The sequence below is a fragment of the Mytilus californianus genome, unplaced genomic scaffold (genome assembly GCF_021869535.1).
Source record: "Mytilus californianus isolate M0D057914Y unplaced genomic scaffold, xbMytCali1.0.p SCAF_1, whole genome shotgun sequence".
Classification (NCBI taxonomy): domain Eukaryota; kingdom Metazoa; phylum Mollusca; class Bivalvia; order Mytilida; family Mytilidae; genus Mytilus; species Mytilus californianus.
The window spans coordinates 12236667-12338208 of NW_026262581.1; the positions used below are offsets into that span (position 1 = coordinate 12236667).

At 32.9% G+C, this 101542-nt stretch overlaps 2 protein-coding genes across 2 annotated transcripts; both read left to right on the forward strand.

Moving 5' to 3' along the window:
• Positions 1–35716: 35716 nt before the first annotated feature.
• Positions 35717–67158, forward strand: LOC127701653 (microphthalmia-associated transcription factor-like). The gene is made up of 8 exons (XM_052205681.1): positions 35717–35929; positions 50525–50735; positions 56388–56621; positions 57132–57233; positions 57602–57770; positions 59903–59978; positions 63337–63484; positions 63767–67158. Exons 1-8 carry the CDS (start codon positions 35823–35825, stop codon positions 64040–64042), a joined length of 1323 nt encoding a protein of 440 aa, XP_052061641.1. The 5' UTR covers positions 35717–35822; the 3' UTR covers positions 64043–67158.
• Positions 67159–74377: 7219 nt separating this feature from the next.
• Positions 74378–87746, forward strand: LOC127701753 (testin-like). The gene is made up of 7 exons (XM_052205748.1): positions 74378–74780; positions 79483–79580; positions 80679–80913; positions 81355–81582; positions 83271–83486; positions 86340–86498; positions 87365–87746. Exons 1-7 carry the CDS (start codon positions 74742–74744, stop codon positions 87593–87595), a joined length of 1206 nt encoding a protein of 401 aa, XP_052061708.1. The 5' UTR covers positions 74378–74741; the 3' UTR covers positions 87596–87746.
• The last annotated feature ends 13796 nt before the right edge of the window (positions 87747–101542 follow it).

A 101542-nucleotide genomic window follows, 5' to 3' on the forward strand; every position in this document is an offset into this window, starting at 1 on the left:
TTTATGTTAAATTGAAAGACAATAACGATGCGTAGAAGTACTGCAATTCTATGGAAAAGAATGAGGGACAAATCCCCAGGATTTTTTCCTCTTTATTTGCTAGTTGATGAATATTAATGAAATTTAACTCCGGAGTGAAAATGATATACAAAGAAAGTTTTCCATAAATTCATAAAAAAAAAGAATTACCCTTCGCTATATATTACACTTGAATACAGTTTTGCCTATATTTTAAATGTTTTGTTTTGGGTTTTTTTTATGATTAAAAACTAGACTTTTTTTTTATGAACAATATTTAAGAAAATATTTATCTATGTGGTGTTTTAATATATACAACATAATATTGCGCTTATAAGACTTCGGTTATGACTGTGAGGGTCAAATTTTACTCATATAAAATCACATCTATGTAAGAGTTAGCGGAGAATTTGTATTTACCACTCCCGTTTTCCACGAAATAAAACATAAGAATCTGGAGTCTTAATCATAAAAAACAAAGATCAACTGATATGAAAAATAATACCATTAGCGTTGGACTGAGATGGTGAGAGATATATCAGAATGTGACCCCCTCCCCCCGGTTTTGTTAGAGGTATCTGAAAATTTGTATTTTCTTTTCCACGAAATAAAACAAAAGAATCTGGACTTAATCAAAAGCGATGCGATTACGATTTCCATAGAATGTCAGAGACAGTTTGTCGACTAGTTCGTTGATAATTCGGCTAGGCGAGTAAAGTATGTCTTGTAACAAAGCAGGGTTTATTCATATTCATATCACACTTACATGTTCTCGTCCTGATATGCATGTAATATTTGCCACTGTACGTAAAACGCACCCCTTTTCCCCGAAATAAAACCAAAAAATCTGGACTTAATCAAAACCGATGCTATTTGGATTTCCATAGATTGTCAGAGACGTTTTGTCAACTAGTTTGTTAGAAATTCGGCTAAGCAAGCAAAATATGTCTTGTACAGAGCAAAGATTTATTCATATTCATATCACACTTACATATTCTCGTCCTTATATGCATGTAATATTTGCCACTGTACACTAAATACAAATACATTTTCATCAATTCTTTTTTATGAAAAGGAGCCTATTTTAAGCATGTTCGTCGATTTGACACCCTGTAGTTCATGTTTTTTTTGGGGGGGGGGGGGGGGGGGGGGGGAGTTCCTCGAAAAATCGCCAAGTGACGGGTGCCACATATGAAACAGGATCTGCTTACCCTTCTGGAGCACCTGAGATCACCCCTTTTTTTGAGAGTTTCGTGCTGCTCAGTTTTGTTTGGCTTTTGATCTTTTTTCTCTCGTTTATTTCGGCTGATGAGTTTTTGTCATGCCATTGTCAGTTTGGTTAAGATTTTTTACTATCCCTTTTGTATCTTTCGCCTTCTTTTATCCATTTTTATGTATTTTTTTTTTTCGATTCTCCCCTCCCCCTGAACAGTATAATAGATAGATAAATGACCCTTTTCAACAAAAGGAGATCTACAAGTAACTCGACTTGACCGAAATTGTAATTTTCTTCCTCATTAGATATATTGTCCTTAGGGTAGATCGGGTGTCTTCCGCCATCTTAGGGAGCTACCATTTGATTTTTATTGGGGGGCTAGAATGAAATTTGAGAAAAAGGCAGGACAGGAGTTTTGAGTTAAAAAAAAAAGGCAGGATGAGCAACTTGGCAAAAAAAAGGCAGGATGACAATTTATGTAAAAAAAAAAGTCAGAATAAACTAATAAAAAAAAATGCAGGACCAATAGAGTGAAAAATAAAAAGGCAGGACAGAGATTACAACTAAAAAAAAAGCAGGACAAAATTTTTCGTCCTAGCCCAGTCTGTTTTCGACTTATGAGTTTGAAATCCTTTTGGCATATTTTGTCTCTAATGATGGAATGTGTAGGGACTTTATCTATTTCGTTTTGTAGACAGAAAACGAGTCTCGTGATCCCAATTTTTATTTTTATTTTCTAACATTGAGCTTTCCATGTATAGTTTATACAAAATCTGACAATACTGCATAACCTGTAGCTTGCAAAATGCTCTGTGGCCCAAACTTTTTATGATGTTTTTCAAAAAAGAATAAACTACATTTTTGCAAATAATTAAAAAAAAATCTATCGATTTTAATTTAGACCACACTCATGAAAACTATGAGAGAGAGAGAGAGAGAGAGAGAGAGAGAGAGAGAGAGAGAGCGAGAAAGAAAAACTGTTGACATAAAAAAAACATTCTCATATAGCTCTGACCCTGTCCTCAGTGACGCTTTAGCGTATTATTTGTCATATCAGTTGATCTTTGTTTTTTAAGATTAAGACTCCAGATTCTTTAGTTTTATTTCGGGGAAAACGGGAGTGGTAAATACAAATTCTCCGCTAACTCTTACATAGATGTGATTTTATATGAGTAAAATTTGACCCTCACAGTCATATCTTATAAGCACCATATTATGTTGTATATATTAACACACAACAAAGATAAATATTTTCTTAAATATTGTTCATAAAAAAAAATAGTTTTTAATCATAAAAATAAATCCAAACAAAACAAGTAAAATATACGGCAAAACTGTATTCAAGTGTAATATATAGCGATGGGTAATTCTTTTGCTTTATGAATTTATGGAAAACTTTCTTTGTATATCATTTTGCCTCCGAACTTGCAAATGAAGAAGAAAAAATCCTGGGGATTTGCCCCTCATTCTTTTCCATAGAATTGCAGTTTCAATTCACATAATTTTATAATGTTTTACGCATCGTTATTGTCTTTCAATTTAACATAAAACGATCTAATATTTGTACTATATTCGAAGTCAACACCAAAAATCTTCAATTCTGCACAAGTATATGTCATCCTATCATTGTTTTATTTTGACTTTACGTTCTGTTTTTATAACTTAACATTTTACTGTTTCAAGTCAAGACTAAACTACTTCAAATTTACATCGTGTAGTTTCAAGTCAACACATTGTATGATAAGCCTCTCGTGACGTCATAATGATATAACATCGTGCTATCTTAGCTCAACAACACGTACTTTCAACTGCACGTCGTGTAGTTTTGACTGAGCATATTGTATGGCAAGCCTATCGTGACATTCTAATAATATAACAACGTGCTATCTTAGCTTAACCTCACGTACTTTCAGCTGTACGTGGTGTAATTTTAAATGAGAAAATTGTGTGATAAGCCTATCGTGACATTATAATGATATAACATCGTGCTGTCTTAGCTGAACAACACGTACTTTCAACTGTACGTCGTATAGTTTTAAATGAGCATATTGTATGGCAAGCCTATCGTGATATCATTATGATATAAGATATTGCTATCATAGCTCAACATCACGTACTTTCAACTGTACGTCGTGTAGTTTTAAACGAGCATATCGTTTGGTAAGCCTATCGTGACATTCTAATGATATAACAACGTGCCATCTTAACTTAACATCACGTACTTTCAACTGTACGTTGTGTAGTTTTAAATGAGCAAATTGTATAATAAGCCTATTGTGACATTATAATGATATAACATCGTGCTATCGTAGCTTAACATTACAAAATTTCAACTGTACGTCCTGTAGTTTCAAGTGAGCATCTTAGCTTAACACGTTGCATCGTGTTGGTTTAAGTCAACAAATTGTATGGTAAGCCTTTCGTTTCAATATAGTGGTGTAGCATCGTGTTATCTTAACTTAACATCACGTACTTTCAACTGTGCATCATGGTGTTTTAAATCAACAGATTGCATGATAGACCAATCGTAATATCACAATGATATAACATCGTACTATCTCAGCTCAACATTAATTAATATCAAGTCAGCACCATACATTTTAGCTATTCATTTTATTTGTTATCATAGCTGTCGATGTAGATGACTGAGCAGTATCCATCTGCAAGCTAACATCATGCAACGTCAACTTCACATCAAGTACTTTAAACCCAACGGTACGTGTGTTTGGCATATCATCACAACATCGTGACTTATCATTATACTATCACGACTAAAGCACTTGTCATTGCAAGTCAACATTGCGCAGATTCAACTTAGCATATTGTAATTTAGAGTTAGCATTTTGATGACTCAATTCAACATCACGCTGTCTTAACTTTACATTTTAAGCTTCAGCATAACGTTTTGTAAATCTCTAATATATGACAGCTGAGGCTTTATTTGTGGTGTATTGAATGATTGTAAGGTGTACATGTCTGTCTGGAATGGTTCATCTCATCGTTTAACCATTTTCATGGATCATATATAATGTTAGGTTTATGTTATACTTGTTGTAAAACCTTCATAGTACAGACTTTCAACATAAATTCAATCATAAGTAAAGTAGGCGAGACATTTCATTTGCACTCTTGTCCTGAAAAATAAGGACGAAATTGGTTTTAACTTCTACATTTCAATCCTTGTTTTGTCAGTTAATAGAAACCATGTCCAAGCACACGTTATTAATTTTGGGGCAATATGTCTTGGCCTGTGCTCGATGGTTGTTTGAATGCCTAACATCAGTTTTTTTTTTCAGTAAAAAGGGTTTTAAAGCCTGATCGGAAGAAATGTTTGACTGGATCAAAGAATTTGTAATCCCTTTAAGGGTGAAATTTCAATCTCAGTTGTTCAATTGACATTTACAATATATAAATAAGATGTGGTATGATTTGCAACGAGACAACTATCCACAAAAGTGTACCTAAAAGTTAATTATCATGCATCATTGATATAACCAAATTCTGGTAGGAGAAGACGTACTAAAGAAAGATATAGTTTAACCAAGTCGCGTGTATATCCACCTTTCAATACTTGAAAAGAGAGCTTCCAACAAATGCTTTTAACAAAACATTTGCATGTGATTATTTACATGTATGGATGTTGGAATAAGATTAGCTGGCTCACAACATCGACAATGCTTTGATTAATAAATACAAAGATTACATTTCCATGTAGATCCCCCTGTATGAATAAATCTTAGACAGTTGTTACTTTCAAATTCTCCGCATACATAATGGTTACTTTTCTAGTTCTAAGCCATATAAAATGAAGCATCATTATTTATGAAAATGTCAAAGGAAGGAGGTGTAAATAAAAATTCATAAAATTTTCAATTTGTATGAAAATAAGAAGATGTTGATGGGTAATAAAAAAATGAGGGCTAATTTATTTTTATCTTAAGATTTATTCTGTTTAGGGAATGGAAAGTTTCTACTGTCATCTATATATATAGAGAAATAAGAAAATGTGGTATATACCATTGAGACAACTTTCCACTAGAGACCAAATGACGTAGAAGTTAACAACTATAGGTTACCGTAAAGCCTTCAATAATGAGCAATACGCATACCGCATATTCAGCTATAAAAGGTCCATAGAGGACAAATGTAAAATAATTCAAATGGAAAAACTAGCGGCTTGATTTATGTACAAAACAATAAACGAAAAATAAATATGATATACAGCAACAAACGACAACCACTGAATTACAGGCTCCTGACTTGGGACAGGTCCATACAGATTGTGGAGTGATTAAATATGTTTGCTGGAGCCAAACCCTCCCCCTAACATGGGACAGTGGTGTAACAGTACAACATAAGAACATTGATTTAATAGATTTGGTGCATCAAATAATTTTTTAGATCTTGTTATTTTGTACTACTACACGAAAAATTATAAATAATATGGCGTGGACAAATGTGTTGACATACATATTCGGACCTTATCAATACGGACGTTGTTCTGATATCATTAGGAAAATGCTATATATATATATGATTTGAAAACACTTGACTACTGACAATGCGTAAGAAATGTACACATGACTATATCGAACCATGCGATTTATTCACCCGTTGCAATCAATCTTGGATCTCGCTTAACATTTAAATAATCATACATACAGATATAAACTTAAAAGGAAAGAAAGGCTAGCTTCGGTATGTGTTTTAAAATTTATGTTTTTATGTTTTACACCAACCAATAAATTAGAATATTCAATTGGTCTACAACCTATATTTTCAAGAAATTTTGTTATCGTCTGTACTGTTAGCATAATATGGATAGCAGTGTTGAAGATGGAACAATCTTAAAACAATATGATTATAATAACTGAGGAGCAACACATTCTGAAAAAGATAATTTAGAAAATTCAGCGTAACAAGTTTAATGGCGAGCAGCAACAAATAAGTCTTGTAGAAAGCAATAAAAATCAGTTTTTGATAATTTACTGATGTAATGAAAATTTGAACTGGTATCTTCCCGACTTTCTAGATACTAATTATAAAAATTTTACAGCCAGAGAAACAACTCATATTCATACATGCTATTTCTATACCAATTTCTTATGTAATTTGTTTTGTTAAGAAATAAAAATATACAAAATTTCCGACAGTATTAAATAATTAGAATCAAACGGAAATGAGCATGCTTAATGTTAATTGATTGACTATTTTAAGTTAAAATGTTATTATCATTTTCTTTTTTCTGGGATCAGAAACATATGAAAACATTTTTTAAATTCCTATTTTGAGATAGTTTTTTAAAAAATATATCCTCATTGCATCAATATAATACAGTTTTTGTGCCAATCGTACTTTTTTAAAACACAAGGTCTATTCATCAAATGACAGTTTGAGGTTATCAAAGCAAACTGTAAACACACGAGTTCCGTCAAACGAAAAAGAGGCGGAAGATACCAAAGGAAATAATAAAAAAGAACCTCTGGAGTCGAAGAGAGACAGACAAAATCATGGCAAAAATAAAAACGAAAATCGACGAAAAGACAAACAACAATCGATAAAACAATACATGAAAAGCTAAAGACTGAGTAATATGAACTCCACTAAAAGCGATCGTCAAAGCAGGTGCTCCGGAAGGGTAATCATATCCTGCTCCACATTTGACAGCCGTCGTGTTGCTCGTGGTAATTACAAATTCGTTCACCAGTTTCATCCGGTGATGCCGCGATCGAAGCTTCGACAATTGAATAATAGCTGTGGTCGTCTGTGACATAGAGATTCCATAACATTCATTTCACAGAAGATAGCGGATATGTTCCAATTGTCGCAACTACAATCCCGTCCCCCTTTCCTCGAATGTGACCTACCGAATTAGACTTATTACCGGGTTTGTCACTAACATAAGCAACACGACGGGTGCCACTTGTGGAGCAGGATCTGCTTACCCTTCCGGAGCACATGAGATCACCCCCAGTTTTTGGTGGGGTTCGTGTTGCTCAGTCTTTAGTTTGGTATATAAATAAGAAGATGTGGTATGAGTGTCAATGAGACAACTCTCCATCCAAGTCACAATGTATAAAAAGTTAACAATTATAGGTCAAAGTAGGACCTTCAACACGGAGCCTTGACTCACACCGACCAGCAAGCTATAAAGAGCCCCAAAATCACTATTGTAAAACAATTTAAAAAGGAAAACCAACGGTCTAATCTATATAAAAAACGAGAAACGAGAAACACCTACGAACCACACCAACAAACGACAACCACTGAACAACAGGCTCCTGACTTAGGACATGTTGTGTTTTGTGTACCGTTGTTTATCTGTTGGTCTTTTTCTTTTTTAGCCATTGCGTTGTCAGTTTATTTTTGACTTATGAGTTTGAATGTCCCTTTGATATCGTTCTCCTCTCTTTTATCAACCAACTCATGATTGTGCCCATTAAAATTCCGAAGGGATGACTTCTTTTTTACCGCTAGGAATCCTTGGTTCACTAGTTTCCTTGTAAGCAACAACTCTCTATAATGGAAGCAATGATATAAAAAGAAAGCACTTGAATACAGTACGAACTAGAAGATACTAGGCGCTACTGGAATGTTGCTACATAGAAATTGAAAGTTCGCAGTTAGAATGCTGAAATCATCTCTTTTTTCGTAAAGTTTGTTTGTTTTCAATCTACCCTCATTGTCAATTTCTGTATGTAAGTCGAGATATGAGGCAGACTTTAATTCATCCGTTTTTGTTTTTTTTTTAATTTCAAGTTCGATGGGATAGATAAGTCTCAACATATTCACTAAATTTGAGTTATGTAGTGAGAGTACATTATCTTCATAGGGAAACGTGAAGTTTTAAGATAATGGTAGGTTCTTTTCAGTCTTCCTGAGAAGCTCCTGTATAAAGTCTGCCTCATATGATAGGGGTAACAAGGCGTCAAGGAAAGAAGCGCAGTGTGTTCCCATAGGAATGATGATTATTTGTTTAAACACACGTAACAAATATGGTGTCAATCAAAAATCACATTATATTGAATTACATGTCTGTACCTGAAACTACATAGTAGATGCTAAAATGACGGAAATCGAATAAAACCTGTGTTAAGTGGTCCAAAAGAACTCCATTAAAATTTCAATCCATTTCGTTTAATAGTTTTCTATTTATCATCCGGTAACCACAATAACTGGCCCAACAATCGAGAACCATAACTCCGTAACGGTAAAAGCAAAAGACTAATTCGAACTTTACTTTGTTTATTGGTTCAAAACAATCCATGAACATTTTAGCAGTTCTCTATTCATCACCTGGAAACTAAAGTGCGACGGATGGACGTACAGACAGTTGTATAGATCACTATTTATCATCTTATACCCCATCATTCGAGGCGGGGGAATAGAATATTTATAGGTCGACTTTAATTAACGACCGCGTGATACCCTCATGGGTAGTTGATATCGTTGACATCCCGTAGTTGTAGACAAGAGTCCGCTCAAGCTGTTAAGGTTAAAATGGCCAAAATGTCTGTGGTATTTACTCTTAGTATGATTAACACATCTTCGATATATCTTATTATTACATTGGTTGCAATGAATTACATTGATTTCCCAGTGAAATAAAAACCGATAATTTCACATGTGAAATAAACGTGGTTATTATCAACAATAGGCGTTGTCAAGACGTCGATAACGTCGCATCAAAACAAATTGTGAATGCGTAGAAAAAGATATAGTTCCTTACATTTTCTACTTTAATTTCATAAAAAAAGCCATTTGCCAATGTAATAAAAAGAATAACTAATCAAAGAATTCAAATATCGAAAAATATTCAACTCGTGACCGAACAACACTGATAATTAACTCATGCGCTACGCGCATTCGTGAATTAATGTGTTGTTCGGTCACTCGTTGAATATTTTTCTCTATTTGAATTCTTCGATTAGTTATTCTATAAATATTCTTATCAACTTGGCTAATAATTTTTAAAACGTAATGTAATTTAAAAAATAATTGCGTACATGCTTTTAAATTGATATATGTTGTTAAATGGCCTACGCATAATACATTTTAAAATGAATCGTTTCCGTCTCCGCTTTTAAAGTAACTATACCATAAAATGCATTATAATGAAAAAGTCTAGGTCTTAATTCTGGCGTATTTGTAAGTAAACATTTTGTTGTTTTTTTGCAATATAAAGGTCGTACAACTGTACTAAAACTAACGTTGTACCTCCATGGGCAAATTGACATAAGACTACTTTCAGGGTTTATTGTCAGTTTTTTTTTGCCCCCCCTTTTTCCAATCAACTTTTGGTATCATGAGTACCTGTTTAGGATAAACGAGTAATGATCACTTTGGAATCCCCCCCTTCTATATTCGTCACTGCATGCTATTTATTGTCTAAGTAAATGAAATTAATATTTACCATCATTAAACAGAAATGCATTTTAAGATTTACTCTTTAGTTCTAGACAAGAATACTATTTAACTGAAATAAAAATGTTAGCGTTAGTCAGATGGCCCTGATCAACCGAGTGACGGACTGGGTTACTTTTTATTGGTTGGTGTATATCACTGTTATAATAATATTCAAATAAGAGCAACAAAATATAACTTTCTAATTATATATTTTTCAACTTTAATTTTCCTGGTGTCAAATCGCTTGTGTTGATAACTAATACCTGACATAATGTACCGGTCCTTATTGGTAAAAATCGTGTAATGATTTTAATTCTAACAAATGAAAACAGTGTATTCAGGTGTTGGAAAGACACAACATGTGTAAATAAAATAATCAACTAATGACCGAGGTGAACTTATTTCCGCCTTCAAAAATGTCACTTACACGAATATTAGATCATTACAAGTAAATAAGAATTTGGTAGTCTTGTTTTAGCCGAGGGGAAAATCCAGAGAAGTTATTTTGGACGATGGTCACCTTACCCAAGGATAATCTTTAAAAGTCAATGTTTGAAAAGTGGCATGTATTGTTGGATATTAAAATTGGGAGATAGCGAATAGTTTACTATGAGATTATTAATCGAGTACAATTTTTGTTTATATAGGTAGATCAACCATAGGAGGCGTGACCGAATATTCGCTCACAACTATGAAATTTTATCTGTGCGAATGAAGGTAAAGAGGACAAATTTTCTTCAAAATGGTCGTAACATGTGGAATAAATAACGGATATGATTCCGAAAAACCTCTCGATTCTCCGACATTACCACAAGGACATGGGGACATTGCAATGCCACTGGAGACTGCATACTTGGGATCCACAAAAAACGAAAATTCTGAAAATCAGTGTCGAACGGAATATGAAAATGTTGATAATAAACCAATTATTGTTCTTGCAAAATGCAATAAAAATGGGAAAATAGTGTTCAGAAGAATGATGAACTCTAAAAAGATGAAGAAGAAAATAAATAAGATAAAAGTCGTCAAAACGTAAGTATTGCGCAATAAAATGTTATGCAACTACAAAAATAAAACATCCCCCCACAACAGGATAAGTCAACAGTCGAAAATCTATGGCAATCTGCATGTTTTTGCACGTTTTGTAATATGGTGATTAATATCTGTTTTACTTTTTATTGTGAAAATATATACTGGTTAACCCTCTCAATACATGTAAACAATGTAAGTTTATTGAATTCGTTGATACGGGAAATCCGTATTAATACACTTAAACTGCTTTTTCACGATCATTTTTGAAAAGGTTTCTTACATTATAAAACAGGACATGCAATCATTTGTTTCCGGTGATGAAAGGTCCTGTTCACGAGTTTTCAGAAATACATTGTTACATAAAAACAACGATGTCCCTTGTGTAATAATCAACTATTTCCAAAAAGAAACGAATTAATGCAAGATTTAAGAATTAAATTGAAATGTGTTAAAACAGAAAATAAATGAATATATCTCAAACAACCGGTGGCTTCTACCACTAAATATGTTTAGAAAGTGGTTATACTGTTATCATACATTACATCAAAATGAACAATGAACAATATATATCCTCGTCCTTTGGTCTCTGGTACCACATCTCCTAATTCTCTTTTTGCAGCTCTTAATAAGGGCAATGTAGAGGCATACTATAACAGAACATTTCGTCCATTTGGAACTTATATTATGAAGGAACTTATCTTTCATGACAATTATTGCACTTAATGTTACTACCATCTCAAATTTAACAAGATAAACATATTATGACGGAAGTGAATAAAAACATCACTAAATTTTTCGACACCAAATCAGATTTTAATATTTGTGCAAACATTATGCAAATTAGAAAAGAAGTACAAATATTTTGACTACCTATGTAAATTCGAATCCAGTATATTTTAACCTACATAATCCGGTGTAATATTGACAGTTTGTGGTGAAGTTAGTTTTATATACAGTAGTTATGAGTATTATTGAATATGTCTTATGTTTTATTTTATACCTCAAGATCCTTCGTGTGTAGGCAATGCAGTGAAATTATTGTAGCGTGTGCTCTTATTTATTTGTTGTCAAATATGCATGTACTGTACGATAAAATTATTGAAATAATTTATGAAATTTTTAAAGGATCCCGGACAACTTAATTTTTGAAAAGACTAGTTGTAAACGGAAGATGTCAATAGCAGTATACACAATTCCACAAATTAACAACAACACACTATCAATATAGAAGGGAGTTTATAGATTGATAAAAAAAAAGTTTATAAGAGAGTAAAATCCGTATTTATGAAGACGAATTCCATCACTGTACCATCTATTAGTTGACAGATCTCTACAAGGCTATATAGTGGTCGGGCGTATATAAAGTACATGTATATAAGCCTTGATCTACATCGGTATAATTGTATGGTCCGAGGCATGTTAATTGCATTATTCTAATGGACTTTTGGTAGAGACGTATAGCATTTTGGAATTCTAAAATCTCATTCTACCTTCCCATATTAAGACCATGCATTATAGCATATTAGTAGAGGTTAAACGGGGACAGACCCTTTTCTGGTCATCCAAGGTAGATAAATAGTCTAATCTATAACTGTTCGACAAGAATTGTTCCTATTTGATATGCTGGATAAATTTGTCATCAGCATTCTTTATAAATTTCGTATTGCTTAAGAACTCTTTTTAAGGGTTACGATAGTTTTGTTTTTAAACACTAGTTTGGCCACATCAATGCAGAATACAGGAGTGGATCATGAAACAAATAAACACAAGAGATAGGGAAGCAATTCCTATAATAAAATTAGGAGAAGGGACGGGTTCTAATGTTTTTGAGGGATAATGCAAATTTTTAATGAACAACAGACCCCACATCTCAATCCGTCAGTGCATGGGAAAGGGTAAATATGTGTTCAAAATTCATTATATTAACTTAGTAATTTATTTTTCAGTTAATGGGTCATTTCAAATCTTACATTAACTGCAATGTAAATAAAAATAATCGCAACCAAATTATTTTTAAACCAAATGCACGTTTCTTATACGAAAGTTCAACATTCGGAACAATTTATTGAAAAAAGAGCAATTGCGTTTTAATCGAAGTTTCTAGTGTGTCAATAATTGTGTCCTTGGTATCTAATTTAGTACCCACGATCGTTAGAATTCTATGTAACTTTGCTTCGAGTCACAGCCTGATTTTCAATATTGTAATGATAACATGTACAGGGTATATAGAGACGTAGATATGCCACCTTAAAATAAGTTCGCGTTCAGATGATAAGAATATCAAAAGATATACGTACCCATTATATACCATGTCTGTCTGATAGACAGTATAAGTCAATGTCCCATGGGAAAAAGTGAGTTATTAAGATCTGATCCCACCCCAAAGGCACCACTTTTTCAATACCCGTCTTTCTCCCTAAAATAAATCTTCGTTCTTTATTATGTAGTACAACCAAAACGCACACATTAACAGTGGTATATAGGTTACTAGTATGATGAATTTCCGAAAAATTCTTTAAATGAATTCCAGTCATTTAGGGGATCATCATCATCTCTTATGAATAAATTTATTGAATTCTTTCATAGTGTGGCACCCCAAAGGCACCACTTTTTCAATACCCGTCTTTCTCCCTAAAATAAATCTTAGTTTTCTATTATGAAAAACGCTGTAATTTCAATTCGATGAATTTCAAATAAGCTTCAGACGTTTTTCATATTCCCTAAGATAAAAAAATCTGACCTGTCAAATTATTCAATCATTTGGAAATCAGATTTTTTTTAAATGTATCTTCCTAAATAAGGTCAAAAAGTTAGACTTTACGCAAAAGTGGCAAACATTTTATATAATTTTTTATCAAATCTGGTACTTATTTTATAAAAGATCTTTTTTCATTCAAATAATTATTGTTTCCATCTTTGTCATCAATCGAGAAACCATGTGCAAATGTATCGTATCGCAAGATTGCTTTTAACTGGATTTTTCCAATTTTCATACCAGTTTTACCCTTATCAGCAGTTCTCCGTATTATCAATGTTTTGTTTATTATAAACAATGTTATATACATCAAGGGCACGGAGGGTTTTATTACGGCCACAGTCATGCATCAACAATAATTGTTTAAGGGATAACAAATGTATCGTTTCCACAAAGTTTGGTAACAAGAGGCTAATAATTGGATATTTCGAATTAACTTTATTTATCAAATTTATTTTTGTATTTATTTTCCTGTTGTGAACTTTTCATTTTTGTGTAGCAACATATCAGCAGCACCTGCTTATGTGGTTCAAGTATATATATATCTTCCAGTTGATACGTTATTTCAGGAATTGTGTTACATATCATGATTTCCTTGATTGAGGATAACTGGAAGCTATTGATCCAAGAGTTCTTAACTGTAAAATTGAAGTTGTCTCTTCAAAAATTTTAATGAACGCCATCATAATCGACCTTTATGGAATATCTGTGTTGCAGATGACCAAAGTTATGGTCAACTTGTTGTAGTTACAATCCAGTCCTCTTTTCACTTGATTGTGAAATCATCGAACGCGAATTATACCACGGATTTTTACTGGCAATGAGCAACTTGACGGTGCCACTGTAAATATTTGAGATGAAATGCTGATTCTTTCGGGACATTATTAGAATCAAAGGAATAGTAGCTAATACGTTGAGCATTTAGAATTTTGAATTTTGAAAAAAACTTGCCGTACAAATATGAGTAAGATAATATGCAAGACAAACACCAATGAAACAGTAACACAGCGAACAAATATATACCTAGAGATAAATTTTCATTTTTCAAAAAAGATCAATGCCTATACAATATGACAAGCTCTAATTCGTCTAGATTAAAAAAAAAGTTGAGGATTTTACCAGACTATCAAAAGATCTGCCAACGTCCATAACAAAAGAAAAGATATGACTTAAGACAACAACTGCCGTGGTTCCTTGCTGAAGCACTCAATAAACCTTATAAATGTTTTTCTCGCTTGCGGCGTAAACTATTTGTATAAAGCTGTATATTTCAGAGGATAGAACACCTGGATGCTTCATACTTTGTATATAGATGCCTTATGTTACGAAATTTCCGTCTGATATATGTCCATTGTCCTTGACCTTATTTCATTGTTCAGCGACTTCTTGAAAATATAAAGTTTTTTTTGTAATGTGAATTTCTCACTTATTATGAGTAATAGGATACCTTTATTTGGTATATGTGTTCCTTGCAAAATCTACATGTCCGTCAGAGAGGGTTCACTCGACCTTGACCTAATTTCATGGATCAGTGATCAAGGTTAAAGTTATATGATTAGGTCCGTTTCTAAGAAACTATAAGTAGTAGGTCAATTATATGTGGTGTGTGGAATGATTGTAAGGTGTTCATGTCAGTCTGATGGGTTTCATTTGACCTTGACCTCATTTTCATGGTTAATTGGTCAATAGTTAGTTTTTTTTATGAAGTTTGGTTCTTAGATACTATAAGCAAAAGGTCAACTATGTTTGGTGTATGGAATGATTGTATGGTGCACATGTCTGTCTGGCATGTACCATCTGACCTTGATCTCATTTTCATGGTTGATTGACCAATGTTTAGTTTTTCTGGTTCTGTTTCTTAGATACTGTAAGCAATATGTCAACTAGATTTGGTGTTCGTTCATTGTTATATCCTGATATGCAAATATGCATGTATGTAGGATGTACACGTTTCTGAGAAAAACAGGTAAAAATTTATTTTATCAACTTTTTTTTATTCCCGGCATTTCAGTCACTGGCATACTAAGCCAATCAAAGGTGCGGTGGTGGCGGGGGGATGGGGGTGGGGGAGGGGGGGGGGGTATGAGTGCAGTTAAGTGGACAAATTATTGTTGGGGTAAAAAAAAATCTTTTGAGAGGCTTTGATGAGCGACATTCTGTTGAAGGTCAGTTTGTCTACGTTTGCATGCAGGTATGATTTTTCTACTCTGTTTACTATATAAGAACACAAAATCGTATATTAAACGATTTTTTATATTTTAAAAATGGTCTTTCTATAACCTGGATGTAACTATATCGGATGAGGTCTTGTAAACTATTTTTTTTCTTCAAAAATTTAGTATCAAACATGTAAAAACCATGCCCAGACAAGAGATAGATGATCGGTGTTATTTACTCACTCTTATTAAGTATAACTTTATTAGTGACCAATTTCCTTGATATTAGAATGTCTCACGGTTATCCCCTTTTCTTTTGTTAATGTTTCTTTCCTTCAAAAAATTTCAGCAGAGATTTAGATATCATAAATTGGTGATTTTCACAACTTTCACTAAATTATATAACAAATACAATAATTTAATGCAGAAGTGCATTGGTTGGTATTCAATAAAAGGTGCTATATCACCCTTAGATAGTTACGGTAATATTATTTTCAAAGCTAACACGTTATGGAATTGTCATTCAAATCTTTCTTTTTGGTTAAATACACTAATTGATGAAGCTAATAGTTAGACTGTTGTTGTGTAATCCGTCTGGTATATTATGGGATGAACATGAATTCGGTCATTGGTAGTTTGAAGCAAAACTAAAATGCCCTGTTTTTTGTTTGTTTTTTATTAGACTCTCGGCGTTAATGTTGACGACCTTATTTTGACCTCTAGATGTCTCAGAATTTGTGTCGATGGATTTCTGTCTCATTGACGTATACGTCACATATACGTTTTAACACTGTTTCCAAATGTGGTCCAGGTTGGCCAAGTTGTTTTAACGGAGACGCGGGGGACAAGTGAAGAGATAACAATATAGCTTAAACTGGCTTTTAGGTTAAGTGGACTAAAAGATATAGATTATCATCGTGATCAAACTCAATATATTAACAAACAGGAGATGAACATTACTTAATAGTTATTTATCCCATATCTTACTTATCTATTTGATAAAAATATTTATCGCATATTTGTGCTCAGTCATTTTGACGAATAAAGACTATATGGGGAAATCAGTATAATTACGTACAAACAAACTTCGTACTTTATTTGGCCTTTTAACCTTATATTATTCGGGCGTACAAAATAAGCCTGATATCTATGTTGAGTTTATTCACAACACATGCTATTTGGAGGGGTGTTATTATTTTCTTTTGTTTTTTTTTTGTTTTTGTTTTTTGGAGGGTCTTTCTTTTAAAAAGAGTGCTAACGACATCTTCAGGACATAAACAAAACTCCACATTTTTGTATATCTGATGATATAGTTTCAACTGAATGTTTTTGTTTTGCAGTGTTCTGACGAAGCAACGTGTTCATGTAAAAAGAAGGTGAAAATAACATGCTTAATACCTTACGTTCCTCTGTTCACGCTTTCACCAACAAAAACCTTAAACGTAGTGACTGTATTTGCGCACATTATTACTTCCTACCTATATATATATATGTATTATATTTGCCTTCGGGTTTATATGATCCGTTCATCCTATTTTGACTCTTTCAAAATTCAAGAGTCTATCCTAAATTGAGGTAAATTATATGACCTTCCAAATACCGTTTCGATTCCTAACATCACTGAAGAGACATTAATTGTCGAAATCCGGATATGGTGTACAAATTTTTGCACCTCATGTTTGCGGGGTATACCATCTTTTCCGCAAGTTTATTGTTTTCTGTTTGGTGATAAATTAACAATAAGATCTATTTTGTAACATCTTGTGATCCGTTTATTTGGCAATCGCCAATGGCAGTCAGCAGGGTTTAAGAACATCAGTTGTTCGACCTGCTAGTCAAATGCGTTTTGTTAAAATATACTTTTTCACTCATTTGGTCTTTTGGAAAATGTTGTTTGTGCTGTATTTAGACCCCTCTACCAAGAAATTTGTTTTGCATGCACACGTATAAAAATTGCGGTTTTTATCCAACGCAATCATAGGTTTGAACGTTGTTTTCAATTTAGACTTGTTTATATTTTTTCGTTTGGGCTTGTATTATATTTGCCTTCGGATTTATATGATCCGTTCATCCTATTTTGACTCTTTCAAAATTCAAGGGTCTATCCTAAATTGAGGTAAATTATATGCCCTTCCAAATACCGTTTCGATTCCTAACATCACTGAAGAGACATTTATTGTCGAAATCCGAATATGGTGTACAAATTATTGCACCTCATGTTTGCGGTATACCATCTTTTCCGCAAGTTTATTGTTTTCTGTTTGGTAATAAATTAACAATAAGATCTATTTTGTAACATCTTGTGATCCGTTTATTTGGCAATCACCAATGGCAGTCAGCAGGGTTTAAGAACATCAGTTGTTCGACCTGCTAGTCAAATGCGTTTTGTTAAAATATACTTTTTCACTCATTTGGTCTTTTGGAAAATGTTGTTTGTGCTGTATTTAGACCCCTCTACCAAGAAATTTGTTTTGCATGCACACGTATAAAAATTGCGGTTTTTATCCAACGCAATCATAGGTTTGAACGTTGTTTTTAATTTAGACTTGTATATATATATATATATATATATATATATATATATATATATATATATATATATGGGTTTAAGAACATTTGTTGTTCGACCTGTTAGTCAAATGCGTTTTGTTAAAATATACTTTTTCACTTTTTTGGTCTTTTGGAAAATGTTGTTTGTGCTGTATTTAGACCCCTCTAACAAAATATTTGTTTTTGCATGCACACGTATAAAAATTGCGGTTTTTATCCAACGCAATCATAGGTTTGAACGTTGTTTTCAATGTAGACTTGTTTATATATGTCAAATGCGTTTTGTTTAAATATACTTTTTCACTTTTTTGGTCTTTTGGAAAATGTTGTTTGTGCTGTATTTAGACCCCTCTACCAAGAAATTTGTTATGCATAGAAACTCCCGCACCCGGAGGCGTCCTTCAGCTGGCCCTTAAATATATATACAAGTCTAAATTGAAAACATCGTTCAAACCTATGTATATATATATATAAAAGTCTAAATTGAAAACAACGTTCAAACCTATGATTGCGTTGGATAAAAACCGCAATATATATTATATATGTTTGCACTTCCCTTTTAAGGCACAGTACAAATAATAAATGCATTAACATATATGATTATGCTGACTTTGCAGTTTCATGTTTACCTGCAAATACTTTTATTGCAAGATCTAAAAGTACCGGAAAATATTAAAAGCATGTGTTATTAAAATGTCATAAATGGCAATTAGTAGAGTCCGGATACATTCAATAATTTAAGAATTGTCGAATAATTATGTGGGTATATGATTTTATGTTTTATCATTATTTTTGAAAATGGTGAATGCCATCTAATAAACAAAATCAGAGTAAATGAATGTAATAATGTCTTTGAAATGTAAGTAATCTTATGTTCTAGTACCGCGGGTTCAATTTATCTGAAAAAAAATAGAACATTAGTTATTAGTTGTCAAAAACCAGCTACGATATGTCTACCATTTGTCTGGTCTAGTTCTTTAGAACAATGTGAGCTATATTTGGTCACCTTCCAGCGATATCGAAAGAACTATAGGTGTGCCAGCTGTCGGTAGGCGACATTGTATAGCATACGCTGTACGACAATCCATTGATGCAAAACCCAACATAATTACCCGGGAAATGTTCCTATTTTGATGTTCACGCATTTAAGTTTTTTGTTTCTAACAAAAATTAAATATGATCGCCAGACTCGTAAATCAAAATGGATGTTGATTGGCTGGAACCTTCTGAAATCTCTGTGGCTATTTCATAGTTGTATGGTAGATACTCCTTATACAGTAATTGATGATTTTTAATTATGGTTTTAAGAAATTGAAATGACTGCTTCAGTGGAACTTAGAATAACACTGACTTGTGCTTTGATAGTGATATGATCATGATGCGCAGTTGTCTCAACAGAGGAATAAAATTGAGCCACACAGAAAATCTTATAAAACCGTCTTATGATAATTTTGTCTCATACTTGAGTAAAATTGTAGATGGGAATTAAATGATATGTGGAGAATATGTCAATGAAACATCAACACAACGACTCAACAAATAAAAGACATCTTAACATTGTGTATACCTACCTACCTAGTCCGTGATATGTCCGGATGTACATAGGGCAAGAACTGAATTTTTTGCATGGTTGATGATATGATCTTTCCTACATATTGAAGCATGGGTTTAATTGCTAGATGTCAAGTTGACCATATGTTTATACCTCAATCAATCCGCTTAATTCATAATGACTGCTATCACGTAATATACAAGATAGCCGCTTCAGCACAACAAAGTTTAACAATGAACCGTTCGAGCAAAACCTTAGGCACGCTTCTTATAGAGAACAGATTCATAGATACCTATGTAATGCTATATGTTGTAAAATTTATAATTTTGTTACTGAACTGAAATCACTATCATAAAACCCTTTGTAAAATTCATATTCAAAACAAATAAATGCCAACAACTTGATTCACATTGACCGGTTGAGTACAAAATCTTTTTACTGATGCTATATTTCTTTTAAGTAAAAGACAAATTTCAATATCTGATTATTTATTGAAAAGTCTTCTAGTTTTGATATTACAATTGCATAATAAAGATTTTAACTGAAACTACTTTTAAACTTTTAAACTTTGGCACACTAATATTGAGCCGAGTCTAAATAATATATTTCTACATGGAAATGATAATTTGCGTGGTTTTTAAACAAGAAATCATTATGTAGATAAACGAAATTCTTGGCTTACTGGGATACCATCTTCAAATCAGTGTTTATTGAGAGCGCAAGATAACTGTAAACAATCGGATGAACTTTCTCAAGTATAGAAATTTGAAGGATTCTTTGATAGCATGTCAAGGTCATATAGGACACTGAATATGTTTCGGGATAATCTGATCACAAGTGAGACAGGAATATTTACATTTTTAGAGAAAAAGATTAAAACGATGTAAAATGTTCTATTTTTATACACTTACTTGAATAAGCCAAATATATTTTTCAAATATTGCAAAAAAGAATGATATTTCGGAGGGTAGTTGCCTGTTTGTAGTTGTTTAATAACGGATTATCAATATAGCAAGCACTCCGACCTTTGGAGACTGCTTCCTTTACATATTGTGATAAAGGCTGAAACAGCTTAGAATACTACTGAAAATTGTTTTTAATGATGAAGCCATTTAATCTTGATAATTAGATCTATTCTGCTCTTCAAAGGGAACTGTGATTTTACCACATTTTCGGTCCACTTGTATATATATAGATATATGTGGTACCAAACGAAATCTAATTTTAAAATTTTCGGTTGGAATCAAAATGGTGACTAATTGTCGGATAAACAGATACTAGTGAACAATTCTGTATCGTATTCTTTGGAATGAATATTACATATAGTCTTTTAAAACATTTTTTTTAAACAACAACAGCATCAAAACATTTCAGTGTGTATGTGTGTTTCATATGTTGAACACATAAGATAAAGACATGTCACTCCATAATAAATAAGGCAAAGATTTTCTTTTTTCTATAAAAGCTTTTACAACTAATTGCAGGTAGTTTAAAGATTAAGACAACACTAGTTTACATTTCTTCTTCCAGGTTAGGAACCGGATTCAAAACTGGATGTGATTGGTTAGAAATAAATGACAAAAACGCTTAAACATGACTAAAATTATTCTGTATGGACGTTGCGCACGGTATTGGTGTCTCTTTGAAAAAATGAGGTGGATGGCGAGTTATTCACATTCAAGCTCTTTTCCTACTCAATAAATATCCATGTCCTACATATCATTCGAAAGGAAAGAAACAAAAGAAATCAATAGAATAGATGATTTTGTGCTTTGTATATTATTTAAAGAAAAACTTTGCTCATTTCGAGGCCTATAACGTCATTTTAGGGGTGTCCCGCTGTTACAGTTTTGTTTTGTGCGCGTCTTTGAAATCACAGTGCGAATTAATTAGTAGGTTAAATGTGAAAAAAACAGTATTCTATACCATCTACGACAAATGGCACCTTAGACGTTTTGAAATGTGAGTGAAAGAAGATTGTCAAAAGCGTTGAGATTAGAAAGAGATAAAATGTCCCATTCAGCTGCTCAGTTCCTAAAAAAACTTTCTGCCTTCACTATCATAAGATATTATAGATGTAAGTGGCTTCTTATAATATCAGAAAATTTATACATGTCCTAAAGAAGCTATCTGAAGTCATCACTATATAACTGTGGTCTTACTTTTAAAACATCGTCAGTTTTCGCGTGTCCAATAAAATGTCCCAGTGGACAAAATGACACATAGAATAATTCGGATGCTGTTTATTTAACAAAATTTCACTTGGTCCCTAATTTTTAACACCTTTTAATTCATATGAAGGGAAAATACATTTAATTTCCTCTAAAATGATATGATATATATTTTTGTTTAAGTTGCAGGTAGAAAATACGAAACGATCTGAGATGTCCAATGAAATGTCCCAATAACTGTAATTTCTCGTTCACGTCATGATAACGTTAAACTGTACATGACTTTTCTTGTATATTTGGCAAACAATTAATTTCATGAAATGGTCTGATCTATATTAAACAAAGTTCTTGTTTAATATGCATCAAAGAAGATCAGCATTGTATTAATGATTTAAGATAACGAAATATTTAACTCAGGTACTTGATAGGGACCAGGCTCTGGGCCATAAAAGTGAGAAAAGTTACATTTGATCACAGTGTCACTTATAAAAAGGGAACATACAGTGAAAATGAAAATGCGATCAACAGTGAGCTCATCTTATCTATTTTCCCCCTCAGTCAGATTATAAACGATTCAAAATAAACACCCTGACCTTCTTTCCTAGCGTTACTATAAAACGAATCGAAACTATATATATGATTCATATAGAGCCGGTATTTTGTTTTCATACTTGTATTGTGAGCTCCATGTAATAGTGCAAATATATGAATGTCTGTGCTCTTTTCACAAAAAATCTTGCGCCAAAAATTTGTGTTTACTGCGAGTAGATCAATCTCTATAGTCATCTACATAGCAACGTGTATATGAAGGTTATTAATTCTAGAAGTAATGTGTAGCAGGATGGAGTTTGTTGTCTCGAATCTCCAACAGAACAGAATTACCTGCTATATAGGCATGAGATGCCACGAGGTTTTATATCTTAATTGAAACTTGTCATTTACATTAATTTGAGAGAGAAAAAAGCAAACAAGCGCTCACTGTTAGGGTAATTTGTCCCACAAATATGATGGATTGCACGTAAACATGTAGCAGGCTCCATTGTATTAATTTACAGACAATCCTATGTATATTTTAACCTAGTTTAAGCACCCTTTCGAAAAAAGTCACCATGCACTCTACGCCACATTTCCCGAAATTTCTTTCTTCCTATATTTTTTTAAAGCGTATATTTTTAGGGAAGTTAAATATTCTTTGCATGCATAACCAATTTATAGAAAAAAGAATATCAAATACTAATAAACAAGGTCATATTTTTCTCTGACTGTTAATGACGTCCTTTCACTAAATCCATTAGATGTTGGATGTGTACTGATTGATATATGGTCTTAGATACATGATTTTTATTAGTTCTTATTGGCTTTGAACTAGCTGTCAGTAACTGCGAGTACTCTCAAATCTGTACTTTGTGTCTTTTGTTGTAATGGAAGTAAAAATACCCTGCCACGTCCGGTCTGTGTTTTTGTTAAATGTTTTTATGCTTTGTATCGATTTGATGAGTTATAAAATTGAGAATGGAAATGGGGAATGTGTCAAAGAGACAACAACCCGACCAAAGAGCAGAAAACAGCCCAAGGCCACCCATGGGTCTTCAACACAGGCTCCTGACTAAGCCATTTTCAACTGATTTTTATAGTTTGTTCTTATGTTGTGCTGTAACACCACTATCCAAGGTTAGGGGAGAGTTGAGCGCTCACAAACATGTTTAACCCCGCCACATTCTGTATGTGCCTGTCCCAAGTCAGGAGCCTGTAGTTGAGTGCTTATCGTTGATTCATGTCTGTCATATTTGTTTTTCGTAAATTGTTTTGTTATAAATTAGGCCGTTAGTTTTCTCAATTGAATTGTGTCATATTTTTCATGTCGGGGCCTAATATAGCCGACTATACGGTATGGGTTTTTCTCATTTTTGAAGGCCGTACGGTTGCCTATAAATGCTTACATCCGCTTTATTTAAACTTAGGTGGATAGTTGCCTCATTGGCAGTCATACCACATCTCCTTATTTTTATATACTATATTGAACACGGTGTATGTATAAAAAATTGACATCATATTTTCCTGGGGTTTTTTAACAAATAAATCAACCACAAAATGTCTGCTATGTGAATCTGTGGTTCTTTCCGAGCACTATGGCTTCCTTCAACAATAAAACTGACCACCACGATATAGCCAATAGTGCTGAATGTGGCGTTACTTCACCAAAACAATCAATCAACCAATCTGTTGTGTGAAATTGCTCATTTTTTTGTTTATAGTAGATCTATTTTTTTATCTTCACAGAACGTCACAAAACATGACTGGACTATTGCGTTTTATACTAAGTCTTGTAAAAACAAAATCAACAACTGAAACCGCCGAATCCGAAAAATAACCCGTTTGAAAACGGTCTAAAAATGTCAAAGAAAATTAAGTGTAAAACGATACCCAGTTATATGTTGAAATTGGATTGTATTCCTGGTCCATATTACCTTCTATCAGAAAACATTAATCCATGTATATTTACGAGAGCATATATTAAAAAAAATATATATGAATTTTGTTACATAAAAATTAGAATATTTTTATAAATCGGATTTCGGCCTGCAAAATGTGGTTAAATTTTGGTCTATATAAAAAGGGATATAGTTTCCATACTTTGCCAAATTTAAAAATAATAATGCACAGTATGGATCGCCGACCTTTTTTAAGCTTAAGTTTGTAAATTATCATATTTTGTAAGGATTATACATGGAAAAGGTACATTTATGTGAATAAAAAGAAAACTAAACGTTAAAGTTTAGAATAATATATATAAATGAGACGATAGCTCTTGTAATGTGCTTTCCGGTGAGGATTATTTGTCCGGTTTTAACCCGATAAAATATGAAATATGAATTATAAACACTAGTATAAGCCACACTTTATGAAAAAATTAATATAACGGACCTCTTATGAATCAAGTGTTGATAAAATGAGATCATGAAAAGAATATCAACTACTTTCAAAGAAAAAAATTAAGAAGCATTTGAATATTAATGTAAACTGAAAAAAGACAAAAAAAAAGAGAAATTTTTAAATAACAATAAACAAAAAGAAACGTATAATAGGAGAAAGAGACAAAAATAAACCACCAAAATATTAAACATTTCGCTCGCCAAGATTGAAGAAGTCTTGCGATAAAGAGAACATTGCTAAATTCCAAGAAAAAGAAGAAACTGATAATACACAAACAGTGAAAGAAAATTAAGAAAATAAGACATCGAAGTTTATAAACGAAGACATTCGTTGTGATATTTTGGAAGCACGCTCGTCCTAAGAGTACAGAGGTAGTATCAATTTTTCCCTGCATTTGTTTCATTCATTGTATCCAATAAGTTTTAAAGTTTCAAAACATTCATATTTTGAAAATGAAAGACGCTAAATAATATACAAAAAGATTTTAAATCATGTTACATACATTCAAGAAACCAACATGTTATTCAGTGCTAATCATTGCTGTTGAGTATAATTTTGACACAAAAATACAAATGTTGCACGAGTATTAAATATAAGATTTTAATTCTATGGAAATTTGGATATCATCAATGTTTGCATTTATAATTATAATTTATAAATGCAAACACCGACTTGAAAAAACAAAAATATATAATGAAACAACTTTGGAAATCTCTGCAAAAGAATACTTATTAAAGAATGTAAATTCTACGGTTACTTTAAGTGGCATTTTCACATATATTAGTAATATCTTTATTGTCATATATAAGACTTCTGCCCATTAGTTCTAAAGACTGTTTTATAAAGGAGCCAATATTTTTTAACATGTTCCATGATAGAGGGGTTTAGCATTTCTTTTACTTTTTGTTCTTGGGTAAGAGACATAAAATCATGAGAAGGTGAAATAATTTCAAAAAGATTATCCCTTAGTTTTTTTGTTAATTTTACATTCAAGGACGAAATTAAAAGTGTTTACGCTTGAATCGTTCTTTAGAACAACGTCAAATCCTCGTTTTATTGAGAACGTTGTGTAACGCTCAGTGGTACCAATACCGTGCGTAACGTCATCATGACACTCGTAAATGTTGTTGTATAGGATATCGTATTACAAAAATAAAATATCTAACTATAAAGTGTAATAACTTAAAACAAGAGTTAAATCTATTTGAAATGCAAATAGAGTTATCTCTCTTTGTGAACCTGAAGCCAATTTACAGTTGTTTTTTTCTCATTATGGCCCATTTACATTTTTTTTCTCTCATTATGGCCTATTTACAGTGAACTCTCCTAATGCTTACACAGTTTCAAAAATGTGCTGTTTAAGCATAGCATTAAGATATTCTTAATTAGTGTATTGTGGACTATGAACAAGTTGAACCCAGATAACATATTACCACCTGAAAGGGGTATTTTATACAGATAATGAAATTTTGGAGTAATTATTTAAAAATGATAAGATATATTATACTTGCTATAACTTTTCTCAGAGGCTGATTCATAGGGGCAGCAAAAAAGTTGATGGGGCAAGGGAGGACTAGTTTTCCTCTGCTATTCTTAGTTTTCCTTTTCGTCATGGTGATTCCTTTGGCTCGTGAATTGATTGAACATTACGGAGTATATGCCGCGACGACTCAGGTTAAAATGACCGGGACTATTTCACGCATGTTAAAGCACATAGATACATTTCTTGCTCATCTGTCCTAGAGAGTCACGTGAACTTGGTAAATAATCTGTTTCTCTAAAAATAAAAACTTCTAAAATACTGATGAAAGAGATGTTATTTTCACAACTGCATTTGATGAAGTCCTGCAACGTTCTTGTGAAATGAAATAATCATGCATTACTCGATTTTATGGGTAGATCGATGAGTGCTTAACGTCCAGTGGCAAATATTACATGCATAATCAGGACCGTCGGATCACATGTCAATATCATAAAGATAACTATTTAGAATAAATACTAGTACTGTACGCCGAGTCGAATTTTTAGCATACAGTCGGCAGAACACTTTATTCTTAACCCGAATGAAGTCTTTCTTCTTTTGCCTACTAACTGCGTGCTTAGCGAAGAAGCCTGAAATAAAAGAGAAACTTTAATCGTGTCATGCGTTTGATTTAACAAGGATTGAACCTATTCATGACGAGGACATTACCACAATACTACGGAGGCGATTGGGATGCTTAAACATATGTCGATCAATCCTTCGACTGCATTACTACTCATATAAAAGAAATAAGCGTACACATTTTTTTTAAAGTTTTCTTTAAAAGTTTATCTATCAGAGAAAAAAAAATATGTTTTACCTAAATTACTCAATTAAATTTTCTTTTTGGAAATGTTGAAGTAGCTCTACCTGATATAAAAATACAAATACTGGTAAAACTATACAATATAACACCGCATCAAGAATGCTCGCGGTTACTGAAAGCAAGATGAATATTCTAACCTGCTGATACAGAAACCTCTGACATCGGCGTCTGTAATTCGGAGAAGATCTTATAATATACAGCAACGTCATGAACAACATAGAAACACACCACCTCGCACAACGTCCTTAGTTAATGTGTACAGAATTTCATAGAAATAAAAGAATCATTTTAATTTTGTTTTTAACCATAAATACGCGACCTGTTAACTATCACAAAAATAATAGACGCAATGATTTAATAACAAGTGTAGTTACATAACTTTTATCAATAAGTCCATTAAGCCAAAACAAGACATTTGAAGGACTACATTTTTTAAAACTTGCTTGCTTTATAAACCATATTAACAAAAAGTTTAGTACTATAAATGCAATTTTTCTTTAAATTCCTTCAACTTCAAGTGGAATCAAACTTTCACGACAAAACCGTGTATTTGTTATAAAATTTGGTAAAACGTTTGACCAATTTGTAAAATCTGTATTTCTGTTTTAAAGTTTTTATCAATATTAGTAAGTTCATTGAAACCTAAGACATTACTGCATCCAAGCAGACATTGAACCGACTGAAAAATGTACACGTCATTAAAAAGAGCAACCAAGGAATATATAATTGACAATATGAAAGATACACTGTCCCCTTTGTCATAAATTTTGGTATTAAGATAACTTACGGAAAATCTAATATTAAAGTATAAATATTTTAAGTTGGAACTATTAAGAATAAGTTTTGGATAATTAAAACAGATCCTGCTCCACTAATGACGTCGCAATGTTGCTCGTGACAAGTAAAATCCGATGATAAGGCACATAAGGGGATAGTCAATCATTAGGAAAGAAGAAATGGATTATGGCTAAAAAAAGTGGAATATGTTTGTGGTCATTCGTGACACATATTTTCCGTAAAAATCAATCAAGTCATAATTGATTTCGGTAACTTTTAGAAGTGAGGACTTCAACTTTAACATTAGAAACCCTTGGTGCAATAGTTTCATTGTAAGCAGCAACCCTCTATCAATGAAATCCTTATAACGCAAAGCTTGATGATATCTTATCAACTGAGAAATACTAACTTCATATGCAGAAGCTGTTGGAATCTTGGTACATACATACGGAAAATTCACGATGAGAAAATAAAAGTAATTTTTGTCGTAACCTTAAGGTCTCAATCGAACCTCCAGTTTACCAAGTTTATCTTAATAAAAGTTTAGGGTATGAAAAATTTAGAAATATCTCTTACAATATTTACTAAAGGATCACGCTAGTCTTGGCATGCAAACATGTTTTATGTGCCTAAGAATCTCCTGTTTACAAACAAGTACCCAAGCGAATAGTTGTTCTCGTAGAGGAATATTAGTTGACTTATTCTTATAAAAGAATTGGCTCTTCCAATGGTCTTGTAGAAACCACCGTCCATTGTTTGTATCGATTTGTTGAACTGTAGACGTTTTTCTAAAGATTAAAACATCGACGTATAATCCAGAGGCTCTATATTTGTCCACCAATCCATGTCAGAGTTACTTTACGAGGAGGAATATTTCTGTCATAGTTTAAATTTCAATTCGTGGTGCAGAAGACTTTTTCTGCATAATTTCATCAATCATGCAAAATTGTACCACCCACCACTGGTAGCAATAATGTTATGTCGATCGACAAAAAAATAACACCAATCCGGACTATCAACTTTTCTGACATATTTGGTTTAGATTATTTAAGAATTTCTCACTAGTAATTTTTCATTCAGCCAGTTACATCTTTGTGCTATGGTGATGCTTGTTTTCAGATATTCTACGTTTCCAAAGTAATTAACAATAATAATTCATTTTAGAAGGGGAAAAAACATTTGTGAAATTTGTATGATTTGTTTATATAAAAATAAAGAGATGTGGTATGATCTTAGTTCTTTTAGAGATGTGGTATGATCTTGGTTCTTTTTGGAGATGTGGTATGATCTTAGTTCTTTTGGAGATGTGGTATGCTCTTATAGTTTTTTTTTTTGGGAAGGTTCGGAGTGCTTAAGAAGAACGGACGACGGATGCATAAAGATGGCAATAGATTACTAGTACATGTCTGAAAAGGCCACGAGTTTGACCACGTAATATTAACAGTGCAAGACAGACATGGACTTTCACTCCGTATTTAATAAAGGGATGTGTAAAATCGTTTGCCCTTAAAACGACTGAGGTGTGAAAAGTCGTCATATCCGGTTTATTCAATAAAATTCTTATGGTTACAACTATATATCAAAAACGTGTAGGAATAGATTTCAGCTTCGAAATAAAGAGTAAACAATATAGAAATTCAAAAATTCATCGATACATAAATTGAGACCTACAAGAAAACAGTGTAACTTCTTTTTGTTTAAGTATTTCTCCTTCAAGGCGACAAATATAAAGGAAATCATATATGGCTAATTTCAGATAAGAATCGACATGTTTCTACGTATAAAAGGAATCATCCTGGATTGTGAAATAGCAGACAAATTTTGGTTTAGATCTTTAATTAAGTATGCAAATTTAGAGAAATGAAAATTAAATTGTAGGACTGTTCAGCTTAATGAAAACAACAAGGTAGGTGTTGCTTTCCGGCGGCGACGGCGTCAACAATTGTTAAGTTTTCTGTTTAAGTCAGTTTGATAGGAACTACTTGTAAAAGTTAGATCAATGATATTTTCTATAAAGTTGCATTATCAGTACATATCAGTTTGACGACTATTTCTAGGCCCTGTCTCCTAGGTCATGGTCCAGCGACTTTCTATTAATAAGTAGTTTTCATTGTTAAGTTAGTATGATAGGACCTACTTGTGATACATCAAAAATATTTTCTGTAAAGTTGCATTACTCTCAGATTTTATTTTCCATCGTTTTACAGCAAATGACTCTGTACCCCCACTTAACTAAATATTATGAGTTTTGCCAATAATTGTGTCATCAATATCAAGTAGTTTTAGAGTATTTTCTTTGGAATCAGTTTTTAGTTTTTCCAGCCAAAAGAATTTAATGGTGTTTGAGACCAAATTTTTATTTTGTTTTTGCAAGGAGGATCTAATGATTCATAAGGAGATGGTAGTTCAAACATGTCAACAATTTCCACAATTTTTAAAAAAAACAGCTTCTGACGTCCTTAGTTTTGTTTTTATGGCTAATTGTCTATATGCAATGTTGTATTCAACTGCGTTTATTGTTTGGTATAATGTTTCTGAAAGTACATAACATTCGTTTATGAACAACGGCTTCAACGGGAATCTGACCAAGTAGCAGTAGGGAACCAGCAATGGCGGTTCTCTCTTGTAAATGCTGAATTTGTTTCATGAGTTTATAGAAATAGGTAATGAGATTTTTAGGATCTTTAGCTGACGGGCATATTATACAAATCCCAAAAAAGCAATCTAGAAATAACATAGCAGTTAATTTTCCAGGTATGAAATCCATTACTTTTACATTGAAGAACACACGATTTTTACGACCAATAATGTATCTCTATTTATTTGCATAATCATCTGAATAGCAAGCATGGTTTGGAGTTCGAACGGGTCATTTGAAATTAGGTCACATCATCTGCTACCGTTGGCACTCCACAAATGAGCCTTTACGTGCACCTATAGATGTTCGGTTTCATAAATTTTCAATAATGAGTTAAAAAAGATTTAATAAGCAGCAGGGGACCATACAGTCCGCCTGTAAACGTATATATATATTCCGCCTTACAGAAGTTCCACTTGGGAAACTTTGTTATAAACAATGCCAAATTATCTGTTCCGTTAAGAACACATATACTATATCTGTATTCCGTTAGGAACACATATACTATATCTGTATTCCGTTAGGAACACATATACTATATCTGTATTCCGTTAGGAACAAATACAATAATATTTATTCCAGTTGAAATACTATTTCGTCCATTTGGAACTTATCATTGATTATGAGATGGCATGTCTATTTCATGCTGACACGCCTTGTCTCACATCCTGCAGTTCTGGGAAAGAACGTGTGAATTGTCCTTGTCAATAAATATTTGTTTGTATATTGTTGTACAATTCTTTATAAATAGGAGCCACTAGTATCACCCTCTATTTTAGATTTAAACATTTTTCTAAACATTCCGTCATGCCAAACGATATCGAACGCCTTTTGTGCATCTGTTAAGGCAAAAAATATTGTTCTATTGTTTTCTTAACTCTCAATCTGGGAATATTATACTTGTTTATGTCCCAGCCTCAATAAACAGTTCTGTTAAATGACACGTTTAATCTCAATTTTTTTTAATGGAATGATAGTTTGTTTCTTTCTACAGGTATGAATCGCCGTTCTAGATCTGCGCACTCCTACATAGTAGGATGGCTAATGCGCTATATACAAATATACACCCGCACCCACTAAAAACTCATATTACACACAAAGGAACGTGCCACTAATCCACCAATTCATGCATATATATATATATATAACGGTAACGGTAAAAGCGTGCTGCACAAATACTGTGTTGTTATTTACATATTATATACATCGTACATTACAGTGAAGTTACGATTAAGACGGATGTGATCATCTTCACTGCTCCATGCTTAAAATACTAGTTGCTAATTTATGCTAGGTGTGCGAATATATACATTAGCTTTATAGCAGTCTATAGGAAAGCACTAAATGTTAATGTCTTATATTTTGGACATACTGTTAATATTGGATATATGCGTTCATCTGCAGAATATGTAGATGTATTCTAAATTTAGGTACACTAAAGCACTATGCGGTAAATATGCAGGAAAAGAGAATGTTAAAGTACTATGCTGTAAAATGGCCAAATAAACGATACATGTAGGTAAATAGCCAGCCGGATTGTCGTTATTTTTTTTAATAAATAATATGCTTCTACATAAACTGTCACTACACCCTCACCCCTACCCTGCCATCTGCCTCATTCTATTGGTATGCATGTCGTAGCAGAACAGTCGTGTGAGGTTTTCTAGCTCTATGTATTGTTGATGTTTCATATGGAATCCGTAGTTAATGCTTTTGTGAGTACAGTCCATCAGAATTTGTACAAGCATGTTACAGTTAACTAAGTTCTGATAGAGACCATTCATTAAGTTGTCCAGGTATAATTTTATTTTCTGGAGGTGCATTTCACGTGTATGCGTATGCCTATTGCATGAGAGTATGAAGTGTTCTAGGTCTTCATTTGCTGTATTACACAATGTACATATTGCGGATATATTCTTATTGTGTTTAGACCTAACTGTCTGTAGCATATACGTTTGTGTTACTAGCCTGCTCTTTATTTCTCCTGTTTTCACATTTGTAGGATTGTTTCCTGTACACTGCCAGATATTATGCGGCATAAATGATGGGTTTTCCTGTATTTGAAGATATGCCAATGTCTTTTTATTGGATTGGTCTTCAAGGCATATTTCATGCCAGTATTTATTTTGATGATATCTAACTATCCTTTCCCATTTTTCCTTTGATTTTGGGTGTTTCATAAGATTCTCAACCGGTTCCATCCTGTACTTTGTCAGATCTTCCTCTACTCTATTTATAAATATGTTGCTTTTTTCATTTTTCATTGCAACTTGACGTTCCAGGATTTGAAATTCTAATGAGTTATTGTTTCTTATTATGTTCATCAACAAGGATAGCATATTTCTGTCTATCACCATACGGATTGGTACTGCTCCAATTAATGTGTAGACTGCTGTGTTGGCTACCTGATTGGGAAGGCCCTGTAACTGCTTTAAGATTTTCCGTTGCATTGTTTCCATTTGGTCCATTTCTTTTTTCTTAATTGGCATGACCTCCAACCCATATGTCATTTTTGGAACAGAATATACCTTCCACAGATTGTGGGATACAAGAGGAGAGAAACCTTTCCTTATATGGAGACCAGCTCCTAACATACCATAAATAGTGGCCCTTCCTACTTTCAGTTTTTCATCAATATCAATTGTATTCTTTTCATTTCTGGTTATACCTAGGTGTTTTGCAGTTTCACTCCTACCTATCTGAGAGTTGCCAATGTTTACTACTCTGTCCTGTTTGGTATTATAGCATACAAGATCCGATTTCTGTGGGTTGATTTTGACCAGGTCCCTCTGTGTATGGTGGTATACAATGTCCATAATGCCTTGTAGTTCACATTCAGAGTTTGCTAGTACTAAAATGTCATCTGCACATGTAGGTGTAGCAATGCCTGTTGTCCCCATATGGCATCCTAATCCACTTTCTGTAACACTATCTAGAATGGCATTATTATAGCATTTGTATAGGGAGGTCGAAAGTTTTGCTCCTTTCTGAATTCCTTGGTTGACAGATATTTTGTCAGAAACAAGATCGTCCCATTTAATTCTAATGCTCATTTCTCTATACATATTATGGAGTAGGATCCACATGTCACCGTCAATACCATAGTGGTAGACCTTGTTGAATAGAATCTCATGTTCCAATTTGTCAAAAGCCTTTTCTGCATCTAAGGTTAGTAATAGGACTTCCTGGTCGTCTTCACTAGATTGTATTATGACTTCTGATGCCAGGAATGCGGCAAATATCATGGGTATTGCTTCCGTAAATCCTCGTTGTAGCTGGTTTTGGATTTGGTGGATCTTTATATCTATTCTGGATTTGAGTACACTCTGAAGGATTTTAGTGAAGATTTTGGTCACTGTTATTCCTCTATAGTTTGCCGGGTTTTGACGGTCCTTATTTTTCTTCAATACTGGTGTCATTATTCCTCCTTTCAGCATCTGTGGGATATCAAGTTGTTCTATTACTGTATTGAGGATATGCAATATGGGCGGTAGAAGCTCAGTCTCAGCGTTTTTGTAGTGTTCGGCTGAGATTCCATCGATATCTGAGGATTTCCCGTTTTTAAGTCTTTTTACAGCATCATGTATTTCCTCCTCTCTTATTGGTTCAATTTTAGCTTTCCCCTTTTCTATCTTTTTGATTATTGTATTTTGCAGAGATGAGAGCTCATATTTTTTGTAATCAAAATCCTGCCTATAGTCTGGATTTGATAGCTCGTAGAAATAATCTGTCCACATATGAAGAATGTCCTCGTTTGTTTCAGCCGTCTGATTATCTCTTCGTAGCGTCTTTGTAAATCGGTTTCCATCTGACCTTTGCGTTCTCAGTAATTTGTGGAAGAGTTTATTGTCTGAGGAAGATGCTGTCATTATCTGGTTTGCCAATTTTTCTCTTTGCGAGGCATATGCTTGTCTGTGAGCCTTTCGTAATAACCTTTTGGCTGCTGTTAGCTGTGATTTTAGAGGATTATTTTTGTCTTTTGGTGCTCCTCTATTTTTCCATAAGACATGTTTTTCCTTAGTATTCTTTGATGCTTCTGATATATTTTTATTCCAAAGGGATTTCCCAGTGCTTTTTGTTCTTATTGATTTGTTGTAGTTCGGTATAGCCTCATTGCATGCATTATGCATTACCTTTTCTATAGATGTGATGTCCTCCTCTATATTTTTGTTACTAGCTTGAAGTATTTTTTCCACTCCATCAGATATGGTCAGTTGATATTTTTGTAGATTGTATTTTTCCCATTTTGTTCTTACAATGACTGATTTTGATTTGTTGGGTTTCCTAATTAGTTTTCTCTTGATTGTAGCTATGACAGGTACATGGTCGGATGTGTTTTCTGCTTCCATATCTAAGATCTGTACATATTGTGTTAGGTCTTTACTTGCTGAGAAAAAATAATCAATTTGTCCAGCAGATTTTCCGTTATGATGGAAAAAGGTTTCTTTCTCTGGGTATTCTTAAAAACGGTATCGGGTCCGTTCGCTCCCAATACACGTTCGCACCCTACACGTTCGCATCCAGCACGTTCGCCCCCTGGGCCACGGTCCGTTCGCGCCCTATTTGTATTCAAATACCGGTTAAATTATCAGCATATATCTATAAGTACATATATATATTGGTAACTTTAATCTTCACACATGGAAATAAACGCTCTTTAGCTGATATACAACACCATGAACACCTGAAAACATTTGATTTGTGGCCCGGTTTTTGTGTTATTCGTTGTTATTTATAGAATGGCACTTTATTTTGAAACAATAAAAAAAAAACTTATTTATAGCAAAACACTAACTAAACTCGATTAAAAAAATTATTCAACACAAAACCAATCAAAAGGGTGCGAACGTGAATGGGAGCGAACGGACCCGGATTCGTTTAAAACGGATGAAGTTACGATGGCAAGTATCAGAGACATATCATACATTTATTATATGTCTCTGATAGTATATCTTCCAGGTGAACACTATATTTATGCTGCGGTTGTAAAAGGAAAAACTTGAAAATTCTGCGAAACAAAAATAATGTTAACATGTTAAGATTTTAGCAGTTCACTTCGTTTTCCCTTTGTGTGCCTCTCAATTTTTGGTTTTTCCCTTCCTGACGTTATTTTCTAAATATAGAAGACAATTTACATTGTTAATTTTCATTGGATAAAAACCTAACGTGACATGAACTATACACTGAAACGGGAAGCTCGGAGACGACATTTTGTTTAGAAGATAAATATTATTTAGAGTGAATTTTGTGTAAAGCATTGAATCTTCAGATGGGAGATTCTGGAATTGTTACAGATATCAACTCTTTGTATGAGTCTGCTGAGCTTGACAATGATGACAACTTTTACAAACTGCAAAGCAAAGCCATAGTTGGAAGGTAATTTTTTAGGACTTGACAAAGTTTAAGATGACGTCAGGGCCTCGCTTCATGAATTTTATTTACCTGGAAAACAAGTTCTTTTAATTTCAATCCAGAATTTTTTAATGATTGATTATTGTTTGTAGAACGAAAAATTACAATTCTACCAAGGGGGCGTTGACATAGACTATATAAATGAACTTTTACCTTTATTAATCTTTATTTATCGTGTCGTGTCGTATCTTTTTCAGACGCATAGTCTTATAATTATTCAATGTTTGTAAACTAATAGTTTCATTTTATGATTTATTTAAATGCAGCTATTATTGAGTTTGATAGTTTGAAACAAAACAACAAGAAAACAAAAAAGTACAAAAATGTACCAGTAAAAAAAATCAACACTCAACAAGGTCAAGGTCCTGTGTGTAACAGGGCTTAAAGAAAAAAAAATATCTTGGGTAAGAGGTACAACTGGGGAATCTGGAACCAGTTATCATATGCAATGCACATGAACATACATACATGTACATACAAGAATTGATTAATCACCTGATCTTTTTGGTGATCAAATGGGTGTCTGTTTAATGTCCAGTGGCAAATTAAATGCATACAAATTGAATATGAATCTAGGCAATCACACTAAATAGTTGAATAATATACTTTATGTATGGGCTTGTGTGTTTACCTTTATTCAGAATAACTTGCAATCTGGGTAAATTATCTATCCAGTATGTAAACTTTGTATGGCAAATCATATCTTAAACAATTTTGCTATATTTTTGTGTAAATGAACCAAACTCATTATCATTCTTCCCATGAAACACTTCTACCTTCACCCTGATTTGACCTTTTTTAGGTCATACCATATACATTCATGACATTGTCAAATAAGGAGATGTGGTATGATTGCCAATGAGACGTATAAATGACATGGAATTAATCAATTATAGGTCACCGTAAGGTAGATATGGCACAAAATGTGCACCTGAATATAGGTATCTTGTTTTGTTACCCCCATTGAAGCAATGGTTACATTGGTTACATTGGTTACACACATGGACCTTTACTAAATGATATGCAATACCGGCATTATAACTGACCATTTCTGCTGCAAACTGAATAGGTAGGGGTAGAGCTATTACAATGATTACATACACATTGAAGTTAGGTTACAATGGTTACATGCATGTGGAAGTCAGGTTACAATGATATAATACATATGGTTTTGGGATAACAATGGTTACATAAATGGGAAATGATGGTAACAATAGTTACATGCATGGGGAAGTCGGGTAACAATGGTTACATGCATGGGAAATCAGGTTACAATGGTTACATGCATGGGAAAGTCGGGTTACAATGGTTACATGCATGGGGAAGTCAGGTTACAATGGTTACATACATGGGGAAGTCAGGTTACAATGGTTACATACATGGGGAAGTCAGGTTACAATGGTTACATGCATGGGAAATTAGGTAACAATGGTTACATGCATGGGAAATTAGGTTACAATGGTTACATGCATGGGAAATTAGGTTACAATGGTTACATGCATGGGGAAGTAGGGTTACAATGGTTACATACATGGAGAATCAGGTTACAATGGTTACATGCATGGGGATTGCTGGTTACAATGGTTACATGCATGGGGAAGTCAGGTTACAATGGTTACATGCATGGGAAATTAGGTTACAATGGTTACATGCATGGGAAATTAGGTTACAATGGTTACATGCATGGGGAAGTAGGGTTACAATGGTTACATGCATGGAAAATCAGGTTACAATGGTTACATGCATGGGGAAGTCAGGTTACAATGGTTACATGCATGGGAAATCAGGTTACAATGGTTACATGCATGGGGAAGTCAGGTTACAATGGTTACATGCATGGGAAATTAGGTTACAATGGTTACATGCATGGGAAATTAGGTTACAATGGTTACATGCATGGGGAAGTAGGGTTACAATGGTTACATACATGGAGAATCAGGTTACAATGGTTACATGCATGGGGAAGTTGAGTTACAATGGTTACATGCATGGGAAATCAGGTTACAATGGTTACATGCATTGGAAGTCGGGTTACAATGGTTACATGCATGGGAAATCAGGTTACAATGGTTACATACATGGGAAAGTCAGGTTACAATGGTTACATACATGGGGAAGTCAGGTTACAATGGTTACATACATGGGGAAGTCAGGTTACAATGGTTACATACATGGGGAAGTCAGGTTACAATGGTTACATGCATGGGGATTGCTGGTTACAATGGTTACATGCATGGGGAAGTCAGGTTACAATGGTTACATGCATGGGAAATCAGGTTACAATGGTTACATGCATGGAAAATCAGGTTACAATGGTTACATGCATGGGGAAGGAGGGTTACAATGGTTACATGCATGGGGAATCAGGGTAACAATGGTTACATGCATGGGAAATCAGGTTACAATGGTTACATACATGGGGAAGTCAGGTTACAATGGTTACATACATGGGGAAGTCAGGTTACAATGGTTACATGCATGGGGATTGCTGGTTACAATGGTTACATGCATGGGGAAGTCAGGTTACAATGGTTACATGCATGGGAAATTAGGTTACAATGGTTACATGCATGGGAAATTAGGTTACAATGGTTACATGCATGGGGAAGTAGGGTTACAATGGTTACATACATGGAGAATCAGGTTACAATGGTAACATGCATGGGGAAGTTGAGTTACAATGGTTACATGCATGGGAAATCAGGTTACAATGGTTACATGCATTGGAAGTCGGGTTACAATGGTTACATGCATGGGAAATCAGGTTACAATGGTTATATACATGGGGAAGTCAGGTTACAATGGTTACATACATGGGGAAGTCAGGTTACAATGGTTACATGCATGGGAAATCAGGTTACAATGGTTACATGCATGGAAAATCAGGTTACAATGGTTACATGCATGGGGAAGGAGGGTTACAATGGTTACATGCATGGGGAATCAGGGTAACAATGGTTACATGCATGGGAAATCAGGTTACAATGGTTACATACATGGGGAAGTCAGGTTACAATGGTTACATACATGGGGAAGTCAGGTTACAATGGTTACATGCATGGGGATTGCTGGTTACAATGGTTACATGCATGGGGAAGTCAGGTTACAATGGTTACATGCATGGGAAATTAGGTTACAATGGTTACATGCATGGGAAATTAGGTTACAATGGTTACATGCATGGGGAAGTAGGGTTACAATGGTTACATACATGGAGAATCAGGTTACAATGGTAACATGCATGGGGAAGTTGAGTTACAATGGTTACATGCATGGGAAATCAGGTTACAATGGTTACATGCATTGGAAGTCGGGTTACAATGGTTACATGCATGGGAAATCAGGTTACAATGGTTATATACATGGGGAAGTCAGGTTTCAATGGTTACATACATGGGGAAGTCAGGTTACAATGGTTACATGCATGGGGAAGTCGGGTTACAATGGTTACATGCATGGGGAAGTCAGGTTACAATGGTTACATGCATGGGAAATTAGGTTACAATGGTTACATGCATGGGAAATTAGGTTACAATGGTAACATGCATGGGGAAGTAGGGTTACAATGGTTACATACATGGAGAATCAGGTTACAATGGTTACATGCATGGGGAAGTTGAGTTACAATGGTTACATGCATGGGAAATCAGGTTACAATGGTTACATGCATGGGGAAGTAGGTTTACAATGGTTACACACATGGAGAATCAGGTTACAATGGTTACATGCATGGGGAAGTTGAGTTACAATGGTTACATGCATGGGAAATCAGGTTACAATGGTTACATGCATTGGAAGTCGGGTTACAATGGTTACATGCATGGGAAATCAGGTTACAATGGTTACATGCATGGAAAATCAGGTTACAATGGTTACATGCATGGGGAAGTCGGGTTACAATGGTTACATGCATGGGGAATCAGGTTACAATGGTTACATACAAGGGGACGTCAGGTTACAATGGTAACATACATGGAGAATGAGGGTTACAATGGTTACATACATGGGGATTGCTGGTTACAATGGTTACATGCATGGGAAATCAGGTTACAATGGTTACATACATAGAGAATGAGGGTTACAATGGTTACATACATGGGGATTGCTGGTTGCAATGGTTACATGAATGGGAAATCAGGTTGCAATGGTTACATACATGGCAATGGTTACATGCATGGGAAAGGAGGGTTACAATGGTTACATGCATGGAGAATGAGGGTTACAATGGTTACATACATGGGAAATCAGGTTACAATGGTTACATACATGGGGAAGGAGGGTTACAATGGTTACATGCATGAGGAATGAGGGTTACAATGGTTACATACATGGGGATTGAGGGTTACAATGGTTACATCATGGGAAAGTCAGGTTACAATGGTTACATACAGGGAGAATGAGGGTTACAATGGTTACATCATGGGAAAGTCAGGTTACAATGGTTACATACATGGAGAATGAGGGTTACAATGGTTACATACATGGGGATTGAGGGTTACAATGGTTACATGCATGGGAAAGACAGGTTACAATGGTTACATACATGGAGAATGTGGATTACAGTGATTACATACATGGGGATTGAGGATAACAATGGTTACATGCATGGGAAATCAGGTTACAATGGTTACATACATGGGGAAGGAGGGTTACAAAATATTTGAAATAACATGATCAGTTTTTTTTAAACATTTTAACAGATGGTTGTCAAACGGTAAATGAACAAAAAGTTACAGGACAAAAATTCACAGGACGGAAAGTCACAAATAATTTGTGACAATTGTTTGAATATACAGAATAAGAATAAGAATAAGAATATTTATTGAATCCAATTAAACATGTTAAAGGTCCCTTTTCCGAGCATATACATATATATATATATACAAGAGAAAGATCTTTGAATATTTTCTTTTTGTCCAGCCTGCGACTTTTGTCGCAAAAGCGAGACATAGCGATCCTACATCCCGTAGTCGGCGGCAGCGGCGTCGTCCACAAATATTCACTCTGTGGTTAAAGTTTTTAAAACTTTAATAACTTTCTTAAACTATACTGGATTTCTACCAAACTTGGACAGAAGCTTGTTTATGATCATAAGATAGTATCCAGAAGTAAATTTTGTAAAAAAAATCCTGTTTTTCCGTAGTTTACTCAGAAATGGACTTAGTTTTTCTTCCAGTTAACATTACATTTACTCTGTGGTTAAAGTTTTAAAAATTTTGATAACTTTCTTAAACTATCCTGGATTTGTAACAAACTTGGACAGAAGCTTGTTATGATCAAAAGCTAGTATCTAGAAGAAAATGTTGTAAAAATTTATTTCCTGTTTTTCCGTATATTACTTATAAATGGACTTAGTTTTTCTTCCAGTTAACATTACATACAGTCTGCAGGTAAAGTTTTTAAAACATTTATTAGATTCATAAATCATCCTGGACGTTTACCAAACTTGGACAGAAGCTTCTTATAATCAAAAGATAGTATCTAGAGCAAAATTTTTAATAATTGTTTCCCCATTTTTGTTGAACCTGCGACTAACAGCTAAAGTAGGCGAGACACTGGGTTCCATGGAACCTTACTGATTTTTATTACATTAGATTAGATTAGATTAGATTCTTTATTAAGATAACTAAAAGTACATTAGTGTTCTCCATTACAAATCATATGATAATATACAAAACAACATTTCAAAGTTTCACATGTAGATCATGTACTATATATATATACATGCAATACAATTTACACATAATTTTAAGAATTGTTTCTTATTTCTAATGCATCTCTAATAAATTTGTATAAATAAATACTTTCAGTAATGTTTTGTGGATTTAAAAGTTTAAAAACTGAAAAATAATTATGTGAATCTTTCAAATCTAAGATCTAAGATTGGAAAAAAGTTTGCCTTAATTATAACTTTATATTAATCACAAGATATCAAAAAATGTTCTTTTGTCTCAACTTCAGTGCAAAATTTGCAAAAACGTTGTTCTCTTGGAATTTCGGGTTTATTATATCTACCCTGTTCTATATTTAAACAATGAGCACTGATACATAGTTGTGTAATTTTACTTTTTATATTTTTGGTAAGATTGGTTTGAAGATAGAAGGGAATAAAATTTGGAATAAAAATATTACTGAAAAACATCAGTTTACTGTCCACAACTCCAGATTTGATTTTTTGTAGTTGTGAGTCAGATTGCTGATTATAATAATAAGATAGTACTTTAAATATTCTATTTAGGGTAGAAAACCAGCATTTTGAGTTTTCTTGAGATAATTCTTGATCTGCAGTAAATGCACTATATAGTATTCTATCTCTTTTTATTTTAAGTAAGTCTCATATAATAGTTATACATTAAACATAATGAGAAAATCAACATTGGATTCCTGTTACATTCAAGTCTACTAGCCATATTTGATGACTGTCTTTTGACCCCCAGAATAGATTTCAACATCTTGTGTTGTAATTTATCAATTGGTAGATTGTCAAAATTATTTAAATGTATGTGACATATATTTATTTCACTGTTTATGAAATTGTTCATAAGCCTTGTTAAAAGAAAATTTATTAAATTTTAATCATGCAAATGATATATTTCTTGGCACCATGAAGCCGTTTAGGTACCAAATGAGCCACTTTGACATTTTTTTTTCTTAACAATTATTTGATCATTATTGATATTTATCAAATAAATTTTAATTACAAAGTTGGTTTATATATTATAGTTCAAGGAAAATACAAACTTTTTTTTTAAATAAGTTTTTTCTTCTTAAAAGAAAAATTAAATCTCAAAACTTAATTGTGTCTTTTTGTCCTGTGACTTTCTGTCCTAAATTCTTGTCAAACAACTACATTTTATTATAATTTACTTGCTTCTATTTACTCTTTAAATATTCTATCTATTGTTTAATATCTGAACAGATTATGACATCAAACATTTCTTTTTTTTTTTGTTCAGACACTGATGTATACTCAATACACAGGTGCAGTTGGTATATTGCTGCTTAAAGATGTGGACAATTTTTAATTTCAAAATTGAAATAGTTTCGTTTGTCATAGATTCTAGAAACAATTTAATAAAATCCTACTTAAAAATTTTTTAAAAATTATCCAAAAGTTTAATATTCCAAATTAACTACTTTCATTATTGTGACTATTTCCTGTAATTTTTTTCCTGAAACCTTTTCTCTGTGATTACTTTTTTCATGACTTTTTCTCCCACATTCTTCAGGAAATGCCAATTTGATTCTTCTGTCTAAACATTCTAAAAAGTATAGGTTTCTCTATAAAAGATTTTACTTAATAATTCTGATTTTTCTAAACTAAGTCTGTGTCTTAACAGTCTGAATTCTGTCTAAATATGTGTCAACACATTCGTAACACTGTCAGAATTTGTCTCAACATGCTCTAAATGCACTCTTCACGGTCTCAACTTAAGTCTGTTGTTGTCCTGACACATTTTATACTATCATAATTCTGTTTGAAAAAGTCTGGATATGTACAATCTGAACTGACATGGTGTCTTCTGTAGTAAAAACAAGTATGATTTTTTTTTCTGCGACAGACCTCAGAGACTACCATAACACAGTAGTCTCAGGACCAACTTAGTCAAGGTCTTTAAACTCCCCTTATAGCAGGACTTTGTTAATGTTAATGTCAAGACCAATTATGGAATCACATTTAGCAAGGGAACATTCTTTTGAATAATTCTTTTATCTGAATTCAAGAATGTTAAATGATTATGATGGTGTTTTATTTGTGTTGACAATGATCATCCAAAAAATAAAATATGCTGGTTGTTAATCTTGATCAGTGTAAAAAAAAAAACATCTTCTCCTCTTTATTTTAGTCTAACTTTATTATATAATGATATTCCATTTTTAAACTTGCCTTAAATTTAATGAATCAATAAACATCTTCCCCAATATAGCAAACTTTATCATTTGTTTATTACTTATAATTCAAACTCTGGGTATAACTTACAATCTTAACTCTGTTTATTACTTATAATTCAAACTCAGATTGATACCTAATTAATGTTAATATCCTGAGTATTGTCTATTCTAGAGACATATAATATATGCATTATATGTCTCTGTCATTAAAAATTTCATATTTGCATGGCATATCAGACAGCTTTGCAATTTCATAAGATGTATCAACAGTAAAATTACTACTTCTTCTCAACCATAACTTCAACATATTTGAACACTAAAATTATTTCTTTAAACATGTCAGAGACATATAAATACATACATGTCTCTGAACATGTTTATTTTTTTTTTTAAATATTATGTTATCTCATCTAATATTTTTATGCATGTTTTTAACTTCTCTGTAACCTATGTCCTTCATGGTTTTATGAGAATAAACTATATATCTATCTATATAATAATTTGTTTCAAATGGAAAGTTGTAAATTTCTTCAACATATTCAAATGTAAATCAGACATGTTAGAAAAAAAAATATAACATTGAAATTAAAATTAAAGTGTGTCTTTGTATTTATGTATTTATTGAAAAAATAACTGTATTTGAATAAACTCTAAAAAAAAATGTAAAAATGTTAGTCCTAAAATAAAACCATGCCCTTATATTGAACAGTTTAAGACATAACTAGCAAAAATTCTGAATTAGAATCTGTTGACTGAAGACATTATAATGAAATTTAAAATTTGTTCAACATACATCAAAACTATAAACATGATACACACAGATGTAAAATTCAGCAAGATTAAACAGATTGTTGAAGAAGTGGTTGATAAGATAATCAATGTCTTTGCCTCTGTGTTTTTAAAGCATGTAGTTGTTATTTTTGTGTCTTTATTATTTATTAATTTTTGGGCTTACTTCTAAAATTAACAGGAAAAAAATATAGTTTACAAAAAGTTCCCACAAGATGATAATGAAAGCTTAATTTGTTTTATATTTTTGAACAGAGATTATAATGTATTATATGTCTCTTGTTAAAATAATGAAAATAAAAAAGACAGCATAAAATAATTTTATAGCATTATGAATGCTATCTCCTTTAAGAATGTAGGAAAGAAAGTCACAGGATTCTATTTTGAAGTTGACAGAAACAGGGACTTATACATGATGGGACTTCAAAATCTTTTGGTAGTAATTGGTGCTTTCAAATACAGCAAAGGACTTTCTTGCATGTCTTGGTGCACTAGAAACAGAGTTTTAAAACTAATGACCTTAAAACAAGTGTTTTAGAAGCACAGAGTGCATATATATGATATAAGAAAAGATCAATATAAACCATTAATAAAAAAGTTTGGTATTAATAGATATTATGATTTTGCAATTAAATGACTTTTTAATCAGCACATGGCACATGATTGACTGATGACTTAGTGCAAATTGCAAATTATCATGTTCAATCAACCATATCCAATTAACAATTGAATATTTAATGGTCATTAGAACTGAGGGCAGAAACTTAATAATTTTTTTCCATGTGTTTAAAATTGTTATTTCTTTGGATTATAATGTTTGTTTTTTTTTTTTTTTTTTGTCACAAACTAATTATAATATGTTTATATGACAATAAAAATATTATCAAATTTTGCTGTAATAAATATATTTTAAATATATTTATTCAATAGAGAAATAATGAATTGCCTTAATTTTAAACAATGTTGAATGCAGATCAGTCTCTCTAAGTATAAACAATATGATTTTAGAAAATTAATTTGAGAAACACCTTTTCAATAGAAAAAGGCAGGCATTGTGAAAGTTTGCATTATATTCATTAGAAGATGATATTCATTATTCTTCAGTTGTCAAAAAATACATGTAAAAAATAACTTAAATTGACAGAATTATTTAAAATGTATAACATCAAAACAAACAGTCATGAGACAATTTTTTCATAAAAAATGTTATGAAGCAATATGTTCAACCAGGGACATATAATCTGTATTATATGTCTCCTGTTCAACTAGTTTTATTATTTCATTTTATTTTTGAATTATCTTGTCATAATCACAGCTAGTCATTAAATTTGACAAACACATATATTTTACCTGAGACACTTGACCTGTAAGTTATATAATTTTAACACTTCAATGCAGTCATGATTTCCCTTTATCCTTGACTAGTTTTTGATTTATACCTTGTGTATTAATTAAGCAACAGGGGGTATAATGATGGACATATAGGGCCATCATGGTGGACATAGTTTTTATGGCCACCATTAAAAAGATAAAGTCACAAGTAGTGTATTTAACCATTGTAACCTGACTTTCCATGCATGTAACCATTGTAACCCTACTTCCCATGTATGTAACCACTGTAACTAGACTTTCCCATGCATGTAACCACTGTAACTAGACTTTCCCATGCATGTAACCATTGCAACCCTCATTCCCCATGCGTGTAACCATTTAACCTTATTTCCCATGCATGTAACCATTGTAACCCGACTTCCCCATGCATGTAACCCGACTTCCCTATGTATGTAACCATTGTAACCTGATTTCCCATGCATGTAACCATTGTAACCAGACTTCCCCATGCATGTAACCATTGTAACCTGATTTCCCATGCATGTAACCATTGTAACCTGACTTTCCATGCATGTAACCATTGTAACCCTTATTCCCCATGCATGTAACCATTGTAACCCTTGTTTCCCATGCATGTAACCATTGTAACCTGACTTCCCCATGCATGTAACCATTGTAACCCGACTTCCCTATGTATGTAACCATTGTAGCCTGATTTCATATGCATGTAACCATTGTAACCAGACTTCCCCATGCATGTAACCATTGTAACCTGATTTCCCATGCATGTAACCATTGTAATCCTAAATCACCTAAACTATTGTTACCAGACTGACTTATGTAACCTATTGTTACCAGACTGACTTATGTAACCTCACAGCGATGAATACAGGGGTTGCCATGGTAACATGATGGCATAAAGGATTCTTGCATGTGTGTAACCAGTGTAACCAATGTAACCATTAGGTCAATGGAGGTTACAAATGTACCAGGATTTGAGAATTTCTGAATATATGATGATTTATGATAGTTTGTATGAGTGTAACCAATGTAACCAATGTAACCATTATGTCAATGGGGGTTACAAAACAAGGTAACTTCATTCTGGTGCACATTTTGTGCCTTATATGCCGTAAGGCCGTCAACATTGAGTAAAACCCATACTATAAAGTCAGCTATACACTGTATCAGGGTCCTGACATAACAAAATGTGGAAAAATAATATTTATGACAGCAAACAAACAAAAAACATTCATAATAAACATCCAGTCCATGACAACCACTGAATTACAGGTTCCTGGCTTGGGACTGGCACATACAGAATGTGGCAAGGTTAAACATGATAATCGCTCTACCCTCCCCTCACCAGAAATAATGATATAACAGCACAACGTAAGGACAAACTGTAAAAATCAGTTGGAATAAACTTGTTTGCCTTTAACCAAATATTTAAATGATGTAAGGATAGAAGAAGAAAAAAGTATGTTCCCCTTAGCATGCTTAGTAAAAAAATGCCCCTTTTATGCCTCAACAGAAAATCCTATTACATGCAGTTGCATAGATTTATTTATAAATATGGCTGAAGCGCTTATAACCCCACTTAAGACATATTTTTAGTAATGAGTAAATTCATGGAAAATTTTCAAATAAACATTTATTAATATATTTAAAACAACGCAAAACATTTATTAATAGATTTAAAACAATGCACTTTTTGGTAAAAATACAAAAATTTAATTTTAGAAGAGAATTGTTAAAAAAGATAGATGTGACAGTACATGTACAAGAAATAAAATGATAGATGATTCAAAAATGACTAGCAAAAATGTGATACATGTACATGATGGAATATATATATATGAAAAAAAGACTGTCATGATGTTTTCTTGTCTGATATGTTTTTTTGTACAAGTCTTATCATGCTTATTATGCAAGCTTCGTATTTGAGACCAATTTGAGATTATTATTTTTTTGAATTGTCACAAAATATTTTCAAAGACATTTTGGATAATAACACTGAAACTTATTTTTGTATGTGAAAAATATGGTCTACTTGTTTTCCCTTGGAATCACTTGATTTTTAAAGCAGAAGTACATATAAACGTCTGTGCATAGCATATATATATATATATATATGTAGGACTCGGAGGTGCGATGGGGACGCTGAAGTGCACTGGTCTGCACCGAAGTGCGATGATCCTTTGTTGATGTGCGATGGTCTATAAGATGATTGATGACTATTTAAAAATCTACAGATGTCCAATTATTATGAGAACTTGATTCTTTTTGTGCCCAGCGCAACGAGTTTCGGGGGGGGGGGGATAGAAATAATCCCAACATCACACATCAGTGATCCTGTAAAAATTGACAAATTATTGTTAAAATCTTTTTTTTTGGTTTGCACAAATTAGATTGCTCAAGATACCTGACATGTTGTTAGACCTGATTAATATACATGTATTAACAGTTAGATTCAATTGAATGTTGATTTAAAAGAAAAATTAAACATCAATGACTTAACTTCAAAAAACTTTAGGAAAAATAAATTGGAATTTATGCAAATATCCCTCATAATTTTTTCCAGGATGGACAACTTCCACCTTGGAGTTTGAAAAGTTAACATCTATTAGCGTCCCTAAAATGACTTTCTTTTCTTGAAAGATAAAGTATTTTGAAATGTATACATGACATGCAAAATTTGTATCAAATGTTTAACCTAGTAATAGACTTCTGGTTTTATTGATCACATTTAAAAACAAAATTAAAAGATTTTGCATGGAGAAACCCTGTCATGATTTATTAAAGGCAAAATGTAAACTTTAGTCTGTTCATAAGTAAAAAGCGCACAGTAAATGGATTATAAGTAAGTGATAGATTTCACAGAAACGTGAGCAAATTTGATAGTGGCCCTCTGTAATGGATAACACACTTATTTCACAGAAACATGATCAGACTTGATAGTGGGTCTCTGTAATCGATAACACATTTATCTCCTCACTTGGAAGATGACTTATACCCTTCCAAAGGTCACAGCCCATCTTATCACAATACAAAATAGGTTTGTTTACATCGTAACTAGATGTAATCAAATGATAAATTCCTCTATCAAATACTGTGTTTGTTGATGCATTGTACCAACCGGAGGTCCTCTTTGTACGAAAGGGAGGTATAGTCTAAGACTCTTCAAAATGAAGTTACCAGTTACAAGGTAGTCATTTCTTATATTGTCAACTGAATTTAAGAACTTGAAAAAATATACTATATATAGTTTTTCAGATCCTTGTTCATTGTTTTAATTGTCATGATTGTGGATTATTATTTGGCAATCATACCAAATTTCCTTATAAATTACTTCTATTGGCGTCAAGTGTTACTATCATATAACTTTGAAGTTCACATATTTTGCTATAAATACATGTGACATGCTGAATTTTTGTCTGAGAAAAAGAAATAAAAATCATTTAAAAGATGCATATCTTTTGAACATTCAAACTATCATAATTATGTAGTATTAAGAATTTGTTTTTCCTCCCAATGTATCTTCCGGTTTGATAGCATTCTAATATCTTAATTGAACTTTGCTCTCACACTTGTATTTGATTATAGTGTTTATAGTTGAATACAAATGCCCCTGAACATGTTTTTACTTTTAAAAATGGCACCAAAAGGGAATGTATCTGGAAGAAAGTGCCTTTTCTTTAGTTTTTATTTGAATAATAATATTTCTGATAATAGAACTTATTTTTGACTTAAGTTATTTTTAGGGCCAGTGCTTACAACTATCTAAGCAGAGACGAAACTTTAAGTATTTATTTGTAATGTTGAAATCAATTGTTTTCGTTGTGCAGTTTTATGTACTACTAGGGATTATTAAGTCAATCTGAAATAGAAATCAATTGTTTTGAGCAAAGAATAAAGTGTGAATTTTTGCAGTAAATTAAATTAGAGGTGAAAAATGTGAAAGTCCCATGATTACAAGGAGATGTGAGCCATGGGACAGCAATGCATCAACAAAAATAACCAAAAGGTATATGATGTTTTCAAAAACAAGTTGAACACTTATAGCCCACTAAGAATGGAAGAACCTGTATAAGATTCACTAAAATCCAGGTACTTTAATATGAAACTTGCAGAAGGTGATGAATTGCAATGTAAGACATGTCAAACTAGTAAAATGCTGGACAGGTAGAACTTAAATTTACATAAAATTTCACTATTGAACTACTTGCTTCCAAAAGAAAGTTGGTACAGTACTAAATCAACAGACAGGAACACAGCATATCATATGCTTTAGTTATGTTTGCACAGATATTTTACTGATAGAACTCAGTACTGATTTCTCATGATACTTTAATGTTAAGATTGGGGTCATATTATAATTCTATACAAGAATATGTAAGACTCTGTGAATTTAATGAAAAGATGTTGTATTGATATATTGTCATGTATAATGATATATGCATATATACCAAATATTTTAGGTCAATAATTCAATAACATTATCTATATTGTTAAGAAATTATTTCAATATTGTTATCTTTGCAGTCCAAAAGTTGATATTAAACACACGAACATGCCTCTACGAGCCAATCTAAAGTTACAGCTACAAAGACAGCAGATTGAAGAGGAGAAGAAAAGAAACCAGACCTTGTCACAGTCATACAAACCTCCCCCTTCACAACCACAGGTCATACAGTTTCCTATATCATCATCAGTTTCAAATGTCGACTTGAATGTAGCACCACAGATACTTAAAGTAAGTGTTTTACAGTCATCATCAACCTGTTTAACATACCTGTTACATGTTTTGTGCTCAAAGGTGTTAAGCATTTTATTTGACAATGAGTGTAGCAAAATATCCAATATATAACACTGGAACAAAGCAAACATTTGAAAGAAAAAGTTTGTTTTACAGTGATTGGAATAAGCTTGCTTGATTGGTTGTTTTGGACAATGTCCAGTGGCAAATATTTCATGCATATTAAGGCCAAGGAATAAACTTTACCATTGATCTTTTTGTCATTTGATGGTACTTCATATTCTCCAATTCTCTTTTACCCATTTCGTAACAAGTCGAACTCTAGACATTTCTGTTTCCAGTTTTTGGGGTCAAACTGTCGAGGTCAAGTCACAACAGTAAATAAAAAGACTGAACTTAGGCAAAATTTTTGTTTGCAGAAGTTAATCTTTTGAACCATATTTCCATCCTTTACCAAACCAATTTTAATAATGCCACATGGGAGGAAGAGATGCCTATAATGTTTGAGGTAGTAGGTAAAAGTTCAAGGTCACTACCTGAATAGACTAAATTTTATGGGAAATTTCATTCCTGACAAAAAGTTTAGGGAATAAGGGGCCAAAAATAAGCATTTTTCTAGTTTCCAGACAATAACTTGTGTTCAAATGTATGGATCTCTCTGAAATTGTACTGCAAGGTACCATACATGTATATACCATAAAGGGAAGGCTGGGATTAATTTTGGGGGTAATTCCCTCAAAATTTTAGTAATTAGGGGCCATAAAAGGGCAAAAAAAACAAGCATTTTTCTAGTTTCAGGACAATAACTTGTGTGTAAGTGTATGGATCTTTATGAAATTGTACTGCAAGGTTCCATATCACAAAGGGAAAGCTGGGTTTGAGTTTGGGGGTAATTGCCCTAAACGTTTAGGAATTTGGGGCCAAAAAACAAGCATTTTTCTAGTTTCCAGACAATAACTTGTGTTCAAGTGTATGGATCTCTCTGAAATTGTACTGAAAGGACTCGGGCGATAATCTTGCCGGCGAAATGATGATTTAAGTGGCCAAAGAATTTTGAAAATCGCTAAATCTCGCCAGCCGACTGACTTCATGGCGAAGTCAAATCGCTATGAAAATCGGTAAAAGGGAGACAACTTGTGAATTACAAGTCTCTCAGGTAAAAAAAAAATGGCGACTGACAAGGAAAATCGAGATTTTCGAAACGACCCAGGACTAATACTGTCGACAATCAATTTAAATAAATACAACGGCGACTTTGAACTTCCTTGGATATAACATTTAAAACTATTCAATCGGAAAACTGACCGTCTGTTCAAGTTATCATTTTACAATGATTTTTATCTGAGGATGTTGCGTAATCACTCAGCTGATTTGTTTTATTTTTATTTATTACGAGTCGATCAATTTGTACTATTCGGTGGGTTAAGGGTGGGAATTAACGGTAGATTTATTATATTCATTGCATAAAAATTGAAATATAAAAGGTAGAAAGACAGCTGATGGATAATGAGATTGCAAACGTACGACACTCGACCAGCTGTGATCAGCAGTGGATTTTTTTTTCATGACAATTTCGTTGATAGGGAAGATATCTTTAAAAAATGATAGAAATTAGCTCTGCATCGGTTAATTAATATGTGATTGACAGATATTTTCATTTATAGGCTTACAATCTTTAACGAGAATCTCAATTTACAACTACATGTAACATGATGTCCTTGACATTCAATAATGTTTTACAAAATAATGACAAGTGGTGATATAAATTAAATTCCCAGTCATGTGAAATTCATCAGGTAAACTGGGAGTCATATTTTTCTGGACATTTAAAAATAAATTGAGGCAGATGCACATGAATTTAATGCATCATAATATTACTAGGCTACTGAGTAACTCCCTCATGTCCCAAGCAACAAATTTTATTTAAACTTTGACAGTACAAATGGTATCAATGAATAAATAACAACTATATTGTCTAAACCTTTTTATTAAGAACTTTCTATATATACATTTTGTACAATAACATGAAAAAACTATATTTTTTATTGCATATAAAACAATTTCCTTAGTGATAAGCACGAGAACACTATGCAACCGAAACGGTAATGGAATCTCACTTCTCCAAGAAATTGACCACTTCTCCCTTCTCTCTCATGGAAGGAGAAGTCACTTCTCCCTCTCCAAAATCCTAGATTAGGCCCTGTGCAGCAAGGTACCATACCACAAAGGAAAAGCTGGGATTGAGTTTGGGGGTGATGAATTCATAAGGAGGTTCAAAAAATTGGGGGGGGGTTCATTTTTTTTCTTTAAAATTTCCATTTTAAATTGGTTATTTCTGATTTATATATAAAAGCAAATAATAATGATATGGTTTGAATAGGTAAATTAAAAAATTTTAAGTTCTTAGACCACTTTCATTCTGTGTGAGAAACCTATGCTGTGTCAAATATTTAATTACAATCCAAATTCAGTGCTGTATCAAGCTTGAATGTTGTGTCCATACTTGCCCCAACTGTTCAGGGTTCGACCTCTGCGGTCGTATCAAGCTGCGCCCCAGCGGAGCATTTTATTATAACTAATTTTGAGAAGTGACATATATACATTGTAATCTCCTATGATAAGTAGAAAGCTATTAAGTGTTGAGAGGTTGCATGTATAATTTCCTTTCTGTATACAAAATGATCCATGACAAAGGCTACAGGAAATAATATGTTGTACCTCTTACCAATGACAGGGTAATTATGGGATCATTTTCCTCACAGAAATACTGTTTTCGTGTTTTCTATGTTTTAACTATCTGTTCCTTTTGTTGGATACTTAGATTTCTAGCTTTTGACATCATCTGACTTTGGGAAAAATCCAAGGTTTTAAAGATATATGCATATGTAAAAAATTAAAACACATAACGTGTTCAATTTTGGGTCTGATCAGAAGTTTTGTTTTGCTGGGTTTTACCCTTTCCCTAAGGCATGCAACACCTACCATTGGTCTTTTGTGGGGAAGGGGTTCTCAGTACAAACATTTTATCAATTTTAATGAAAACACACTATTTTTTTCAATAACATACAATATCAAGATTTTTTTTTTAAACCAGTGTTGATTTTACGATTTTACTCATTTCCAATAGGAACAAAAAAACATTTTCACTTCTGAAATATTTTTTTCAGATGTTTGTAATTAATGTTTTGTATGACACAAAAATCCAAAAGTCATCTTGGTTTTGTTTTAATGAGGTTTAATTTTTTTCTAATCATGTATAAAGTTTTTTGGTCTCTTGAGTAATATGATCAGAACAATTGGCATACTATAGATCTGCAGAACTAATGTAAATGTCCATGGACTGCCTAAACCATTGGCACTGGGCCTCTGTGGTCCCTATTAACCAGGTTACCAGGGACACTGCTCCTTAAGCTGGAATAATTAGGCCACCCTTAACAAATTCTTTGTTTGATGTTGCATACCCATACCTTGTAGGGTTGGGTAGAAAGTTAGGGATTTTTTTTAGTGAAAACAACATAATTTACATGTTTTAAACAAGAAAACGATGTTAGAGTAGGAAAACATCTTTTTAAAAAAGAATTGAAATGATTTGTGTCATAAAATTTTTCGGATAGGCTGCTTTTTAAGTGGGTAGGTAGGCAACATCAAACGATTTAAATACTATTTTAGGCCTTACAAAGTAAAAGTAATAAAAACATTTAAAAATCCATAGGAATTGTCTACAGGTCTGTGGCTGTTTTCACGAAAAGTCATGAACATTTCTGTTTAACTTACGAGCAATTTTCATTGTAACATTTTTTGTGAAAAGAGTTGCAGTGCAAATATATACTGATAAGATAAGATAACTTTTATTTTTCCAATAGAGGGCCTATAATGTGCAAAATCAGTACAATGATTAGCACATTAAACATTTATGATAGTGATAATACAAAAGATAACAGCTCAAATATGGAATATAACATGAGTGAATAATATAAACACAAGCCATAATGTTTAGTGTTTGTTGACCATGCATCAGTAGCATCTTCATATCTAGTCTGAAATAATTTTTCTTGAGCTAAGTCTTCCTCATGGCTGATACAGATGAATAAATATATGTACCCTGTAATCGTATTCATGCATTTCTAAAAAAAATGGTACATGGATGCTGAATAGTATTAGTACAACTTTTTGTTAGAAATGCCTGAAGAATTTAACTGGCTTTATATCTGGTTTGTAAACAAGTTCCCATGTAAAATATCCACACAAAAATTAACAATAAAATCACTGACATGCATGAATGTAGGGATGAGAAGAAAACTGTAGATTATAAAAACTTTAGATAACCTGTGAGAATTTGAATGTCAAGGCCTATGTAGTGTGGACTTGTATAGTAATTAGGCTGTTAGCCTTGGATAAACTGTCTTGTATCAAGTATCATTAATGAGGGGGTGGTGTCCTTCATCAGATACTTTGTATGGGAAATATTCTTAGTCAGCATGGGCTTAAAGGTAAGAACATAAGTTTAGGGAAATGTTATTTTTTTTTTAGAATTCATAACATTGAATTTGTTTAAATTTTGTCTTTTTTGTTCTTGTAACCTGTAGACCCATAATATCTTGCAAAGAGAATTTTTTTTATTTGTATGTATATACAGTGTATATAGACATGTAGTCTTGGTAGTCTTGGTATGACAATGTTGGCAACCTCTTGTTATAACAGGAAAAAAAAAACACTTACTTAATCTTAAAGAACATCTTAAATAGTCCCAAAAGCACCCCCCCCCCCCCCAAAAAAAAAAGAAAAAAGAAAAATTAGCTTGATATTTAAATTTTCATTGGTTTGTATGTAATTTTGTGGTGAATTATACTTATCTTGTTCTATGGCAGTGCCAGGTACAGTTAGTTTGCACCTTGTTTTAATATTCATCTTTCACACTTGATCGGTTAAAAATTCAATATCTCTGTTTGCCTGATCCCGTATGTTGCTTACAAATTTGTTATATCCTGAAAGTTATATATGAATATATATAAATTTTGAAATTATATTTATGTATTCCTGGTAAGTCAAAAATTAAACTTAATCATTATTTGCAGCAGTTGTTTTCCTCATGGCCACCTCAAATTTAAGTTCTAATTATTCAAAGATGAAAAGGTTTAAACAGGAAGGAGGAAATTTAAATCAGGAAATATATTGTCAGCATTTTAAAAGAGTATTAACTAATGTAGATTGATTTAAACATCCTAATGGTACATCAAGAAGACCTCTTAACTGTCTAATATGAACTTTTGTCCCCCTGCACACTGCTCGATGAGGTTATTCACTGTTGTGCCATTGAAAAAATAATTTGTACCAGTTTGGACAAAGAAGTTGTATGGAATAAATATATGTATACATATATAATGAAAATTGTGGTTTTGTCAAGTGTAGAAACTGCTTCTAAAATAAGTAAATATGGAAAAATTGTGGAAGTCAAGCTTCAGAAATCTTGGGTAAGCACCAGAGGTCACACATATTTTGATATGGGTAATTTTTCATGTTTCTGATTTATCATTTTCAATGAAAATTTAAACGCAAGAAAATCAAATTGATTAATAAACTAGGAAAAATAAAGTAAAAATTTTCTAAAATTTATATATAATTTTATTAATAGGTTCACTTATTTTGCAGGTCGAGTCAAAGTTACAAAACCCCACTCAGTTCCATGTCCAAGAGAGCAAGAAACGACAAATTCATATGTTCCTTAGCAATCCTCATGGCAAAGTTACATCAGTACAGTCTCTTCCAGTCTCAACTCACTCACAAGAGCCTCTACATACACTCAGTGGTAGTGCCCCACTGGACCAGGAAAGTCCTTTGTCGGCAGACCTTAGTAGTTCAGCCTTGTCCAATGATATGGTAGACGTAAGTATATATTGAGTGGTGCCATCAAGCTAATACTGTGGATTCATTATTAATAATTGGATACCAATGATTGTGGATTTTGGGTTACAGGGGAACCCTGAATTTAAATTTTCAACAAATTTCAAATTTTCTATTGAAATGTATGCAGACAACACCATGAAATCAAATATCCACAAAATTGCACTGTTTCCTCAATCCACGAAAATGTGTACCCATAAAATAAACGAGAATCCACAGTAACTTAATTTTTATGCCCACGCCGTCCTTCTGTACATCTGTCCATCTGGGCACTAAAACACGAAAGTTGATTAGCAGGGAAAGTTTTCACTAAATGAAATTTCTGTCAATTATATGTTATGAATTTGTAATAAATGTAAAAATTTGTCAATAGAGGACTTAGTTTAGTATAAAAGAACTTGTTTCATATGACTTTAAATTATAATAATTAAAGCTAGATGGACATATTATATCTTTTAAAAACATCTGTTTCAATTATTGTTTTTTTTTCAGATGGACCTGATTAATGAGTTAATTAGTTTACAAACAGTTGATCCTCAAATGGACAGTGATCTCAGCCTTATAGAACCAACTCTGGACCATCTTTCATCTACTGTAAGTGGACCACTTACATTCAGTTTATGTATTTTCCGGTCGACGCATGTTATATCATTGTGATGCATTTGATATATGTATTATTCATACATATAGTCTGAGTAATACATTTTAGTCATCAGAATTTGAAATACTTAATAATTTGGCAATCTTTTTTAAAATCTGATAAAATTGAGGATTTTTTAAAATATTTTAGCTCCAGCTTAGATAGGATATGACTCAAGATATTTACTTTTGAATGCAGGGGTGGGGGGGGGAGATGTTGGATATGGGATTCCAATGTTAAACTGTAAAAGCTACATAACAGAAACAACCTAAGTCCTAGATTTATTATTATGCTTAATCAAAAACGATATTTATAATTGCAGTTGCCACATGCAAATTTATTTGACATATATGAAGTACCAAGAGAAAATTCTAACCAGCCATCTTCTTGCCCGGCCAAGTTTCCGCCCACCACAACCCCAGATTTTATGACAGACGAAGAAGCCAGAATGTGGCAGAAAGACAGACAAAAGAAGGATAACCACAATCAAAGTAAGTAAAACTGGTTGTACAAGTAAAAATTCGTAAGGGTTCCACAGAACCCAGTGTCTCGCCTACTTTTGCTGCTAGTCACAGGCTCAACAAAAATGGGGAAAAAATTATTAAAAATTTTCTTATAGATACTATTACTTGATTGTAAGAAGCTTCTGTCCAAGTTTGGTAAAAATCCAGAATGGTTTATGAATCTAATAAATGTTTTAAAAACTTTTAACTACAGACTGTATGTAATGTTAACTGGAAGAAAAACTAAGTCCATTTATAAGTAATATACGGAAAAATAGGAAATATATTTTTACAAAATTTCCTTCTAGATACTAGCTTTTGATCATAAACAAGCTTCTGTCCAAGTTTGGTACAAATCCAGGATAGTTTAAGAAAGTTATTGAAATTTTAAAAACTTTAACCACAGAGTGAATGTAATGTTAACTGGCAGAAAAACTAAGTCCATTTATAAGTAAAATACGGAAAAACAGGATTTTTTTTTTTTATAAAATTTACTTCTGGATACTATCTTATGATCATAAACAAGCTTCTCTCCAAGTTTGGTAGAAATTCAGGATAGTTTAAGAAAGTTATCAAAATTTCAAAAACTTTAACCACAGAGTGAATATTTGTGGATGCCGCCGCCAACAACGGAATGTAGGATCACTATGTCTTGTTTTTGCAACAAAAGTCGCAGGCTCGACAAAAAGGACAAAATCTACATTGTAATATATGCTCAATAACTGAAGAAACACACCATCTCTATTAATCTCTTTGGAATGAAAATTTCTATTGCATTTATCTTTTTTAAGAATAATAGAAATGAGTCAAAATTTTTACACAGAACGTTTAAGTCATAAACACCAAATTCTGTGAAAATGAGAGTTACTTAATTTTAATTTTGGACATTTCAAAAGACACATTTTTAAACTTAAAAACAAAAAAAGTGTTGCCAAATTGGTGAAAAGGTAGGTCCTGTGTATCTTTTCACTTGAAAGCAACAGAAATGACTTTGATTTTCAGTTTCTTAATCAAATTCTTGTCTGATGATCAATTTGAAATTGGCTTATCTAAGACTTTTGTTTTTGACTTTTGTGGTTGAAATCTCCATTGTCACCATTAAAATGATTTTTTTTTTTGTAAACGCCTCATTAATTTTAATGTTATGCTGAAATATAATAGGTTTCTACAACTTGTTGCAATTACAAGAAATTGTGAAACTACTAGTACTATATATGTAAGATGTGGTGTGTTATTTGTGTGGTTAAGTATATTTTGCTAGTTAGATAATGTACAATTTTCTCCATTTCCAGTTAATATTTAAATAAATTTTAGGAAATTAGATCATTCTACAGCTATGAAAAGCTGTTCATTTTAATACTTATTTTCCAAATAACTTATGCAGTACTCTGTTGATAATTTCATAATGCTTTTCTATTTTTACAAGTTAGGTATTTCTACAATATTTAAAATTACATTTCATAAAAGATAGGACTTTGTCCTCAAATAAGTGTATGTATTCATACATGTACTTCAAAGTAGTGATTTCCTTTCGTATTTATTGAATGTATTTCGGGAAGTCATCTAAGTGGGGATGTGTCCTTAAATCTATTGTGACAAATCTGTATAGCAATAAACTTTAAAAATAAGTTTTTTAAATGATTTATTACCACATGAAACATCTTAAGAAGAAGTTTTCTTAATCTACCAACATTCACAATTTTTTCGAGACTAGGGGCAATTTAGACCTTGACACAGTATATAGAGACACTTGTTTATTGTTGAAGATAGTATGTTATCTTCTATTTTTTGTGTTGTTGTGTTGCTGTATCATACCCCACATGCTTATTTCTGTAGTGCTGTTGATTCATTGTGGGTTCCAATTTTTATGGATAGAGGAAAAATTGTATTTTTTAAATGCATACTTGTTTTTGTGGTTTTAACAAAATCTGCATAAAACCTTGTAGAAAATCTGGATTTTGTTTAACTCTGATTTTTGTGGTTAACTTATATCCACGAAATCAACGTAAAATACCACACCACGTAAAATAATGAATTCACAGTAGTCATCTTTTCCTGTAAATTGACTATTTAAAATAACTTAAGATCACTAAGTTAGTTCTATTTTTCCTCTTTTATAGTTGAAAGACGGAGACGGTTTAATATAAATGACAGAATAAAAGAACTAGGAACACTGTTACCAAAGACTATAGATCCGTAAGTATCATACATTAGGTTTATAGAAGGAGGTATATTTGAGGGATGCTATATAAACAGGTTGATACATTACTCAAGCTATCAGGCGTATTAAAATTATGGTTCTAAAAGAATCAAATTGCATGCTATTGACTTTGTTTTGGACAAATGTAAAAGGAAAACCATAAAAATTGGTTGAAATCCATCTTCTGAATTTATGTTGAATAGTGTATCTGAAGCTCTTAAATGCTTGTTAAAGTCATAATGTATTCCTTGCAAAAAGCACTTTTGGTTTTATACCCCTGGCAAAAAAAAGTTGGGAGGGGGTATATAAGAACCACCTTGTCTGTCCGTCCGTCTGTCCATCTGGCTTTTTGTCTGTTGCATTACTTTTGTAGCATTGAACGAATAATACCAATTAAGTTCAGTCTGACTTTGACCCCTTATAGATTATATCCTTGTCTATTTCTTGTAATTTGTATGGCTCAGAACTTTTGTTCTGTAAAATTTGAGTTAACCAAACTTGATAAACAGTTGTGTCATGGACTGGGGGTGTGGCATATACCAAAGTCAGGTCACTCTGACCTTGATTTTGACTTTGGCCCCTCTGATTGTAAAACCTTGTCTGATTTGTGTCCTGCACATAACTTTTGTAGTGTTGAACTAAGTTCGACCAAAGTTGGTATGTTTGATGCATCATGGGATGTGGGCTTGTCATATAACAAAATCAGGTAATTCTGACCGCGTCAGTTGAAGTGTGCAGCTCTATTTTTCTCTTGCTCTGTTGAATTTTTCTCAACAACTACAAGTAATATGCCATACTGAGAGAGGTTTTAAGTTCCCTCAACGTTCTATTCCTGTTTGCCATAACCTTTCATATATTTGAAATGATGATGCAAATTGATAGATTTATGTATTTACTGCAAAATAGAGACTGTCTTAAATAGCAAAGAAGCTCACAATACATCTTGTTGGCACACTTTTACATTACTGTACCTTATGATAATAGTCTTATGATAGATTGTAAGATAGATTTCCAGACCAGTAACAATGTGTGATACAATTAGTTCTGATCAACTAAAGGAATGATCAAAACAATGAATCTATAAGGTCTTCTCACACGGTGTTATCTAGTTTCTGTGGATTTATTATTATTTGTGGGACACCAACTAATTTCGTGGGTACAGGTGAACTACAATTTTAGATGTACAACGAAGTACACATTTTCAATAACCTTTTATGCAGGCTTTTGTTAAACCACAAAATCAAATATCCACGAAATTCCATGATTCCATTATTCCTTGATCCACGAAATGTAAATGAATCCACAGTATAAAGCTTAGGTAGATTGTTTAAAATCAATATTGACTTGCTGTGAATGAGAAAATAGTTTAATTTCCCTGACCTCACTGACATTCTGTATAATGGCGTGGTCATCAAGTAATTATGTATTTAGCATTTTAAAGTATAATGATCATTAAAAAAATTACACCAGAAATGAAGCAGTAAGTATAGCTGCATGTATAGTGTCATTGTGAGAGAATTGAAATATTTACTGATAAGATAAAATTACAAAAGCTTGGGGGTCAGCATTGTGAAATTGTCATTTAATGTAACAATAAAAAGGAACTAGTAAATGTATTGTGCACCAAACAATAAGTCCTTGTGTCAAAAGCAACAAATCCTGTTAATTTCCTTCTTCCCAATTATGTTGGTCATGGCCAGATTTTGACATATTTTATTTAAGTAGGACAAAGAAGAATTCCTTACATCACTTTATTCACCAGTTTACACTTAAGATTTCCTAGTCAATCAAACTAATAAATTTTGATCAAATTATATTGAGAACTTTGATTTATTAAACCCTTGACTTTAAATAAAGTTGTAATATTTATGTATGTGTATTGTTATATCCTGATTTAGTAGGTCGGCATATTAGAATTAAAAATGAACCAAAGTTAGGGACATGTTTAAATTATATATATTAACATTTTACACCTTTTGGGAATGATTTCAAATATGGGATCAATAAATTTGCATAGAAATATACATGTACATGTTAATGAGAGTCTAGATAGGGATTACAGAATAGCGAATAATGGAAGAATCAAGAATATTGGAGAATGAGCAACAAAATTCCAAAATAGAGCTTAAAAAGTTAAAGCAATCAGAAATGAAGACCCCCTCCCATATCTTCCCCCTCTCCAGTCAAGTCCAAGGAGACTTATTTTAAAGAGTAAGAGACTAAAATAACTTATAAAAAAGGCAAAGCAGATATTTGGGATATATTTCATCTCTGTGATAAGTGCTTTTATATATGATTCATATTTTGTAACAGCAGAAGCCAAGCTTTCATAAATATGTTTGTAAACAATGAATATGGGGTCAAATGAGTTTCATAGCAACAGATGCTCTATAAAATATTGTTGTAAACAGACTAAAGATATATGTCAAATCAATAGTTAGATGTACTATTTTATTATTTGTCCTACAGACAGGACAGGTTGTTTTGTAAACAACAGTAACATGTGTTTTGGAGAGAATGATTCATGAAAAGTTCACTGTCCTAATGATATATATGTGATACTTGCATCTTGCATTGGATTATGTTTCTATGTGTACCACATTGCAGTGATATTAAGGGGAGATAACTTTTGTTATCTTAAAGCCAATGTGATTTGATAGATCTGTTAAAAGTGATGAAAATGGTAGACAGTCAATGTTTTAAAATATCGATTTGCAAAAAATGTCTTTAATTCAGAATGAGAAATGAATTCTCTGATGTTTGTATTAGAAACATTTAAGGCAGTGTTAAATGAGCATACATCCTGATGTTTGTCTATAGCATTGTTCACATTGACAAAAAGTGCCCTTTTTAAATGAGCATACATCCTGATGTTTGTCTATAGCATTGTTCACATTGACAAAAAGTGCCATTTTTAAATGAGCATACATCCTGATGTTTGTCTATAGCATTGTTCACATTGACAAAAAGTGCCCTTGTTAAATGAGCATACATCCTGATGATTGTCTATAGCTTTGTTCACATTGACAAAAATTATCCTTGTTAAATGAGCATACATCCTGATGTTTGTCTATAGCTTCGTTCACATTGACAAAAAGTGCCCTTTCAATCAGTTTGGTATACCGTTACACAATTTTTATGGCTTTATAAAAAGGGCACTGTTATGAGGATAATATCATTGTTTTATCATTTGCTTCTTGTAAGAACAGAGCTGTATATATTTCTGGTTGCCTGAGGTTTAAAAAAGTATTTTATGAAAAATGTTGAATCCAGAATTTGATCAAATATTATAATATAGTTTAAATGATTTCTTATATTTGATCTCCTACTTATGCTCTATGTTGTTCATTAAAGGGACATGAGACAAAACAAGGGCAGTATACTGAAAGCATCAGTAGACTACATCAGAAAACTCAGGCGAGATCAAGAAAGACTCAAATATGTGGAAGATAGACAGAGGAAGATGGAAGCAGCTAACAGGAAAATGATGTTGAGGATGCAGGTAAAGGAAAGTTTATAACAGGATCCTTTATCATTAGGAAATTAAGATTTTGAATTTTATTTAACAGAAATGGTGGCTTAAGAACTTTTATTGTCCAATCCTAATCTAAAGACATTTTAAAAAATTGGTTAACCACCCTTTCTATAATTTATAAAAAAAAATGCACCCAAAACATATGAAGTTGGATATTCTACTTTTTTACGTTTACATTTTTGGTGACAAAATTCATTTGTAAGGTCCAAGGGAAGTAACTCTAGTTAACCATTATTTTTTTTATTTCAGCAACTTGAGTTAGTATTGAACGCTAGTGGAATGACAAGTGGTATGAAGGATGATATGGATCAGTTAGCCAATTTGTCAGCACAATCTGCCTTTCAAGTTTCTCATTCCTACGAACAAGAAATAGAACAAACACCTGCTGTGATAGTGACATCCTCTCATGGATCTTTTGAAGACTTTATGGACGATAGTTCTCCTGTCAGCGGAGATCCTATGTTATCATCAAACCCAGTCAGTCCTAATTCCGTAAATGATTCTAGTGATTTATTCAACTGCTGAAGAGAAATGATTGGAGATCATGTGTAAGCTCTCTTACATGAGCATATCGTTAATCAGTTGACTCATTACGATTTGTTCTGTATTTGTACAGTTTTTTTCAAGTGCTTAATTTAGACCTGTCTTAAAACTTGTACACAAAATTACTTATTCTTCACAATTTGAAGTACTTAAGTTATAGTTTGGGCTTGCCCAGAAATATAAAGCTGACTTGTTGGTCTACAGTGCCTTAAATGGTTGGGATAAATCAGCATCAACTACAAAATTGTAAAGTATCTATCACTCTACATCTACAATGCAGAATTTTCCAAAACCCAAATACATCCCTTGCTGTAAATATTTTGTTAAAATTGAGTCTTCCAACTGTTTGAAGTTGGGGTTCAGATGTAGATATGTATATAATCAGATTGTTATGATGTATATATTCATTAAACAGATATCTGGCAGTGCTAAATGTGACCTAATGACAAGTTTTATCATTGTGTCATCATTCAATAGACTTAGGGATAGTGCAATACTACACAGAAATATTCAAAGATTGTTATGGTCATCATTAAATGCTATGAGATATTTTTTAATTTTTGCTGAATTTGTACATAAGATGAATACAGTGAAACCTGATTAAACCAAACATCTTTGGAATAAACCTGATTAAACCAAACATCTTTAGAATAAACCTGATTAAACCAAACATCTTTGGAATAAACCTGATTAAACCAAACATCTTTGGAATAAACCTGATTAAACCAAACATCTTTGGAATAAACCTGATTAAACCAAACATCTTTGGAATAAACCTGATTAAACCAAACATCTTTGGAATAAACCTGATTAAACCAAACATCTTTGGAATAAACCTGATTAAACCAAACATCTTTGGAATACCATTGTTTGGATAAGACAAGTGTTAACTTAACACACAATAGATTACTCATAATCATTGTACGTCCTGCTGCAAAAGTTAACTTAGGACAGGTTTGTGGTTATGTCAGATTTCACTGTTTTCACAGTTATCATCGCCATGTATTATAGAAATACAGATTTTTTCAAACTATAGTTGAAGGTATTAAGCTTGATCATCATTAATTATTTAGTTTCATAAATATTGACTGTATTTTTTATTTGTACATTAAACAAAAAATAATATCCATTCCAGATAAAAATATATAATATATGTCATCATGTAAATGCATCTGTGTGACAGCTATTACTGAACTGCATGTAAGGTTTTATTTTCCTTGACAGAGACTTTAATTTCACTAATTTTTAATTAGCTGGAAACAGGAAGATTTAAACTTTATGTTTTTTTTTTAACTCTGAAATTTCTGTTTCTCTTATTTTCAAAGAAAGTGCTAAAATCGATAAGACTTAAGAGGACAAATTTTTACTGGATAATGTGTGATTTGGCTAGTATGATTTAAAAAAAAATGTATGAATTGAATGCTGTGGTGTATGTTAGCTGTTCGCCATTAATGACATTAGGTGTTGAAACCAAGGTAGCTGACAATGGGAGCTGTGAGAAAAGGTTAGAGGCAAATATTGGAAAATCAAAATATCCATCATATTAAAAAAGTTATGGACACCATTTGTATATAATTTCATTTCAGTTGAGAATGTATAAGTAATTTCATTAAGATGATTGAATGTAATATCCAATTTTCAACAACTTATTTAAATTTAATCATGTATATGATTTGTTGTTTAATTGTACTCATTTTCTTTTTAATTTTGTATGAGTTCTCATTACTTTTGCAATGTAGACTTTTTACTTTAAATTTAATCATCCAGCAAATAATTGTGTCATTGCTGACAGATTATTATCAATTAATATATCACACAGCAAAGGAGAAACAAAAAATATGTTTTGGGGAAAGTGAAACTCAAAATTTTTATTTTGTCTTGTTATTCTAAAAACAATTATATTTAATCTTCAGTCGCCCTGTTGAGGCTGTTGTTTTAATACAGGTTTTCATTTTGCATGTTGACTATACAAGGTAACCATTTAAACCTCAAGTTTTGACTGCCCACAATAAATGTTGTGCATGAATACGTAGATCTGTTGTAGTACTGTTCGTCAAAAGGCCATTACTTTTGGAAGAGAATGAAACCTTACAAAAAGTATTGATACAACTAGAAGTATTTTGCTACATTTTTTTAAATGAATGGTTTCAAATTTAATGACATTTGAGTTCAGTGGGTGGTTGTAGAATGTTCAGTTATCAGTTGGTGTTACTGCGGCTCTATTCACCAAAAATTCTTACCAGTTAAAAAACTTGCAAGTCTTGAAATACTCAGTGTAACTTAAGAACAAATTTCAATGGTAAGATTTTTGTAAAGAGTTGCTGGTCTGTATAGACATGAAGATTAACAAAAAGTGTAGCTTTTATTATTACTCAACAGCATTTCGTAAAAAGAAAGTTAAATGGTTGTATAAATTGATTATGATTATAATTACTGTTATTCAATTGGAAAAATTCTGTTGAAAACATTTACAATGTTGTTTATTTCATAGGAATGTAAATTTTATCAATTTCACGTTTACATGAGACCAAAGTTTTATGGAATAATTTCTTGTTATTTTTCAGTCAAAAGGCTTCAAAATTATGATTTTGTTAGAAAAGGACTTAAGTTATCAAGGGGTTTCTATTGTTACAAAATGTCTTTTATAAATGATTGTATTTTAGATGTAGATAATATAATTCTAATGTTAAAATGATACAAAGATTAAAATACTGTTGTTGATAAAGAGAGCGATAGAATTAAATACCATGTTTGATGTGATGGTTTGAAGAAGATACCTTAAAATTGTAAAGTTTTATTTGCATATTACCTTCAAATGCAAAGTTTTATTAGAATATTACTTTTAAATATAAAGTTTTATTCAAAGCTATGCAGTAATTTGACAGTTAGTATTTCGATTTACAAAAGAAGAAAAGGGAGAGAACTGTTGGTGCTAATACAAGAGAGATAGCATACAAATAAGACATTTTGATATTAATACATGGTATGATTAATTCTATCCTCTTGTTGTTTGTTAATGAGTTAGAGTCTTGATTTTTTTAGATTTTATACTACAACTGTTGATATTACTTGAATGGAATAAAAGATTGAAAATAAAACTTGTTTACAATTTAGTGCACAAATGGGTTATAATAATTATAACACTGATACTTCTCATATCCCAGAAAACATTTGGTAGAATGAAACCAGATTTAGAACTAGTTCTTAAGTAGACCTTTCTTAATGTATGGCATATAAAGCTGAAATGGTTTGACTTAGAAAATAAAATTCTGTTTGCCATCAACTACTTAACAAAAGCATTTGTGAGAGGTAATTTGTAGTATGGTTCCACATCTTTATCATTTTGGCAATTATCCAAATTCCAGGATGGCTATGGCTTCTTAACAACCCAATATTGCAAGAAATATCCTTGTGAGTTTAAAGAACCCATTTGGTCTCTATTTAATATGAATGACCACGAGATAAAATTACTAAGTAGGATTTTATTCCTGGCCAATAATAATAGGGAGCTTTACGTTTTCCCTTCTGTGTATCTGTTCGTCTGGCTCAGATCAGGTTAAAGTTTAGGGTTACCGTAGTTTACCATCAAGTTGTGGTCACATCAACTTGAAACTTGTATACATGTTCATCATGATATCAACTTTTAAAAATATATGCAAAATGAGGGTTTTGACCAAGATTTTCTGTTTCACTGATCAGTCCGTACCTACCATTTCTTATACTTATACCAAACCAATTGCAAAGTTTCAATTACAAACATGTGTTGCAGGATCTCAATATTGACGACTTCAAGTCTAAACCTCCTGATTGCACCTGTGCTAGTTCCTTATTCATATATAATCCAGCTGGCCACGTTATTACTGGTGACCAGAACATTGTCAATGACTCTTCTCTGCGAAATGTGTTATCCAAAGGCCCGAAATAATGTGAGCCTAAATCCATCAATTGGAACCGCAACTTCAAAATACTGATGGATTCAGTCGAGGATTATGCCAGGCAATAGGTTAAATGCAAGAAAGAAGACGTAGATACTCTTTCTGAATGGATTATGGCTGTGAGGTCGTTGATACAAATCAGAATTTAAAAACTGAATGGGTATAGGAATGCCCATGCTACATCAATCTTTAAAGATCCTAATGTTGCAAAACACCTGTCCTACCTCCACGACAAATATGTTGTTGTCCCTGCAGATAAAGCCCCAAACAACATCATTTTTGTGTGTAGATCACATTACATAAACTGCTTGGTAAATGAATAAGATATTGACAATTCACTTTGAAACTCAACATATACACCCACGACACTTACCAGGGAGGAAATCCTGGATAGTAATAGGTCTGTTTTATATTCCTTTGGAATTTCAACCAAAGATAAAGAACTGGATCCTCCATCACTATTGGATACCCAAACTACATAAGTTTCCTTACAAACAACGTTATATTGCTGGGTCTTCCAAGTGCTCCGCGAAACCTCTTTCTAAATTATTAGCATCAATTTTATCAGCTATCAAAGCAGGGCTTCAAAGTCATTGTGAAACCACCTATTCTAGAGGTGGCTTGAATCAGATGTGGATACTAAAAAATTCCAAAGATCTTTTAGAGTACCTACAATCTAAGTCTCTTCCATCTTGCAAAAGTATTAAAACATTTGACTTTTCTACACTTTACACAAGTATTCCCCATTCCAAACTTAAAAGACAAATTGAAAGAGTTGGTCCTCCTTTGTTTCATAAAAAAGAATGGCCAACATAGATACAAGTATCTTGTCTTAGGGAGGGATACATTGTACTTTATAAAAAATCACTCTGACTCAAACAAAAAAAATTATCTGAAACTGACATTATCAAGATGCTTGATTTCTTGATTGAGAGATTGGAGAACCCGTTTTTCAACAAACAATCGGCATTCCCATGGGAAACAAATGTGCTCCTCTTCTTGCCGACTTGTTCCTTTGTTCATATGAGGCTGACTTCATACAGGAACTTCTTAGGGAAAAAAAAAGAAGTTAGCAGTATCCTTTAACTTTACTTTCCGCTATGTAGATGATGTTCTCTCACTAAATAACTCTAAATATAGTGACTATGTTGAACGCATCTATCCCAGCGAACTTGAGATAAAGGATACAACAGATACAGCTAAGTCTTCCTCGTATCTTGACTAACATCTAGAAATTGACAATGAGGGCCGGTTGAAAACACAACTTTACGACAAAACGGATGATTTCAGCTTCCCAATTGTGAACTTTCCATTTCCATGTAGCAACATTCCAGCAGCACCTGCATACGGAGTATATATCTCCCAGTTGATACAATATTCCAGGGCTTGTTTTTCCTATCATGATTTCCTTGATAGAGGGTTGCTGCTCACAAGGAAGCTATTTAACCAAGAGTTCCAAGTGGTGAAGTTGAAGTCATCCTTTAGTAAATTTAACGGACGCCATCACGAGTTGGTTGACAGTTATGGAATATCCGTTCCACAGATGATAGCGGATATGTTCCAATTTTCGTAACTATAATTCCGTCCCCCTTTCCCCGAACGAGACCTACCGAATTAAGACTTATTACCGGGTTTGTACTAACATGAGCAACACGACGGGTGCCACAAGTGGAGCAGGATCTGCTTACCCTTCCGGAGCACCTGCGATCACCCCCAGTTTTTGTTGGGGTTCGTGTTGCTCAGTCTTTCGTTTTCTATGTTTTGTTTTGTGTACTGTTGTTTGTCTGTTGGTCTTTTCTTTTTTAGCCATGGCGTTGTCAGTGTATTTTTTACTTAAGAGTTTGAATGTCCCTTTGGTATCTTTCGCCTCTCTTTCACTGATTATGTTATAGTGTGAACTGAACATGGAAATATCTGGACACATTCTTATTTATAATTTCCAATGTGGTCTATGCTATTCAAACTTAAAAATTGTTATGAAAATAAGATGTAACAAAGATTGTTTGTTATTTGCAACTATTTCCTAAAAAAACAGTAAAATCCATTTGGAAACCCATTAAAAGATAGGGCATTAGTTTCCACATATATATATATATGGTATGTTTGGCAGTCTCTAAGTACTACTATTGTCATGTGAAATGGATATAATTTTTGTAACCATTTGAGTCCCAATTCCAAATAAAAACCCTTACTTGAAAAAAATTACCGCAGATAGATTGTGTGATTTTTGGATGTCTGCAGATTTTCAAAATAAATTGTACAGTACATGTATACTCCCTTATTTGTAGTAAATAAGAATTCGTTTGAACAATGATTTAAAATTGAGATATCTTATACTATGTTGGGTATGCCTCAATGAGACGGTAACCCAATGATTCGCTCTCACCCCATATGGAATTTACATATATATCGTATTAGGTCACTAACACACCATGTAACTAATAATACAATGTACATATATAGTCAGATGGTAATTTTTATTGTATGCATATATAGTCAAATGATAATTTGGATCGGATCTTTAATACCCATAATGTACTTTTGTTCGTATTTAATATCGTTTTCTGTCCGGGACATTTTCCCAATTCTATATCTCATTCAAGCCACTTGAATCTTTCCCAAATCATAAGGCAACCAATGAGAACCAATATTTGTTACGTAATAATTTCAAGATGGCGTGTATATAGTATGAAACTAATAGCGCAAAAAGCAACAAGAATAGAAAAATGCTGTCATTAAAAATAAAAATAAAAACTATCCTCAATTGTCAAAATGTCATATTCGTTTTTTTGGTTCCAAAATATAGGTGAGCGACACAGGCCCTTTAGAGCCTCTAGTTTCATTTGATTTGCGTCAAGTGAAATTTTTACAACGAATACACAGCCATATACTAGTTCGGCGCCATTATTTAACAACAAAATATCTTTTTTTTGTTTTTTTTTTCCATATATATAGATGATTGACATTTATTTGTATAAACATATAGTCACTTTGGACTCAGTTCTATCATCTGGCAATAAAACCCATTCACAGAAGTGCGTCCGTTTGGCTGTACTGGATGTATGGCAAAGCAGCAACGTCCTGTCGGAATAAGGATATTTAATCCGATACCTCGTGTAGGATAAGTGTGCCACGCTTATTGCACATAATAAAACCCTTGAAATAAATCTTTTAGAGATCTGTAGGTGGCATGTTGCAATGAAAAATTCCTACCCCTATCCAACATGCATTGGCTTATTTTCAATTGGCAGTCGAAATTGCCACACTTAATCCAGGTTGACAGCCCACTTTTCAGAACTTATATTCTATATACCTAATTGTAAATACTGTTAAGTTTTCGTCCTGAATATACATGAAATAGTTGCAACTGGACGTTCAGCAAATGTATATATATTTTGCTCTTTTTTTTTTACCGCACACCAACACTACCAGCAAGGGCATACAATACAAGGAACCACAACTGTGGCCCTGGTGTATAATTATAGTAGTTACAGATTGAGTTCGTGTTTTGTTTTTCACCTTTGGGACTTTTAAATTTCATTGAAAATTGTTATTGTCTGGTTTTTTTTTCGCTATGCCTGTTGATATTATTGAGCTGATATCGTATTCATTAGTAAATACTTAGGGCTTGCGCTTCGTTCCAAAGTGATCTTATCATAAAGGAACGGCGGAGTCTTTTGTTATTCCACAGGCAATTATTCCATAAAGACACCAGTGAGATAAAAACATATGTTTTGCTTGCTGTTATACCATAATGATATTCACCTACTTCAGCTTACATGTTAAAATCACAGTGACATACATATCTTGCAAGATCAGTAGACAATTTAGCACATTTAATAATTTACCAACAAAGCATTGTGCAACTTCTGAAATACAAACCGTTAAAAGCTTCTGAAAGTCTAACATCATAAATAAACATTTTTTATGCCCCCGCCGAGTGGCGCGGGCTTTAAGGTTTACCCTTGTCCGTCCGTCCTTAAGTACGTCCCGAAATTGTTTTCCATTCTCGAACTTTAGTTTGCCTCAACCAAATGTTCTGAAACATATACATAATGCTCATTACCACCAAACACAGATCAAGTTCAAATTTGGGTGGCGTCACTTTCACCATTCTTGAGATATGTCCGTTTATAAATGGAAAAATTGCAAAATTTTTCGTTTCCGCATTCTTACTTTATTTTGCCACAACCAAATGTGCTTATTTATACTACCAAACACAGATCAAGCACGGGTGGCGTAACTTACACTGTTCTCGAGTTACCCCATTACTGTTTGTTATTGAACAAAGAGAGCACTCAAACACCCAAGCAATCTCTTATGACAACATACCGAAACAAATGTCCTTAAGTTTCAAAGCAAACAAAACGTCAATACGTATGAATTAGTACATTGACCTTGCATATTTACATGTGGGGGCATCTGTTTCCCATGGACACATTCTTCGTTTATTTATTCAAATGATTTATGTTTTATTAAACTTTGGTCTCCTGCTGACTAAAACAACCCGTAAAGCACTTGACTCACTCCCAAATAAAACTGACAGGAAAAAAAACCTTGTCCCGTATAGTATAAATTATTTCTCCAAATGATCGATGTCTCGATTGTAGTCTTTTATTTTGTTGACAAAATGCATCTGTGAAATGGTACACTTCTTCATTACAGAACTCCACATTGTATGACATCATGTGTGATAGATACAGAACTCCAAATTGTATGACATCATGTGTGATAGATACAGAACTCCACATTGTATGACATCATGTGTGATAGATACAGAACTCCACATTGTATGATATCATGTGTGATAGATACAGAACTCCACATTGTGTGACATCATGTGTGATAGATACAGAACTCCACATTGTATGACATCATGTGTGATAGATATAGAACTCCACATTGTATGACATCATGTGTGATAGAGTATTGTACATATACTAATAATAATAGTGACGTAGCCAGGCATATAACTGTTATTCATATTGATCGTTACTGGGAGGTCTTTAAAAAAAGTAAACCCTATTTAAAGCTTATCTATCTGCTTTTAATAAGATCAGGACGATCCCTAGCGCCAACTTGAACCGGATACTTTCATATTTATACCGCGTATCGCTATTCCCTTTTGAAGGAAATGCGAGAATAATGAATAAATGCTACTCAATTGGCGATTTTTCACAAATTTTATCATTCGTAACTCTCCAAAGGACTTTATAATAATACAAACTACTAAAAACAGAGAATTTCAGCGTCAGGCCTAGGGTATCATCGTTTTTCTTGATTTGTAGGAAAAAATACCCTTAAAAAAGGACATTGGTTATGTATAACACACCCTAGCTATTACTGGCTATCGGCACAGAAGCTACAATAGTATCTGTTTTCCCAGTTATTTTAAAAAACATTTTAATGTTTGGCTATTGTGTACAGCAGAGTTTTGTCTGCGTTTCCGATTGTCATGCAATACAAAGGATTTTTCAATCGTGTACAGCAGATTGATTGTGATCTGTGTTACCTATTGCATCTGCCGTACCGACAGCCGACAATAGGGTGTGGTATAAGAAATTTATTTCTGGAACAGACTGAACTTGTACTTTTTGTACTTGCTTCTCTATGCACTATTTAGTCAACTAGTACATATAAAAAAAAAGGAAAATGGCTGGACTGCATTGATAGATTTTTTAAACAGCATCTATGTCTAAATGAAGTAGTGCAATAACGAGGAAAGCACTCCCTTGCTGGTGACAAGCCCATGGAACAAGCAAGGAGCAAACGTATCAAGCATAAAGATGTTATATCCATACAAGATATATCAGAGAGAAAACTCAGCGGGTTTTCCGCTCATAAATAAGAAAATGGATATCGGGGAAAAGTCACATAAAATACGATGGAAATACACCGATATCTTAATCGAATATCACTTTTATTTATGGTCTTCATTTTGATAAATGCTGAGTACTTTTAAAAGATCACAGCAAGATCAATTCGACCTCTAAAATTTCCACTATTCCAAGCTAATTATGAGCTACTGCTAACATACATGAAGTTTTAATGAAATATCAAGATGTGTTTATCCACTGATATAGATCGTTTTCGTAATTACTAAATGAGAATGCCTAAGGAAAGGGGTAGTCATACATTTGATAATTCCCGTATAGCATGATAAAGAATGTAAAAATGTGTGCAAAGGAAACGCGCATTTGATTTTTCCACGTGTTAAGTAAATAGTTGGTAACCAAATTTAATGATTCTGCTGTACAATACTGAAGGCATGCGGGTGCATATCATCATTAACATCTATAGTATATGAAATGCCACTACGCTAAAAATATAATTGTTTAATAACTCCTCCCTACTCTGGCCTTCAAGTCAGTTTGAAATCAAAGCATTCTCATGGCGATATATTTTTCTGCCGTATATTCATCAATCTAAATAAGATATCTCGAGCAGATAAAGACAGATCAATGATAAGCCACACAGGCATATATCAGACGTATGGCATTATGGTGAAAGTTTCATACACTACAGTTAAATATTACTTATTGATACATACTGAATTCATTTTCTCAACGAGAGGTGTGGTGCATCATTCTATTACGTCATCAGATTCGGCTGCTGTGTGATTCAAGATAGTTTGCGCATGTTTTTTGAGGATTGCTAAAGTGTAAAATCACGAACTGACCATAACATGTATATCGCTTGTTTCTAAAAAATTGTTTTCAGACGTAGAAAAACATACACAGACATTGATGGCGGTTAACATCCATCATGGAATTTCTGGAGATCAAGTGAGTTTATGTGTTTTCTAATTATTTTAACATGTTATATTTCTTATAGCTTTACACTTTGCGATACACTTTTGACAAATATGAAGTAATAGTTCTCAAGACAACATAACTCAACAAGTTTATTTTATTTCAATCATTACAAAATAATTGGCCTCGTGTAAGTGATATTCTTTTTGATTATTCTTAATTGTGTAATAACATAAGTAAAACTCGTTTAAATTCATAAAAGTGCAATGTCAAGTCAGAGGACTCATCCTTGATTGGCCAAGGTCTCGAAAACAGCATTTTGACGAGGTATAGTTTTGTATTCAACACACATGTAATCACACATGCAACCACATGCCTTTTAATTACACTTTGAAAATGATAATTAAGAAACCTGAAATCTCTATATAACAATCAGTTGACAACTTGCCAAAACATTATCGTTCGACTTTGATTGACTCTTTCAACCTTAGCTTTGAGTACATCCATTGTCAATCTTCAAATATATATATATGATGGATTTGACCATTTGGAAATACGTCGAACATACACGTTCAACCCTATCGTCAAACAGAAGAGAAAACGATAAAGTTGAGAATGGTGTGAAAAGGGGGGGGGGGGGGGGGGGGGGGGGGGGGTAAAGATTGTCTTCTCTTCAAAATAAAATATGTTCGTGTATACTGAAGAAATAAGAGTCAGCTTTTCGCAAACAATTTCGGTGTCGGAATGGGTGTGTCCGTTGATTTTATTTGATTATTGACTCATGAGCATCTACCCGATAGCTTATTTCTTGAACGTATTTACATCTCCATTTTTCCTCACAAAAAAAATATATATAAGTAAACTAAAACCCCGGTTTTTAGTACAAAAGTAGCACACATAAATAATACATTATGATTTCCTACGTATGAAACTTGTCACGTAAATGAAGATGTTGAAAATTTAGCTTCAAAACTAAGGTCCTTATTCACAAGATTTATTTAACTTAAAATTACAAGAAGACTCGTCCAAGTTTGGTTGGTTTTAGGGAAGTCCTGTGCAAATGTCAAGTGATGGCTACGTGATTACCTGTTATGACACGGAGTAATATTTTTTACAAGCTATATATGCTTTGCAGTTATTTGTTGTTTTTTTTTCTTCTATGCTTTCGAATTGCATGTTTGAATAAAAATAACTATGTTAATATAACAATTAACAAAGTTAAGCAAATTAAAAAAAATAAGAAGTTGGGCATCCCATTTATACCCACTTTGAACCTCTGTCAAAATCTGACATTAAAACTGCAGATGTTTTCCCAGTAGGACATTGTATACAGTGGTCAAGAGAGTTCATGATGGAAGGTTACGATAACAGGGCAAATCCGACTTTTGTTTTTATTTCTATGGCATCTGGTTTCTATAGAAACTGGTGATCAGGTACATTATGAAAATTCTAATGACTTAACTCGCTTATGTTTTTCTGTATACTAGAAATTCGAATAAAACTATGCTTTAATCTATGCTAGACTATAAGCAGTGATTTTACTATTAATCTCAAATTGAGTTGAGTCCTCATAAATGAAATAATATTCATCAAATATTTGGTCTCGAAATCAAATAATCACACCAAATATATCTAATTGTTACCTTGTGACTAAGCACGTTAAAAATCCGACTCAGCATGTCGATCGGTCTATACAATGCAGGGTTGATATTCATATCACATTATAATGTTATCGTCAGAAATTGCGTTTAATATTTGTCGCTGGACGTTGAACATCTATTATTCATGAAATTGTCATCAAAGAAGGGTCCGTTAGTCACATAAAAAAACTACATGATAAATCTCGTTGAAATCTGATGTCAAACAATTTTAGTCAATGAAGTAATAAAAGTAGGTCACACCGATCAAGTTTTGGCATGTGGTTTTAAGACTTCTAAGCGCAGCTGTACGTTAATTGTAGTTCGTTTGATATCTGCGTATGACAATGTTGGACACTGTACATGCTCAATTCAAATCAGTGAGCCAGGAAATATCTGCTATGAGACTTTTAACTGTAAGCAAATTTTCAGACTCTGATGAGCCTGCATACAAAATACATGTGTCTATATGTCATTTGATTTCCGTACAGTGCATGGTTGTACACGATGGGGGTACTCTATTAGCCCCTGTCACCAAACGTTGTTAGTCCCAAGGGTATCATCAGCTCGGAGTTCAGTTTGTCAGTGCCTCGATACTGGGTTGATTTACTATATGTCATTCTTAAATTCTCCGTTCATAAATTTGGAAATTATTAAGAATGTAAGGTTCCATTTCCCTCAGAACAAGTTGACCTTAGATGAACTATTCGTTTCATGTCCCTTTGCAATATAGATTCTCACGTATTCAGGTATGCATACAACCATGGCTTTCAAATTCTCGGTATGAACGTTCTTAGTGAAGGTAAATCAAGATAAGCGCTTCGGACGAACAACATGTACAAAGTGTTATTTTCATTTCAAAGTATTAAACTAAAGAGGAAAGAGTAAAATGCAGTCTATTTTCAATAACCCATGAACTCGCAGAGACCATATATATTAGACACTTAGTATATCGGCCACTGGACATTAAGTAAACGATATTCAATCAATCACACACACACAAACACACACACACACCACCACCATTGGACATTAAGTAAACGATATTCAATCAATCACACACCACCACCACCACCATTGGACATTAAGTAAACGATATTCAATCAATCACACACACACAAACACACACACACCACCACCACCACCATTGAAAATTAAGTAAACGATATTCAATCAATCACACACACACAAACACACACACACACCACCACCACCACCATTGAAAATTAAGTAAACGATATTCAATCAATCACACACACACAAACACACACACACCACCACCACCATTAGACATTAAGTAAACGATATTCAATCAATTACACACACCACCACCACCATTGGAAATTAAGTAAACGATATTCAATCAATCACACACACACAAACACACACACACCACCACCACCACCATTGGACATTAAGTGAACGATATTCAATCAATCACACACACACAAGCACACACACACACCACCAACATTGGACATTAAGTAAACGATATTCAATCAATCACACACACACCACAACCACCACCACCACCACCTCCACCATTGGACATTAAGTAAACGATATTCATTCAATCACATAGTTTTGATTTTACGCAATAAGGATTTGGTGACTCGTATAAATATAGTAAAATACGATGTGAATATCAAAAACATCCTCAGGCATTTATCTGCAACTTCATGCGTCTAAACATTTTAAGCGAATGAGATGTATATTGGTGCGAAACCAAAGTGATAAAATTAACAAGCTGTCTTTTGAGTAAGGTTTTTTTCACCATGTACTTCAATTATTCTAATCATTTATTACATAATATACAAATTACACATTCACACAAAAGTTATAAGAAGAATCATCTTATACTTCAAAGTTTAATATTTGGCACGGATTACGTATTTATATTAATTTTGAGTTGTACAAATGACTTATGTTAAGTATCATGACGTGCACATTTCCTTGCAGTCTGTACGAGTTAATGAATGTAATGCTTATGTACTGAATGGAGCGTTTGGTGATATTAATTTACGAATTGAAATCGAATGCCATTAGGAATGAAGATTGTTCTTCGTTTTCTTGAACCCATAATATCATTTTAATTCGTGGAATATGATAACATGGGCAATATTTTACTAAACTGAAAGTAGTGCACGTGGGAACAGACACTGTAAATATCCTTCATACATGAAAAATTAACTGCTGTAACTCGATGAACAACATTAAAACTTCTTTAATGTGCAATATTAGTGCAGTGCATTGTACGTAGACATGTAAACCGGAGCATCCACATCTTTTCAGTGTAATTTTTTTTTTGTAATTGAGAACACTTACTTTATTCTGTTACGCCACTGATTACATGCATGACAAATCAATAGTACAAATTGTATCCATAATAAGATTCTCTATTTAAACTTGTCTAGACTCTGGGAAATTTACATTTTGTACGGCTTGACGTATTGTATAGGCTCCTTTCTATTGTTAAAGGTCGTATGTTGACCTCTATACGCCTTTCTATTTTTATATCTTTGGATTGCTGTCTCTTTAAGATATACCACACACCTCCTTTATACTATTTTCGTACATTCAAAGAAAAAAAACCCAGAAAAGTTTACTTGGTAAGCATTTGTTCTTGAAATTACAAACCGTTCTAATAAAAACGTACTAGGAAGAAATTAAATGAACTAGAAAGACAGATGTACCAGCCAGAATATAATACGAGACCCCAAGATGTCAAGCAACCGTTCTTTTCAACTCGTTCATTCTAAAAGGGGTACTTATTGCACCAACTATACGAATCGGATAAATCAGACAAACACATAATTATTGAATGTCCATTTTGTTATTGCAGATATAGAAAATGTTAGCTTGTTGTGAAAAGGGACTATTTGTAACTTAAGTACATGGACATATAAGTTAGAGATTGTTGAATTGTTTGTACGTTGGTCTCACAGTTGTTCTGAAAATGGAAGAGTTAGGCAAATAATACATCGATAGTATTTTACATAGAATGAGTATTAAAACTTGGCATGAAACATACAAATTGTAAATACTTTATCAATCAACGTATGAACTAATAATATATATATAAATGTTTTGTTTTACAGAAGAAGACAATACTACATTCGAATTTAACGGAAGAAGGAAAACCAAGGTGTTTAAAGTGCGATGACAAATGTCCCGGCCTAGAACAACATTATTGGAGGTAAGACCTGAACTCTATAGCTCGAACTCGAAACTGAACTTAAACTATAACTCAAACTTTAACTCGAACGCGAACTTTTAATTGAACTTCAACCCTAACTTGAACCATTAATAGAACTCCGCCATACTTTCTATACTGATAAATATATATCACAGAACTACTGCATGTGTTTGTGGAAATTCTTTTATCAGGTTCGCCCGTTCTCAAACGTTTGAGAAGCAAAATACATAAGACATTCTAAGCTTCAAAACAGAGCAGCCTTAACAATTGAACGTCATCTTTTCCTGAGCAATTAAAGGTATAAGCTATGATGACGAAAGATCATGTATAGAGTAACACTATTGGAAATATACTATGATTGCAAATATCTATAAAATAAGACTCTACTGGAGGTAGAATGTGATGATGATAAAAAGAGTAAGTTAAGCACATATCCAGGGCTCAACAACTTCATTATAATGTTAATTTAAGTAATGTGATATCACAAACACATGTCCAGGGTAGAAATGCACTGTTAGTTGTAAGATGTGACAACAAATATCCAAGGTACCGTATAATAGCACTGTAACAAATATCTATCCAGGGTATCGTATAATAGCACTGTAACAAATATCTAACCAGGGTATCGTATAATAGCACTGTAACAAATATCTATCCAGGGTATCGTATAATAGCACTGTAACAAATGTTCATTGAGAGATCAATATTTTTGAAGGGAAGTTGCGAAGGCTGATGTTCACGGCTAGAACACTATTGAGTTGTGATACTCTTTAAGTTGATCATGATTAGAAAAAAGGAACACACGGAATTTCGTGAATGGAAGAGTAATAAAAAATGTAAACCAAGCGAAAATAATTCACGGAATCCAATGTTTAGGTAGTACAAGTACCAATGTAAAAAGAGTTTAGAATCAGTTGCTAATAAGAAAGTTGAATACAACATATGGCATATCGTAAAAGCATTGGCTTGTCGAACCTTAGGACTGGTGTCACAAATGTTCATTAACTTGAAGTCCCCATAATACGGGAATGGACTTGTTTGTTATTATTGGAGTACACTTTGTCAAGTTTACAATTTAAAAAAAACTTTTCTTTTCAGAAAAGTGTGTCGAAATTGTCGATGTTCAGTTGACGATCATGCAATTCAACCATCAACAGAGTCAAACGGGCGAGAGCCTATCAATTTGCTGCTGGATTCTATTCCACGACAAGGAACCCAACGTGATCTTTTGGAACGCCTAGAAAGGTTAAACGTTGATGATTATGACACTTTGTCACACATTACAGACCCAGAACACGACATTGTGCTGTCAAGAATTATTTCAGAAAATATGGTATAAAATTTATTACGATTTTAAAATCAATTCATTATTATTTATTGTATATTGTTTACTAGTACTTTCTGTCATTTCTGATGTTTTCCCAATCTTAAGTGTGAAATAAAATCGGATGAATGAAAAGAACATTAAGGATTGAAATATTGAATTGTAGTTTCACAGGCAATAGACGTTCTATCAATATTAATAAAATAGGAGCAACGGGAAGAAAATAGTGTCAACAATATATAAAAATATATACATACTATTGATATAAAAATAAGGTCTTCCCATTGCTCCCATATAGAACGTCTAGTTCCTGTGTGGTATCTAAACTTGAGTGTGACCTGTGGATCTTTTTGCCGAACTAATGTGTCTTTTTTATAATAATAAGAGGTAAAATTGGGGGGAAAACTGTTGATCAGTAAAAAGCAAAATTCATTTCAATTTTTTTTCCAGAAATCTCAAAAATTCATCGCAATGCTTCCAAAAGACAAACAAATGTTTGCTGCTCAGTTAAGGAGGAGACAACTCCAGCGACAGTTACCACTGCACGATCTTCATCAAAAGTTTTGTGCTAGTTTAACGGAAACAGAACTGCATAAATTCCATAAATTTATTTCAAAAAGAAAGCATAAAAGTGCTGGTATTGGACGGATCGGAGATGTGCCGAAGGATTCACAGTTTGTAAGTGTGATCGAAGAAAGTTAATATGTTATTAGTATTCATTAACAGTTCCAGTTCCATTTTTGTTTAATCTTCCATGTTATTGCATTTCCGATTGCTACAAACGGAACTATTTTCGTTTCTGCTGCCTGTTGAGTTTTATTTGTGATTCGGTTATATATGACTATCCGTTTTCATCAAAGCTATGTTTAAGCTTATACATTTTTCGAGAAAAAAAATACACATTGAGATTTAAAAAAAACCAACACACTATAATGTTTTATTCGCATTATGGCATCATAAACATCGGTGTGACATCACACAATTTATTTCTCGTTCATATCGCGAAATTTTTTTTAATGTTTGCTTTGATCTCGTGTAGTCGTTACTCCTCCAAAACATCAATGTAAACGACCTCTCAAAATTTTTTATTTCTTTTTATACGATTGCATTACCACGCAAATAAATAAAACATCTGTTACAGGCAAAGAACTATTTCATTGTTATCTAATTCAAAAATCAGTTCTATCAGCTGTTAGATGTTTGTTTCAAGACAACAAATATACTCTGACTTACCCGGAACTGATTTTCTTTTGTTTTGATCATTATTAAAGCATATCTGTTTATAAATATCCACATGGTTATTATGATACGTGTAGTATTTTTCGATAAGCAACCAGCAAATCTTTTCACATAGCACTTGTAAGATATGAAGGATCAGCGTATGATTCTCTTGCACCTCTCTTTGCTGTTAACAACATACTTTTATAATTTAAAAACAACACAATCTGGAATATTGCATGGTAAAGTCTATACAAAATTTAAAAAAGAAGAGGAAGAGGTTGAAAGCTGATTTTGTACAAATATTTGATTTTCATGTAGTTGGCATGATTAATTGCTTATATATTTATATTATCGATAACATGTTGTAAATATACAATGAGAAAGACTTTGAAACACAAATAGATCCTTTCTAAATTTAAAACTTCTATATAAATAAAAGGCGTTATAGGTATATGTCAATAAGACGAACATTTCATTCATGGCCAGTATGTTTAAGAATATACAAGTATTCGGTAAACAGGTAGTGGATGAGCAATGAATTTGAAAATGAATCATACAGCATAGCATGCAAACATAAAGCAAGATACCAAATTTCAGGAAGCTCTGATATGTAGCTCCTGAGAAAAGTTCGATCAACACATTATGGGACGGACGGACAGACGCAAAGCAGTATCACGCTCCTTTCGGAGCGGGGGTATAATTAGTGGGTTAAGTTATAATGCAAACAGATTCTTAATGAACCAACCTCAATATAATTTTCTGCTAAACTTTTTTATTTAATTGGAAGTTCAATACTTTTCCGTATCTTACGAAATAGCTACTGCTAGTTGAAACATGTAGAGAGTTATAAAATGTACATTGTCTTAGTCATGTAGACCCGGTTGTCATCCCCAGGGTCACACAATCAGCATAAGGCGCTAGCGTGCCAGGTAAGAACGCACCCTGTTTGATATCACATATCGGCCCGACCGCTTGACGTCAGACCAGAATGAAACAGGACTATCAGCCTGGGTACGTTCGAACATTACTTGGAAACGTTTGTTTTATCCTGATAAATGCCATTCATATTTGATTATATTGCATATGCAGAAATGGACATATATTTGCCTTGTATATGATAAATATTAAGTAACGTATATTTATAGACGTGTCATAGATGTTCAAAAGTCATGGAACCAAGGGGAATCACTGTGATAGCAGACCGACTTGGCAGGACTACAGCTTGGCATCCGGGATGTTTTACGTGTACAACTTGTAAAGAACTTTTAGTGGATATGATATACTTTTACAGAAATGACGATATATATTGTGAAAGACATTATGCAGATTCCATTTATCCTAGATGTGCAGCTTGTGACGAGGTAAACGGCCACTCCTAGTTTATTCATATATTCTCTTGAAATATTGATTGATCATTATGTTTTAATATTTATACTTTTACCCTAAAAAATAAATCTAATTGAAAAAAAATGAAAACCACGAAACAGACCTATTGACAACCTGGAGTGTGTTGAACATTATAATGCATAAAACGGCATTTATGTGGCATCAAATTGCTTTATCAGTATTTGATTACTTCGTTTTCGGCGTCCTTTAACGCCCGGTTGTCACTGTCAAAGTTAACCTGGTAAAAGTTTTACATCAAAAACTTGGTAAAAGAAAACTTTGACCAGGTAAACTTGGTCCAAGTCGTCGGTTGTCACTATCCAAGTTATTCCTCTAAACATTGGTCAAAGACAAAACTGCACTGTGATCGGACGATTCCCATCCAGGTCCATCCAAGTTTCAAAAAAAAATAGGATGAGATTCTATTACATCGTAGTCCGTCAAATTTTTTTTATCAAAGTTTTCTTTGACGGTTGTCTCTATTAGAATAGCCATCAAAACTTTAACCAAGAAAACTGTATAAGAAAACTCGGATAGTGACAACGGGGCTTTAAAATTTGACCGAAAACTCTAATGTTGTCTTTAAAATGTATTTTATTGAAGAAAAAAGAACGAGTAAAGGTAAACTGAAAACTTGAATGAAAAGTGCAGCAGATGACGGTATGACTAAAGTTTCTTTGAAGTGAACAGAATGTTCTTCTCTCTCAATTCCTCGGAACGCCACGGTAATTAAAAGAATCTCTAGAGCCAATATGCCGACCCAGGGAGCACAATTGCATTTAGACATTATATGGAATTTTCATTAGAGAAACAGATTTGTTGATACAACCTTGCCAAAAATTGTGAATTTTCTACAATATCGATTATTAATGTACTTGTTTTTGTCATCTTGGCTTTCTAATGGCTATGATGTGATTCTGTTGTTTATTTCTGTTACATAAATATTTGAGAAATGAGGTAATTTTATTGACAGTTGGTGTTGAAATATTGGCCTGGATAAATGCCAGTTATTAATGAAATGTTTGAGAAATCTGCTCCGTATGACATAATTAACTCAAAATGTATTATTCAAATGAAGTGCAGTTAATATTACAATAAATTAAACTGTGCTGAGGAATTTATTTGTGTATCTACCTTTTCCCACATTTTTGTTATGGGAATTTTCTTTGTAAATTGAAACACTCGACATAATATATAAAACCAGTCAAACTTGAACGAGCTTGGTATACGGTATAGGATATCTGAAGGTATCAGTAAAAATAAATTCTACTCGACTTTTTGAAAACTATATATAGAGCCGCAAAGGTCTATAGATTAAAACATGAAATTGAAATTAAAATAAATACTGAACTTTTTTTTCTTAGTAATTAACTCTTAGTAATTAACTTATTATGTGTGGACACAGTTTAACATTTCATTGTTTTTACAGTGTATACTCCTCACCCATTTTACAATTATCATTCGGTTGTAATGTTAGAATATTCCATGGTTATACTACATCTCCAAATTTCATCGAAATTCGAAGTCGTTTCCCAGTTTATTTTGGAACGTTTTCATGTACTTTTCATGACCCATTGAAGACCTTTCATTGTTCCATCCCTCTTCATTCTCGAACATTCGTTAAAATACCCCCCATTAAACACATAACAAGTCAGTACGACTTAAATATTTCAGCTGCCAACACAAAAAAAATGTACATGTTGCGGAAGGTCACGAGAAACTTGTTCATTTTCATACTAGATCAGGAAAGATATGACTAATGCCAATAAGTTTAGATCCACATAACAATCATGCAATTTTCGAACGGTAAAATACACATGTATAAAGCCTACAAATATAAAAACAAATATTTAAAGGGGCATTAGCTACGAGATATAAAAACATTAATATAGGATTTTTTTGGTTCAATCATTAATGAAAGTGAAATAGTGAAATAATAATTCGCTTGTAGCAGCCAAATTGTTTCAATTTTGTCAAAATAAGCTAAGAAACATCGCTGATAAATTATTCACTTGCAAGTGAATAATTCGACCTCATTGAATCCGTATTCATGTGAACTTCAATTTGACCCCTTAGCTGGACATGGGTTACGCATGTAGTCGGCTATTAAAAGGAAAAGAATGCCAGCATTGAAAGTGAAACAAGGATGAATTATTTGGTTGACTGATTCGATCCACCAAAAATTATTCTAATACAGGTAAAAACGATGATAAACATATTTTTTAACCTACAATATGGAATCAAACTGACCTAGAAAAATCCAATTGCACGTGGTCGCTATCCATTTATATTTATATTTGTTTATATCGGGTTATTGAAAATCGGCAGTCTTCGGAGGTCAACTCGATGGCGTCTAGACAAAAATACACACAAAATGTTGATACAATTCATCGAGTCCATGCCTTGTTAATTGTTTGTTTTAGACTTTTGTAATTTCTGATATATGTTTTAGTATGTTATAAATCAAATATGAGAATTTGAGTCAAATCGTTGAACATGAATTTGACAGCTAATGACCCTTTAACTTAGAACAATTACAAAGGGATGATCACCAGATCATTGAATTATCTCCTTTTACTCCGCATTTCATATGAACACAGGTTAAAGTATAAATTATTACATTGCATTCTTAAAAAATATCAAAAACATATTTGTAGGCTTTACACCCATGAACCACCTATTGCGTGATCTATAAATGGAGCGGTACTTCCATTCATTTCATTCCTGGTGAATTAAGTAGATGAATCATATTTTACTATATAAAGGACTACATTTTGCATATAAACATTTTTGAAGTGAAGAGAATTGAGCAATGTTTTTATATACAGGTCATATTTGCAAGGGAATATACACAAGCAGAAAAGCAGGCATGGCATGTACAACATTTTTGTTGTTGGTTTTGTGACGCACCACTTGCAGGACAACGTTACATTGCCAACAATGGAAATCCTTATTGTGTCTTTTGTTTTGACAGACTATACAGCAAGGTAAGAAACTGATGAATTTCTGTGAATTGTCTTATTGTTCATGCAAACACATTATGACATTCTGTATCATTGAAGGGTCCGGAGAGATCGGAGAGGGGTCTGGGGTTGGAAATCCTTTTGATTCTTTTAGTTCACTTAAAAATCTACGAAAAATAAACTGGTTCCACCTTTCATGGCAGAATTAAGGCGACAGTAGTTTATCGATGTTCAAAAATCTCGTAAATCGATTAGGAAGAGACAAATCAAGATAAAAAACACAAACGGAGGGAATAGCATGAACTCCAACAGGAGCAAGACCGGGTGCATCGACAAGTAAGCGTCTCCTGCTATGCTTGCATCACCTGCATGCGAATTCACATTCAGTTAAAATGTCACAATCGAGAATAGGACACTACAGATCAGACAACTATGTTGGTATCTTAAGAATTAAGAACCCACCAGATGACTTCTTTAAAAAAAACGGGGATCAACGCATGTGTGTCGAACAAAACAATATAGGTCTATGTATATAAGTGGAGGGATGCATGAAACAAAATATTTCTTACGAAATATGCGCAATTAAAAAAACAACGGCGTCATAAAAAATATCTTGAGAATCTCGTTAATAATATGATAGAAATAAAAATTGTATGTAAATATTTGTGCTTGAAATAGCTATTAAACGTTTATATTATCGACAAATTCTAGATACTAATATCATGTTTGTGAAGTGAATGCAAGTCTTAGTATCTTACAGAACACTATATTATGCCTTTATATAGACATTGTACATTATTGCTAATTATATTAAGGAGAGGACTATCTTACTTGTGTCTGATCCCAATTTGTTATACGAACTATAGTATGCATTAAATTAATATTTTCAGATTTGCCATACATGTGGAAAGACAATTACTGCTGATTCCCCTGGTTTGTCACATGGAGAATTTAACTGGCATGCCTGTCCACATTGCTTTAGCTGTAATGGGTGTGGCAAGAATCTTATAAACAAACAATTTTTGCTTAAAGATGGATTTTTATTTTGTGGTCAAGATTGTAAACAAAAAAATCCACCTAAACACAATGACCATGTGTCGGCAACTCATTTCCATGCATAAAAACCCTTTTCATTTATGTCGGCGATGCAAAAGCTTGAAATTTCTAAACAGAGAAAATCTTGCAGTGATATCACTTTTTGTGTTACTTCAAACCCATCTGTGGATACCTCTTTTTCTGTGTGTTTTAGACGTGAAAAACAGTGTTTTTAAAATGTTTTATTGCGAACCCAATGAAAGTTTTCCACAGTGCCATCTCTATCTTGACCAGGTATTTAAACTTTTGCAAGTTCACCTGTCCTATTGAATGAATACAATAGCTATTTTTCTCTGTGTAGTTTATTCACTGGGACCTTTAAATTTCTTCTAAGAGAAATCTATCACTCATTGATTAATTTACCTGAGTAAAAATATTTTCTCATATATAGACAAAAATACTTTTTTATACTCATTAACTACGTGTGATGATGTATTTATTCAATATTAATAATATATTTTCATTCAGTTTAATATAAACATTGATTCAATCATAAAAAGTTGATTTCAAACAAAAGTTTTATCAATGTTCCTATTGAAATTTGATTTTTTTTTTGTCTAGTTATAGAATACATTTAAGAAGATCTTAATTTGAAACATCATTATTTTCAAGTTCTTATTCATGTCAAACAAATTTTTTTTTAAAAGGAACAATGTTGAAAGTTTTGTCAGAAATCAATTTTTTATGATTGAATCAATGTTTATATTAAACTGAATGAAAATATATTATTAATATTGAATAACTACATCATCACACGCAGTTAATGAGTATAAAAACAGTATTTTTGTCTATATATAAGAAATTTTTTTTACTCAGGTAATTTAATCAATGAATGATAGATTTCTCTTAGAAGAAATTTAAAGGTCCCAGAGAATAAACTACACAGAGAACAATAGCTATTGTATCTATTCAATAGGACAGGTGAACTTGCAAAAGATTAAATACCTGGTCAAGATAGAGATGGCACTGTGGAAAACTTTCATTGGGTTCGCAATAATATTATTGCGAACTCAATGAAAGTTTTCCACAGTGCCATCTCTATCTTGACCAGGTATTTAAACTTTTGCAAGTTCACCTGTCCTATTGAAAAAATACAATAGCTATTGTTCTCTGTGTAGTTTATTCTCTGGGACCTTTAAATTTCTTCTAAGAAAAATCTATCATTCATTGATTAAATTACCTGAGTAAAAAAAAAATTTCTTATATATAGACAAAAATACTTTTTTTATACTCATTAATTGCGTGTGATGATGTATTTATTCAATATTAATAATATATTTTCATTCAGTTTAATATAAACATTGATTCAATCATAAAAAGTTGATTTCTGACAAAACTTTCAACATTGTTCCTTTTAAAAAAAAATTTATTTGACATGAATAAATACTTGAAAATTATGATGTTCAAATTAAGATCTTCTTAAATGTATTCTATATAACTAGACAAAAAAAATCAAATTTCAATAGGAACATTGATAAAACTTTTGTTTGAAATCAACTTTTTATGATTGAATCAATGTTTATATTAAACTGAATGAAAATATATTATTAATATTGAATAACTACATCATCACACGCAGTTAATGAGTATAAAAACAGTATTTTTGTCTATATATAAGAATTTTTTTTTACTCAGGTAAATTAATCAATGAGTGATAGATTCTCTTAGAAGAAATTTAAAGGGTCCAGTGAATAAACTACACAGAGAAAAATAGCTATTGCATTCATTCAATAGGACAGGTGAACTTGCAAAAGTTTAAATACCTGGTCAAGATAGAGATGGCACTATGGAAATTTTTCATTTGGGTTCGCAATAACACTATCTTCAAATTCTTTACATTATGGCGCTGCTACGATATCTCCCAACATATACTATACATTTCTTGTATTGGTTCCCGATATCAGTGTTTATTAGATTGACTTTCTATGTAAAATCGAACATTTAATTGATTTGTTTATTTTTTTTCTCATTTATTTAAGTTACTTGTTTGTACAATGACAAAACTGAGAACATATTATCATTTAATTGGAAACATATTTGGTTAAAACATTACATTTTTTTCATAAAATATATATTAAAAAATAAACTACAATTACTGACTTATTCATGAAATCAAGGATTTGTATAGTGAGATATACTATACAAATCCTTGATGAAACCAAGAATCTGTAGTGAATCTGCAGTTAAGCAAGGGTGTGATATCTTGTGCACAACGTGTTCAATTTTTAAGGGATATTTCAACTGGATCAATAAAACTATGAACTGTTACGTGAAAAAGCCAAATTTAAAAACATTTAATCAAATAAATACGTAAAGTTATACTAGAACTAATTCCCTTTATACGTAATTTGAAATTTTCGTCAATTTAACAGTTTCCGAATTTATGAAGAAAATATGTACAGTCATGCACAGGATAAGTTGACCGCGCGCTTGCTCACAATTAAAACGTTTAATATATCTACTAACGATTGCATATATTCATGAAGAAGAGAAAATCTTATAACAGGTGGAGAAAGCGTTGTCTGTTTATAGTATAAAAAATACAAAACACAACAGCGAACTGAATGTGGGCGTCTTGCATACAAATTCATAAGCCTGGTATCTATGGTGATTTTTTAAACAGAAAATAAGACGAGTCAGAAGGCAATACTTTCAAGGCTAACACTGTAAAATAAAACAATTCAAAATCAACGTTTTTTGCAACAAGAAACTAATAAGAAATTGAACTACAAATTTAAACAGTTAGAAAACTATCAAAATATAACATTTGATGGTATTGAAAGGCAAAAAGAAATCACGAAAATACTACACACTCTCAGAAATCGCAGAATCGCTATTAAATAACGTTGACAATACTTTATTTGCGTGTATCAACACTGTATCAGACTTCCTACATATTGAGAGAGTTGCATGTGAAATGTATGTTTAGGTAATAGCAGTTTACCTATGTTCACATCTCATGAATCGATTAGAAAAAGTAAAATTACAAAAATACCGAACACCGAGGAAAATTCTGAACGGAACGTCCTAAGTACATGGCAAATTCAAAAGCTCAAACACATTAAACGAATGGATACTAACTGTCATATTCCTGACCTGAAAATACTAATCAAGGTACCAAGCAAAAACCGAGGGAATCGCATAAACTCCAAAAGGGAGCGAGACCGGCCCCAACAAGTCATAAAAAGGACGTCCGACGTCAGAGCATTATCGGAGGACTACTGCTATGCATGCATCAACCGCCATGCGAATCCCCACTCAGTCAAAATGTAGTGATCGGGAATAGGGAATCGGAAAAATTACATATCAGATGACTATTCTGGTATATAAATATCTAAGACCACGAAAACATGTTGCTGGTGGGTTGAGACACAGACACATCGTATTGGTCAACCATTTCGTGATGGTTACCGATAAATTTATATATAGTATCGATTTCAATTGTTCTTCCTCAAAACTCTGTTGGTTTTTGTTTAAGGAGCACGCCCCTGTTTATCAAGTCCGTGTAGTTTGAGCATGAACGAGCGTAACGTATTATTTGGGAAATGTAAACACCATACGACGAGGAAGATGGTATGTTACTGCTGAGAAATGAAAAGTTGACAATTTGAAAGTAGAAAGCATCACGTTTGTCATAGATTCTAGTTTAAAGTCGTCAGTCTGTGTTTTAAATCTTATATCAAAAGATACATGTATATTTAATTTAGCATACACTACAATTATAACTAACAATTATGAACTTTAATATACAATACATTTAGTAAAATCTCAACCCATAAAAGCATATTTTGTAATAAGTGAAAAATGCAAATGCCGAGTCATCAATAATTAAAATCTAAAATTTTGAAAAGTAAAATAATTTAGAGTTATCTCCCCTTCACTATTAATTTGCTAATAATAGTGTAACATCTGAACTTTCGGGAACAGATACCACCATCACATATATCAAGCTCTGTTAGAGCTGATAACGCTGCCCCAAAGGGAACGAAAATTTCAAGATATATGACAGACCGTCTGGTTTCGGTAGTATCCTTTATCTCAAGCTCATTGGTATATGAGATGCAAACATTCACTAAAATGTTGGTAATTGATTGACATCATCAATTTATCTGAACGTGAAACTAAAGAACTTTGCAAAATGCTTTTTCTTTCAAGTCTTTGGGAGGGTTCTGTATGAATTCTGCTTCAAATGAGTACAAAACCAAGTCGGCAAAGGATGAGGGTTGAGTGCTAAAAAAATTGTAGTATAACTCTGTCTCATGTTCATACAAAACTGTCTCAATTCATGAACCTTTTCTGTATTTGTCTTCAGTTATATCTTTATGTTTTTTGTCAGGAAGGGACTTTAGTAAATTATACAGATACTCAATAGTCCCTATGTCATTCATCGCGTTGCTGTCTCATTGACGTATACAACGACAAGAAACTCGTAGTAACCACAGTCTTTGAAATGTATCTATAAGCGATATCGTCTGCGTATAAGCATGTCATGAAAATCACAGTGGTCTTTTATCAAGTTTGTAATAATTGAATAAGAAAGTATTTTTCGATTTAGTATAACAGAACGTGCTTTTTATTTTTATGTTTCTTTTGTGTCCATAACTTTCGAGTTTTTTTTTTTTTACTGAATATTAACTAACGTTAGGGTATAGAATATTTTCCACTTCTCGCTGAAATATATTTGTCTTATTTAGAATGATACCAGCTACAAAAACTAAATGTTATCGGTCTATGTGTTAACGTATCGGTGGCCTCATATTAGCGTACTATCCGCATGCGAAACCGGTAGGTCGTTTGTTTGATCAACGAATTGGTCAACCCAAACACTTTGGAAATACGCAAGTGCCGCCTTTCCGCAGATATCGCAGCATTTTGGCGTATGAGTAAATAGTGGTGTACTCGGAGTCCGAATGATGTGTCCAAGTAGAATGACCCATCTCCCGTTTCTGTTATCTTGCATGTTTAAAATTTACCCAGGTCTAGTACAGTATCGTCCTGAAACGTCTTAAGTGTTTAACCGAATTGAGTTTCAAAACATCATGAGAATTTACTCAAATTATGTGAATAAGTTTGAATGAAATGACAACGATGACAGAACATGTGCAATGAGCATTGTGTCTCTGGTGGATTAATGTCGTACTAACAATCATACCAATTTGCTTTTTTACTATTTTGAATTCCATGCATGAACATTAACATAAGGAAGTGGAAACATCTACTGCAACGACAACTGATTTCTTACTACTGGTAGGAACATATATAAATTCAGGCCATTCTTTTTAAAAATGAATATCCTGGCCTAGTAAGAACTGCATGGGATGAAAATAAATATTCTGAAACACAAAATGCAGGAAATATTTGTGTACAAAAGTAAAAATAAAAAAGCCGCGGAAAAATTAGCCTTTGTAGAAACAGATGAAAATGAATATTCAATCAGCAAAACTCCTCCTGTCTCCACAACCGGCCTAGAATAACAAGATGTGTGAAGCCCTAGTCCAAATCAAATATGTAAGACACAATTTAAAGATATTGATACTGATTTCTGACAGACTAATATCGTATGAACATCTGAAGGATATTGTTTGATGATTTATGAGCGTCACTGATGAGTCTCTCGAAGCCGAAACTTGCGTCTGACGTACAAAATTTTAATCTTGGTATCTATGACGAGTTTATAAATACACAGCATGTAATACTTTTTGATTTAAGAATTTAAGGAGTTCAAAAATTGGCCAGACGACCTTCACCTTTCCTTTTTACAGCAAAACCAGGACAGTTAAATTTAGGGCATGTAATTTTATTGTATCCACTAGTGTACATATGTCCAATCAACACAATGCGTTCAAAAATTCATGTTCAATTTAAAAATTAAAAATATGGCAGTTTCGAATACTTTATTAACAGTTAAAGCGAGACAATACATATAAAAATAACGAACTGGTTAAAAAACGACTACGTCAGATCTATTGGCGAGATACTTTATGAAATTTGAAAATTAAGGTATTTGTGACATTAAAGCAGAAACATGTCTTTCAATTGCTATGTCTGAAATATTTCCAATTCGTTAAATCCTAGTATTTATGATAGAACATTTAGTTATTTCAAATAATCAATCAGCTTCATTATTTTTTCAGCAATTATTTAACTGATTTCTACTGCCACAGTATACTTGTTTTTATTTGTTATTGGCGATCGGGTACCATGACAGTAGCAGAACAAAATGAAGGATTTCAATTTGTAGGTTTGAACTATTTGCCTTTTTTAATTGGATTATCCAATAAGCTTAAAATTAATGCAATATTAATTGGATTAACTGGACTAAATTCAATCGGATTAATCTGGATAAAGAACCAAATTTGAAATTTATTTACTTTGGGGCTTCCGTCTCCTCTGTGATCTAATGGTTAAACTAAAATGATATCTAAGAGCTCTTTGTACCAAAGATGGCGGCAGTTAAGCATTACTATGAATAGGGCCACAGTAAAAGCCTCATGAGCTCTGGTTGCTCTTAACAGTTAGCAATATATGTTCAGTGGGAACATTTATTGCACCAAAGCTTCCAAATATAAATTGTCGCCGATCTGCACGAAACGAATATGTTTATAACCAATCTCTCAAATATTATCCTCATTAAATTTGACTGAGTATCCAACTTTAAAGTTTTTTTCTCGCTCGGTTTGGTCTAAATCTGTATAAGGATCTTCCGCATATCATACTTTCTATGATTGGAAGATATTGCCGAAGTTATTTCAGAAGAGATAAAACGCGATTTTATAAAGTTCAATTAAAAAGAGTCGAACAAAAATCATTGGACAAGTTGGAAATATAAAACGAACAACTAACTTAATAGCCCTAGATGTCAAGTAAATGCGGTTGGATCCTTAATTCCTAATGCTTATGAAGACTCATGAAGAAGGGGCTTCCTGTCAATGGCTTTTGTTATTATTAACAGCAAAATGTTTACTTAGGTGATAAAGTATACAGCTGACGACAATGATCGTACTGTGATAATCTGAAAGGAATACGATTTAGAAAAATATGTATGACCATTAAAAAATATTCTACTTTCAAGTCATCTTGTAAGTATTAAAAACATAGGCTATTTTTTTTCATTTGGATGCAAAAGCTGAATCAATTTCATCCCACTATGCAAACGGACAGTCAACAGAAAAGGACTGTGACGGCCAATCACAAGGTTTTCTAACAAATAATATTAATTCATATATATTTGAGACGAGTTATATATATATATTATGGTGTTAGCCCTGTATAACCACGTGTTATCCGATGGAGAATGTCTGCCACAAAGTTGTCACATGTTTAGACGTGTATATATATAAATATATATTACTCTAAATATCAGCTCAACAATGTTAAATCTGAAAGTTTGCTTCCGCAAATTTTTGTTCTTCCATCGCTGGGATTCGAACTCATGCTATTGTGATATCGAGACAACACCGCCTGCACTGTGTACAGCGCTCTAGACTACTCGGCCACCTAGACTGAACTATAATTCAGCTATAATTTTAACATAGTTGTGCTGATATTTAGAGTAATTATGAATATATTAATTTTGTGTTTTCAGCCGTGCATCGTGATCCAATGGATGGATCTGTCGTAAAGTTGTCACTTGTTTAGACGTACTTCAAAATGATTATTTCTGTGACTGTATCTTACGATCCTTTAAGATAGATATTTAGCTAATCTGCAATCGATTTCATCTTCATGCCTAATATATCTATTTTGTTACATCTTGTGATCCGTTTATTTGACAATCGCCAATGGCAGTCAGCAGGGTTTAAGAACATCAGTTGTTCGACCTGCTAGTCAAATGCGTTTTGTTAAAATATACTTTTTCACTCATTTGGTCTTTTGGAAAATGTTGTTTGTGCTGTATCAAGACCCCTCTACCAAGAAATTTGTTTTGCATGCACACGTATAAAAATTGCGTTTTTTATCCAACGCAATCATAGGTTTGAACGTTGTTTTCAATTTAGACTTGTTTATATATATATTATATATAGCAAAATCCTTTATGCAAAAGAGAGGCGAATGATACCAAAGGAATATCAATACTCATAAGTCGAAAATAAACTGACTATTCCGTGGCTAAACACGAAAAATAATCAAAATACAAATAACAGCTAGTATGCAAAACGCAACCGAGAAAACTAAAGGCTGAGCCACACGAAGCCCACCAAACACCTGGGTGATTTCAGGTGCTCCCGAAGGGTAAGTTGATCCTGCTACGCATGTGGTACCCGTAAAAGATCTCGTGTGTCTTTTAAAAGTTGAGGCATACCACTGTAAAGGTGAACCGATTCGGGATTGCGCCAGTAGGAATTATCAGATGATGTTTCCATCCGTTCTTCCTCCGTGATCATTCGTGTTTGGAATCGTGTTTGGAATCGTGTTGAGCTTAAAGCATACACATGTCTCTGTTTGAGAAGATAATCTGGTGTGTGGAATTAAACTAGATATATGAATGATATCAGAGGGATATAACGTTAATATACTCAAGAATGGGAAGTTGACAATATGAAAACTGAAATCATTGCGTTTGTCTTATATCCTTGGTTTTTGTCGTCCATCATAGCCAATTTCAACAAACAGATAAATATGAAACAGACCTCCTTGTCTCCGATAAACGATGCAAAAATAGCACATAAAGATGATTATAAACTCAAATGAAGAGCAAACGGCATATCTAAATGAAAAAAATAAGTTTTGTTCTATATTTGGTGTGACAAATACAGACAGGAAGAGTTCAAAGTAGTTTGATTTGGATGTAGATTACAAAGCAACGTGTAAGTGATTGTCCTAAGTTAGAAACCTTGTCGTTCTGCTTATCATTAGTTTCCATATGCAGAATGTACTGTTGATTATCAGATTTTAGCCGTTTTCTTGCCCAGACTATTGGCGACATAGAACTTTTCCTTGCACTTTATGAGCTTGAGATGACAGTGTAGGTATTGCTGGGTTACAATGTCATTTGCTTTACATTCGTATGTTTGAAATCATTTAGAAATTAGGTGGCAGTCTTAAAGTTAACACGCGTGGGAACAAATGATTATTTATTATTCGTATCAAATACTATACGTAAATGAAGATGTTTCAGATACACACAGTGGCATATTAGTAGACTGAAAAGTAGGGGGACAAACTTCTGAAAGTGACAAGTAAAAAAAAACCAAATTTTCTATATTCTTATAGTGTAGGAGTTAGTCAGTGTCCTTTCATTTCCATTTTTATTTTCAATAAAAAAAATTAACAACTTTGTCAAGCGATAACAATACATCAGGGCATGATTTTATACCTACGTTACTATTTGGACATATATTTTGTGGTTTTGACCTACCACATAATATATTTAATGACTTAATCTTTGTAATGAGGATTAAAGATTATCAGATTTCTGTGGTTTATAAATCATATTCGCCTTGTTGCAGGTGTATATGCCTCAATGAAATAATAAGTGTTTTAGCAGGAATTTTCTTTCGTAACTTTAATTAAGAATATTGTTTCAACTTGTCAAATTACCATCATTAACAATTTGTCTGTGAGAAAGTGGTTGGTTTTGGAATTATTTTCTATAATTATGCAATATTATTTTCATCTGAAACCGATTTCCAGATTGCAGTCTGCATTTTTATGAACAGTTATATTTTTCTTTAATTATAAGAACTAGCATTTTGTCGACATATCGTCACTATTGGTATCATTTTATTTCTGAGAATCCAAAAAATATTTAGTGTAGGAAAAAGCTGCATTCTTCAGCTGTCGTAGAAATGGCGACCATCACTGAAAGTAAAGGAAGTTGCTAATGGGACTCTAACATTTAAAATCGATCACCTAAAGTAGATGATGTAAATAGTTTTTCATCGATTTTTATTAAAAAAATAATTGATATTTAATTAACAAAATGGCGGACGTCGGCTTTGCATCAAGCTGTACACATAGCATGCCATTTTTTGGTACAGGTTCTGATTTACCGTTTCTGCAAAGAGTAAATCTATATTTGGAATCAGTGGAAAATGCTAAAATAGAATGTGATCAAATTTCAGAAGATAAAAATATCATTGAAGTAAAGGGGATGGAAACATTTGACAGGAAACAAAGATTTAGAAGGACACTGCGAATTTTTCGTGCAAAGGAAAAAGGACAACAAAGGCTTCATAAAAAGAAATGCAACAGCGAGACAAAAAGTGTTGTTAAACATCTGTCTATGCCGAATTATCCATATTTTTATACGGGCAAAGATATTGGCGTTAATATTGCCCAGGAAAAGACATCTCTTCATGCGGGAGACATAAATGGCAGTACACACACTAGGAGTGAAAGAAATGCAAAGTCTAATGGGAAAATGTCCCATTCGGTCAAATACAATTGCAACAATTCCAAAGAAAGAACAATTGATATAGAACACACCAATAAAAATGTTGGAAATAAAAATAAAAGTAGCAAGGAAACCCTTGATAAGAAAAGTTGCTTCTACGACAACGAAGATTTCGAAAACCAAGAGAGTTCTGATAATGCATCCTGTAGAAATAAAGAAGTATTGAGCACAGAAATCGATGAAAATATTTCCACCGTCGAGAAGAACAAAAATAGTACTAAAAAAGACCCGATTTATGAAAATCATTCCATTATCCAGGAAATGAGCAAAATTGAATACACTGATGATCTATTGCAGGTAAGCAATACACCTGATGATTTAAACGAATTTCTTTTACATTTTAATAGAACAGAAAATAGAATAGCTGAGCAATTCTCAGTCCGTTGTCCGCAACTATCTTGACATACAGGAAAGTGAACAAAAGATTTTGAATGAGGAAGGACATGAAATTTCAATCCTAAATGTGTTTCAACATTTACACAAATACTTAGAGCTATATAACCAAAAAGGACCTACAAAAATAACCAAATCCATCTAAGGTCAACTTTGCCTAAGGGGGTTGCTAATATAATTTCTAAATTTGTAAAACAGACAATTTAAGAAAGGTGTTTTAAATTATGTCAATACCCAAGTACTGACTACTGAACTAATGATACCCTTGGGGACGGATAGTCCACCAGCAGCGGTATCGATATATCTTGTTAATGTTTAATGGGTGATGCATGCATACATAAAGTTGATTATATCATGCAACTATCAAATTGTCATTTTACTTTCATAATTTTACAAAACTGAATCCATCTTTTGTAGTTTTTGTTGAAAAATTACTAAGTTCCCAAGTTCGCAAAAATGAGGATAAAATTCTTCAAACAATTCCATAACAGCAGGTCACAATTTCAACATTCTTACAATCTTTCTGCATGTGAAGTTTCAGGGATCTGGGTTGAAACTGAAGTAGAGAGGCGGAAGATACCAAAGGGATATTCAAATTCATAAGTCAAAGACAATTAAACTGACAACGCCATGGCAGAAAACGAAAAACGACAAAAAGACAAACAACTGTCTACAAAACACAACATTATAACATAAGACCAAGGGGTTGATTACACAAATAAGATATATACGTTCCGCTATCTGCCAGCCAGACATCACCATATTATTTTAAGCCTTTTAATATTTTTTTTATTCGAGCGTCACTGACAAGTCTTTTGGGACGAAACGCGCAACTGGCGTACAACATTTTAAGTCTGGTATCCATGATGAGTTTATCTACATTACAACAACTTAGTCGATCCCACTGCTGGTGGAAGATTCCTCGAGGGTATCAACCCGAGGGTATCACCAGCACAGTAGTCAGGCATTATTATAAATTAACTGTTTACAAAATTTTGAATGTTTCGAAAAACTAAGAATTTTCTACCAAAGGAATAAATAACCGTAGTTGTATTTAGCAAACCTTTCGGCATTTTGGGTCCTCAATGCTCTCGGTAACTTCGTACTTTATTTGGTCTTTTTAACATTTTTGATTCGAGCGTCACTAGTGTGTCTTTTGTAGACGAATCGCGCGTCTGACGTACAAAATGTTATGCCTGAATTTAATTACAACCCGAAAGGTTGATAGCATATCAACGGAACAAATAACACAAATGCATAAACTCGTGAAATAAACAGCATCAGCTAGTCAAAATCAAATGTTGTATATTAGTGCTTTACATGGCAACATAGCTGTCAATCAAACTTTTATAAGGGGAGAAGAAACCAAGGGGGTAATTATAAACAAGTCGAAGAAAAAAAACGATACCATGACAAACAGATATACGACGGAAAGACAAACAACAGTCATGAAAACACTATACAAAGGAAGAACAAATTGATCAAGACGAACCCCTACTAATTATTGAGATGAATTCAGGTTCTTCGGATTGATAAGCACCGTATGCTCCACTAATACCACCCGTCGTGTTCATGGCATCTTAAATTCAGGTGACGAGACGCATTATAGATGATGTCACGATCATGGAAAACATGACGAGATTATCATCGATTATGACTACGACACTGAACATTTTCGTCGTCATCTGTGACATAGATATTCCATAACAAATGATGATGGCGTCCTTAAAATGAACACGAACTCTTTATCAATATAAGACAATGTGCAGCACCGCACATCTGCTTTTCAGTCATAACTATTTTAGAGAGTTTAATAATCCTTGTTTGAGTCAATTTTCCTGGATTGGCCCACCGGTTGACGGCCAATATAGAAAAAAAACAGCTCAGGCGGAACTCCTAATCCCAAAATGGACCAAAAAAGGAATGTTGCAATTAACAAACATCCCAGCACAGATTTAAATGAAACTTTTTTAATTTTTTTAATACATGAACCTCGTTATAGGAAGATATTTGTGTTTGTTTATTCCACATTGGCTAGAGGTATAGGGGAGGGTTGAGATTTCGCAAAACATGTTTAACCCTGCCGCATTTATGCACCTGTCCAAAGTCTCAGGAACCTCTAGCCGGCTTTGTTAGTATTGTGTGTCTTTTAATTTTTCATAATGTTTCGGAGTTTAGTGTGGCGTCCATTTCGCTGAACTAGTATACATCATTGTTAAGGGGATCCGCTGAAGCCCGCCCCCGGGTGCTGGATTTTATCGCGTTGAAGATCCATTGGTGGCCCTGGATAGTTTTCTGCTGTTTGGTCGATTTGATGTCTCTTTGACACATTCCCCGTTTCCATTATTAATTCTATATAATGTAAAAAAAAAAAGAACACTCACATACTGGCGTGACAAAATGTTCTAGAAAAACTAATGGCATCAAGATTCTAGATGTTCTTTTACTGACAGCACAGTTTATGTGCATGTATACGTTCGCATGCATGACATGGTTTTCCACAAACAGTAAGTAATACTATGGAAAACTGGAATAAAGAGTAAGAGCAAAGATTGGTCGGTAAGAATTCAGAATAATGTGCCAGGGTATGGTCATGTATTCCTTCGGAATGTTAACCTTGTGAACTAGTACGTTGAAAATCAGACTCAGCATGTCGATCCAAAACAAAGCACTGTTTATATTCAGATCACCTTAACACGTTCTAGTCCTTATAATGCATTTATCTTGCGAGTTGACTTTAAACAGCCATGTATCGGTCAGTTCTGACACGGGAATAAGTTTTTTAATTATGTTGAATAAAGACAAATGTAAATTTTGTCTGTTTTTGAATTTTTGCATTGAGTCAATTTAAAGATAAAATCAGTTAAAACCTCTAGCGATATGTACCTCTTTTTTCATAGATTTTGTTTGTTATCTTTCAAGAAATTTTTTGTTTATTTATTTGTATTTCTCTAAATCATTTAGTTATTGTCATATTGATGCTCCGTATTGTTTCTCTTTACCTATTTATTCTTAGTCAGAAAAGGGAGACTACTCTATCACACTTGCAGAGTTAAAGACGTACATTACCGGTTATATGTTCAAAAAGATTTTTGGGGATTGAAATTTCTTAATTTCATATGTTTTTATCAAGGTTTGAGTGAAATGTAACAGATGTTCAAGAACTAAAAACATCCACTACTCG

Bases quoted from the DNA above. Each gene is read 5' to 3' on its own strand.
- LOC127701753 (XM_052205748.1), top strand. From the start codon at position 74,742: ATGGCGGTTAACATCCATCATGGAATTTCTGGAGATCAA. The intron at 83,487-86,339 runs GTAAACGGCCAC...TTTTATATACAG, and splicing joins GATGTGCAGCTTGTGACGAG to GTCATATTTGCAAGGGAATA. The intron at 86,499-87,364 runs GTAAGAAACTGA...TAATATTTTCAG, and splicing joins TTGACAGACTATACAGCAAG to ATTTGCCATACATGTGGAAA.
- LOC127701653 (XM_052205681.1), top strand. From the start codon at position 35,823: ATGGGAGATTCTGGAATTGTTACAGATATCAACTCTTTGTATGAGTCT. The intron at 57,771-59,902 runs GTAAGTAAAACT...CCTCTTTTATAG, and splicing joins GAAGGATAACCACAATCAAA to TTGAAAGACGGAGACGGTTT. The intron at 63,485-63,766 runs GTAAAGGAAAGT...TTTTTATTTCAG, and splicing joins AAATGATGTTGAGGATGCAG to CAACTTGAGTTAGTATTGAA.